The 116,966-nt window shown below is 31.2% G+C and overlaps 1 protein-coding gene, 1 long non-coding RNA gene and 1 pseudogene across 2 annotated transcripts; 2 read left to right on the top strand and 1 right to left on the bottom strand.

Moving 5' to 3' along the window:
- The first annotated feature begins 9,089 nt into the window (after nt 1-9,089).
- On the top strand, nt 9,090-13,456 carry LOC143042923 (uncharacterized). The gene is made up of 5 exons (XM_076215429.1): nt 9,090-9,226; nt 10,335-10,449; nt 10,982-11,449; nt 12,336-12,809; nt 13,361-13,456. The coding sequence occupies exons 2-5, from the start codon at nt 10,390-10,392 to the stop codon at nt 13,454-13,456; spliced, it is 1,098 nt and encodes a 365-aa protein (XP_076071544.1). The 5' UTR covers nt 9,090-9,226; nt 10,335-10,389.
- An 11,827-nt stretch (nt 13,457-25,283) lies between these two features.
- On the top strand, nt 25,284-27,246 carry LOC143042344 (uncharacterized). The gene is made up of 2 exons (XR_012967952.1): nt 25,284-25,899; nt 26,762-27,246. It is a non-coding gene; the product is annotated as an uncharacterized LOC143042344 (long non-coding RNA).
- A 6,348-nt stretch (nt 27,247-33,594) lies between these two features.
- On the bottom strand, nt 33,595-77,315 carry LOC143043740 (uncharacterized; annotated as a pseudogene).
- Nucleotides 77,316-116,966: the final 39,651 nt, after the last annotated feature.

The following is a 116,966-nucleotide window of genomic DNA, read 5'->3' as shown; positions in this document are numbered from 1 at the left end:
ATTAAACGGGACGGAAAAGGTTTGTATATTCAAAATATTAGCATGTCGCACACGTGATAATTATAGGAATGTATGACATCGGATTGATTACTTGTTGGTTGCTAAACATACAGTGGCAAATATTTCATTCATGTTCAGGGAAAAGAAAGAAGTTAACAATAAAAACAATAGGTAGGTCTTGTAATAGAGGCCATATGGTTTTACAGGACGTGGCGGCAAACTTGTACATCACACACAGCCAAACGGACGCCCCAATTTCAAAATTTGACGTAACGTTCGTATTCCAACCACATTACAATGAAACGGAACTGATTAGTCAATTCTTAACAGAAAATAAAAAAATATAATTGTTATTTAGACATTAATTGATTAGGGAGCAATTGATGCCATGCAATCCATGAGACAATCGATGCGAGCACGCTACCACGCAACCAACCAAGTTGTGACTCTTTCTACGAGTTTTTCCATTTAAATGACTAATTGTTAAAAAAATTAAAGGTTTTTGTTGGCTTTTTTATTGGGTACTTCATTGTGAAACTATATAAAAAATAGTGCACCCAAAACACAAATAATTGTTGGGGAAAACGTTCACAAGTGGATTGACATGACTGAAATCGTCATTGTATTTCTTGAAGGAGTTTTTTAAGCATATCTTTTTTCAACTTGAACTATCCCTTTATATACTTTAGACTTGTCGAGATGGGTCTGATTACATTATACATAATTGTTAAAATGAAAATAAATTTGTAAATTGTATGATTATATTTAATTAATGATTACATCATTTCTCAAAGTAACTGATTAAATAAGTAATTACATTCGCGCGTAATAAATATTACATCGGATTACAATGAATTTCAAAATAACTCATTTGAATGATGCAATTAAAAAAAGGTTTAACATAATATAACTGTAGAAAATTTTGAGAATGGATTTTATATGATGTGTTAGTAAATAATAACTATAAATTTCATAAATTTAATAAAACCACAAATATTCACAACATCACTGGCTATGACTCCCTAAACTTTATTAGTATTAATCTTTGAATTATTTTGACTTCAATTGAATAAAAGTTATAAATGAGGTTTGGTATTTGGCTTCTGTCTATACATGATTTTTAGAGTGCAGTCTCGGGATGTTAGAATATGGATAAGACACATTTAGCAGTTAAAACATATGTAAAATTGTACTAGAATTGCTTAAAAAATCCTAAAAAAAAATATAAGTATAAAATCATTTCATTTGATATGACCACATATCAAAATTTGTTTACTTTAAACAACCTATTTATCACACATGTCACAGTTAAAAACATTCAATTGTTTTATCATTTATCATATGTTTTACCCGTCAACTACACAAAATTTGTAACTGCAATACACTGACCTTAATTTGTCTTCTACCTGTCATTTTTCAGGGGACAATAATTAGGATTATAATTCAGAAAGAATTACATGAAAATAGCTGTCAGTATTAAATATATTCATTTGATACAAAATTATACAATACTTTTAGATATTTGGATGATTTATTGGCTCTCAATAATGATGACTTCAGTATGTATACTAAAGAAATTTATCCTGTAAAACTTCCTTTAAATAACGCTAATACTTACAATGACCACTGCCTTTTCCTCGTCTTGGTATCTATATCATTAAAGAGAAACTTATTACAAAAATTTATGATAAAAGAGATTATTTTTCATTTCCTATTGTTAATTATCTATTTTTAGATGGTGATGTTCCTTGTCGCCATCTTATGGTGTTTATATATCTCAACTTGTACGATTCGCTCGTGTATGTACCAATGTATTACAGTTTAGCGAGAGAAGTTAATGTATTACTTAAAAATTATTACACAATGGTTTTCGATATCACAAACTAGTCAAAACATTTACTAATTTTTATCATCGGTATAAAGAAATCATTCGTTAATATAACTCAACATGCCGACATCTTATACGTTCAGGTTATTAACATCCAATATTTTATGGTAATATTCTTTACAAAGCACAAAAATGGCGGTATTCACCTTAAAAGCTAACAAAACCTTTCAACAGACATATTAAGTAGGGATATGGCATGACAAAGGTTATGTTCTTCTCATATATTTCAAGATGGTATAATACTAAACCCCTAACAGGAAGGATTGTGCCTGACATAATCTTTCAATCAGTTTAATTGAGGTCTGGAGTTGGCATGTCAGTAACTGCTAGTAGTCTGTTGTTATTTATATATTATTGTCATTTTGTTTATTTTCTTTTGGGTCATATTCTGACATCGGACTCCGACTTCTCTTAAACTGAGTTTTTTTTTGTGCGTATTGTTGTGCGTTTGATTTTTCTACAAGTGGTATAAGGGGAGGGTTGAGATCTCAAACACATGTTTAACCCCGTTGCAATTTTGTCCAAGTCAGGAGCCTCTGGCCTTTGGTAGTCTTGTAGGATTTTTAATTTTAGTTACTTGTGTATAATTTGGAGTTTAGTATGACGTCCAGTATCACTGACCTAGTAAACATATTTGTATAGGGGCCAGCTGAAGGACATCTCAAGGTCCAGGAGTTTCTCGTACCTTGAATACCCATTGGTGGCCTTCGACTGTTGTCACCTCTATGGTCGGTGATGTTGTCGCTTTGACACATCCCCCATTTCCATTCTTAATTTTACTCATTAAATTGTGAATATGTGTATAATTCCTGTTTAATTATGCTAATGACTTTTGATACTGTAACAGTTTAATTCAAAGTAAATAAATCAATTAGTATATTCTAAATAAATTTTATATCTATTAGATATGTACATGTATATATGAACATATAGGTTCATTTAAGGCGTAACATATTGACCATGAACACAACTTTAGATTGTTCCTATTGTAATTCGAATGTAATCAAAAGGTAATCTAGATTACAATGCTATAACATATAATCAGACATTTAGATGCTTGATGATTACAATGATTACTTGAATAATTTTATTCAGTTATAGCTGATTAATTATTACAATTACCCCAAGTCTGCTGACTTCACAGTAAAAGTAGGAACATTAAACATGTTAACCTAGATCTAGATTCATCATCGATTTATAAATTTATTCACTATTTAACTAACACTATTTCGAAAAGCAAAAAAGATATATAGAAAAGCATTGACTTGCTTCCTTGTAGCTAGGAAGCTTTCAATTTTCGTCAAATTTATCAAAAGTTGTACGTCATCAATGTTATAACATGATGAGCAATACATTAAGTTAACAGTTTGTCAGTAGTGGAAACACTCTTTTATATAATTCCCTGATTGTAATTGGTAGTGCTTTTGTTATATTTGTAAATGCTATAAACGAGATTCTACAGCAATTGCATATGCATTATGAACAAAATGCTTACTTTATGCAAAGAGAAATATTGTTCTTAAGTGAACCATTTAACCGCACCCTATTTATACTTATAAGACTTCCTTGTCGTTTCAAAGAATTACATATAACTAGATTTGTTGTTATTAGGTTTACGTTTGTATAAGCTAAATAACAGATTTGTTAAAAATTAAATTCCGTTACGAATTAAATGTTTTTGTTATGTTAAAAATAGTTCTAACTAGATTAACCTTTGTGTTTAAAAAATATGTTTACAAATAACAAAAATTAATTATTGAATCAAAACAACTAGACTCATTTAACTATGCGTCACGAATTATTTATCTTTGAATAATGTCAATAGTGGGTCAATTTCCAATTTAGATATCTGACAAATTGAGTACAAGTACAATGTAAAGTCACTTTAGATGATACGTTAAAAAAGCATCCGAAATATCTGCTTCTTTTATTATCACACCTTAAATATTTAAAATTCGGGTTTGAATGCTTACTAAACAGTTTACATGAATATTGGAATTAACAATTTGTTTCTTTAATGAACTTATTCATTTTGATTTAAGAACCAATGTATATATAGCAATATCGTTTTGGTATTAGTTTTCTTGCCTTCATTCAAGTTAATACCTTTTTTTTTTGTCTTTCATATTTTGTCAAGATCTTTAATAATCGAAGATAAATTTGTTTCATTGACAATACTTATGTAGAAAACAATGTCACATTTTGAGACATATAGTATCTTAAGATTAGAGGCAGACTCAACAAAAATTAGAATTAGACATTAAAACAGAATTAGAAGAGGCGTTTTTCTGCTTCATTTTTAAATCATTCTAAACAAATAAAGCAACAACAAAAATCGAATTCGGAGAACAAAATGAAAACAGAAAGTCTTGAAAAACTTGGATATTCCTGACCTGAGGCAGGTATATTCTTATGTAGAAAAGTGTGGATTCGATCTTATGTTATAGCTAACTAAATCACTCACTTGTGTGGCAGTCGTAAATTAGAATAATCATGCATTGGTCTTGGTCATCTGATATTTAAAAGGAACAGGATTTTATTGGTTATTTTGTAAACAAGTGTTCCACTTTAATTATAAAAAATCTTTGTATAAAAAAGAATAAAAAAAAAGCTCAAAAGAAAGAAATAGTAAGTTCAAAGTTCCAATACACCTGAAATATTTTTATTTTTTTGTAAATATATTTTTGTTTTTATATCATTCTCAAGTCTTATTTATAAAAAGAAAATTGGTTCAAAAATAACATTAATTTGCAATAACTGTTAGGTCAACCACATTTTTTTTTACAATAATACAGTGAAAAAAGGCTAAAGTAGTACATTATATACCGCTGTTCAAAAGTCATAAATCGAATTACACAGAACAAATCCGGGTACATCGTTTTTAAGATTAATATCCATTTATAATATTATCAGTATTTGATTATTTTTCTTTTCTTTTTATTGCTACATTGCTCTAGCACAAATTCATAGAAACCATGCCAATCCTTTAATAACATGTAAGCCATTTAAATGCTTCTGCAACAAATGAGACTGTACATTTTGTTCGACATAAGTAAATATATCTCTTGTAATATAAGCATACATGTATTCAAGATATCTTTAAATACATGATATTAGGCACTAAAAATTATTCCTGATGAAGTTGTGTGCACACGCAATTTACATGTACACTTTTACGTCTTCTATCTTTGAAAAGAAGGTTGGCCAAACCGTTCGATCATTTCCATGATATCTACAATAAAAAAAAAGATGTATGTATTTTCATTTTGTTTCTGTACAACAAGTGCACAATTCTGTTTACTCTCTTTACATTTTATACGTAAAATATTGATCCCTACAACTTTATCGAGTAATCTGTATTGACAAGTGTCTTAATGTAGGATCTGCAAATGCAAGTTAAGGAAACTTAAAGCCGAAACTCCATCCTTCAATCACGATATCGATACCCAAATTTGTGTTTGGTTCTTTTTCATTCTCTTGTAAACATGTGTACGAGATGGGGTTTCCTTTAATTCTATAAAGACATTCCCCATTTCCATTCTCAATTTTAAATTATATAGAAATGTTTTGACATTTTATGTATTGTTCTATGTCAGTTACATTTTTGTTAAAGACTGTTTTTAGTTTTAACCATTTCACTATATGACACCAAAAGCAAGAAATTTAAAAGTTTTGCATCCAAAGTTCTTTTCAAGAGAATCGAAATCGTGCCTCCCAAATCTAACAAAACAATCAAGACTCTTTTTTATTGAAATTCAACCTTTGATAACATGTTTTACCTTTTTTCAGTCACAAGCCAGTTTTACTTAAAAGTTGGTTACTGACATTTTTCAATTTAACACATCCGGTTATGAATTAGAGTTTATAAATTAATAAGTTGATCAAAAATATTTAATTACTTCTAAAGACATAACATGCTTGGTGCATTTCCAATGAAGGGCAAATTAATAGTCAATATTCGCAAAAAGACATGAACAGCTTTGATGAACGCACACAAGGACATGAGGAGCAGAAAATGATTAATGTGAAATCGAAATCCTGAAAATCATGTCTATACCTGCAGTACATTGATCATCCCGTATAACCCGATACAAATGAATCCGGACGTTGAAGCGTTCGAAGAGATAATCAGGACAACATTTAGGATGAAAACAATTTCGAATTCCTTTCTAGAACTTATTTGACTAGATATATATACAAGCATGGCAATGTGCATGTTAGTTTATTTATTCAATTAACCAGTTGTTGTTAGTTTTAGATATTGCATAGAAAGTTTAATAAAACTGCTAGATTCAAAACGCACACACAATTTGCAATTTCCTACGTTTTATGAGATAAACAATGCTGAAAATGTTTTCGTGCATAAACCCTTGCGTGTTTATACATTGAGCAATAATAAATTACTATACGTTTGATTACTACGTTCCTACAAATGTTCTCTAGAACTTAGAATAATTGCAATATCATAAAGATACGTTTTCTCTAACTGTTCCGTTCGTTACACCAAATGTGTCAAGTTAGTTGTTCGTTTTTTAATAACCACTGTACAGTTCGTTGACAAAAACGTCACAAATCACTTTGTTATTAATGTGTTCGAGTTGGCATCCGCGACTCTTTTTCTGTATTTCATTTTTAATTGTTATCTGTGAACTTAGTCAAAGAAGTTGAAAATAAGATAATTAGTCATCCCAAGCTAAAATTGTAATCTTTTAACCACCGTACAACTGATCAGGATTTGTTTTTTTTATTGAAAATTGGAGGGTTCAACGTTATTCCAGATGAAATAAACTGTGAGTAGATATATAGATGAAATAAAGTTTTAAAAAAATATAGTATAGCCAATAAAACTTCAATGACTCTTACTTTTCACAGTTTGAGGCTCTTCCAAATGCATATGTTGGTCCAACTTCGCCTATACGAAGGTAGCAATTGGAGTTTGTTAAACTTAATTTGCCGAATGCATTAGATTGCATTCCAACTGGATGTTTGTTGTTATTTTTTTTACATATACAAATTTGTAGTTGAGGTATATTATGGCCTAAAGTTTAAATGAAGTGGGTGTATCAAGTAATTATTATAGCCCAACATACGACATTCTACTATGGGGAAAAATCGTATACCGTAGTGTCGCCTATAAAAGGCGCCGATATAAAAAAAAGAATGTGAAAATTTAAAAATAAATCGAACGGCTTGATCAATAACTACAGCATTAGTTATTTACAAAAAACAAATATGATAGATCTATATACTAATGTGCTAGATGCTCCTTGTCACATACCGTAATATTGACATATCTTAACCGGATACGATCCGGACATTATTGTTATATATTATTATACTCTCCTGTATAGAAGGTTAATAAATATCTTGTTATTGTCAATATGTCTTCCTCATAGTTATTCAACATGGTGTCAGATTGAACCACTGCTCATCATGAAATTAAGCCATCCGTAGATGGAAGCAATCTGAAAAGTTGCAAGAACAATCCAGCTACCTAAATTATCATAATCATGGATGCACTATCAGGATCACACCCCAAAATGGACTGGGAAGCGACGGACCTAGTGACCGCTTGGAAATCTTTCCAACAACACACAGAATTCTAGTTCGCGGGACCTCTAGCCAAAACTGCTGAAGCACAAAAATGTAACTATCTAATGATATGGATCGGCAATAAAGGAAGGGACATATACTCGACCTGGGATCTTTCGGAGGACGATAAAAAGAAACTTGATGTGCACTATCAGAACTTTGAAAAACACGTCCGCCCTAAATCGAATAAGATTTATTCACGATACAAATTTTTGAGCCGTGTACAAAAAGAAATTGACACTTTCGAAGAATATCTCACAGACCTCAAAATATTGGTTAAAGATTGTGGATATGTGACACCAGAGGAAATGGTACGTGATGCCATTGTTTTTGGAACTAAAGACCACAAAGTTCGGGAGAAATGTATCACTGAAGAATCCGAACTCTCGTTAGAAAAGGCTATAAATTTCGCTAGAACATATGAACTTTCAAAGGCTCAACTTAAAACTATGGAAAGCGAAGATAAAACAATTAACATGTTAAACAAACAAGGATCAAGATCATCAGGTAAAAAGTATGGCAAGCAATACACACCACAAAGGGGACCACCTCAAAATAACAAGGGGCAATCACCCAATTTCGCAAACAAATGTAAAAACTGTGGAGGTAAACATCAATCTAATTAAAAACCGATCTCTCATGCTCCCGTTTTCTGATATGTCGCGTGGGAGATCTAACGAAACCCGCTTTGGGGTCACATGTGAGTGACCTCGTAGGTGTGTCTTTTTCGACCAATGAAAATAACTCTTCCACGATTATGGAAGTTTATCCTGAGGTAAAGGGATGTAACTCCTTTTTTTACGAAGAAATCGTCAGTCAAAACAATTCATTCGGGTTTTCTTTAATTATTGGATCACATCCGAAATTACGAAAGGATTTGTTTACTTCAATTTTTGGCGTCGTATATTTTTAACAATTCTGATAACGTTTTAAATGGTCTTGCTATAATGTATGAGTAGCCACCAAGATCTCAATTGTAAATTTTTACCTTGTATGCAACTTCTGTTATCAAAACCAGATGTTTATGGAGGTTGGAGACTGTTTTAGTGTCAAATACATTGTCATTGCACATGTGTGAAGTATAAAACTATCGCTATGGATTTGAAGAGTCCTGCCACCCCCAGAAGAGTTTATTACCTGTATATAAATATATGTGTAATTTGTGGTTTTTCATTTGTCCAGACTGACATTACCCCATCTGGCCACAAAGTTGAGAAAAAGCTAACAAACCATAAACTCAAATTGACAAGAGAAAGGGTAGACAATATTAAGAAGGTTATTGAGGTATTTGAACATGAACATGAACAAGTAAATGGTGTATGTAAAAAATGTTATAGACACATTGAGAAAGTGCTTAAACTGCAGGAAGAGTTGGGTTCGTTACAGAAAGACTTAAATGACACTAGAAGTGGTGTACGCATGACCTACAACTTGACGTGTTCAAAAACAAAGTCGGAAAGTAAAAGACAAAGTTATGAAAAACGACTATTGAGGTCACCACTGTCACAACAGCCAAGTAAACAACAAAGGACAGACTTTCCAACTGCTGTGTCAGTGGTTACAATGATGACACTGCCAACCTTTCCTCAGATTCTCAGTGGAAGACAGACGGACCATACAGTGGCTGAAATAGTTCCAACACCAAAAAAAACAAGAAGATCGCTGTCATTTACTAGTCCGTCAAAGACTACTGCATCACAGGAGGAACAGAAACATGAGCAAAGCAGTCTTGTGGGAGAAGTTGAGGTACAAATGTACATGTTAATTTTATATTCATCTTGAAACATATGTTCATAATTTCTTATTTCAAATATTAAAATTACATGAGTTAAGTATTACAAATTAAACTATAGTTGGATCAGATAGATGTTTTCTATCATTTAGTTTATAGATAATAAAGGCTGTGTTGCCAAATGTTAAAAAGGTATAACCATTTGATACTGTCAGAGGGTGATGATTTTATCAGCATTATTTCTTTTTTAATGGTTTTCAGCATGTAAAAAAAATCAATGATCCATAAATTATAAATACAAATGTATTTGTTTCAACTCTCATAGCCATCACCGAACACCCACATCAGTATCAAATGATTGTCTCCTCAAGTTTGTAGTTTTTAGAAAATTTTAATTTTGCACTAATTCGATAAAAATGACAGCAACAAACTTGATTTGAGTTGAATCATTTGTATTTCATTAACATCATGAACATGATTAAAGGATTGAAATTTCATGAGTCATACATTTATTTTGCTCATTTTTTTTGTTCCGTCCAAGTACACTTTTTGCCTATGTGCTAAAAGGTAAACTATTGCTGTCATTCTTTTTTCAGTTTACTTTAACATGTTATAAGTTCAATTGAATTTGCTTGTTGTTTATATTAATTGTTTGTTACCAATGACCACAAAAGCATCAACTGATAATATAGTTGTGTCAAATTTTAAAAAGACTATATATATATATATATACATTTGTATGTACATGTATAGTATGGAAACTGGATTAATTTTAATTGTATCAAAATTTGGGAAAGTAAGAGGACTTCAGTCTGTCTGCAATCCTTTGAATGCAAAAAAAGTGCTTACATTTTTACATGGGAACTTTAAAAACATCCTGTTTACATTTACAGAAGAAAAAAAGAGAAAATATAATAAGTCTAAAAAAAGGTACAGAAAACTCTTTTTCACAGATGGACAGACATGGATAACATGGTGATACATTTTGTATTTAGTGTTGTAGTCATAAGCTTTGATTTTCAAAAGATCTGTTTCACTACACTGCACACAGTTATTTTTTTGTGGTCAAATTGTTAAATTTTGCATGTCAATTGCAGTTTGCATCTTTAGTTTTTATTGCAGGTCTACATACATGTACAGAACTTGTTTTTAACATATATGAACATTACACTTTGAAATGTGGTTGGATTTACATGACTTTTCATTTGACTGCAGTAAATGTTATTGCAGAAAACAGGTAAAGTTGTTATTTTTTTCTCAAGATCAATAAATGTCAAGACAGTTAATTATTAAAAAAGATATGAATTTTGATTCCAATAAGTTAAATGAAAATGGAAGAACTCATATTGCATCTGAAAATGGAGTTGTGCCTCATACTTAATAAGAAATTTGATTTGGCACTGTTACCATGGTTACTGAAAAAATGTATATGGAATGATCAGTAACTGTATCATGATTAAATCTGTTTAGATATCGATCATTAATAAATTAAAAGCAATACATATTGTGTTAAATGATAATATTTTGCATTCTATTTAACCATCATTGAACAAGTTGAAAGATCACTTCAGTTTCATCAAGTAGTGCTGAATATTTCTCAATGGAATATAACATGTATAATGTGATCAATTTTTTTAAAATTTATATAGTTTCTCTAAAACCAATAGATATGATATCTCGTCTTATTTCAATAAAGAAAAAAATCAATTAATCATAATAATGTTTTATCAATCACCCCAAGTCTCTAAAGGTCCCTCTTTATTTTATAGATGACAGTGTATTACCCCAGTGGGAAAAGGACCGCTTTTGTACCAGAAATTAGACACAGAAATATTTGCAGGGCTATTCATAGAGGACAAAATGTTGAAAAATGTATTATAGACATAATAAGTAAATCCCATCCAGAAACTTTGACCTCTGCTACATCCAATATTATTTCCGCTGAATGTGAAGCCATTTGCAAACGGGGATCTGGTTCTATTTTACAAGATAGATCCTACTCTGGAATATTCAACTTTCATTGGGATAAATTTCATGATGAAATACAACTTAAAGCACCACAGACATTGAAAGTAATATCTTCAGCTTTAAACAATATACCAATAGCACCAGGAGAGAAAAAGTATACAACACTAATGCACATAATTTCAATGACACTGCATGGAAGGAACCAAGAGATGTCCTCTATTCATTATCAAATTGGATTCATTCTGACACATGGTGCCTGCAAACAAAGGGTAATTATATAAACTCATTGAATGCTATATGACTAAATTTTTAATTATGAAAAAAAGTTAATGAAATCAGGGGTGAATCCATTTTTATAAAATAAAGGTGAAGAAGGGGGGGGGGAAGTTCCAACTATACATGCTATATGTGCCTATTCAAATGCATTGCTCATTAGAAAAAAAAATGTTCCAACACACTCCCCCACAAGCCCTCACTGTTTAGCTTTTGCATGAATACAGAGCTTGTTATGGTTATTGAAATATGCCTGAAAGATCTATTTCTTTTTTTTTTAAACTAACATGCTACATACATAATTTTTGTCTTTGCAAAGTTAATTTGCCAAACAAGACTGCATGATGCAACTTGCAGCATCAGCTGTATATATATATATATATATATATATATATATATATATATATGCTGAAGTTTGTGAGTCGGTCTAGTAAATTGAATATTTACATTATAAATTAGTGATATACTGTAGGTACAAACAAATGTTCATGTGCAGTTGATTTAGGATTTAAATATCTCATTTTCATGGAGATCATATGGAATTTCTCCCTCTGTCTGACATTGGTCAATAATTTTGAAGTATTGCATACATGTAAAAATTACTTTTTATTTAGATTTGAACAAAAATGTGTCAAAGTTCATTAATACAATGTATATATAAATTTTATCATAGAATCACAGTGAGGACTTTGATACAGGTGACACGGGTGGTAATAAAGCTCTGTGTTAAAGGCCTCACTGTGATTTTGAGATGAAGAACAGCAATAAAAGGCTGTTCCTTTACTTGTTGTGTTTCTTGTTGTACATGTACTGATTTCATGTCATAAATAGAAACCCTATCTTAAATATTCTTGATTTTAACCATGCTTTTGTTTTTTATAGGACATTGAACGCTTGGCAAAGTTGGGCTTAACTGTAAACCCCAGATCTGTTCAAAATAAGCTATCATCTTGGGAAGATTTTTTAGACACAGATTTGGTTCAGTTAAAAGAGGAGTGGAAAGAAGGTGTTGGTGTCAAGTACCAAATGATTGGTGACAATTGGGACAAGAATATTTTACCATCCTACAGGACTTCCCAAGATAAAACGCTATCTCTGCACCTGTTTCAAGTTATTGCAGTTGTAGATAGAATTGTTCCAGAAAATAAACCCGTTGTTGAAGAAGAGGTACAACTGAATCATGCTGATTTTATACCATCAATATCAGAACAAGAGCAATTGAAGAAAGAGCTCTCCTTTCTCGTAGCAACATCAGTAATTCAAAATATTGATCAAATGAAAACTGAGTTTGAATCTATTTTCCCATCACACTTAGAGCATGATTACAGTGATTCATCTGGAATCAAAACAAAACAGGTATGATTACTTCTTTTAATGGTTTGGAAAATATGTTTGTTAAAATTGAGTTATGAATATATAATGTATAAACAGGTTTAAAAGTATTGTAATTCAGATCATAAACATATTATTGTAACTAAAAGGATAGAGCTTGGTATTTATTATAAAGTATCAGAAGGGTAAAAATCATACTGATTTTTTTTATCATAGTTCAAGTTAACATGGCCATGCATATGTATGATGAGATTTGTCATAAACATCCTTACAAGCACAATGGAGTTTCACTCTATGTTTCTTAACTGATCTTCAATGGTATACATATACATGAATATATAGCATATTGAACAGACATACAGCCTTTTATAGCTGACTATGCGGTATGGGCTTTGCTCATTGTTGAAGGCCGTACGGTGACCTATAGTTGTTAATGTTTGTGTCATTTTGGTCTTTAGTGGAAAGTTGTCTCATTGGCAATCATACCACATCTTCTTTTTTATATACAGGATCGTGTTGTTTTAAGTTAAGTGTAGGAAAATTATAAAATATTTAATGGTATGTATTCTTTTCAGTTTCCTTTGGGCTTATTCGACTGTAATGAAAACAAGACCCAACAGGTGATCAGACTTCTTAAGCAGCTGAGTAAAAGACAATGGAGAAGTGATTGATGAAGTTTTCTTTGGAGGTAATTTTACATTAATATATTCTGTTCAAACAACAATTTACTTTGATCCACAGATCTATAGAAAAATGTATAGATGTGCCATGATTGTCAATGAGAAACTCTTACCTGACACCAAAGGAGGTACAAGTTAACAACTATAGTATTACTCATAATAAAGCCTTCAACAATGATCAAAACAGATGAACCCAAACTGCATAGGAAGATAGAAATATATGAAAAAAATGTAAAACAATTCAAATAAGAAAGCCACATTATTCATGTTACTGTAAATTCAGAAATTAATTTATTGCTTGCTTTTAAAGAGAATTTGTCATTTTAGACTAAAATATGATTTTATTTTTTTACTAGTATATTACTTTTCTACGTGGTAATTACAGGATATTCGATTACATTTTTTTCATGATATGAAAAATGTCAAAAGAAACGAGTGACTGGTGAAAAATAATGTTCATCCAATTCTTGAACCAATGCATGTATATATCATAAACTTAGTTCTCTGTGCACGATTTTATCATTTTTTACGCAAATATATCGTATAATCGTCTATTTTTTTCTATCTGTCTGTTATTATCTAACAAATATGGCTACTCATTAAATGCCGTGTTTTGAAGCCGAAGTTTACCGATTGTCACCTTATAGTAAATAATCAACAAAAAGCATGGGTATTTAGCACGTGTTTAACATATACAATCAGGTAATTGTTTATTTTAATGACCGATTCATGCGTATTGCTATCACCGGATTTTTACGAGGAGGGTCACGCTTAGGTCACTATGCATACGGAAAATATGTCGGTGAATTGCTTCCTGGCAGCAAGCAATAAAAAATAAGTAAACTTCTTCTAAATGTGGACAATTTAAAGAATTTTCCTCAGAAAAAAGTATATGTACATAAATTGTATAATGAAAGCTATCCATTTAGTTTTAAAAAAAACATATGCATATTTTTTTCAATTTGAGGTTTCATGTGACTTTAAAAATATGTAGAAAATTTATCTTGCCTCTGGCACGTACTGAACCTCTGCTTAGACGAAGTCGATCTTGAACATAGCTGCTAGAAATTAAAATGGAATAAAAATATTGTATTGTAGTCTGGTATTTGAAAACTGAAGATAATCTGTATTTCTGATACATATTTTTTAAAACTGCCTTATATCTCACTTCATTATTTTCGGACTGTCTAAAACATCATTGAATCAGAGATAAATGTACAAACAAATAAGAAGATGTGGTATAAGTTCAAATGACACAACTCTCCATCCAAGTAACAATGTATAAAGAATTAACAATAACAGGTCAAGTCAAATTACGGTCTGCAACACGGAGACAGGACTATGTCTACTACAATTAACCGGAAAATGTTCATTTTATGTTATATGTCATGTATGCTTAACATGCCTCGATTTTTCTGTGGGTATTCTAAATGCATTTTATAAGAGCTATCTTCTCACATTTTTATTTGAAATTCTATCATTCATTTTACCTTCAAGTATTCATATAATGATACCCTTTCTGTGTATAATCCATACAAACTGTTTCATATTTTCACAGTCTGTAGCTTGAAAACAAACTCGGTGACCTATCATTGTGTTTAATTGTTAACATATCATAATATAAAATACATCTTTGACAAAGGATATAACGAAAAATTCTATCAATTTTCATACTACCATTAGTGAAAATTTCTATTATCAAGTAGAGTCGATAACGTGTCCTTGTACCTATAAAAATTCAAACAAAAGTCACCACAACAGTTACCTGTTTTGCTTAAAAGATAATTAAATTAAGTTCGGGTCTATGATACTAAACCTGTGCATGGTAACCCTTTGCATATAAGAAAAAAATGTAAAAAAATATTTAAGAAAAACTGCGAATGGATACTGGAACAGAACTGAAATTAAATGTAACTCTGATGTGTAGGTTGTTTTCTTTTTAACAAAATATTTCTCTTTTCGAGAAAAATGAAATTGACACTCATCGATGTAGGCTCGATGTAACGCAGTAAGCAAAAGAAAGCAATCGACTGATTGATGCGTTCATTCATAAATACAATTGTAATGAAGTCTTTACAGCAACAGGATGACTTATTTTCTGGTTTGAATAGTTTTGTGTCGGAATCTTCTTAGAGCTTACTATTCGGTATGGATTTTCTGTATGATGACTTATGGTTGCTTTCATCCGTCATTTACTCTGGTTGATAGTTGTCTCGTTTGCAATCATACCACATACTTTTATTTTAGATTTATGTTATTCTCTGTATAAACGATCAAGCTATTCATTCTGAGTATATAAATTAACGAATATGAATTATATGTCAGTTTGATGTTACCTTGTAATTATCGCGGGATTTAAACTCAAACGTGGAGCATAGGATTTCGAGACAGTGACCTTAAATAATTCACATCTATACAAACTGGACCCCTGTTGTATTCACCTCGAAGTGCAATTAGCTACATGTATAGATGGAAAGGCGGACCAGTTTAACATCTATAAGTCATTTTGTTTCTGATAGATAGTTGTTTCTTGCGAAATATAGCTTTTTATTCGTTTTCTCGTCCTCAATACGCTTTAACTATTTGCTATCATAAGTTCCGAACACTGACCAGATGAGTGGATAAAATGCAACTGTACTATTTGTCTAAGGTTTTACACAAATTTGCATATTTTATAATATTTATTGAATATTCTTTTCGTTGTATAATTGAGATTTTTTTTTATCCCGGTTTAATATTAATATTTATTATAAAATATGATATATATGAATTAACGAAAATTCATAACTCTAACCACATTTTTGGGACTTTGCACTTTACACTAAATATGACTTTTTGTCCTTACTGACACTAAAGTACAATTTTTTAGATGATTTGTTGTAAAATTTCACATTACTGTAAGTCATGAGTACAATTGATTAGGAAAGGAAAATTCTATGTCGTGTATAAACGGAATGGAACACGGAAAAAAAATATTCTTTATATATATCTGGACACATTTCTTTGTTTCAAAAGAGTTTTGATTCAATATTTGTAGGTACCTTTTTATTGCAAATTTTAAGACAAAGCTGAAATATCTTCACTATATTATCTATGGTTTTCTAAAATGCTTTCATCGGCAACGTTTAGGACTGAATATTAATTTCTAGTTTATGGGAATTTGTTAAAAGATCACAAGTTTTTAGAAACATCATCATAATCTATTATTTTGACACCCCCCCCCTCCCCCCCCCCAAAAAAAACATTGATGATGATGGAAGTTTTTAAAGACCTTGACTGGCTATACAGCCCTTACATACATGTATTAACAGATATGCTATGCTTATTCAAATTAGTTTTAAACGTCAAAGTACGTGACAGTTTTTATTAACGGTTTCAGTAACTGAAAAAGCAACTATCAGTGAATAAATCGACAACTTGTTCTGGTTTTGTGTTGTTGTTTTTTTTTTTTTGTACAACACATATATAAAAAAGATGTGGTATGATTGCGATGAGATAACTCTCCACAAGAGATCAAATGACACAGAAATTTTAACAAATTTATATATAAAGGTCACCGTACGGCCATCAACAGTGAGCAAAGCCCATACCGCATTGTCAGCTCCCTGTGATTATTTTCTTGTGATTTTTTATTCTTGTGGCTTTTTTCCTGTGACTTTATTATCGAGGACTTTGTGACTTTTTTCCCGGGACTTTTTTCCTGTGACTTTTTTTTTCGTTTACAGTTCCCTTAACAGGTATCACGTTATAACTACACTGTTTAGATTAGCTGTCAGCTTAAACATTTCAAATAAAGGAAATAAAAATACTGAATTATATTTCTGAACAAATTTTAAACACAAAAAAAAAAATGAATATCCATGTAAATATATAAATATCTTTATCAGTCTCATTTGCTAAAAATAAAAGTTCCATTTGAAGATTGGCAGTAGCATTATTATCTGTTGAACAACTAAGTGTGAAATGTCTGGCAAGTTTTCAAAAGATGTCCTGCAGAGTACGCCCGTTGGTTATTTGGATTGATTAAAAATTGTATTCAAACCTCGCAAACGTTGTCACCACTTTAATTTATACACATCTGTTGCAATAAAATGTTAAGTAATTTTAGCGTTACAGAAATATGTTATTGTCAATAGTCCACCAAACTTAAACACAAGGCTGCATATACATGTTTCATATGCATGATATTTATGATATGCAAATAACCAAATAGTTTCCTACAACAGTAAGATTACAGTAACTGTATTAAAAAAAATATAAATCTAGCTTGTTTTATTTTTTTAAATGAAACACAGACTTACTGAAATAGTGTCCCTATGTTTTAAGCAATCGTAGATACATTTTATTCAGCATTTACTTTTAATTATTTAAAATAGAAAGAAGACTATTTACAAACTACCATACTACAATTTTCTACATTCGTTTTATTGTAAATTAGTTAGACAACCATATCTGCAACTCGGCATATCCAGTAAGCCATGTGTAGAGTACACTTTAAAATAGGAATATTTCTAAACATCCTTTTTACAAAATATACATAATGAACCTGTGAATACATTTAATCTCAATATGAAAGTAAAATATAATATGTCCATGTCTCGACAAGTTTTTAATGACTACATGTATACTGCGAACAAAAAAGTTTTAACAAAATTTCACATCATTTAATTAAAAAAGACGGTCTATTTAGACCTGAACCAGTGACCATTATGTGGTGATTGTCGTTTTTTTTTTTTTTTAATAAAGAACAAAAAATTAATACATTTGATAATGTGATTATAAAATACGAAATTTATCTGTGAAACGAACCAAATAACCTTTCGTTTTAGACTGATATAATCGTTCACACACGCTGCAAACGTTCTTAAACGAAACTATTAGCTTCACAATTTACCGAACAACACGATTGTTATCATGCTATGTCGTGTGGAATGGAACACGGAATGAACTTAAACGAAATGAACGAAATGAATGGAATGAATGACACGCAAACGGAATGAACGAAACACGCAAACGGAACGAATGAAAAACGAAACGAAAACGGAAAAAACGGGAAACTTGAGTGGTTCAGTAGCTGTATAAACAGAATGAAACACGGAATGAACTTAAACGAAATGAACGAAATGAATGGAATGAATGACACGCAAACGGAATGAACGAAACACGCAAACGGAACGAATGAAAAACGAAGCGAAAACGGAAAAACGGGAAACCTGAGTGGTTCAGTAGCTGTATAAGAGTTTTACTTTATCGTTTGAAGTGAAAAATATTTGAATTAATTTTAAATTGATACCAAAAAAAATCAAAATTCTCTGCTCTATAGATTTTCCTTCATAAATGGAGTCTAAAATATATCCATAACGAATGCACCGTATCAAATGCATATAATAGAACACCTACTTATAAACTGTTACATGTACGCGTCGCATACTACATGTATGTATAGAGACATGCATAATAAATCTAAATTAAAAGAAGGAATTCTTAAAGCTTACTTTGAAGAATTTTAAACTAACTTCATTTCAACAAGTTTAAATTACATGTTCTAAAATAGAGCTACAAAAAAAAAACCCAAAATGCTCTGCTCTATTGATTTTCTTTAATAAATATATCCATAATAAATGCACTGTATCAAGTGCATATTTGAGAACACCAAGACATATAAACTGTTACGTGTCGCATACTTTGTTTAGAGACATGCATGATAAATCTTAATTAAAAGAATTAAAAAAAGGAATTCTTAAAGCTTACCTTGACAAATTATAAACTAACTTCGTTTCAACAAGTTTAAATTACATGTTCTAAAATAAAGCTAAGAATTTTTTATATTTTAGTAAATTTAATTCTTTGAAATTTTATTCAAATATGCTATTGAACATTACTAAGAGCCAATTAATACAATAAAGTTATATTTTATATATTAGTGCCTTCAATAAATAAAAGTCGTCATAGAACAATCTCATTTTCATACCGGTATTCAAGATGACTCGTTTCATTGCTATTACAACAAATATGTCATAATAACATGACAGAGACTTTTGTTTCGGAATATTATATAGATAAATATACAAAAAGCAAATTTTAGACAATGTACCCTCCTAAGACTGGAAATGGCTAGTCACATATAGTTAATGGCGTTTTTTTCTCACACTGATGTTCTACCACCATAAACCTGGATATGTCGTGGCTGGTCACATATTATGTGGATATGTGGTTACTGCTGCACGGTCCTAACATTATGGATCGGCCATTGGGTCAATTACACATGCTTATGGTATAAATAAAGGCAATAGAAGTATACCGCTGTTCTATAGTCATAAATTGTTTTTTTTGTTGATTCATATAGTTTTGAGGGTATCAATTTTTGTCGAATGAGGACAACTTGCATTCGTGAATATTTGATTTCTTGGTTTTTCAAAAGTCTGCATATATTTATTCAGTAAATTTTTATGATTTATTGAACTTTTAAACTCGTTGTTTCCATGTACCAACGAAATTCACGAAAACTTGTAGCAGACGAAAAATAATGAACACTAACAAACCAAAACAGTAGGAATCACACCTACTATATGACGAAACGTAACGGAACAACAAAAACTTTGAAACATAAGGGGAAGACGGAAATATTTTATAATACCACGCTCTAAATCTACTTCAACGGTAATATATATATATATATATATAAAAAACACTATGGTGTATTGTTTCTGAGGGAGGGCATGTGAAGTCTGTTCTGAGTAATACAATTAAAGGTGCCAATTATTGGTTCCGATGTTTTAATGCATAGGTTTTTTGTTTGGATTCAGTGAATGGTGAAGTAGTTGTATGTGAACCGTAGAGCATGATTCTACTTGCATAATCGCATGTCCCCACAGGGAATCGAACCCTAGACCTCTGTGCTACAAGGCAAAGTGTTTACCGACTGATCTAACGAAGAACTTCTTTTGCTCAGCGGTTGACCGTTGTGAAGAATATCCGTTATACAAATGATATCGGATATGTTCTTTTAATATGTCGTAACTACAATATCGTTGCCTTTTTACAAATGTGACCTACCAAATTTGACTATTTACCGGCTTTGCCATAACATGAGTAACACGAATGGTGCCACATGTGGAGCAGAATAGACTTACCCTTTCGGAGCATCTGAAATCACCCCCAATTTTTAGTTGGGTTTGTGTTGTTGTTGTACCCCTATTTGTGACACTTTGTTCACGCATCGATGTCAATATGATGCGACTGTCGTTCAAGTGATAGGTTTAATCCACCATTTTCTACATTTGAAAATGTCTGTACCAAGTCAGGATTATGACATTTGTTCATTCGTTTGATATGTTTTACCATTTGATTTTTCATTTGATTAGGGACTTTCCATATTGAATTTTCCTCTGAGATCAGTATTTTTTGTGACTTTACTTTTGACTTAAATAATTCAAGAAAACAGAAAGGCCTTTCAGACCCTTATATATTCCGATTGCGATTTATTATTCGAACAATGGAGATAAAATTAAAATAGTTCATTGAAATAACACAAAATCGTCAGCAGGTCCTTTAAACGTTAACCCAAAGGTTGTCCTTTTGTACAGCCTGTAAAAGTGAAGAAATTGTTCACAATTTTAATATTCGTGGATAAATAGGCAGTACGGTTTCCAATGTAAATTTAAAGAAGTGGAAGACGAGGAATTCACGAATTCACTGTCTATTGCAGAATCTCTGTTGCAAACTGGTTTTAATTTTCATTTTGACTTCGATACTGAAAATATATATTTTTTCAGTATAGTTATTTCGGTAGTAAATCATTAAAATGAACGTTGTTAAAATTTGTAATGAAAATTTAATGCAACAACTGGTTGACCAATGACCACGTTAGACAAGTGACCGCTGGTTTGAGTTAAATCAAAACAAGAGACAAAACAGAAAAGGTTTATTCTGAACAGCAAAAATTGCATCATGCAAAATATGCCTACGACAGTTGTTGGTATACTTTAGTTTGCATGGTTCGATAAGAGTATTATTAAGGCCTTAAAATTTGAGCTTAAGCTCTCTTTCTGTTGTGTAGGGTATTAGCGATTATATTGTATTTTCATTTTCTAGTTAGAGGGTTTGTGATTTTTTTTTCTCCATTAATTATTGACTTTTTTGGTTATACACATCGTTGGTATTCTCTCGTGTACACAGTGGTTATCTTGTGTGCCGCATAAAGCGTGTATCTTGTTACTACTGTACAACCTTGATAATATAATTAATCACCAAATATTGTTTCTTAACCATTTAAAACGGAAAATTAGTATGATATAGATTAAATGACCTTCTAGTGTACAAATTAAAATGAAAAAAAAAACATAATCCTTTAATAAAAACATAAATAAATGACTTTTTGTTAAACTATCGTTTCTTTTACAAAAAAAGTCACCAGGGACGCTCAAACCCAACAAGCTAACTAACCAAATCATGCATTTATGTACGAAGTTTGAGAGCAATGAAGGCCAAAAAGTCGGAAGGCTTAGACAATTACAGCCTTGGTAATTCAATTCAATTTTGTTGCAAACAGTTTATCTTAAATTATAATTTACTTTTGAATTGATTTTTTCCTGCTGTGGTTTGAAATATCCAGTACTTCTGTAGTATATAATTTGCACTAGGTTTCAGTTGAAAAGTCGTTTTTGATATTTTATAGTATGTAATGCTTTCTTTTCTTCTTTTGTACAAAACTGTCTCCTACATATCGCACATGATTTTATCAAGATCTATTCAGAGTTTGACACTGTTTACCTATAAATGCATTAAACTTTCAGAACTTTTGGGTATGGTCTTCGTAGGTATAATGTATGTAGGTAATTTTGAGCAGCCTGGATCGATTACACTAAAATTTTAATCCTGCGTTTATATTTTGCATTTTTATATTTGACTGACAGTTAAGCCTTTCCTTTCATAAATGTGACTTACCAAACTAGACTATTTACCGGATTTGTTATCTCATAAGCAACACGACAGATGCCACATGTGAAGCAGGATCTGCTTACTCTTCCAGAGCACCTGAGATCACCCCTAGTTTTTGGTGGAGTTCGTGTTGTTTATTTTTTAGCTTTTTATGTTGTGTCGTGTGTACTATTGTTTGTCTGTTTGTCGTTTTCATTTTTAGCCATGTCGTTGTCAGTTTATTTTCGATTTATGAGTTTGACTGTCCCTCTGGTATCTTTCGTCCCTCTTTTAAGGAGATATGTGTTGATTCACTAGGTATTGTGTAGATACACCATTGACCTTACCTTAGCATGTCTTATATTATTCCTTTATGTTTCCAACTAATTCTGTTTTACGGATATGTTCAATGGTTATGCTGTTCTGAAACCATGCAATTCATAACCTACTTAAAACAAAACTCAGTAGAGGTAATAATAGAAAAGCTGCCGTAGGATATCATTAAGACATGAGTGGTTTTGGCCAATGTTGGTTTCATTTGTACGGTATTTGTATAATATTTCACAAAAAAAGGGCGCCACCCACAGTCCCAGTATTTTTGATCGGACATTTGAATAGTTGCAGTTCATCAAAGACTAAGGGTACTACTAACGTTCGAATACCATATTCAAAGAGGGAACAGTTGATCTGCTTCAATGGTTACATATCAATGAATTTATTTCTTAGAGAAAAAATATGCTATGATAAATTGTAACATTTTAAGTTTTGCAAAGTAAGGTTTAAATTTCAATATTGTTTCGAATGAAATTGTAAAGGTCTCCACCACATTCTTATATATTATATATTTAAGCTTCCGGTGATTTTGTTTGTTTATTTGTTTTATAAATTAGTCGATATGAACAATATAAAAAAAATGTTTGCCTTCAAAAATTACTAGTCGGTTACACAATTATGGAAAATGTAGGAGTATGCCGAATCATAGATGTCCTTTTAAAAATGGTACTATCCAGATCATAGGGTTCAAATGCACTAGTTGGCATATGCATGTAAACTTGTTGATATCTTTGTCTTTGTGACCTTACTTAACACTAGATTGATAAGAAATAATTTGTGTAAAATCGTTTCTTCAAAGCACATGAGGGAAGTTCAAGTATGATTATTTGGTTAATATATTTCTTTTGTTTAAGTGTTAATCTGGTCACTGCAGAAGAGAAGAGGCTATTGCTTAATGATCCAGATGTACTCGTTAATCGTTTAAACCGAGAAAAAAATATCGTTGCCATACTGAATGCCACAGTAAAACAGCTATTCACCGGAAACCAACAGCAGACGTTAACTATTCAACAGCAAGAGAAAACCATTCAGCAACAACAGACATCAACCCTTCGACAACAAGCATGGATTACACAACAAAACACATCAATTCAACAGTAACAGGTAATACTTCAAGAACAACAGGTATTAATCCCACAACAGCAGAAAACCATCCAACAACAACAGACAACTAATCAGCAACAACAGACAATAAATCAACAACTGGAGCAGACAATTAAACAGTTGCAAAGCTCATTTAGCCGCATTCCAAGTAAGACTTTTTTTCATAAAGAAGAGAATATGCGAAAGTTAAACTTTTCGTTAGCCCTTCTTGTTGAATTTAGGGTTGATTCGGTTCAATAAATATCCCAAAAGCAATTGAAATACATATTGCTATTTGTTGTATTCATTAAGAATATATTGTAAATATAAGATATCCATCCATATGTCTATATCAACACACTTAAAAATCCTGTAAAGCAAGTTTTCTTAAAACAAATTCTATAGTCCATCTTAGAACTTAATGAGGATAATATGCTTCATTTGCTTCAAAAAGTTGTCTCAATTAATTGATCCTGTAGACTAAAAGTATCCATACTGTGAATTTATGTGCGTGTTTTTACTAGTTCAGTCTCTGAAACATGTGGAGTCAACTTGAAATATGTAACTCATCAACTGTTCCGAACTCAATGTAGACTAATGTTATTCTTCCAGGCAACTTTCCATAAAAGATTTAATTAAGTTGATATGTACTTTTTGGGTATATCATTTTCAGTCAGTAGTGTTTTTTCTTCAAAATACTAAGTGGGTAGACGAAACATCTTTTCAAGGGGATCATCCCAAGAAAACTGATACCGATAACGATTTTATTTAATTAACGGTTTTGAGAAGACATATTTCAAAACTCTTCATACTTGCTCATTGACTATTGCTTTAAAAGTGAAGGTACATTTCCATACCAATACAGAACCATTCTTTGTAACAAAACTTCATATTGAAAAAGATCTGAGCTTAGACAATAAACTCTTGACTGTTTGAAATCTATATAGTCATTTTTGTATGTAGACTCCCTTTTGTGAGAAAATCACCTGGTATACTGAAAAGAATCTTACTCAATTTCGACGGCCTCTCCTTATCAGAGTAATAATTAGGACGGTAATATGTCATCATGTAAGGTCCACTTATAACTAAATCAGATCTAACATATAATAAGGCAATAGGAATCTCGTACAAAAATCAATCAATGGCATAGTATACAGATAGAAAGAATCATCCAATGATAAAACACCAAACTTCTGTTATAAACACATATCAAACTTGTATGTTTACAATAATATCATTTGTATACTAGTACCAGAAAACTTTTAAGATATTTGCAACATTTATATTAGTGACAGTTTATTTAAAGTAGACGAAATTAGAATATCCTAATTTAGAAGATACTATGTTACAAGTGCAAAGTTTTATATTAATAATGATCCTGTTTCCTTATGTATTGTTGAATTAATAAAGACTAACACATTTCCTATTAAATGATTTAAATTCCAACTTAAAGATTTTCCTGCCAATGAAATGAAATATAGTTTATATCTAACCTCTAGCCAGCGTGTAAAGTCTGTAAGCTCTTTTATCAAACAGTCTATGGAACTGAAGACATGGGGAACTTAGTATAATATGTAATGTGTAGAAAAAAATATTTTATGCAAAGTATTATTTCCCTCCGTATTGGTGTAATTCGGAGATTAATTAAGTTTATAAAACTTAACGAGTTTGCGATTTATTTTGTAATTTTCCTGTGGTAATCATTAATGAGCTCGTCAAAAAGACTACATATAACTGCATGTTTAGTTAACCTGTGTAAGTGTGACTAATTGATCTGGCTGATGAATTGTTAAGATATAACACTCTGTTGCCTATCTTGCTCAGTTATAAAAAGATGATTGAAACTCAAGTACTTCAGTATGTTTAAATCGAATTTACCATTGTGTCGTAAATGCCATTGTATCATGAACATGGTATTTAACATAGCATTGTAATGTTTTTATGTTTGAATAAACAACCAATCAAGCAACATAATATCTGTCTGTAATCAATATGAAATAAACCAAGTAGTATCTACTTTACTTCAGGTCTTTGGACAACATGTGTTAGATGGGGACGAAAGCAGTGTCCAAATAGTAATACAGAATTGGTTTATTCCGGTAAATATAACATAGGTTAAACTTGTCAATTTCACGGTTTTAATACTCGTAGTGGCCAGTCTTATTCCTGTGGTGTTTAAGCAACATTGTATTTTCAATTCATGAGAATTTAACATAATTCAATTACAACCTTTGATATCCCTGTGATATCTATTTCAAGTATTGGATACATGTTATCTTCATTTGTTATATAGGGTATTTCACAAAAATGATATGTCATTATTTCGAAATATCATGTACATTATTTCATGGATATGCATTCATTATTTCTCCATATTGATTGATGTTACATTATTATAACAGGCTTTGCAGGTGGGAGTCACTATACTGATTCAGGGCCAGCTGCTGGATATGTATGTTTACCACCAGATCCAAATTATGGAAAGACTAGTGGGGGAGACTATGGTCGTTTGTTCGGTGCAGAATTTATTCTGATAGCCATAACTCAAAACTACTACAGGCTGCTCTATTTATTTGCTCTGTCAATCTTTTTTTTTTTGTGTTTAATAACAAAATTACCCTTGATATAAAAAAAAAAAAATATCAAATTGTCAAATGTCAATTAAAATAACACTTATACACAATGCATAGAAATTTAAAACAGCACACAGACAGAGTTCGGATTGTAGGTCATTTTCCGAACTAGAGTAATGCCCATTTTAACTGTTTTTCACTGTATACAATTAGAAATAATTATGTATCAGCAGTTTGGTACAAATTGAAAATCTAGTCTCGTTTGCTGCACTAACAGGAAACATTATTTTTTTGTGAGTTACATGTATGACTGATTTGTTACGATATGAATATGTTAATACATTTAATATGCATCAACTGGAATATATATTGAGATACTTTATTACAGGATATGCTGGTGGGGGTCACTATGGTGTATCGGGCTCGGCAGCTGAGAGTGTGTGTTTACCACCAGATCCAAACTATTCAAAACCTAGAGGTTCAAATTTTGCTCAAATATACGGTGGAGAATTCAATAATAACTTTTTTGCCTCTTATGCTGATGGTCAAGATGTTCCATGTGCACTATGTAGAACGACTCGAGCTACTTTTGTGATAATGATTCCGGGAAAGAATAGATGTTACAGCGGATGGACGAGATAGTATTATGGATATTTATCGTCAGGAGGGTATAGAAATGCTGCTGCTTCGACTTACGAATGGGTTGATATATATCCAGAATTCATTAATGGGGGTGCGGCTCAACATTATGGTAAACTGTTTTATGACGTTTTTACCGTATGTGGATCTTTGAAATGTCCACCGTACATAAACAATTATCCGTTAACATGTGTAGTCTGTTCTAAGTAATATAATAAATGACAATACATAAGGTATCGGATTTGTTTATTATTATAGTTTCCATGACTATGAATGCATAGCAAGATAAACCTAACCTGTAGTTACAACTTTGCGCATTTCAATTTAAGTTAAATCTATAATTTCATATCCGATTCTACCTTATCGGTTGAGAAAATATAAAAGCAAATATAAAGGTAATTTATAAATTGTGACATTAGCTGACCGAGTAGATTCAACGAGATTTCCCGGCATCTTAAGATACAGATTTTATCAGTAAAAAATTTTTAGAACTCTTGAGTGCCAGTCTATTAATCAACAAGTACTAAAAATAATAATTCGATCTAATACTGGTAAACTTGTCAATTAAACGTTTAATATCTTTCTATTCCAATAAAATTTGCCCGAGTAAGCTTTTACTTGCCTTTAAAAAAACAACGGTCGCCACATGTTGAGTAGGAATCGCTTACCCTTCCGTATAAGTAAGGTTTCAAAGTTTTCAATGTTGTGCTGTGTAAACTTGTTGGTTTCTAATTCGTTGTATTTTGTTCTTTGCGTTTTGAAATTATATATTATACAACTAATCAAATAAAAAATAAGTTGGGAACTTGTTATCTTTGGAGAACGGACCATAATATGTATTAGGTCACTAAAAGATAACTAAAAAATATTGAAATACAATTTACTTTTTTCATAACACCAACCATCTTACTATTTGTAACGTCTGAATATCAAATTATTTATGCTAACATATGGAATGTCGAATAACGAACTGGCTCACATGTAACATTCATTCGTCATGATAATAAACAGAATGACACACACACACATGCAAATATTTTCAAGTCAACATATCTGTTCTTTGATAGACAAGCCCGAATTCAATATAATAAGAAGTTCTTTATGGTCACAAATGGGAAAAAAAATCAAATTTTTTTATATTGTTTCAATTTGTTTAGTTTCAGGTTCCACCTAGCTAACATTTTAGAAAACTGGGATTTCAATGCTAGTCTAATAGAGGGATATTTGATTTTCATTGGTTGTACATGTAGATATGGAATTTTTTTATTGTGAAGTCTGATTTGAACATGACTTGGGGAATAAAGTTTTCAGTTAAGACTGAATGTCAGGTTAAGACTTATATATGTACTTTAAAATTTTAGTCTTACATGTATATAATTATGTGTACATATATCACTGATTCAGTGGCAATGGCAAATAGACACTGACAAGTCTTGGATAAATCATTTGATAGTTTTGAATATTTGTTTATCAATTTACTAAAATTAGGTGGAGGTGTGTTCTTATTTCCAACATATGGGCACTCAACCTATATCAATTTGTGCATGAAGCAAATTGATAGTTGCTAGATACTGAATGATTATACCACAAGAAAGTTTTAACCTGTGCATATAAAAATGACTAAAAAAAATCATGTCTTTTTCAGGACTTCTTATCCAACCATGTAGTATATGTTATTAAGATATGGTTTTCGTCGATGGATGTTCATGAAGGACCTGTAGTACAAAGTATATCACTGGATTTAGCTCTTTGTCTAAGTGTATTATTAAAGTACTTTGCTTTGAGCTCAGTTCATTGTTCTGCAATTTATTGTTTGTGAAATAAAGATTTGACAGATAACTCTCATGTACAAGGATTTGTAGAAGAAGTATTACCTCTATGTACAATGTAAGTAATAGGGAGATAAAAGCATTCTATTTCGACTTGAACCAAACATTATACAAATGTATGTTCACTGAACAAATTTAAAAAAGACCAAATTTTCCCGACAATGCTAATCCCGCTACTAGCAATATGATGCTAGGTTGTTTTAATACATCTGTTCTGTCTACTGATGACTCGGTCCTGAGTGTAAATGGTCCTTTGATTTAATGTTTAAAAAAAATTATAAGGCCTATCTGGACTAATCGATTTCTTAAACTATATTTCATTGTACATGTTCAACATTTTTCATTCATTTGTTTATTTCTTAATTTGTGTGAATTAACATTGTTACAGTAAATATTAATTACTACACCTTCATACCACATCAAATACTGTATTGGTACATGTATCACTTATATTTATATCCATTTAACCAAAAAAAAAATGAAAGGAGCATAATTTTGCATAACTTTTTGAATACTATTACTTTGTAGATATTTAGACATATTAAGACTACTTAAGTAGCTGTTGATAATATTCACTTGACATGCTTGAAATTCTATCAGATTACTTTTGGAGCAGTTATGAGTCTTTGAAGCATGCTCACAAAGGTTCTTTTGGTGAAATCATTGTCATATTGGTCAAAATTTTCTTTTCTTCGACCGGATTTGGAGGAGATATTATCAAAGAATTGAAAAAAAATCAGCACACAGGTTTACTTTCTAGATCATCTAGCCCCAAGCATCATGTCATTGTCATTACTAAAAACCATTTAATGTATTCTAATCTGAGGAATATTTTAACAAAAATTTGTACTAATGATACTGATGATCCACCACAAAATAATATAGGCACGTGCCTACACATAATTTTTTCACAATAATTTTTTTTTCTATCAAAAATTAATAATAAACAACGTTATCTGTAAATAAAAGCCGGTGAAGTTGTCAAAAACTCTTAAATTAACGAATGTCATGTGTACACTAGTCTCTCGTCCTTAGTTAATGGAACAATGGATAGAATTGATTTTTTTACGATTTTACCTCATATTGAAACTAAATTAAAACTAGAACTTTGCTCAGATCATATCACTTCTATCAACAAAAAAACTTAGACACATGAGTTTCTTAATTAGTTGTTGTCAGTTATCAAATAGCTTTTCACTTTGTTTTCACCCGACTTGCCAATGTTGGTCGTCCGTTTGGCTGTGCAGGATGTATAAATACGCAGTCACGCCTGGTCAGAATGGAAACATTAAAACCGATGCCTAGTTGTAGAGAGAATGCAACTCTTTGAGGAGTTCGTAGTTGGTCTACTGAAAGGCAAAATTTATGTTCCTATCCAAAAAACCCTCATTTTCCAATGCATGGCATTTTTAAATTTCCAGACCTTCGTCCTGGACGACACCTATTACAGGACCTAGCTCCAAGTTGAATTTATTATAAAAAAAATCAACGATCCTGAACTTGCATAAATATTTGACACTGTATGTAAAAAAATCAATCAATCAACTGGCTTCCAGTAATTTTGAGTACCCTCAAATCTGCGTGTAATGGCCACATTTATTCAAAATTCCTAAGCCGGTAGGGATTTTACAAAAGAGGATATATAAAGATATACGAATTTCTTGAATTTTGTTAGGCATCGACTATGTCTGTATGTGTTTGTGTGGCTAGGGTGAAGGTTTAAGTTTAAAAAGATTGATGGTTGATGTATAGCCAAAAGGATAGTTCTATTATATAGTAGTATCAGTGTTTACGCGGCGGGTGCCTATTCTTTTTAATGAAGGATCGTCAACAGGGTGTACTGCTTAATTAAAGGGATACGCTGATCTACGCTGGGCAATGCATATTATAAATATCTTTTATATATTACGGGTTATACTGCGTTATTTGAAAATTTCACCATGCAGTCAGATGTTGTGGTACATTATTCATAATTCTTCGAACTTTTCATCATGTATATAATAATTATCATGATTAAATAACCAGTAAATCTTATATTTTTTGTACATAAAATTTTGCAGCTAAAACGCTGAAAACCATTTGCCCCCTGAACCCCCTATTGGTGCCTACAGTTAAATGAATACCTAGCTACGCCCCTGGAACCTACAAAATGTATCCAAAATAAAAGATGGAACATATTCTATCATAATCATTTGGCAACTAATGTAATTACTGTCTCTTCCATGCCCGTCTTGAACATAAAAACTAAATATTAGATAAACAATACTCCTAATTCTCAGGTTGGTTGTCATTGTGCATCACTGTAAAATTACGCCATATAGGAAAACATAGAACTCCCTTTTGTCATAAGACACTGTCAAACATCCAAACATATTAGACATAGCTAGATAATACAATTAATTATCGAATTACTAAGTAAACACATTTCTTGATAAACATCAAGTACAATAATTGCAAACCTAATACTTGATTTTATCCAGTTTTTAGAAATTTTCCTGCGATGACACTTGTGTGGCGTCAATTCACTCGTGTGGCAATGCGTGGTTTTGTTGTGCTGTTTTTGTGTGCCGAAGTGTAGTGGTTAGTGCATCGGTCTACTAAAAACAAAGGTTCCTGGTTCAATTCCGGTTTTGGGATGAAAATTTCACGGACTACATGTTTGGCTCTCCCTAGACACCATATACGAGTATGGCCTTGAGGAAACGATGATAGTTCGTCGGATGAGGAAGATAAAATGCTGATCCGATGTATATTGATTGTAATTATCGTTTTAAATTATTATCAATAAACTTAAAACAGTATTGCTCAAAATTAAAACATTTTTCTCTTGGCAACATTTGGTAACATGCACATCATTGTACAGCAGTTAACGTGTATTTCCGTTTGAAATAAAAATTTGTCGACTTTGACATAGAATGTGTGTGTTGTTGTTTTTTTTTTTTTGGTTATTCGAAAGTGGTGGTCGTGGTAAGTTTGTAATAAGGACTTTTCGCGTCATCATGATCATGGAGGTCCACTACCATTTTTTTAACATGATCTAAAACGTACATGTAGTGACCAAAAGTAGTCGTAGTTGATATGTCAAAAAGTCGTAGTAAGGATTCAATTAGACCTATATAGGTGCACAAGCATTTTATTGGAAACGTGGTGCAATAGGCGAAGCCAATGACAACTATTTTGCTGCGACCTAACTGAGATTTGACTGAGACTATCAGGATTTCACTACGTCTTTATCTCGCTTCTACTACGACATTGATACGATTATACTATAATGACGAAGACAATGATACTCTGTTGTTATGCGTTTGTCGTCCTCAAAACGACATCAATACGTTTCTACTACGTCCTAAATTGCACGACCTCATTATGTTGATATCTATACTTAGCACCACGACCTTTAAGTGTTTTTGATACCCTTAGTGGCACGTTTTCTCAATGAAACGGGTGGGAAAGTGATGATTTTCATAGCAATATAGAGCGTGGAAAGAACGTGGTTCAGTCATGGTAGACTCATATTGAGATCGTAACGCAACCGGGAAAGTCTGTGTTGAAGCTTACATATATTGAATAAGTGGTGATAAGGTATCTTAGGCGTAGCAAGGGCGTGACAAGATCGTTACTAAAACGTTCTACTGCCGTAGCAGAACCATAGGTCGGGCATCCTTTGATGTAGTTACTTTGCACAAAATATCAAATACGCTATCTTTGTGTCTGTGGCAGTGTGGAAGGAATATTTTTGTAATAGAGGTCATTTTCAACATTCATAGTGTAGAATGTTTTTATTGGTGGATTCCTGTATCATTGATATGTTACTCACATATTATCTAATCATATGAAACACTCATCATTGAGGATTAATTACTATTTTTTTTTAATTTACAGGGATTAAAATATCTGTTTAGACAATTGCGTTAGGTCATGGGTTCTAACCTAGCCGGATTAAAACCAAAGACTTTATAATAGATAGTTGCTGCTTTTCCGCTATGGACGCGGCATTACGGAGTAAGAGCAAAAACTGGTCGACTCGGAGTCAGAATATCATCGTGTCCGAGTTAGGTGATATGTCTTCTTGTGGACTACTACTTTATGAGCTAATAAGTTAAAAATCTGGTTCGTCGTGTCGGTGTTGTACAAACAGGGTTAATATTTAAACATTGTTTAACATTAACATGTTCTTAACTTGCCACAAGAAGTTAAGCAACCCTCTATCATCATCATGTTCAAATAGTCGACATAATCTCTTCAAGAACAGTCATATAGTAGAATACCGTAGAAAACTATTATAATTTATGTGGGTGTAAGAAGATGTGGTATGAGTGCCAATGAGGCAACTCTCAATCCAGGAAACAATTTATAAAAGTAAATCAAGGTAACGCCTTGGCTCACACCGAACAGCAAGCTATATAGAGCCCAAACAATTACTAGACAATAAGTGCAAAACCATTTAACGGGAAACCGACGGTTTAATTATAGAAAAAAATTTGGTACGCTACTGACCCAGTAATCGAAAGAGAGTTAGTAAAGTCCATAGGGTGTGAGGCCGGAGTCTATTTGATGTCATGCACCCCCTATGAAATTTACTAATCCTCTTTACGGATTCATAGGGATCACCACGTGACGGCTTCAAACTAATCAAAGCGGGATTATTTTTTAGGGTGCGATAAGTGTCTTTGTGTTTTTCCCAAGTGTAATAAAAGGTAATATATCCGTTGTTGTTTCTCTAGTCGCAGTAAATGTGAAAATTAAGTTTGACTATTGTATTTTATTACTAATAAGCATATACAGTATATGACAAACGATACAGTTCAACAAAACAGCACTATACATATGTAAAAAATAAAAGACCAATCATGAATTAAAAAGTATTTAAAAATAATAATAAAAATAAAGAAATAACTATCACGAATATCATACATTACTATGAGTTCTGTTTAAATATTTAAAAACTACAATGAACAATTTCCAATTGCAAAATTTTAAACAAAAATATACCAATACGAAAGTTTGCATATATGCATGATTTAAAAGTTAAAAGAACTATACTATACATTGCTGAACTTTATTGCTGTTGACAGTTAATCTCTATCTATAATAGTATTCAAGATTATAACCAAAAACAGCAAAATTTCTTTACAAATTACTAATTTGGGGGGGGGGGGGAGACAGCAGGCAGCATCCCAACAAACAGTTGTCAAATTCATCTGAAAATTTCAGGGCAGATAGATATTGACTTGATAAACAATTTAACTCCTTGTCAAATTTATCTAAATGCGTTGTCTCAGAGTTATAAGCCAAAATCTGCATTTTCTGTTTAGCCATGGCGGCAATATTGGTTGATTGTCTGGGTCACCGCACACATTTTTGTAAACAATATACCCTAATTATGATTGTGGATAAGTTTGGTTAAATATGGCCCAGAAGTTCAGGAGAAGAATTTTTTAAAAGATTACAAAAAATTACGAAAAAATTGGTAAAAAAAGTTACTATAAAGGGCAATAACTCCTTTAGGGGTCACATGACTATTTTGGTCATGTTGACTAATTTGTAGATCTTACTTTACTGAACATTATTGCTGTTTACAATTTATCTCTATCTAAAGTCATATTCAAGATAATAACAAAAAACGGCAAAATTTCCTTAAAATTACCAATTTAGGGGCAGCAACCCAACAACCGGTTGCCCGATTCATCTAAAAATTTCAAGGCTGATAGTTCCTGACCTGATAAACACTTTTACCCCGTCAGATGTGCTCTTAATGCTTTAGTTTCAGAGTTATAAGCCAAAACCTTCATTTTACCACTATGTTCTATTTTTAGCCATGACGGCCATCTTGATTGGTTGGATACCCCAATGATGATTGTGGCCAAGTCTAGTTAAATTTGGCCCAGTAGTTTAAGAGGAGAAGATTTTTGTAAAAGTTAACGACGACGGACGAGCTAAAAAGGCATATATTGTTCCCTTAGCTAATCTGCTTATCAATTATATAAACGATGGAAGCGTGTTATTCCTGATATGAGAAACAAAATGTTCTTAGTAAACATAAAGATGGTGCATTGCAGCTTATTAAATTAATGTTCATGCTGGTTCTTAATAAAAGTTTTTCTATGATATTTTCATACTGGCTTTAAATAAATAAAGTATGTTGTGAGTACGAAATAGACTTATTTAGGGGAAAACAATTGTCAAACTTTAGTATGATAAATCAACAACTAGTACATAACTATAACTTAATACTCAAAAATATGTAATAAAAAACTAAAAAAAAATGTATGGTATAAAGGAGAGGTGAGATACCAAAGGGATATTCAAACTCATAAAAAACTGACAACGCCAGTTTATAACATATCACATTTAAATGAGGTACATGTGCTACTATTGAAAACAAATAGCCCATTTAAGTTAACAGAGCGGTTACCCGAATTTTAAAATCAGAAACCTAAATTTGTTTTAATGTGAATTGAAAGAAAATATGCTAAAAAATCTTCAAAAAACCAAACACTTTTGAAAATTTATGAAATATTTAATAATGATAACCAGCCAAGGCTTGCAAGCTTTTAAAACTTGTTGGAAATTCTGAAAAATATTTATCAGCAAAAATAGTTTGACATCCACATTATACTTTAAATACAATTGTATAGAAAAACTGAAAATACCAAATAAATAACAAAGGCATCTATTTACTATCTATTATTATAATCATAAAATTACACTAAGTCGAACATAAGACGCTTGTTGCCTTTATAGTTATATGTGATATACCTCATCTTGTTAAACAGCACCTATATGCCACAGAGTTTCCCAGTTCTGCATGCAACGATTTGTTTTTACTCATACAAGAAGATTAATTCTCACTTGCTAATCACTTAACAAAAATAATTAATTCTTATATAACTCTACGAATAATTCATTAACACTCATATAATGTGGTCGCTCTACAGCATAAAGTACACGTTTGTCAATGTCATTTGCTACTAGGATCATATAGAAGGACGTCATATCAAATTTGGTTTGCGTCTGTAAAATAGAAATTGGGAATTATACACATATATCTATCTATCTATATATTACACGTATTATGCAAAATGAAATGTTCGTACACGTGGTGCCAAAATGACATAAAATCAACAAGAAAGTGTTCATGATACACATATACCCCACTCGCATAATCATTTTATAGTTGCAGTTGAACGTGAAAATGGGATCAAAACTCTAATTTAACACTAAATTTGAAAGACTATATCTAACATGTGTAGTCGATGGCTTTCTCCGGGCACTCCGGCTTCCACTACCAGTAAAAACTGACCGCCCTAAAACGCCTTAATGTGGTGCGTAAAAATGGCGTTAAAATACCAAAAAATCAAACATTTGTACTTTATGAAAGTTTCAAGTTGATTAGACTAACACATCATAACTTATATTGGCCAACACCTTTGACATTAAGCTGGACATAAGGGCGAACTGACATGACGTACGGGAGAACACCGAAAAATTATATGGCCCTGAGTGAGGCATGATTAACATTTGTTTTATTTAGCTTGATTATAAATCATTTGATTTGGAGAATTATATGCCTAAAGCACCAATTGAATGGTCGCCTAATTTAACCTTTTGGCGAGTTTTTTCAGCGCATATCATCGATACAATGTAATTTATTTGTCGCTCACCAGACACATTTGGACATGTTCATGATCTGCTCTCTTGTCGTTTATATCATATGTCTTGTGCATCATGCATTTTGTTTTGTATGACAAACGCGACTTTCAAATATTCATCTGTTATCGTTTCCGTGGGAAGTAAATCTAGTAAAGCGATTCGAACGCATGATCATTACATACTTTTTTCATTTTTAAGAAAGTAAATTTTCTCTAAAATAACTCTGCGAATTAGAAATAAACTTGTCAATAGTAATACTTTAAAAATTCACTTTAGAAACTCGTTCTATAGTTCTGCCTGCAAATCGGCATGACCTGAATAGAATATACTTGTTTTTTTCTGCTATAACATTTAAACACGTTATGCATAGATGATATCACTTATATATTCAAACTGATAAGTCTTAAACAAATTACAGAGTCATGGGAAAAACCATAAGACAATAACGGTTTACAGAGGACAACATAGAAAACTAGAGACTGAGCAATATAATTTCCATTCAAAACTGGTGTCGATTTTAGGTTCTTCGAAAAAGATGATCAGATTCTGTGCCTCATATGTGACACCGAAGTGTTACTTGTGTAAGGACAAACATAAACTTTTGTACACCATGGTCATACTGTACTAAGTTTGAAGTGAATATAATCCTTTTACAAGACAGACGACAATAAATATAGTAACTCACCTGAGATGTGAGTCTTGTGTACTTAAGGAACAGTGTATCCATGCTGAGATAACCATTCAACATATTTTTGCAGTAATATGTAATCAGTGTATGGATATGATAACTTGAAATCTGTTAATGCCTCTTTGAAATTGCCGGTCTTGTAGGTCTTCAAAGTGGAACAGAAATCGTCACTATTGGAAAAGGAAAAACATCAATTAATACAAAAGTCAAGACAAACGTTTTAATACCTACTTAGTATGTGAAATGGTTGGTGGTTACATATAACAGAACTGTTATTAAACGAACTTATTATGTGTCAGAAGTGAATGCAATAAATCACAATACATCATTCCCTGGTTTCTCAAGACCGCACAATCGTGAAGATGTTATTTATTAACTTATGAACACATGATATTTTCACAGTGCTTATTTAACAAATTTGTAAAACTTCAAGCTGCAAAAATAGATTTGTGCATAATACATTATAAATTCTTATAACACAAATCATATTAACTTTACTACAGCAATTCGTCTTTTTATCAATTTCAAAGAGAAAAAACCTGTCCATAAATTCATTTCACTTCCTTTTATACATGTACAGACTTAGCATACGGTGTATTCGACATGTGTGTTATTTTACTTTTGTGTCAATTGTGGTTAAAATTTGAAAGCAATTATGTCTTTTGCATGGTACAGTATACACTAGTTTATATCATCAAATATACATACTTTTGATTTAACTCTAACAGACTTTGCAAATTGGTTTCAGTATCTCCGTGATTTTTTTCTCCTTTCAGCTCTTCTAGAATTCTATAAAAGACGTTTTTAATTTATTAAACATATAAATCTCCTATGTTAACTACTCTGTTTTGAGATAACAAGCTTTTAGAAAACTATTTGAAATTGATGGAATATAATCAAAGAAACTTAAAATTCAGAAATAAAGAAGGGGCTTCGAGCTTGTTTTCGAGAAAAAACCATTTTAAATGTATTGGGAAATAATTCCTTCTAGCCTGCATTCATTTAACATTTAAACCCTTTGTTTAAAAAATTATAAAACATTGACAAGGGTTTTTTGGCAATTACAAATATGATTTTTTTAAACTATATGGTATAAATTTATGAAAGAAAGTAGGGGATAGCAGGAATATTTTATGGCACTACATTGATAAAACTATTCCAATTGTTGATCCCGTATTGCCCATGTTAGTACTCGTCCAGTAATCAGTCTAATTTTGAAGGTCATATTCATTAAAAGGGGACAGGATCGTAGTTACAACACGAGGAACATATCCGTTATCATCTGTGAAACGGATATTGCGTTACGGTGACTCAACTTGTCCCTAAAATTTACGAAGGGATGATTCCAACTTCACCGGTAAGAACTATTGGTTTAATAGCTTCCTTGTAAGTAGTAACCCCCTTTCAATGAAACCATGATAGGAAAGACAAGACCTGGACCGCCGTTATAGCTAGGAGATTCAACCTCCATACAAAGGCGCTGCTGTTATATTGCTACATTGAAATGGAAAGTTAACATCTCGTGTGTCGAAAAAAATTTGTTCATCCGATCATCATTGTCAATTTCTATAAAACATAGGTGGCAAACTAAACCACGAGAGAAAGTGTCCATTGTGCAGAGGTAAGTCAATGTTATAAAATCAAATGTATAACTCATAATTGTGTTTCCTCCAATGTACAACGCAGTGCTATGTATAATAAAATGGTTTGCAGTATACCTTTGCTAAACGTAGGAGCATACCAAAATAGAATTATACAGATAAAGCTTACATTGTTGATCGACTTTCTTTTTTATACCAGGAGATGAAAATGAAGAATAAAATACACTGACGTTGACAAAATGGTAGAAGCTGACAACAGTAAAGATTTCGAATTCATTTCTGAATACAGACGCAGGGTAATATGTGACAAATTAGGGTAAACGAAAGTCTATTGGTTCTAATAACCCTCCGGCTTTTGGATAGTTATTTAATATGCAATTAGTCTAGCTTTGACTAGAGAAATTTGATTCTCACATGGGTTTCTTATGCAGGCAAACCGTTTAATGGTACCATGCACAATTTAGATGTCATTTAGAGTTACCTTTTTTTCCAGTCTTTGATATGTATAATCTCTAAAGGATATCCATGTCCATTCATCCAATCATACACCAATCTGTAAAGTACAATTTTTAAAACTGTAAAATTAGCTTTTATAAAAATTATTTAGTGATTAAGATGAAATTTGATGGTAAAAGGATTAATTAATTAATTAATTGATGAAAATCACGAACCTTTTTTTTTAATTACAAAGTATTACTAAAATTATAAATGTCTTATATTTCTTTTTACCATTGTTTACATTGTCTTTTAAAGGAATTTAAAGGCTGACTATGCGGTATGGACGTTGAAGGCCGTATGGTGACCTATGTATGTTAATTTATGTGTCAAATTGTATTTGCATTTCGAACTCGTATTGGTAAACACGTTAACTCATTGTGAATAACCCATCTTAATCAATTTTTTTAAAATCAGAAATTTGAAAAAAAAAATACTTTTTTCTTAAGTGCTGAAGTTACAAATTATAAAAATAACATTTGGAAATGAAAGGAACTTCATCGTACTTCCCACAGTCATCATTGTATATACTAAAATTTAAGTTTACTACTTAACTATAAATAATCATAATGATTTCGATTTTATCACTTTAACGTCTAAACTGTTGAGGATTTTAATTTTTTTGTTATTTCTGTTTCAAAGAATTTATGATATTTTTATAACAAAGTCACTGCCTAACATTTTTATTGAAATTCAGCGTTGATTCATCCAGTCAATTGAATATATTTGCTATTATTTTTTGCTGTTATTCAGACGGTCTTCTATATCATATAACGTGTTAAACTTTTAAATTTGGTGACCAATTTGGACAGAAGAAGATAATTTTTTTATCACATGAAATGTTTTACTTTTTTTAATAAGACATTACACTGGTAAATCTTTAATTCGTAACATAAATCAAATGCACTTTATAAATATTCCTTTTTTTTTACTTTCTTTTGATAAAAAAGGATATCCATCTAACAGTCAAATTATTTTATGTACCTTGACTGCAAAGGTTTGTCATTGATAATGTTGTAAGTCTTCCCCAGAGTGGTAGACAAGGTATATGTACAGCGAACAATAAAATCAGCCAGAAAGTCCACAGGGGTCATCTCAATATTCCAGTCAACATCAGGTGCAACTTTATATTTGGCACATGCTTCAAGCACTACTAAAGTGGCATTCTGATGATTCGAGACTCCCTGATCAATGTCACCAGCAATATTACCTGTCAAAGATGTGAATGATTCATGAATGTCAAATCTGAATGATTTTGTAATGCGTGCGTCCTGTCTCAAGACATACATGACATAATCAAGTTTACGTTTAGACCGATATGGATATATAAAGGTTGAACTTAACTGACATCAGTTGTACACATGTTATCTATTGTTTTGTACTAAGAAGTAATCAAATTCAGTTTAAAGGGTCAGATGTTGCTTAAACCAACCTTTCTAGTAGAGGAAAAAATAATCACTGTAAAATCTATCTGTATTTGTCTAGTTTGAAATTCTCTTACAATTTAGTCATTATAATATTATTTTTAGCTTAGAAAAAAAACAATTAGTCTAAATCTGTATATCTTATACTTTCTGTACAAATAAACATGGGGACTGATAATTGGTATATTTTCTCATGAGTGTATTGTTTATATTAAAATAATATCCATTAAAGAGTAAAGATTGCTGTGTGTTTTTGCATAGCACAATAGAAAAGATATACGAGGAAAACATAGCAAACATTGTCAGTTTGTTTTGAATATTAGATGATCTGAACTTATACAATACTGTATCTCCTATTCAACATGTACAATATAAAAAACTCATCTAATTATAATTGTGTTGGAGTATGCAAAAGCGACTGTTTTTGACGTCTGTTTTTTTTTTCTCTCTTTGCTGGGGTACTGCATGTACTATCTTTCTGACATGCATCCATATATTTTTATTCATACTTTCTTTTTTCAAATTATTTTTTCTTTCATGCAATGCCCTTTCCATTTTTTTTATGCAATACCAAAACTTTCAATAAACACTATATACTTTTTATAATTACAACTCGCCTTTTCTGCACACGACGACCGTTAAGAAATAGTTTTTATAAACACACATTTGGCAAAATAGTTACTCATTTATATAATCTAGGACATATTTCTCATATAGCTTTCATAAATTACCTTTCCGCACATTTTGCCAATAACTAGATAATATTTCCACTTTAACTGAAGTGTTTCTTGTGTTTATTTTACAAACAAGCATTTAATTATATACTCTTCTTTGTATTTTAAGTCGTAAATATTTCCTTGCATTACAGATAAAGGCAACAGCAATAAAACCGCTTTTCGATATTCATATATCGATTGAGAAAAACAAATTCCGGGTTTCAAAATAGAGAAGCATTTGTTTGAAGTATTTACTTAACATCTCCCTTTTTAGCAAGTCACATGTAGACACAATACAAAACAACCTATAGATTATACAAATTGTCAAATCCCTCCAAACGTTTTCAAGGATTATATCTGATTATTTTCAAAAATGATATAAGATGGCCGTATGCGTACACCTGTATTTCTGTTCATTTCCAACTACAATAGACATAAGGATAAACTGCAGTGTTCATATTACCTAATCTATAGATAACACAAGGAATTGCTTTCTTTCGTGCGATATGGATCAATTGTTCTGCTACCCACTTCGATTTTGAGTATCCATCTATTAATTTTTTATCAAAGTGCTCTATGTTTTCATCTTCGGAACAATCTAGGTTTCCATCAGGGAAGACTGAATTAGTACTACAAATACAAAACTCAAAAATTCTAAAGGTAATCGGGTAATACTTTTTCCTAGCATACTATACACGTAATATATAGATACGATACATATTGGTTTTTTTTATATGAATTGTCACAGCCACTATCAACGTTTAACATGTTTAATTAACCTGAGTATTTGATTGTCATAATCTACTGCTTTCAAGAATTTGGTTAGGAGTAGGAATACAACAAAAATGAATGTATTTTCTAAAGTATGAGCTCTTCGAAGTTTTTACACCTTTGGAAAATAATAGGTGGAAACTTATAAAAAATCGATAATAATTTTTGTGTAAAGATAACATTTGTTTAGCATGACATATTATTTGTCTGCCGTTAAGAAAGGATCCGCGTGAATTTTCATTTTTCAAATTGTGTTAACTCTGTTTGGAATGTGATTATTCTTTTGTCATTGTGTTTAAACAATGTAATAAGTTAGTATGGACTTTTTATTGGAAGCCACTGTTTTTGGACGTCTGATTTTTTTTTTAAACCTTTTCTCACTGCTTGGGTACTACAAGTACTATCTGAAATATGCATACATGCCTTTTTATTTATACTTCATTGCTACAAATTGTTCTTTATCATGCAACGTCATTTTCATTTCCTTTAACAATATTTAAATTTATTTAAAAAACGCTAAATAAAATCAAAACTCAATTGTTCTATACCTGAAAACAGTAAAGAAATATTCTTCGTAAGTACATGTTTTTTTTTCTTTCAATTTTATAGTTCATTCCATATTTCTCATATAGTTTTGATAAACTCCCTTTCCTAACTTAGATTTTTCTATTAAATATTGTAACTTCTCACTTAAACTTTAAGGTGTTTCTAATGTTTACTTGACGTATAACATTCACATATATAATAATTCTTCTATTTATCCCAGTTTCCATTACAAATGACAGCATTTGTTTCAAGATGTTGCTCAATAAAAAAACATATGTAGATAACAATATATATTACATGTACCTGATATAATGTATTGGCTTTATTTTACCAGTACATGAGAACATCACAACATTTTCTGTTCCAGTCACATTGGGAAATACAAAAGCCTGAAACAAATGAATTTGTATCAATTAAATCACCAAGCAAGCCACCTACGTCTGTTTATTTAAATTTGGTACAACATTTTGGTCTACAGACCTTGCGTGTAGCATTAGAAAAACGGAATACAATCACTTTCCTACAACGTCAAACTAGTATGAAAATGGAAAATACTATTATGCAATGTTGGATTGGCAAATACGTATATGTTACTGAAAATTTTATTATTGAAAGCTTATTAGTTTACTTGCAGTGTAAGTTTAATTCTTAAATATCATAATAAATTCTTTCAAATACAGCAAATATGTTCAACACTTTATACAATGCCATAAAGACTTAACGCCAACGTACATTTTCAATTTTTATTATGTGTAAATTTGTTTTGAAATTCTAATTTCATGTATTTTAACAACTTAATATTGGTCTAAACGTCTTAATTTGCTACCATCATATGACCTATCTATAGATATTAAACCCTTTGTATCTGAATTTTAATACAAATATGCTACGTACATACATGACATATATAAACTATTCGTGTCATTAAGATAAAATATATACTTTACCGGATAAGGTTGGTCTCTGTTTATATAAGCCGCAGCATGTATGATGAAATCTATATCACTTGATTGAGTATGATATGATTCATCCGTCATACCAAATTTCATCAATGATACATCTCCTTTAATAAATATTCTAAGTTAATGTTTACGTTAATTTCTAATGTGGCAAAGATACTACATTTTCAATAAAATACTTTCTATCTATTATGACCTTGTTTTTCAAATAACCAATAATAGAATTTTATAATTTAAGTAGAGTTGTCAAAACGTTGTTGCTCGTATCTTAAATGTTCAATAGTAGGACTCGCACTTTTTTATTCTAGATAAGTCCAGTCCAACCGTGCATCCTTTTTATCCACAAACAAGAGCGGACATACATACACAAATGTTATTCATACATAGAATTAATGCAGACAACACTTAACACGGCGAAAAGAAAAACAACAACAACAAAACATTCATATAAAATATCATTCGTCAAAAAACACTGGAGGTGTAAGCCTGTTTGAGTGTACTGCTCCTCGTCTTACACCGTCGTAATACAGAAACATTTGAACATAGTAGCGTTAAAACTGAAGAACAAAGATCTAGAATGTGGTTATCACAAGTGAAACATATATCTGGTCATCGGTGACACAATCATTTGATAACGGCTAATACAATTCATTCAAACTTTACCATTTAAAAGCACTGATGCAACAGCTTTCTTGTACGTAGTAATCATTCTCCATATACGTCATGATTGGAACATAAGTATACATTTTGGGGCTCCTTAAAGCTTGTTGTTCTGTTTGAACAAATGCTCCGTGCTAAAAACAGTACCTTGACCTATAGTGATTTTACTTTTACAAATTGTGACTTAGATTAAGAGTCTCATTAACACTCATACCACATATTCTAATATCTATATAATCATACATATAGTAGTAAACACATTTAAATGCTTTTAATAAGAAATTTAACTTAGTTCGACGATTTTCATAAGTTTGTTCTTATTTTAAAATATATGAGATTGTATAAAATTATTCTGTAGATTTTTCATTTAAACAATGATATCCTACCTTGTATAATATCCACTCTTTCTGCAAACTTGGACTGCACCAAAGTTTGTTTTTGTGAAGTATTGCCTTGATATGGTGGCAATATTCCAAACCGACGTAATGACTTTTCAAGTCTTTCGTATGGTGTCGTGTCTTGTACTTCCCTTACCAAACATATTATAATACACTGAAACAATATAAAAACTCCAAACAAAATGGCCATTATAATCTCCTTTGGGTTTATCATTAATGATGACTACATTATATTGGCATTATATCACAATCATAAAATTTGCTAGATTTGGCGTCATGTTCTAAACCTGGTGTCTATATACAAATACGTCTGAACATTGTACAAAACAAGATCAGTATTAAAGAGGAAATCATTGGCCTGAATTGTAATGATACAAAGGCATAACATCACTACAAAATACAAGATACATTTCCAGAAGAAACAGAGGACAACATATCTGGGTAAATATTTTAAGTGGTGTCCATTTAGAAAAAGTTCATGCTTTAATTTATAATAATTCAAAATACAATTAAAAAAGAGTTGTTCTTCGTGTTTATATATATGACTTTGTATATTTCATACAACTACCCATGATATTGTGCTTCAAACTATATATTTAGTGTCCCGACAATTAAGAAAAATAGAATATCATTATTATGAAACGTACACGACGGATATGAAGATGGTAATCTGGTGGTATTGGATAATTACATTGAACACAAGTTTTTCTGATAGTTATTAATGGCTAAAATATTATCTAGAGGGACAATTTGTAATAATTTAATATGATAAGAATTTTATTTACCAATTTGGAGAAATATACCCGGTTCTTAAACGTTTTACGCGGAAAAGACGATACTAGTTTAAACACTCAAAAGATTTTCATTTTGATTTTTTTTAAATCCTTATAGATTATATATTTGAAGTAGTCATTGGGAATAGCTACATATCAGATCATTCACATTTGAAGAGAGAAATAACAACTGGATAGCTTTAATATCAACATGTTATTCAGTTTAAGTTTAAGAACAAGTCTTTTTTTGTTTACCAAGGTACCATACATATAGATGACGCAGCAGAAAAAAGATCGAAAAAGTATAATAAATAATAAATAAGGTTGTCGGAAATTTGACAAACATACAGTTCCCAATGTTTCAAACAATTCTTAGTCAAAATTATTTATTATAGTTTGACTACAAACGATCTATTCCTTAAAATGAACCTTGTAAACTGTAAACTATGTACATGTTGCATCGTGCCATCATGACCATGAAACATTTGATTTTAAGGTTGTTATCATGAAGCCAACATATTTGAAATAAAACATGATATAATGCATATCAAAGTTTATTCATATACAGACATTTGGTTGTGCATAATTAAATGTAATAACTTATATAATGTGTATTTATATATTTGAATGTAAATATATGTATAGGAGTATGTCACGATATATATTTGTTCTTGTTACATTATTACATATGATATCAAATATAATTAAATTGATATTATAAAAATGAAATCATTATGATCATACTTAGTCCATACATTTAATATGCAATAGCGTATTATGCTTACAAGTTGTAGTGTGCGTGATTATTGAACTCGAAGATAAATGTATAAACACATGCATTTTTAAGACACAAGAATACCTGCAACCCTCGCAAGGTTTATATTTAATGTTTGTTCTATTTGCTATACGTAGTTATTCTTACAAGCTTATTATTATATAGTTTTTATAATGATTGAAGAAAAAATCTATCCAAATCTTAAAAAGAAAATGAAGAAATCAGATAATAATACTTTAACATTATTTACAAGTAAATACTACGATCTTTACAGGTATTAAATATGACTTGTATAGAAAACTCCCAAAACTATCATATAATACAAAAATGTGTTGAAAATCACATCCCTGCTTTGGTTACAAAGCACATGCGTATCAATTGAAACTTTCATTTTTTATTAAAAAAAAATCGAAAATATCAGTTTTATTACTTTCTACAAAGAAAAGAGATTTATTATCCAAATACAATTTTTACATTTCCCTATTTGTTTGTTTTTTTCTTTTCTCAATTTAGATTCCTTGACTGCACAAATGAAATATGAACTATGGTCATAGATACTCATCAAATAAAAATAATATCTACTAATAAGTAAACAAAAGACATTTACAAGTATTACTAAGCTAAAACTATCTGAAATATTGTCATTTTGCATGGGCATATTTAAGTTGTTGTCACTGATTGTATTGCACGGTGCCAATTTTTGTTGACGTAATAAGATATTGGTGTACATTCAAACAATATTATATAATAAATAATAAAATAGATAATAATACATTTCTTTTAATATTGGTTCATATACTGATTGTACATTACACAATACATAATATAAATTTACATTAGAAAATTCAATGAAAAGCAATGCAGTTGGATTATGAGACACATATTTACAAACCATTTTAAGTTTATATGTTCATAACATTTTTTTTTAAACTATCGCTTTGGAAAATTATAAATAGATTTATCATTTAAATTAATACAAATTCAATTAATCAATCAAAATGATCGATCAAAAATGACTCTCATTTTTAAAATTCATTTAAATATCACATTACTCAAAGTAGTAGATTTACAGGAATATTTAAACTATAAAAATTAGTATTCAAACGTAAAATAACTTTCGTTTCACAAAAGAATTACACATACTTTTGCTTGAAACTGCTATTCATAGTAACTGTTTCAACTAATTTCGAATCCTCGTTGACAAAATCAAGTACTTTTCGATCCAACACACTTGTTCTTACAATTACACAAAGTTTGTTATGAACAGAAACTAGTGGCCTGACATACCTTCTGGTTTCGGTAGATAGCTGTAGCGATCCGGCGTGTAACAGAGCAATATCGCGTTTATGTTGTTTACGTTGGTCAGCGGTTAATAGGTATTGGTACACTGCCATGTTTATATATAAACGTACATCGTGTTAAACAATATAAAATAACAACAACAACAAAAAAACAACTGCCTAGCTTCATATACAAAAGGAGATTACATTTATCTAATGAATAAAAGAATAATAACAGGTTTAGATCCAACGCTGCTATTTTCACAAAACATGTCAAAGTTCCCTCCTTGTCGCACATAGCATGGATAAAATCATTAATGATTGTATTAAGGTTGGGAAATGTCTGAGTCCGTTAAAAATAAAAATAAAATTCAAATATCTCCATTAGAAAAAAAAATTGCAAAGACGAAAACAAATGAAACTACGGTTGCTTGCTTCGCTATCTTCAGAACAAAGGGAACAGTTTGAAAGTCCTAAATACTGTAATATATCAAAATCCAAGTCTTGTAGTAGATCGGTAAAAAATCCAGGTAATTTTTTTTTTTTACACGTAAATAAACATTTACATGTGTTAAGACATACATATTCTTAGTAATGTATTTCAATATAAGGTAGTGTTTCAGACCTGTTAAATTACTGATAACATTAATATTGATGAATCGTATTCAAGATCGTTGGATTGCAATTATGCTACAGTTCATTATTACTCCGTTTATTGATGAAATGTTGCCTGCGTCTTAAATTGTACAACATAGGGAAAACTAATGGGGAAGCATTACAAAATGAAATACAATTCTTTTAGTATGACTTGTTTTCACCTATAGTATGTGAACTTTGCAAATGTGTCGCAGTAGCAATCATGCCACATCTTTATGTTTTAATATTGATTTTTACTTTTGAGTTTGCACTTTAAATAATTTTGTTTCAATGATTAAGCTTAAGTATTACCTCTGTTTGTAGTAACAGTTCTCTCAGTATGAAAGATCCAAGAAATCCAGTTGCACCTGTCAGTAAAACTTTTCCATGTGTGTAGTTTTTGTTATTATCTATGCTACTTTTTTGATACCAAAAAGCTTGTATCTTTTGATCGAAGCTACAAAAATCAATAATTAAATTACATGTTTAAAACCATACATACTCATGTTAAAATAATGTAACTTTTACGTAATACATAACGAAGAAATTTAAAACCTGCATTGCTGGAGATAAAATAGGGTCCTAACTTGTAAAAAATTGTATTCAGCAGAATATTTAACAAAATTAAAATTATTAACATAAATCATTTTCCTTGAAGTGATACCACCTGTCAAGTATTCATTGAAAATTATTTAAAATTGTCAATTTTACTTGATTGCGTCTATAATGTTTAAAATAATCCTAGTAACAGCATGAAACATCCTAACAAAATTAATCATTAAACACAAACAAGTCCTCCGACACACTAGACCAAGATCGCATCACGCACAGCGCGATCTAAAATAATTTCCAATCGTGATGAGGTCACGGTATGGGCGGCTTGAAAATGTTAATTGTCATTGATTTCAGGATATTACTATGTCCTCATAACGCTTTTACAACGATCCCACTTCAATTACGATTATCACGATCTTACTATGCTCATCGAGATCTCATAACGACCATATCATAATTTATACAATTTCATCACGATCTTGCCAAAATTTTATTGTTATTATAACACGTTCTGACCACGATCATTTTTCGATCATATCATGGACGTACCCCGATCTTACTTGGCTGTCACCAGTAACGTTAACAAAGTGTTCCATATAAATACTGCTCCGTTCTTTCTATTTTTCAGAAATACGTAGATTTCTCGGTATAAATATCTGTCAGAACTCTTGGGCGTGGTGATAGGGGTTATGATATACCAATCCAGCCTTAATCACAACTTATTGCTTGTATATCAATGTCAAATGACGATGTTTCAAGTTAACAATAGTGGTGATGACACAGTTGTGTCATTCATGTGTGGGCTATTAGAGTTTTAATATGATTTTGTGACGTCGGAAATGAGCATGACTGACACACAAAGCATTATGAGAACGGCATAAGCGTGCTAGAAGCGAACTTATTTCTTGAACGGCATGGTATAGACGTATAGTCGTAGTGCAAGCGTTTGGGTCGCGGTTAGAACTTTGTTGTCAATAAAAACAAGTTTATATTGTGGTGACTTTACGGTATGACTTTTATGTTCACGATGCTACTACGTTATACGTCCTCAATATGCTTCTACAAAGAGCATGATAAGATTAAACACGCTTATTTTGTGACCTCACCACGATTAGCACGATTTTAAGTCTAGTCCCACTAGACCACGATCGCACCACGCTCACCATTATCTAAAATTAATTCAGGATGTGGTGAGGTCGCGGCATGAGCAGCATGCAAATGTTAATTTTCGTTGTTTTCACGATGATACTACGTCCTCATTACGCTTCTACAACGATCCCGCTACAATTATACCACGTTAACACCACGCCTTTTCTACGCTTATCATCATCTTACTACGCTCATCACGTTCTGACCACGACTATACCACGAGTTTTCCGATTACACCACGACCTTACCATGCTTCTACAGCGATTATAGCACGTTCTAACAATAGTTATACTACGTTCATTCTGCGATTTACTACGTTCTCAGCATTAACGTCAACATTTTGTCCCATATCAATAAGTCCCATTCCTTCTAATTCTGATAAGTACGTAGATTTCCCGAAAGCAATACAGCCATACCACTCAAATCTACTAGAACAAGAACAATAGCAGAGATGACACAGATTTGCCAAGCATGGTTGAGCTGCTACATAAAATGGACAATAGGTCCTGATCATATACAGATAAATAAAACCTTAAAAAATAATTTAATTTTCTATGTGAAAATGACAATGAGAATGATGGCCGTAGTATGAACGTAGTCAGGTCGTAAGAAGATTTTGATGAAGACAGCATAGGCGTGCTAGAATCGTACCATGGTAAACGCGAGACCGTGAGAACGTGAGGGTCGTAGTAAGGTCGTAATAGGTGGCTGTGAGATCGTAGCACAGTATCTCCGATAAGAATCATGCTTTCGCTACGCTCTCGCAAACGATGATACAGCGACATTTGCGATCCTACCACGGCCTTAGTGCGCTCTCACTAGGCTTCTACTGCGACCTAATTTCGCCACGATCGAAGTGCGCTCTCACTACGCCTCTACTACGACCTAATTTCGAAACGACAACACCACGATTGCTTTGAACATGTTCAAAGTTTGTCTTGCTCAATACGATCTTGACGACCTCAACATGACCGTGATACGACCTTACTGCGATCTACACGATCGCACTACGAGCGTCAAATTTTTTTCTCTGATCAAAGTTCCATCGTGGCCTAGTGGGACTACGATATCAATAGGCTCATCACGATCTCACTACGACCATACCACGATGTATCCGATTGCAACACGATCTTACCACGCTCTTTCTGCGATTATAGCACGATCTTGCCTCGATCAATCTACGATCTTACCACGTTTTTTCCGAGACATAGCTAATTCCGATTGTCATTAATACTTAAAGTTATCGAAAACAGCATGGCATATATCAACAGCAACAAGAACTGAGCTTTAGCTACACCCTCGCTATACGATGGTACAGCAACCATTTCAATTTTCCCACGACCTCTCTTCGCTTCTTCTATGACCTGACTAACAATATTTTGGAATATTCTGACACGATTAGGGAAGGAAACCCCTCACTAAAAAGAACTTGCAAACAATTTTTAATATGAGCTTAATTAACTTTGTTCCATTATAAAGACTAGTTACCTATATCTACTAATTTTGCTTGATATCATGAAATTTGATGACAAAAGATGAACATGCTATTTAACGTGTACATAGCCAGCATAGTCGGTTTCAAGGCAGACAATTTCTAATTAGATTATTCAAATTACATAATAATTGTTCAACGTCAAGAACAGTTCTGTGGGAAGCTCATTGCAACAAAGTCCTTTGCATATTTTGTCTAGCGGTTCCTATATCATGGATGCAACAGACTTGAGTATTTTTTTTCTAAATTGGGTATCAAGTTTTTTTTTCTAAACTAATAATAACAAAAATAAATTTTGGGCCGGAAATATGGAGTTTGGTCGTGTAAAAAAAAATCAAGTATTATACAATCTGTTATATTGAGATGACTTTGATTCTCAATTGCCAAAATGAAATAAGCAATGATTAAGCTATAAAACATAACATAATTATGCAAATCGAATATCTTTCAGTGCAGTTGATGAAATGGAATATCATCTGATTCATTTGTCAAGATTTCATTTGGAAACTCGTGACTTTCAAATTTGCATTTACTGACAGAATATTTGTATTTCCTCATCACAGATATGAAATTAAACGCAGACTTTTGAAGGTCAAGATCAATCTCCGGCGCAGAGTTCACATCCGTTCCATACATGCTTTGCAATACTGCACTTAATATGAGTGTAGTGTTACAAAGTATTGAACGGAACGGATATGTGATCTCTGCGCCGGAGATTGGGTCAAGATTACCTTATTTTTATCAGGACTACTTGGTTATTCAAGAAGCATCTATGAACCAAATCTAAAGAACTATGACTTATACATCCGCAGATAGATGGACTTTATCATTGTGACGGACAAATGAAAAACTATATCCCTTCCCAAACCTCGTTTGATAACACATATTTAAATCTTCAAGCAAACAAATGTCAAACTATTCCTCTTACTAAAGGTTGAGAAATCCTAGACATAATGTTTTCATTTTTATTCGGTTTTGGTAAAATTCAAAAGTATCATTAAACAGTCATAAAAATAAGAATGTAGCTTAGTATTTAACCACCAATTCTGCTCATACCGATGCGAAGGGTCAACTAGAAAAATAACTACCAGTTACAAGAAATATTGATCATCGTTGAATGTCTCATGGTAAATTAACGACCGGAAATTCAACCGCACCGTAATAACTATTATATGGCAGTGATACAAATCAGTATGGCTGGGACTATTATACTAATATAATAACAGTAATAGTCCCTGAGTATACACTTGTTTGCTGGTATATATTATATTAAAACAACAGTAACATTTACATGTATATATAATTTTCCTCAATGTGTATGTCATTCTATTTTACTATTCTAATCATAGTGCAATGACAAATACCTCACAAAATGTATTTATTTCAATCTGTTTGGTTGCAGTAAAATTGCAAAGTAAGAACAATTCCCAAGTAATTATTTGAGGGGTTTGAAAATGACTTTCAGTTTCTGAATTATGTTACCTATGAAAACTCCTGAGATCGTTTACTTTGAAAGTAAAGATAATAACTTTATTGTGAAATGATCAAAACTGTATAATATGTAATAATTAAAATACAATATACAGTAAATATTGTCGTAAGAACCTGGTACCTCGTTTACATTTCTAAAAATAACCTGGTTTGGGATATCCACAAATACGAGTCAAGCATTCTATGCATAATAAAATAATGAACATCATTGTAATAAATATTTTGCATCATCTTCTGATATGAAAGTTAATCAAAAAATGTATTTATTTCAATTACCAAAAATCTTCAATTTGTTTACAGACCGCAAAAAATAAAGATATAGATCCACAAAAACTTATGTAACAATCTCAAACCCATATACATTGTAATATAATGGACCGGCTTAGTGCCGGCCCATACTAATGAAACAGTAGAATATTTTCTTTCATATTTGTGTGAATAAGGAAATTCATTTCTAAATAAAGAAATGAAAAAAATAGGGGGGTATCATTATTTTTTTTAGTACAGTTAACATGTATAAATTGTACAAGACACTACTACCAACCACAGAACTTCACACAGGGTTAAAGCATTTGAATGATGAATGTATATACGATTTAAATAGGAATGATAGTATCAGGTATACAAGAAAACACAAAATACCGAAAAGATATCTCATTATGTAAATCATCAGAAAAGCCAAGATCACTTCACAAAATTGAACTTTGTGAACCAGATTATATATCTTTTTTTCTTTTGAATACTATTATAAATACATGTTCTCCCTAAAATAAACAAATGCAAAGAAGATACTATTGCAGAAACTCTATAAAAAATTATTCCATACAGCAATAGAAAAAAATATGACAAAATTGCTTACTGAATTACAATTTTTTAAACATTAAACAATCCTTACCTATTTACATTCCTCAACTTATGTCTGTTGACTTCATCCTTGAGATTAACTGTCACTTCTGAATTAATGAGTTCTTCCGTCTTGTTGTTTTTCTTTGCTTCTATATACTGACTCAGTTGTTTAATATTTGTGTATATGTATAAGTCAGAATCACGTAGATCAACTTGAAATTCTTTTTCTAATTTTTTCATAAGCTCTGCAGCGAGCAAATAATTTCTGGAAACAAAACATGGCTCATCTTTATGGTTTCTCAGAATGATTATTTACAGACTTCTGATTGCTTAAATTTTGAAAAAAAAGTCCATACAAATAAGAGACAAGGAATGCATGAGTATATTCTGTCATGATCGGAAAATGATTGAGGCTGACGATCATGAAGTTGTGTTAATTTTCTTTTAAGTGCAGACGAAAATTTAGCAGATGTTGCTTAATTGAAAACTATCTAGTAATAAAATGTAAGACAACTGGTCCAGTCTTGTTTTATATTGTTAAACCTTTGGATTTGCTATCAATAACAATAATACCACCATATCGTATGAAGTTTTCATATAGTTACGTGTAGTTGAAAAATAAATGGCGCACTTATGTACATGATACACATTCGTAAATATGTATAATACTTTTAAATACTCAAATGTATAACAATTTTGATATAGTGATTTATTTAATTTAATGTGATCTTTAAATAATCTTTAAAAGGTTGAGACTTATGATTTTATTGTTTTGTGGATTAATACATTAAATTGTGGTAGATGAAAATTTGTTTAGCATCACGTCTAGTGCAAATCATATGACACCAACCCTGTCTTGCTCCTTATTTTCTCAAGTTTTGTTTCGTACCTTTTTTATTTCGTTCTACATGTTCTAGTCACTAGGTAGTATTTATTGTTTGTTTACTACTGCAGAAATGCTCTGACTTGTCATAAAATTCCCGAATCAATTATCAAAACTATATATTGAATTATACAAAATATTGGGATAAAAGTGCCAAGTATGACGTTATCTATTAAGAACATTGGCAATCATACCACATCTTTTTTTTTTTTATATAAAGCAATCAATTCTAACACTGTTATCCTCGTGTCCATGTACTTTGGAACATAAACGTAAAGGCAAACAGCAAAAATATCACAGGTGTAGTGATTGGACATCAGCAGGGTAAACATTTAAAAGTATATTACTTTCATTAACACTTACAATACCAGCAGAACATTTCAACATCTCAATTTTGACGATTCGGTTGCATCACATCGTTTTTTGTATGATATTCGCAAAGTGGTGTAGCAAAGTAATGTTCCGATAAATCAACATTGAAGTACTTTACAATCTTTGTTTGAGGCATTTATTTATAGATATATGTGCTGGGAAGTGATAATTAATTAAACGGTGGCAAATTAAGATCCTGACGCTGTGGTCACACCTTACCAGATACCACGAACAGTAGAAGTTCATTTCACATTCGTTCAACATCCGTTTTATCCGTTAAACATCCGGTAGAAGGCCGTTGTTGAATTTGTCTACCAGACCTCCAACGGATGCATAACGGACAAGTAAAGGATAAAGAACGGAAACGAAACAGACGAGTACCGCACAATACGGACGCATACCGGACGTTCAAATGACATGCTCAAAATTTTCAACCGAATAGAATGAACATCGACGGATAAAACGTACGCTAAACGAACATATAACGGATAAGAACGGACGTCTAACGGACATTAACGAATTGAAAAAAAATATCCGTTAGGCATCCGTTAGGCATCCGTTCGAGCTATCTGTTAAGGTGTGACTGAGGCTTTATATAAAAAAAAACGCATTGTATTGTCACTTTACATAATTTGATAGAGTAAATATCAAAAGTACAATGAAGCATTTTGCATACTGTAGTTAAATTTCAAAATTGTCATGGAGTAATGCATGCATTTGATACACAAATGTATAATTTAAAAATATTAACCCTCCTAATTCATGGAAGTTGTCATCCAAATGTATACCCCGAACGTTAAGGACTTCACACCAGATATTAGCAACTCTTTGTTCCATGTCAGTCAGTTGAGTTGCAGTAAGATTATGGTATTTCGTTAATTCTTCGTCAAACTTTGATAAAGCGTTTTCATCTACTTTTCCTGTTGTTTTTACTATTGGCAGTCTACAATTGAAACATGTTTTCATAAGTAGATCTTTCGTGAACTCTTTCTTGTAATAATGATAACGGATATCAAATTGCATGTATAAAAACCATTAAACACACTTATGAAGGGATAGAGTTGGTTCATAAAAAAATGCATATTTTGACTCTAATATTAATTCATTTTTTTTTATTGTGCTTGATATTCATATGATGACGACATAATCTTTAAATCAATTTAATTGATGTGTAGAGCTGGCATGATAGTAACCGTTAGTAGTCCTTTGATAATTTTAAATCATTGCCGTTTTGAATAGTTCTTATGCTACCTCTTCTGACATCAGACTCGGACTTCATTTAATCTGTGTGTTACTTTGCTTTGTGTTGTGTGTTTGTTTTTCTCATTAATTAGAAGTATAGGGGAGGGTTGTGATCTTTAAAAAAACATGGCCAACGCGGTGGCATTTTTTTGCGTCCGTCCCAAGTCAGGAGTCTCTAGCCTTTGTTAGTCTTGCATGATTTTCAATTTTAGTTTCTTAATACATTTCGGAGTTTAGAATGACGTCCATAATCACTTATTAAAACTAGAATACATGTTTGTCTCCGGTCGAGAAATTTTAGGGCGGCATTTCAGACCAATTGGTGGTCTTCGGCTGTTGTCTGCTCTTTGGATGAGTTGTTGTCTATTTGACAAATTCCCCATTTCCCGTTTTAATTTTATCAGTTCATGTCACACAACATTACACACCCTTGTTAAACTTCAAGGCCGAGGAGGAGAATTAGTCGTTATTGCAACAGCGAGCAAACGTTTCAAAGTTCCCTTTTCAATAACTCGTCATTATAATGTAAGTAAGTCACAAACTTGTCATAACGATATAGTTTCTCGGTACTTATGTTATAAAGAAATAGTATCCACTCTAACATAAAGTTATGTTCTGAGTTTTATTATTGAATAAATGTTATTGTTTTGTACGTAAAAAACTTATAGATAGTAATTGTAGATGTCATTATATACTAGTAATCATAAATCAATGTTCTAATATTACCAAATTCTGTACTTATATAGATTTAACACTGTTTTGTAGTTGCTGGTCTTTTTTTCTCAATTTTCATCAAAGGGTTGGAACACTCCAATTGGTTTAAATTTTTTTCTGAATGTTTGTAGATGAAAAAAGCATCTAGGAGAAAATTCAAAAATACCTTTTCAAAGGTACAAAATATGATGGAATCATATGAAAAGGTATTTTTCGTTTGAGTGAATAATCAATCCCTTATTTCTTTCATAGTTGTCTGTTCTTCTTGTACAAGGTATGCCACCAGGAATTTGTCTTTTTCTTCCTGTCCTTTTACTAAAACTACACAGGAAGTTACCCCTTTACATTCAATTATGGTTGTCTTCAATCCCTGTATACGAAGGATGTATGATAAAATTATTATAAATTTATGTTCGATATGTTCACTATATTCTTTAGTGCATTTTTTTATATATAGGTAAGACAGTTTGGGGGTCCTTTGGGTGTTCGGTGTGAAACACGGCTCCGTGTTTAATACTGTACTTTGACCTATAACCGTTTAATTTCACAAATTGTGACTTGGGTGGAGAGTTATCACATTGGCACTTATACCACATCTTTTTATATCTTTTGTTAAACACACGGATTATCCCAGAGGGTTTTTTTGAGGTTTAGCATTGCAGCAATTTTGAAGAAAACAAATGAAAACTGCAGCTTGCATTTTAAATCTAAAGATTGCAATTCTTCTTTTTTAATTAATTGTCATCTTCATCTGAACATTTTTTTGTAGCAACAAACGTTACTAGTGTCAATTTAAACTATATTATTGGAGTGGAAATTATTTTTCTTGTTCAAAGTTTTGAAGCGTTTGCAAATAATCAAATAAATTTAACTCTATTGAACATTCAAATATTTTCAAGATATCTTATGGAAATGTTCGTTTTCGTTAGGAAAAGCTAGTGTCCACCTGATCCATAATAATATTGGTTTGGTGCTGTTTGATTTTCTAAGATTTCTAGCTACTTCGCACAGACATATTAATGATTTGTTCATAATTCTTTCAATAGATGTCCAAAAGATTCTCAAAATACTTACTAGCTCATGTTGTTGCTACAACTATTTTCATGGCTGAAGTTAAAATGTTGTAAGATTACTGTCGCCTTAATACGCTTTTAAGCTAATGTAAAAAAAAATAATATACCAAACTGCTTCATTACAAATAGACAGTTATCGTGTATTTTTGAAAATATAGTTATTATTTTATTCATCAGTACCAAATGCAGAAAAAGCACGTGACTCATCTCGATGAATATACCTGTACATCTACGGAATGGTCTCTAATTGTAACAGATGAGTTACATCTGCCACAAATCTGTAATGATCCATCAGATAATATATATCCTAAGTCTCCAGTCCTAAGAAGTCGGTTCCCATGGCTTGTTGTTACACTTTCTGGCACTTTTATAAATCTTAGCTCTTCAACTTTTGGTCTATTTAGATACCCATGGGCTAAAGTTGGTCCTCCAATATAGATCTTAAAAATATATTTTCTAAATTCAAAAATGAAGAAATTTATGTTTTAATTTCGGGATAGGTAGCAATAAGATAATACTTTGAAAATCTTTGATATTTAATCATTGTTTGTGTTTTTTTCTTATATCCACTGTTTTCTTTTCTTTTGACAGTATTATGATGAACTGTATTGTCTTTTTTGTAAAAGATTAAGATTAACATTTGTTATTGAAACATACTTTAGACTAAAAAATACATTCGAAACTGACTATGTATATTGTTACAAATAATTCCGCCATATAATGGACAATCCATAACAATATGTTAGTTAAGATAGTAATCGTACACAATTCCTAAACCTGCTTTAAGTTCTGAATTAAAAATATATGACGTAAAACAGCTACGTTCGGGACATGTTATGTTAATGGTGTCTAGTAGGAATGCACAAATCAGTGTAAAACGGCTACTTTGATAAAGGAGGACACCATAATAAGCAAGAGAGAGGCAAATGAATCCAGAGAGACATAAAGCTGCGCCAGTCGAAAACAAACTGACAACTCTACGACGGACAAATAAAGATAAAGACAAACAGACAACAATTGTACAAGAAACGCAATATAAGAAAGACTAAGCAGCTACAACTCCGGTCAACGAACTATTAATCGCATCTGTAAAATTAACTATATGATGATTTCAACTTTAACACTTAGAACTCATAGGGTATTCGCTTTCATGAGTAGAAAATAATAAAGTGATCATAGATAAAAACGTATCTGTTTATTTTCTTAGAAAATATCAATACAAACATATTTTTTTTACAGTTGGAGATAATGCATTTTTAAATGACTATTCCTAGCTTAACTGCCGAAACACTATAAAAGCGTCGGGTCCTATCATGGAATATAGAAAGAGTGGTTGCATAGGTATTTTATAATAACCAACAGATAAAACAGTAAAAATAATGTCTAATAAGGTTTGTTCACGCTATAAATATAGTGAATATATGTATTACAAAATTAATAGCAAACATGCTTTACATGTAAGCTGTTAATTTAAATTGATATTTGTAATCATATTAGTAACATATACATCTTTATATATCATAAATTATTTTGTTGATTCTGCCAATGTTCAGGTATTATTTGGTTTCAAAATAACAACCGACATAAGGTTTGAATAACCTTAAACGAAGTTTAATTTTCAAGTATATTCATTTCTGAATGTCTTTAACTAGATGATTAAAGATTTATAAAAAGAGATTAACGTTTACAGCTGTAAATTACATGCCAATCAGTATAGAAAAATTAAAATACACATCATAAACATAAGATTGAAATCGAAATTATCAAAGAACCATAACCTCTAATTGCCCATTTTGCCGACACGAATTACCTCCCATTGTCAAATTAAAATGAAAAATCAAACATGTCGTATCGGGGGTATTTATCGTCGATTTGGGGAAAATCTGACAGTTCTTTCACATGCCCGGGTATATACTCTACTCATAAATAACTTTTGATTACTTGAGACTTCTCAAAAAGTGTCATGCGTCCCAAAAAAACAGTCGAAAAATTGAATTGAAAATCAAAAGTTATTCTTAAATTATGTATTTCCGTAACTTTATGAATTACGAATTTCCAAAATATGGCAATACAATTATTCGAATTACTAATATTGTTGAATTTCTTATTAATGTGTTATATTAGGATATTTTATAATATTATGCAATTTCTTATTTGTCTCTTGATAAACATGCACTGGTATTCTGAGACGGCAGATATAGGGAAAAATCTTTCTAGTCATTTTTCTCAAATATTGCATATTTTTGTCAATAGTTACCCAGCTGCAAGGTTTTTCTATACCATTCCTCGTATTTGAATTGTAACAGTGCACTGGAAATGTCTAAGCGCTCTGAAAATTGACGTTGAAAAATTCGGGATGATAATAGTAACTCGGAAAAAAGATAATTGTAATTATAGTATTAGAAATAAGAAGATAATCGTACCTCAATAGTATGTTATTGATATTGACACTTAGAACGTATATCTGATCGCATATGATGATATTATGGTGATGAATTAATCACGAAAACGTTCCAACGTCTCATGATATTTCTTTTTGTGCATATATATATTTTTTTAGATACTTATATACCTCTCCTCTTCCTCCAGTGGATTGTATTTTGTTGTCTTTGTCAATAAGAACGAAGTCAACACCAGGAAAAATTGAACCAACTGGACAAACCCTTCTTTCGGTCAAAAAATTCTAAATTTAAAAAAATCAATTGATATGAATAAATCATAAGTGATAATATTAGTGTTCCCTGCCTAATCTTAAAGAATGTATCACATACATAGACTTAAAAAATACGTTATATTTAAGTTGAAATGGTTATTCAAATTTCTTTTCAACTAGCTTTACCTCATAATAACAACACATAACAACATTCAGCTATTCCTCATTGTTTATCGCACGTTCTCTTATCCATTTGCGTTGCTTTTTATGCAAAGCAAGTCAGCCTGATAGTTGAATTGGTTTAGTGACCAATTGTAAGTGTTATTTGCGAAAGTTGTAAAATTTATTGCATTGTAATATCGTTAAGATAGATCAAGTCGAAAAGGCAAATCTTGATCGCAAAGCTGACTGTTTAATACAAACAAACGAATGACTGGACTTTGATGAAACATTTCGAGGGAGTATACCTATCTTCACTTCTACGTGTTCTATCGATGAGGTGATACAAATCTTACCTTATTTTTTTCAAAATAACAATTCAAATCCTGACAGGCAACGTCATGGCATTCTGATGTACCATAGACGTTCAAAAACTGAACCAATGGCAATAACTTCAAACATTTGGCAAACAACGCTGTAGTCATAACTTCGCCACAAATCCAAATTTGCCTGAAATTAAATAGTAGTTAGATTAAAAGTCTACCTAAGCATTTTCATATATACGGATATTAAGAGCTAGTTATGTTATACGAAAAAAAGTCGTTTATTGAGCAAGAGAGAATATGATGTTTTCTCGTTTATAGCTAATGATGATGGAAGTGTTTAACGACCTTGACTGGATAGACTTTGCTGGCACGGTAGGTATTAAAGCTGGCTCGGGTGTCTTCATCCATCTTGGTTTCTGAAGTAGCAGATGATGTTGGTCTAGATATCTGATGAAATGTTTAAATTTTGAGAGTAACATGTGATTTATGTAAGATAATTTTGAGGTAGAAATAGACAATTGTGTGTTTTATTAAAATGACTTCGCAAAAATATAAGGGGAGATAACTCAGATAAAGTAATTTTCATAAGAGCAAGTGTTGTGATTTTACTTCTTTTGATACATGTATGTACCAAAAAAAAACAAGTTCGGTGACCCGATTTTTTCAGGATGAGTCTTATTTATACGAAACGCGCATCTGGCGTGATTAATTACAATACTGGTACCTTTGATAACTATTTACACCGCTGGGTCGATGCCACTGCTGGTGAACGTTTCGTCTCTGAGGGTATCACAAGCCAAGTAGTCAGCACTTCGGTGTTGACATCAATATCAATAACATGGTAATTTGTATAAATGTTCTATTAAAAAAAAATGATTTTTTCGAAAAACTAAGAATTTTCTTATCCCACGAAGAGATAACCTTAGCCATATTTGGCATAACTTTTTTGGATTAGTGTCCTCAATGCTCTTCAACTTTGTACTTCTTTGCTTCATAACTATTTTGATCTGAACGTAACTGATGAGTCTTATTTGGACAAAACGCGCGTCTGACGTATCAAATTATAATCCTTGTACCTTTGACCATTATTATCAAACTGTATATCAAGTTAATAGTGTGGTGACACTAGTCATACTATATACTAACTTGATATATGACCGCAAAAAGCTAACGGGAAAAAATGAAGTGAAATATCTATATTTTACCTCAAACTTTTGAGTTCCTCCAATTTCAATTCCGGGGTATTGATAACAGTTTCCAATAGCGACGGCGTGAACATCATTTGTGTAATCTTATTTTTGTTGATGAATTTACACAGTAAATATGGATCATAGATGGTTGTGCTGGGTATGATGTTCATGGTTATTCCTAAAAAAATAGCCACAGAAAATTCAATTTACTAGTACTTGTATCTAAGCCGAATTTTAAATCTGACTATGAAGTACTGGTTCGGCTCATTTTCGAAGGCCCTATGGTGGGCTTTATTTTGTGACTTCTTTTGAATGTGTCTTGTTGGAAGTTATAACATATTTTCTTATTTTTTATATTGAAAATAAGCAATACAATTTATGAAAAGCTTGTATCGTCAGAACATGTTTAAAAGGTGTTTTATTTTGTTAAATTGATAGAATTCTTAACATTGAAATGTTTATCAGATTTATGCAAAATAATATATTCAGAAGTTTAAAACACCGTTTGTTTCAACTAAGATCTAATATCAAGTTTTGTGTATTGATAAGTCGATTGAATATTCCAACAATATTTTAAAACTCTTGAACTATGCATATTTAGTATTTCAATATTCAGCCCCATTCTACTATGTAATACTGATAGCGTTTGACATTTTTAGCCGAACAAATTTATCCATTTTATATAACTTCAATTATTCCATATTGATAAAATATTAGTAGGTTTTTCTATATGAATTGGATTTTGAATAAATAAGCATATTCACCTGCGGAAAAAGGATATTCACCGCGCAAAACGTCGCGTGCTTTTACGTGTATAATTTTGGTAAAAAACGTTTGATGTACAATTGATTTTGGTAAATATTTTCCATTACATTCATTTCTCTCGGAATATGGAATAAAACATTTACTGTCTTTTGCTTCAGTAAATATGTGGTTTAATTGACTTTTGAAAAACTGATATTCACTTCGGCCGTTGGCCTCAGTGAATATCAGTTTTTCAAAAGTCAATAAAACCACACATTTACCTCATCAAAAGACAGTAATTGTATATTATTGTATGCTGGTTCATATTCTGGACGCCAATCTTTGCTCCTTTATTATATAATTCACTAACAAATGCGCCTGTCCCAAGTCAGGAGCCTCTGGCCTTTGTTAGTCTTGTATTATTTTAATTTTAGTTTCTTGTGTACAATTTGGAAATTAGTATGGCGTTCATTATCACTGGACTAGTATATATTTGTTTAGGGGCCAGCTGAAGGACGCCTCCGGGTGCGGGAATTTCTCGCTACATTGAAGACCTGTTGGTGACCCTCTGCTGTTGTTTTTTTATTTGGTCGGGTTGTTGTCTCTTTGACGCATTCCCCATTTCCATTCTCAATTTTATATTTACATATCACACATCAATTACCACTTTTTAATTTATATAACATATATACACTTTTTTATGTATTAATTTGTATTGGCTTTTAAAAACTACCAGGAGCAAAATAGGCCAAAATTTGACTACAGCCGTTTATCCAAATGGATTGAAATTTATTTTTCTCAAGAAAATCGTCACGAAATGGTGAACTAACCAAGCAATGTCGTTCTCATGATCAATAATGAAGACTTTTTTAGCACATATGCTGTTTCATTTTTAACAATATGTATTAAGATCAAGCTTGATATATCTATTTAGATGCTTATACTTTTTACTATAATTTTACAAACGCATTTTTAGGTGTACAGTTAGAAATACATCTAATGACAATACCTTTTAGTAATGGTCGCAGCATTTCACATGGGAAAAATATGTTGCAGGCCACTCTATCATCTTGGTTAAAAGGATAAGTTTCATGTCTCCAGTGGTATGAAAATACTGCTCCTCTGTGTGGACAAATTATTCCTTTAAAAAACAAAAGAAGGAAGATTGCATGTCTTCAGTGGTATGACAATACAGCACATATGTGAGGACATATTATTCCTTTAAAATAAAGATGGTTTCGTGTCAATTGTTCTATGATAATAATAAGGAACTCTGTGGTAGAATAATTCCTTCAAAATAAAACCAGCTTTGTGTTCCGATTAGAATCAAACTACTGCACCTCCGTTGGTACAAAAATAATAATCTCCAGTGTTGACTGATAAATGTTACCATATAAGATAAGGGTCATATGTGAAAGTGTATGAAGGTATTGATGCCATGTGTGAACAAAATAATTGTATAAAATGTATTTAATTTCATGTCCCCAATTGTACGTAAATTATGTCTACTCTTTGTGGACAAACCCTCAACTCTAACAAAATGAAATTCATGTTATGTCACTATCAAAATTACATACTAATCACCTTTGTTATCAAACGAACAAATTACTTGAACAACACATGATAAGTATCATGTATACAGGGGCATTTATGCTTCTCTTTTTCGAAACATGATTTCTACAAAAAACAAGCTTCAAATAATTCCACAATAGTACAACAATATTGAACCCCGTGTGAACAAACAACCCCTGCGAAATAAAAAAAAATAGATTTACATTTCCGTATGTCAAATATACATATATCCGTTGTACAAAATTATGTTGCAAAATATAATAAGAAAACAAAACGACGTCCAGGAAAAATCTGTAACATTTCACTAGGAAAACAGATAAAGCAATTGATGATGAGCTATTGAAACAAGAGCCGAAATCACATAACAACCTAACACGTTGTTACTGTTGGCTTTTTAATCAAAATAGACCAATTAAAGTATGTTCCTTCTATATTAAATATTTTTTTTCAATTTGATAGACCATTCATCGCAATTTCAGATGTAAAGAGAGTCGGTAAAATAATTTTGTTACATTGTGCGCTAGTGACCAAATACTATATATATGTGAGGTCAGTAAATTTCACTCTTACCCAATATAGAATTAACTGACCCGATATACATTGTATTTTCTCGAACCCCATATGACATAAACTGACAATATAAAGATCATAGCTGGTCATTTAGCAGATTGTTTAAATAATAATAACTCATTGTGATGCACAAACTACTGCAACATGTAAAATATAGTTGAAGTGTGTTATCGATTTAAATATAAGTAAGTGTACTGGTTGGTAGATTCTTATAGACTCTCTCTATATATATATATATATTAAATTAAGAATGGAAATGGGGAATGTGTCAAAGAGACCATAGAAAAAACAACAGCATATATATATTGAAACATCACAGTGTGCTTCTACATAATTCATTTATTTAAAATTTTAAAGGTCTCAAAATTTGTTTTACTCACCAATTCTAGTTACAGCATTCACATACCCTCAATACAGACATTTATTTATTTTAAGTGAATAACGAACAGAAATTTCAAGTGAAACACTTATTCATGTGCAAAAAAAAATATGATTTTTTTTTAAAGTGTCCGACAGATGTAAATATTCATTTCATAAAATCTTTAACAAACTGTATAATACCACATTAATGATTATATTTCTTTTATTCTGGTTAGTTAACTTCAGTTGTTTTAGAGGAGTGCGTATATAAATAGTTTTTAGTTATCACACTCTCAAATCCCGCAAGTAATCGCTTCAAGTTTAGATAGCAAATAATGTGGGGAGCTTAAAAAGTGCTATAACTTCTATATCTGAAGTTCTTGGTGCAATGTCTAGATCCGTCTCCTTTAAGGAGGTAGACCTAGGTTAAGGGAAATAACTCTTAAAATCATCAGAACGTTTGTGTCAACCATTTTCAAAAACATATTCTAAGCTTCTAGGTTACATAGATTATTTTCAATCTGTTTCAGGTAAATGCTTAAAAACATTGATGAACTTGACTTTTACAAACGCTTAACTGATTTAAAGAGTTATCTCCCTGAACCAAGGTCTACCCCCTTAAATTGTAATTTATATAAAGTTAAAAAAAAAAGAAATACAAATAACCATGAATGTTTCTACAGTTATTTTGCTATGAGACTTGATGTATTCTTTCCAAATTAATTATATTCTAAAAAATAAAAGGCACTGGATTTTTAGTAATTTTCATCATTCTATAAAAATCTATTACCATTAATTTATCATACTTCACAAATTTGTCCCTTTTAGATAAAATATGCATTTAACACGCAACTATTGTTATCAGTAGGTCAATCTATTCCTATTTATTGTGAAGGGAAGAAGATTATTACTTACTTGTCCATGCATTGACTTATTTGTGTAAGTATTATCTGATATGTTCAGGTCATAAACCAATGAAACAGAAATAATGTAAAATGAACCTCTATAAGAGTTGTAATTTACATATCTATTTTTTTTAAATATCTTTGAGATTCCTTAAATTCGTACCTTGTCTTGCACTTTTAACCTTTTTCCTAATACTGGAAAATCTTAATGAGACAACTAAAGGCAACAGTAGTATACCACTGTTCACAAGTAAAAAAATATTGCGTTTCACGTAATTTATTTTAATATTGGTTTCTATAAAGAGTGTTATCACTACCACTGGAGCGATGACACTGATTGTGGAGTTTTGTTCTCTCTGATCTTAGCTAGCCAAGATTTACGACCAACTCCTCTCCAAATAACTTTTGGCGGATTTGTGGTTTCTTTGGTCGCAGTTGTAACTGGCTGCATCAAATCAAAAAGTTCCTTTAAGGTGATCACGTGCGTAGAAAATGTAAAAAAAAAAAAAAAAAAATCCACGCGCCGATTGTGTAATTAGTTTTTACCCCCAAAATAAACAACAATATTTGGTTGACAATTGTAAAGTTCTTAATTAATATGATTAGTTATCGAAGTTTGCCTGTATGTTTCTCGCGCAAATGTTGGAATGTCAACATATATTTTCAGTGCCTACTACAATGTACTATACGATATCTGAAAACACTAGAAACACAATCATTTTGACATCTCTAACATATAAGAGTGTTAAGGTGCTGCCAATGGTAAAAATGTTGATGTCGACATAGTCATGACTATTATATGCCGGTAGATGGCGCATGATTGTTATCACACAAATTTGGCTAATTTTGCAAAGGACGGAGAGACGGGGAGTCTATCGTAACCATTGAATAGCGATGATGACTCTTTAAGCATCTCTGTCTTGACATGAATTATCATTAAATTAAATATGGTTAAACTTACTGTTAACAAAACTCTTCGAAATACTAATGATTTTTGTTCATAAAAAAAGATAACAGCCGCTGTATTTTGCAAAACATGGTTTCGGACATTATTTAGTTGAACTCTTCTGTAGACAAGACGCGCACTTGCGTACACAATTGCAATCCGGGTTTATATGATAAGTTTGTTTTTAAACTACTGGTCAATTGAAGAACAGCTTTATACCAAACAATAACTTAATTTTCAGTTCGTAGAAGGATAGAATTGACTACAATAGTAATGGTAAATTAAAGGAATGTTACTAAACTAAACAGTATCGAAAATTTATTAAGCAGAGATGTAAAAACAGTAATTAGATATAGGAAGATGTGGTGTGAGTGCCAATGAGACAAATCTCCATCCAAATAACAATTTATGAAAGTAAGCAATTATAGGTCAATGTACGGTCTTCAACACGGAGCCTTGGCTCACACCGAACAGATATAAGCATTAATTATCATGTTGCAACATATGGGAGACATGAACTTATATTGACATGATATTAATTTTAAGTTGATACTCAATTTCTTGAAAAAATATTTAAAAGTAATGCTTTTAAAATGGTTAATAAAAAATAATCTAAACATATATTCGTGCAGGTATGTCGACTTTAAAAAAGCTGGTCAAATACTAATTATAGCAAAGCAAGTTTTCCCCAGCTGAAGTAACTCGTTATGGTATCTGAAAAACTTTCCAAGGTATGATTTCAACTGAACAAATCGGAAGTATTAGTATCATAATTACCTTGACAGAAACATTATGTTTTCAGGTTTATTCTATTTTCAAAAGATTTTGAAAAATTTCAAAGAGCAACCGGACTTCAATTGGTCCAAATAGAAGCTAAAAAGGCTGCTAACTTCACATATTAGTTTAAGTATTCCTTTTGTATTATTCGCCTCTCTTTGAAAATGAAAAGAATTATTGAATGATAAAGGTTTGAGACATTTTTTGTCTGCATGACATAGTTACCTTGTACATGTAGCAGTAATCCTCTATCAAGAATATCATTACAGGAAATGACAGCCAGGGAATATCGTATCAACTGGGATATAACTACTTCATAAACAGCCGTGCGATTTGTTTTAATACAATAAAATACATATAACATTTGGATTATTAATATCTAAAACATCTTCCTTTAGCTATGAATTTTATAAACTGCACAGTGAACTTCTTTTATAAAACGACATTATTTATGTTATTTGGTATCTGTGTGTCTTTATCATATATACAACATGAACATGAAACATGAATATACACACAAGATTGAGTATATTCAAATTTACCATGTAACAATAGCGAAAACTATGTAGTCATACTGTCAATCAAAGCCTAAAGAAATCAAAAACACTATTAATTATGTAAAAATACATATAATCAGTTTAATTTCTGGATTGATTCCTATTTCTATATTTAAAGGCCATTCGTCATACATATGGTCTGCACCATTATGGACACTTATGTAACTTATTAACTTTCTATTTTGATAGATCTAAAGTAAAGTTAAGAGTTAATTGAATATAGTTGTGTTACTCTCTTTATTTTTAAAGAAATAAGATACGAGTTCTCACTTTTGTTTTTGCGTTTGTCATGTTTGTCGAGTCTTGTTTATTTTTGTCATCATTTCAAGCAAGATATCAGTTTTACACAGTCATTATCAAGTCTAAATCGACTGAATTTACCGCACTTAAAAAAAGTTAAATAAGACGGCAAGTTTTAACGAACGTTTTTATACGAAATCAGACCAAAACTAAAAATTCAAAGTTCAAACTTGCTTGACCGTGTTAAGATCCGTTTATGGAACTGGTATGGTAGAACGTGTAACGCCCGTTTTGCTTGAAGATACTTTCAAAGAAAATAGAGTAGACTAGAATTAAAAATAAACGTAACTTTCGAATAAATATCGAAGAAAAATCATCTGTTGATTATTTATTTCTGGTGTTATTTGCTTTGTTGTTGAATAATTAATTAATCAACAGTGCAGATTGTTTTTTTTTTTTTTTCTTTTTAATGTTGATTTATTTATTGACGTATTAATTTCCTGTCGGCGACTGAAAGTTTACTCAAAATAAACGGAATTTGTGTGTAGTGGAAACATCGATTCCATATGCATAAACTCCGAAGTGAAACTTCAAATGTAGTCGTTAAGCAAAAGCAATGTGTATGGAAATTGATTTCGTCTTTGAAAAGAAATAACTGCAAGATTCAAACTTAACATTATTAAAGCAAGACTATATGGTATGATTGCTTGCAAATGTAAGAACTGTCCGCCATAGATCAAGTGAATTGGACGTAAACAATTTCAGGCACACATATTTTTTATGCTTTTTTATCAGATATTTGAATTTGTTATATGTTGATGTCTGAACTAGATATTAATTTTTGACATTTCAAAACATGTTTTATTCGTGCGGGTTGCTTTGTAAAACTGGGAACATATTTAGAGGTCAATGTACGGCTTTTTTTCTTGCCTTTTATTATACAATACTAGTATTCGAAACAATCATTTATCTTACACAGCGTTGTATTTAAACGCCATCAAGTTACTTAAGTATTTTATTAACCTCTGAAACTGTACTTAGCCTATGATGAGACAGTGTTGAAATCATAAATAAGATAATAGACGAATAGACCTTTTTTATTAAAAAAATTACGTAGCTTATATTTCAGCATCATTAGTAGTTTCCAAGGCTTTATTAAGTAAAATAAAGCGTTACCCTATTATATTCGAATCATTCTAACTGTATAAATCCTTGACGGAATCTAATATGTCCTATCTTTAAAGATTAAGTTAAATGGCACTTGTCAGTAATTAACCGGGTCACCAGCTCGTAACACAATATATGCATGAAAGATAGGGTATTTAAAAGATTGGAAGGTAACTGTTAAAAGTTGCTAAAAACTTTAAAACTAATTTTGTCGTGCCATTCACTTATTATGTTAATTTTGTAACAATACCTGTGTTATAATATCCGTACACACAAAAAACAAAAACAAGTGATTGTTATAAATAATCAGCAAATACGACGAACAGCTATAAAAAAAGTTTTACGTCGAGTTACCTACCTTTTCTAACCCCCACTTGTTGAAACACATAAACACACACACAAACACACACCTGTGAAATTCGCTTTTAAACTTTTTTAACAATGAAATATAGAAGACATAAAATCTTTTATTCATATTTTTCATCCATAATTATGGGTTTTGAACTGACTTAGATGATTGATCAATAATCCGTTGATCTTTAGAAGTTCACTCCAGTGGAGATTAAGTCACTTCTTTTTATTATTTTTCAATACAATGTTATATAAATACAATAATTGATAGATTGAACAGAAAACTGAATTCGTTAGACAATATTTGTTTATTGGTGTAGGGGGCGAAAGATACCAGAGGGACAGTCAAACTCATAGATCGAAAATAAACTGACAACGTCATGGCTAAAGGAGAAAAAGATAAACAAACAAATAACAGTATATAAGATACAATATAGAAAACTAAAGACCAAGCAACACGAACCGAACCAAAAACGTAGGGTGATCGCATGTACTCCTGAAGGGTAAGCAGATCCTGATCCACATGTGACAGCCGTCGTGTTGATCCTGTTATAACATACCCGTTAAATAGTATAATTTGGTAGGTCACATTAGTGGAACAAGAATAGGATTGTAGTTACTTACGACATAAAGAACATATCTGATATATAAAGCAGATGGTCCATATCATAATGTGACTTCTTTTAAAAGTTATTGCCCTTTTCACATGATTTTCGATTTTTTGAAAAAAAAACCTTTCAACATACAAATCAAAATATGCTTACGATCAACCTTAACATGTTAAATCTATAGTAAATAATATAGCAAATTCTTGCTTTCTGCAAATATATATATATAAATATGATTAAAGCCTCTTATGAACTGGATTTTGCATAAAAAAAAGAAAGGCCGAAATGCCTCGAAAGAGTTAGAGACAAGTATTTCGTGAGATTAAAATCAAACACTTTATTAATCAAAACAATAAAACATATATGGATGTTATTGCTGTTCTTTTGTCTTCTCGATGGTGTACCACAACGCAGTAGGAAAGTGTTACGATAAAAGAATATCAAGACAGTTCTCTAGCGTTGATTGAATCATGATGAAAAAAATACAATCATGCATTACTAAAAAACATTTACCTTTTGGTTTTCCGGTTGTTCCAGATGAATATACAATGTAAGCACGACTGTCTAAAGTCAAATCTGTTGGAAGAGTTTCTTCCCCTGTCACTATTTCTTCTTCCAGTTCAATAAATGTGTATAGATGTTTTATCTCTAAACCAAAATACAAACAAGATTAAATGGACACTAAGTGTGTATAAAAGTTAGAAATATGCTTATTATTTTTCAGTAAAACATAGGTTTATTTCGCCTAATTATAATACCTTGTTACATACACGGGCGAATCGTACAAGTAGAGATTTATAAACACCTTAAGATTGTGACAAAGAACGTCACCATCTGAAAGAGGATAATTAACAATATGCAACTCATCTCTTTTATCATATATTTTACTTTTGCCCAAACCTTGACTGAGTTAAGAAAAACACGCCATGACAATAAATCCAAAACAAACAGTGTTTTTCAAAATCTGCAATAGCCATATATTTCCTGAGTTGCACTTGTTACTTGCATAGAGTTTGCTCTAAATTTTGAAAAGGTATGAGCTTAACCTGTCAATAAGTGTATGCAATTTCCTAAGTTTTTGTTTGTAGCTAAATTTATCTTCTAAATGAGTCCAGCATTGGTAGTATATTGCTGTTTTACTTTTACATATAATTTCACTACAACTGGTAATCAGAAATCTTTACTGTTAACTAGTCCTTGACGACAATTTTAAATTTACTTATTCTGAAAAATAATTAAGATGTTTTTATTGATTAGGATGTAATATAACCTTCCCCTGTCTGTGATATCGTCAACTTACCACCTAGCGTGTCTGTTAATTGTTTGATAGATATAACTGCTATTGGCGTTGCATCACAAAGGATAGATTTCATCGTAGGCAGTGGGTATAATACATCCAGGGGTAGGTAAGCAGCACCTGTTTCGATATCAAGTTGGTTGTCATTAAAAACATAAAATAAGGCCAATGAACTCATATAGATTCAATGATAGTAATCCATTGTTCATTTACAGTTTTGATAACACATATTTTGTTCAAACTTGTCTATTGATACAAGAAAGACTATCAACATAAAACAGATCAGAACCAATTGCTCTTATGATCCTGAACTATTTCGTCGATTTATATTGCATATAACAGTCTACAATGTTAAGAATTACCGTTTCTGATTGGTTGAATGATTGATTGGTGGTAACGTTACTTTCAGTACTATTGTGCTAATTGTAGTCGGTACGTTTTTATTGGTTGAGGATGTTAATGCACCAAGATAGAACCACCGACTTTTGATAGGAAAACTGACAGGTTTTATACGACTTCATCATTATGTCTTTAAGAGGATCATATCTTCATACTTATCTTGGATGTACATGCAATTTGGAATCAAATGTTTAAATAAGAACTTGTTCAACGTCATTCAGCTAAAGAGTTACTTGAATCAAATATTTGGGGTCATTATAATAATGTTTTACTATTTAATATAGAACTGAATACGGTTTGAATTTTAGAAATTGTGCTGAGATACTAACAATCTTTTTTATAGTAAATCTTGATATTGGTTGAACAAGAGGGTTACCAAACGTTTTGAAATGACACCCTTTAGACAACTGGCAAAATCTTTAAGATTATTCAACATTGATATGCCTTACATTCCATGGTGTACAAATATTACAGACGCCATGTGGTAAAGTCAGAAAGAATATTGATATTCTTGTTGCATACACTTTCAGCATGGAAATTTCACAGTAAAGTGTTTAATTGCAAAAGTTTATTAAAAAAAGAATATTTTGCAAAGTGTCTCGAATGTGTTCAAACATTACAACATATAAAATGACCCGTAAGGAAGATGGTTCGTTGTCAATGGGCATAAAGAATATCTAATTAGAACAAAGGCGATAATGGTCAGCTTTTCGGTGTTGACATGAATATCAATAATGTGGTCATTTTTACAAATTTCCTGTTAACAAAACTTTGAATTTTTCGAAAAACTAAGGATTTTCTTATCCCAGGCATAGATTACCTTAGCCGTATTTGACACAACTTTTTGGAATTTTGGATCATCAATGCTCTTCAACTTTTTACTTGTTTGGCTTAATAAATATTTTGATTTGAGCGTCACTGATGAGTCTTATGTAGACGAACCGCGCGTCTGGCGTACTAAATTATAATCCTGGTACCTTTGATAGCTATTTACACCACTGGGTCGATGCCACTGCTGGTGGACGTTTCGTCCCCGAGGGTATCACCAGCCCAGTAGTCAACACTTCTGTGTTGACATGAATATCAATAATGTGGTCATTTTTACAAATTTCCTGTTAACAAAACTTTGAATTTTTCGAAAAACTAAGGATTTTCTTATCCCAGGCATAGATTACCTTAGCCGTATTTGACACAACTTTTTTGGAATTTTGGATCATCAATGCTCTTCAAATTTTTACTTGTTTGGTTTAATAAATATTTTGATTTGAGCGTCACTGATGAGTCTTATGTAGACGAAACGAGCGTCTGGCGTACTAAATTATAATCCTGGTACCTTTGATAACTATTTAAGTATTTTATTTATTATCATGTACTTAATTTTGAAGTAAACTTTCAATGGTTTGAATCAGGTTCGAAAAAAATTCAAATCACAAAAAATACTGAATTCCGAGAAAAATTCATAAAGGAAAGTCTCTAATCAAAATCAAAATCAAAAGCTCAAATACATCAAACGAAATGATAACAACTGTCATACTCTTGAATTGTTACAAGCATTTTCTTCAGTAGAAAATGGTGGATTAAACCTTGTTTAAAAGCTAGCTAAACCTCTCACTTGTATGACAGTCGAATCATATTCCATATATTGACAACGATGTGTGAACAAAACAAACAGAACTAAAGGTTAGCATGTCAAATAAGGGGTACAGCAGTCAACATTGTGTTTTAATCCTAAGCATTATAAAACATTCCCATGTGCACAAAATGGCATATAGACCAAGCACATAAGCAAAAAGTAAAGACAATAATACACAAAATTATCAAAGTACAGTAACACAATGACTTGATGTGTAAGTACAGAGCCACGTCATATATGTATCAAAGCAACATAAAAAGGCATATAGACAAAGTACTTAAGAGGAAATGAAAGACAACCATACAAAAATGTTTTACAATGGCACAATCAAGGGATGAATAAGAACAGAGCAACTCCTTAGGATTTAAGAAACGCCAAACAATACGTATAGACAAAGCACATATCAAAAACAAAAGACAGGCATACGAGAATTATCATTAAAAAAATACCGCAATTACGGGATATACAAGTACCGAGCCACGAAAACTATACCGGTCTGGTTATTAACATTTGTCGAACAAATTTTAGATAAAGTGTATTAAAATTATCACTTGCTATTAATATGTTATGTTATTATGTTTGTCGTTGTTTTGACTCGGATAATGAATCCCTGATTATAAGGGAAATATTTAGTGCATGGTAGAACCTCAACTTAAGGGGGCTCATGGGTCTAAATCATTTTTTTTCTAATATAGGATTTCGCTTTATTTTTCTATAAATGAACTTTATCTTATACTTTAATTAAAAAAAAAATTAAAAGATGGGATCACCGTTCATTTACGCCCCTAATCTGCCTGGGAAAGAAGCATACATTTTTGTAAAGGTACTTTTTTTCTGTTGAACTAATACGAAAATAGAGGTAATATCGAAATAAATAAATAACCTAATTACAGAAATCGCTTAAATTTTACAATTAGTTAGTTTATGTACAGCTTATTTGAAAATAATAATACAAAATATAGGTCACCGATGGGTTAAAAAAGATATTTCAATTTTGATGCTAAAAATTTTTGAACCAAAGGGAGATAATTTGGAGCATTTTCAATGATATAAACATTTCAAAAGTCATCTGGAGGCAAACAAAATTGATTTTATTGGTTGATTTTTGTACCACATCATTAAGTAATGACTATTAGTGTAATAAAAACAAATTGTAATGAAAAATACAAATGTATAATTTTTTGCTGAAAATTTTGTACCCGCGAGCCTCCTTAAGACTTACTTGAGGATATTGACTGTAACGGCATGGTCCTGGGTATTTTAGATTGATATGTTGCGTCAAAAACATTAAATATTAAAACGAAGATGTGGGATGGTTACAAATAAGACAAATCTTTACAAGAGACCGGATAAACAAACATTTACACTATTATAGGTCACCGTACCGTCTTGAGATATGAGTATAAACACTGCATTGAACTACTTGAAATAATAAAATACAGATATTTTGGTGATTGCACTTTCATTCATTGCTTAGTGTTGCTTATCAAGACATTATCAAGAGGTCATACAGGTTAAATGAGGATCCATATCTTCATTTCAAAACGAAGACCCAGAGGTTTTTTTTTCGAAACAAGGACACAGGGCTTTCTGTTCAAAACGAGGACCAATGGCTTTCTTTGCAAAACGAGTGTTCTGTCATTTTCACGTAGTCACAAACTAGATCCAGTAAATTCAAGATATATGTGAAACACAGACAGTTTTCTTGCAAATTTGTGAAAATGAAAACGCTTAAATTATAAAAGAAAAATGAAAACCAATACTGACCTGCTTTTAAAATTTTTGGACCAAAGGGAGATAATTTGGAGCATTTTCAATGATATAAACATTTCAAAAGTCATCTGGAGGCAAACAAAATTGATTTTATTGGTTGATTTTTGTACCACATCATTAAGTAATGACTATTAGTGTAATAAAAACAAATTGTAATGAAAAATACAAATGTATAATTTTTTGCTGAAAATTTTGTACCCGCGAGCCTCCTTAAGACTTACTTGAGGATATTGACTGTAACGGCATGGTCCTGGGTATTTTAGATTGATATGTTGCGTCAAAAACATTAAATATTAAAACGAAGATGTGGGATGGTTACAAATAAGACAAATCTTTACAAGAGACCGGATAAACAAACATTTACACTATTATAGGTCACCGTACGGTCTTGAGATATGAGTATAAACACTGCATTGAACTAATTGAAATAATAAAATACAGATATTTTGGTGATTGCACTTTCATTCATTGCTTAGTGTTGCTTATCAAGACATTATCAAGAGGTCATACAGGTTAAATGAGGATCCATATCTTCATTTCAAAACGAAGACCCAGAGGTTTTTTTTTCGAAACAAGGACACAGGGCTTTCTGTTCAAAACGAGGACCAATGGCTTTCTTTGCAAAACGAGTGTTCTGTCATTTTCACGTAGTCACAAACTAGATCCAGTAAATTCAAGATATATGTGAAACACAGACAGTTTTCTTGCAAATTTGTGAAAATGAAAACGCTTAAATTATAAAAGAAAAATGAAAACCAATACTGACCTGCTTTTAAAATAGCAATACACGCAGTTACATACGCAATGCTTTTATCCAAATAAATTCCAACACATGAATTTATGGTCACGCCTTTGTGAACTAAATGTTTGCCAAGTTTGTCAGAACTTTCATCCAACTCTTTGAATGTTATTTTCGCCCCGCTGTCTTCAACAATTGCAATCTTGTCTGGCGTCTTTTTTGCTTGCTTAGAAAACATTTCATGAAGCAATCCTTGTTGCTCATAGCTGGTTTCTGTTCCCATTGTACGATAATTTTGATTAGAGTTGCATGTGTTGTTTTTTTTTGTCGCTGAAAAAAGTGAAAACGAAAATGTCTTGGAAATATACATGTACTTGATCATTTCATTTTTGAAATCAATGAATCTCTTTGATGCCTATACGAAATAGGTGTTTTCTCTTAGTTGACACCTGCACAATTCAAGGATCAGTATTTGCTCATAGCACTTAAGCTTCTCCTATACGTGTTTAAATTGTAATTAATTTCCCATGTTAGTTAGTTTCAACTAATTAAGAAATAATCAACGAGAAGCGTTTCTTATCTAACAAGTAATATATTTTCAATTGTATAACGAATTTATTAAACGAACAGGAATTATTTTTGAGCGTAATGTGAGTAGGAAATATTATGGATGTCTTTCATAGATAAATGACAAATCTTTTTTAGAAATAATGATCATACACAATGAGGATGTTACTACGACATCATTATACAATTGAATACATGTTACAGGATTTTTTAGCAACATTTTATTGATTCTATTTTTCAATTATACTTATATTTCTATGTTTCGTTTGACTGAAAAGGGAGTATAAAACAAAAACGTGCTTCCCTGTTTTAAATTCAGACTGCCTGCAACCTACTCATTCCTACATATCATGATTATTGTTGTTTTAAAACATACAAATGATGGATATAAATGTGTAACATCACTTGGTGCTGAAAGGGAAGTGCTTACCAGCCTCACGACACAAACACTGAAAAATATGATTATGATGGTAATGGATGGTGGATTTACAATCAGCTGTACATTTGATGCATATTATGGACGACAATTACTATGGTAATGTTTAAAAAACTGCTTTAAACCAGACTGACATGTTGAGATATATTTCCTTGCATTTACTCTCACTTAAGTTCCATTTGAAATATCTTTCGTAATACTATTAAAAATAATATAGACAATGCATTTATCATCAGACTTCTATGTAGTATAATTTATTCTCTGACTCATGGTTATCTATAATAGGCAAACGTGTTTTAGCAGTACCTGCATAGCCCGTTCCGTTCGAGAGAATTGTTTTTTGTGTGCAGGACTTGTTGCAACAAAACTTAGAAACAGACTTTTGTCTGAAGTTGTGGGTAAAATAATATTTCTGAACGAGAGCACAATCAAAGTGCTATGCGATTGACCCTACGCAACTTAATAGAAACAGTTTTAACGGTGTTTGTACACAACTTAACACTTTTATGAATTTATGACCTAAACCGTAAACCTACTTTTGTTTGTGAATCTGGTATGAAATCTACATTGAATGTAATAAATGTTTATTTGAAACTTTATTATTGTTTAATTTTAAATACAATTTTCGTTTCGTATAAGTGATTTAAATCCACTATTGTGTTGACAAATTATTAGAAGTCGTAATATAAAAAAATACTAATTGATACAGATTGTCTGTCAAGTCGAACGTTATGAATAAATTAATGGTTTAATTGGCAAGGTTTTATTTGGTTCTTGAACACACAAAAAATAATTTCGATTATGAAAAGTTATTTAATTCGAAGTGGTTGTCCGTTATCCATTGTTCTATTAAAAAGGACTAGCAATATGCATAAATAAAGCTCAAATATAGTTTTGATTCCTACAGTTTGATTTTTCTGTAACGATACGCGAAGATGTCAAACGATACCATCATATTATAATAATTAGGATTAGGTTTATGTGAATTATAACCACATCTCAACAAAAATGAAAAACGTTAAAGTTTTATCCGAGTACTCGAGTACTCGCGAGTATTATGACCGAGAACTCGAGTATTAAATGTCAGATCTTTTGACATTCCTACTTACAATGCTTCATTCATGAAGGGTACAGATTTGTTTATTAATTTAAATTTTTAAACCAATATTATTAATAATCAACAAAATAGTAAACAATAAATTGTCCGGAGGAACAGGTTAACGTACAAAATCTCTTTGCAGGGGAAAATGAAAATGAAAAAAACACTCCTATTACAAATGATAATCTCCTCTCTTTCTCACATCACACCATATAGTATAATACATTTATTTACACAAATTATTAATGTAATTTTTTTCATATCTTTTGGGTTTATTAAAGGTACTTGATATAAACATTTCGATTTAAAGGAACATAATATGTTATTATAATTACTACTATTATACAGTCCTATCACGTCCCATTTTACCCCGTGATACTCTACTTATATTATTAGAAAGGGAAGTGTATTTCTTTCATAAGAAGTAGGATATTTATTTGTTTTCTAAAAGGATTTATTTCAAAAGTATGGTGAGTACAAACACGCATCTATCATATATTTATATGTCCCTGCTGACCTTATATATATTTTAAACGTATGTCACATTCAAAGTTTATGTTTATAAAAGAATACAGATATAATATAGGGAGTGTCGATTATATGAGTATATGATATTTGTAGATAGTGTGGTTAACACACTAAATGACCGGGCAAACTATTTACTTATCTACCAAAAGTCTAAATCATTCATGAGATTAAACATTTTCTCAAAAATCCGGCCAAACTTTTTCCATGAGATGAAAAAGATAAAAAAAAAACGAGACAATGATTCTATATCACTTAAATATTTATACTTTCCGTTAGATTGAGCCATGATTTCAAATACAAATCCAGCTCTAGTACACTTACTAATTTGAATTCAAATACAAGTAAGTAAGGCACTTCTTTTTGGTGGATGCAAAATGAGTAGTATTACAAGACTGAATATTGGTTGACAAATCGTTATGTTAAGATTTAATTGTATTCTGATAACTTGAGACAGTATGGTGCTGATTTGTTAAAAGCAAAGGTTACATTAAAAACTTATCTTAAAACAGTTATAAATTTGTGAATAGTTAATTTTTACTGAAACTATTTGCAGTTTCTGATGATACAGCTATGACGGCAAACGCTTTTATTGAGGTACATGCATTAAAAACCAGCGAATATTTCTGCAATAAAATTATTCTATAAGTCTAACTAAAAATGGCTGAATACTAGGATATAGTTTTACAACATAATAATGTAGTATGTTCAATGTTCTTGTATCTTGTATAGTATTTTAAGAACAAAAAAAGATACAAGAACACTGTATAATGCATTTACACGATTTACTGGTTTTCTTTTCTTTTCACATGGTTATACAATTAATGAATGTCCTACTTCCGTGTTGTGACTGGCCACAGTTTATAGAAGGTTTCGGTACCCTTGTTTTATTCAAATGTGTAATTCTCACATTTGATAAAGGAAAACAACTTTAAATATTTCAGAAACAGAGAAAACTTTAATACATGAGCAGGTTGTAATAGTTAAAATATGTACTAATTTAAAGTACTTTACTCAAATTTCTGTGAATTCTTCTCAGTAGAGGCAACAATCCTTTGTGTTATTCCCTGCCATAAACTGCTAGTATTTTTTCATGTTTAGGTTTATTCAAAATCAATTGCGTAATAATCTAAAGAAATTTAACGAAACAATTGATTATCCTAAGCAATTGAAAATATTGTTCTGAAGTGAATTATTTAAGCGCACCCTATTTATTGTGTTGAGACTTCCCCTTCCTCTTCCACGAATTCTAAGGGAGTTACAAAAAATCTAGTGTCGTCCCATGTATGCTATATATAGTTCACATGCAACTCATTGGTTGTAAATTAACAACCATATTGTTTTCGAATTAATTTACATTACTTCTTTCAAATTATGAACGTTTTTGGTTAGCATATTTGTAGAGATATTTAACAATAAAAAATGCATTCATTCAGTTATACTTAAGTAACGCTGTATGAAAAAGGCCACATTTTTATACATTTAACAACTAAATTTTACGTTAAACGGTAGACTTTATTAAAAAAAAAAAAAAAAAAAAAACAGAATACGAAACTTTTGTTTAATTATTATTTCTAAAACTTTTTAAACAGTTTAGATCTCATAACAATAAGTCACATTGGTCTGTTATCTAAATGCTAAATTAAACATGTTTCCTTCTTGTGTAACATTCAGCTAGAGGTCAAATAAGGACATTTTGTTTTGTATAAATGAAAAAAAATCCCTCCCCCCAAAAAAAGATTATACAAGTACATGTAAGACATTACGATGACTGATCAACAATGCCATATTTTTTTTTATTTATCGTGGCTTGGAAATAATGAGGACCACACAGCTGATAGACGTTTGGTCCCCTAATGTATTCAATTATAACCTTGGTACCGTTAATCACTGCATACCCTCCCCTCCCCCCCCGCACCAAAAAAAATATTCTGAAGAAACACTAGGGTATTGAATATGGGTACCTTGAATCGTTATACATAGAACATAACACAATAAATTCTTATTAACTTCATGTCGAAGAGGCAAATCGTTCCAATTCAAATAAAAGTTGCAATTATTATTGCTGGATATGTGTTTATATTATGATAATTGTATTTCACTTCCTGAGATCGAAGGTAAATATCTTGAAACATATTTTATATAAAGCTATATTCGAAAATATTCGTACATTCCCAATGTGAGAAAATTTATGTTATTTCGTCACAGTCATTGTTCATGGACATGAATAGCGACGATTGACTCGTAACGCTACCATAACAACATTGAAGCGTTGAAGCGTCCCCGGTGTCGGCTGATAAAGAATATCTTCTTTTAATTTAAATCTTTACTCATGAAGCATGTCTATAACATCTAAACTAATCGAAGCGCTACAGTTCATAAACAGTTCACATAATTATATCTCAAATGTAAATTGTTACGTAAAATTAATCATTATCAAATGTTGTATATACAGTTTCAAATATGTTTAACCATTAGCAAAGACGTTAAAAAAATTCAGATTTTACTAGCTAGCAAAAATAGAAGTTAAAATAAAGTATTTTACCTTTGCAAAACAAAAAACACCTCGACACACTAACTAAACATTATCCAATTCAATTTAGAAGACATTGAAGAAACCAACTTAAACAGTATTACATTTGTAAATGATTGATTTTACTTAAATAATTCATTGGCCCTGATGAGACAGTATATGTTGTCGAAATAGTTCCGTTATCATGTTAAGTGAGCTTTTTAAACTTAGTAAAACACGTTAATATCTTCAATTTTATCAATTCTGAAGGTTCAACTGAAAGCGGTTGAATTTTTGTTTAATATCAACATATTGTGGTAGGATTTTAGTTCTGGTTTCTCGTATAATATTCAATATTTTGTAAATTATGACCAAATTTTCTTTTTAATCGGATCATAAAATTAATGAATGTTCGACTTCCTTGATGTTTTTTGGCCACAGTCTACAAAAGGTTTCGGAACCCTTTATTTACTCAAATAATTCTCCCATTTGAGATAGCAAAGAATCTTGCAAAATGGGAAAAATATTCAAAACATCAGAAGGTTGTAATAGTCAATAGAATCTACAAACCTTCTTTACTCAAATTTCATGCTTTTAATACAGAGATTTAGAACAGATTGATCATGAAAGCAAGTTCAATCATATACATGTACTACGATGTCAAACACATTTTAATAATTTTGATTTAATGTATTTTAAATAGTTTCTTTTTTACTTAAATTAGTTCATAAATTAAAAATGAAAGTTCATTTGTGAGAAATTGTTTGGCATCCTTGTAAAAATAAGCGTATCGAGTTAAGTCAAATTTAGTTGGAAGAACTATGTAATTTCAATAAGTCACTTCATCGATCTGTCTGTGAATTCTTCTCAGTAGTGGCAATATCATAAGTGTTATCCCCTACCATAAACTGGTACTGATTTTGTATGTTTAAGTTTCACAATATAGTCAAAGTTAATTGCTTTATATTTAAATAAATTTAAAGAAACAAATGCTTACCCTATGCAATTGGAAAATTTTTTCTAAAGTGGACCATTTAAGCGCACTCTATTTTTACTGTTAAGACTTCCCGTTCCTCTTCAAAGAACTTGTAGGGAGTTTCAATAATTCTAGCGTCGTTGTATGTATTATATACATGTAACAACTTGGTTGTAAATCAAAGACCATATCGTTTTCGAATTACTTTACCTGACTTCTTTCAAATTAGAAAGTGTTCGTTTGGCATATTTGTTGAAATATTTGATAATGAAATACGTATTCAATGAATTTTACATAAGTAATGCTGTAAAAAATATGTAACAAATTTAAACATTGAACAACTAAAAATTACGTTTAACGGTAGACTTTATTAAAACAAAACAGAATACAAAAATATTTATTTAATTATTATCTTTAAAACTTTTAAATAAATTTGAAATAGTATATGTATTGGTCACATATGCTTGGTATCTGATTAGTAGCTCAAACGTGTTTTGTGTGTTTATCGTTAGCTATAGGTCAAATAATGACATTTTGTTTTATATAAATACAAGCGAAACAGCACTAAAAGAAAAAAAAAGGTCAAGTAAATCATTTAAGCGCACCCTATTTATAATGTTAAGACTTCCCCTTCCTTTTCAAAGAACTTGTAGGGAGTTTCAAGAATTCTAGCGTTGTTGCATGTATGATATTTATAGTACATGCAACATATTAGTTGTTAATTAAGAACCATATAATTTTCGAATTACTTTACCCGACTTCTTTCAAATTAGGAACGTTTATGTTTGGAATATTTGTAGAGATATTTTATAATGAAAGATGACTTCATTGAATTTTACTTAAGTAATGCTGTAATAAATGCCACATGTTTAAACATTTGACAACTGAAAATTACGTTTAATGGTAGACTTTATGAAAAAAAAAAAGGACAACAAAACCAGAATATAAAAAGTTTAATTTAATTTTATTTTGAAATTTTTTAATAAATTTAAAATACTATATCCATTGGTAACATATGTCTGTTATCTGATTATTAAATCAAACATGTTTTCTTTTTTAATAACCTTTAAGCTAGAAGTCAAATATTGACATTTCATTTGAATAAATAACGAACAAGACAGCCCCAAAATGAAAAAAAGGTTAAACAAGTAAATCTAAGACTTTGTGATGAATGGTTAACAATGCTTCTTAACATCAAATTATAAAATAATGATAAAATGTTATATTTATCTTGTTTCAAAAGCAATAAGATCTCTTATTCTTTTTATTCTGAAATTATCTCATAGGAACACTAGGGTATTGAAATTGCTACCTTAAAACGAAGGACACAGGATATAAAAAAAAACTTCATTTCGCAAAGACAAATCGTTCCAGTTTAATTAAAAGTTGCAATCTTTATTGTCGGATGTTGTGCTCTATTCATAATAATTGTATTTCAGTTTCTGAGATAGAGGAACAATTTCTTGGAACAAATTGTATGGAACGATATTTACTTAATTAATACATAAGTTAATTCCCGATGTGAGAATTGTTTTGTTATTTCGTCACATGAATATCGATGGTTGACTCGTTACGCTTTCGTGACAACAAAAAAATACGACATTGGTCCATTTCCAGTTCTTTTCTATATATCTGAATCATGTCAAATTTACTTTTCATAAGGTTCGATTAAGTGCTGGTCATATTGTGTAGATATATTTTAAATAATTTTTGTTGACATGTATATTTGTGTCTTATTAGCTATACAATAAATCTATTTTATATATCTTAAAAAAGTATATATTATATTATAGGTGTACACAATAATTTCCGAAATCTTTTAAAAAATTCTAGTTTAGAATAATTAACTAAAAAAGTAATACACTGTAATATCAATATTGGTTAATATATTGTTATGTTCTTTAAGGACTGAATCATTCGCAGAGGAGGCTGATATGGATTTTTTGTTTTAAAAAATCTGTATTCATGAATAAAATAGGAAGATGTGGTGTGAGTGCCAATGAGACAACTCTCCATCCAAAAAACAATTTAAAAAAAGTAAACCATTATAGGTCTTACACATAAACCAATCGAAGAGTTACAGTTCATACATTACATAGTTCATACCATAACATCTCATAATATTATATGAATTTGCTACGTTACATTTTACCTTTGCACAAAGTTAACCTCAATACACCGGCCAAACATTATTAAATTGCATTTAGAAGAAATTGATGAATCTGAATACAGAAGTACATTTTCTGATGATAGATTTTTTTTAAAAATAATTGACAAGTCCTGATTTTACAGTTTATGTGGTTAAAATTGTTCCATTATCATGTTTAGTGAGCTGTAAAAACTTACAAAAGCATGTCAATATCTTCAATTATATTAATTCTCAAGGTTTTAACTAAAAGCGGTTGAGTTTTTTTTTTATTTTACAACAACATTTTAAGGTATAATTTCTGTGTCTTGTATGATATTTCATATTTTGTAAATTATTATTGTCCTTTTAAGGTAGTCATACAATTAATGAATGTCTTACGTTTTTGTTGTTATTTGCTACAGTTTACAGAAATTGTGGTACAATTATTTACTAAGAATAGTTCTTTTATCATTTGAAGTAGTACTACAACAAGAAACGGGACGAAAAAGGGTTTTGTATATTATAAACATTAGCATGTCGTATAATATGTAATAATCATAGGAATGTAACGGATTGACTAATTGTTGGTTGCTAAACATCCAGTGGCAAATACTTCATGCATGTTCACGGAAAAAAACCAAGTTAACAATGAATATAATAGGTAGGTCTTATAATAGAGGTCATCTGGTTTTACCGGACGTGGCTGCAAACTTGTATATACCACACAGCCAAACGTACGCCCCAATTTTAAAATTTGACGTAACGTTCGTATTCCAACAACATTACATTGACTCAGAACTAACTAGTCAACTCTTAACAGGAAATTAAGAAATATAATTGTTTTGAAGACATTAATTGATTAGTGAGCAATTGATTCAATGCAATTTATGAGAAAATCGATGCGAGCACGCTACCACGCAACCATCCAAGTTGTGACTCTTTCTACAAGTTTGTACATTTAGATGGCGAATTGGTCCGAGTACACAGTTATCGTCCTTTGACTTTCGTTGTCCACGATTATAGTCCTCAGTGTGGACAGTGTGTTACTTGCCAATTTTTTTTCTACCCCTTCCAAATTTATTTCTTCATGTTTTATGCCTCATATAGCAAGAAGGGGGTTGAAATGACACTGTAAAAACATTTGGGTCATAAATATTAATGTAAAGTAGTGATTAGGTCCAGCTGAAAAAGGTAAAAAATTAGCACTTCGAAAGCTGTCAAAAGATTTCAAAACCCCCTTAACATAAAATTGTCCATATTTTGAATTAGAGCTGATAAAGTTTTCTATAATTTTGATATAATTTGTCCCAAAAGTAGTACAACACTGTAAAAGTATTATTGAGAAAGCGCTGGTGGGATTTTTTTTATTTTCATTTATTGTCTAAAAGAAATGCACTACGAAATAACTGTGTACTCGGACCAATTGTTAAAAAAAGTTTAAAGGTTTTAATTGGCTTTTTTATTGGGTAACTGTATCAAACAGTGCAACCAAAACACCAATTACTGTTTGGTAAAAGTCCACAAATAAATTGACATGACTGAAATCGTCATTGTTTATTTATACTTGCAGATATGGGTCTGATTACTTTAAATGTATTTGCTAAAATCAAAATAATTTGTAAATTCTATAATTATATTAAACTAATGATTTCATCATTTCTCAACGTAGCTGATTAAATTAATGATTACATTCGCGCGTAATAAATATTACATCGGATTACAATGAATTTCAAAATAACTCATTTGAATGATGCAATTAAAAAAGGTTTAATATTATATAACTGTAGAACATTTTTAGAATGGATTTTATATGATATGTGAGTAAATAATAACTATAAATTTAATCAATTTAATAAACCAAAAATATTCACAACATCACTGGTTATGGCTTCTTAAACTTTATTATTATTAATCTCTGAATTATTTTGACTTGACATTGACTTGCTTTTTTGTAGTTAGGTAGCATTCAATTTTCGGCATCAATGTTATAACATGATGAGCAATAGATTAAATTAACAGTTTGTCAGTAGTGGCAACACTCTTTTTTATTTTCCCCTGATTTTTTATTGGTAGTGTTTTTCTATATTTGTAAATTCTATCAACGAGATTCTACAGCAATTGCAAATGCATTAGAAACAAAGTGATTACTCATTGCAAAACGAAATAGTGTTCTTAAGTGAACCATTTCACCGCACCCTATTTATACTTATAAGACTTCGTGTCGTTTCAATGAATTACATATACTTAGGAGTGTTATTATCCGGTTTACGGTAGTATGAACTGAATTATGGTTTATAGAAAATCAAGTTCTGTTACGATTTAAATGTTTTTGTAATGTTAAATATAGTTCACATGCTACACATTTAATGGTCTTACTATATCATCTTTTGTGTTTTAAAGTATGTTAACAAGTTACAAAAATAAATTATTGAATCTAAACAACTAGCCTCATGCGTCAAGAATCATTTATTTTTGAAAAAAATGCCTATAGTAAGCATAAATTTCCAATTTAAATATCTGACAGGCAAACAAAGTCATTTTAAATAATACGTAAAAAAATCGAAAATATCTGTTTTTTTTAGGAATACACCTTCAAGATTTAAAATTCGGGTTCGAAAGCTTCCTAAGTGAAAATTTTACAGTATTATTGGAATAAACAATTAAAATTATATAACGAACTTAGTAAGTTTGATTTAAAAACCAATATATTTAGCAATATCGTTGGCAAATTACTTAATTTGCCTCCATGCAAGTTCATACCATTTTATTGTCTTTCATATTTGTCGAGATTTTTAATAATTAAGTCTTTCCACTTTTCTGTGGAAAGACTTATTGTTTTTGTTCTGATTATTATTATTATTATTATTATTATTATTATTTTTTTTTTTCTTCCGCCTAATTTTTTTTCTTGCGTAGTATTGTTGTTTAATAACTTGTCGCTTAGATGTTTGGAATATGATATCGTATAGTTTATACGCTTTAAAAATTTACAACCACGTAACAAAATACTTTACGTTGTATGAGTTATCTCCCCGAACACTGTTTTTCTTGTGGCCACTACTCCTTCGCAACCGTAAAAGATTACGACAAATTTATTTTACCAAATTGCTCGTTACATCTTTAGGATAAGGATATTCATTTGGACCGAAGCTATATGGAGACTCCATATGAGAGTTATTCCCCCTTTTTTATTTGATTCAAGTGATATGCATTTTCAACTGGTAAACCATAAGTGATAGAGACCTAGGGTCTTCAGATTTGAGGTCCTTGGCCCAAAAAAATGAAAATGAGGTCAAGGTCAAAGGTCAAGGTCATATTCTAAATTTTGATTTTGGCTTATTTTCACTTCTTTTCAAATACCGTATGACATATGGACAAATAATTTTTCATAAATTGTTAGTTGTGACATGTCCTTACTTGTATATTTTGGTTGAAAGGGTGCGCATACAATAAATGGGAGTTTTTGTCCATCTTACATTTAGAATTACGCGTAAAGTGGTATTACTCATTAATCAAACATATTAAAGACCTAGGGTCTTTTGATTTAAGGTCCTTGGTTTGTGACCTTGAAATTGAGGTCAAGGTCATAGGTTAATAATACGTTCTAGATTTTGACCTTTGCTTTAAATTCATATAAATACATCATAAAGCTATAGTAAGTAACATTTTAAACTGATTTTTCATATTTCAATATCAAAATAAATCTTTACTAGTGGAAAGACCTTCAATTGTTCTCTGAACAATTGGTTTTTAATTGTATATGAATTTCTTGCATTGACATTACTTATGTAGTAAACAATGTCACATTTGAATTGATGCTTTTTGCTTCATGTTTAAATCATTCTAAACAATAAAATAAACCAAATAGATATCAAACGTACCAGGATTATAATTTAGTACGCCAGACGCGCCTTTCGTCTATATAAGACTCATCAGTGACGCTCATATCAAAATATTTATCAAGCCAAAGTACAAAGTTGAAGAGCATTGAGGATCCAAAATTCCAAAAAGTTGTGCCAAATACGGCTAAGGTAATCTATGCCTGGGATAAGAAAATCCTTAGTTTTTCGAAAAATTCAAACTTTTGTAAACAGGAAATTTATAAAAATGACAACATTATTGATATTCATGTCAACACCGAAGTGTTGACTACTGGGCTGGTGATACCCTCGGGGACGAAACGTCCACCAGCAGTGGCGTCGACCCAGTGGTGTAAATAGTTATCAAACGTACCAGGATTATAATTTAGTACGCCAGACTCGCGTTTCGTCTACATAAGACTCATCAGTGACGCTCATATCAAAATATTTATAAAGCCAAACAAGTACAAAGTTGAAGAGCATTGAGGATCCAGAATTCCAAAAAGTTGTGCCAAATACGGCTAAGGTAATCTATGCCTGGGATGAGAAAATCCTTCGAACTCGGAGAAAATAATATGAAAACTGAAGTACGTTTTCAAATGGAAAAAATCAAAAGCGCAAACACAACAAACGAATTGACAACAACTTGAATATTCCTGACTTGATACAAGTATATATTTATGTAGAAATATGTGGATTTGATCTTGTGTTAAAACTAGCTAAATCACTCACTTATATAGTTAATCGTAAATTAGTATACTCATGCATTGCTCCTGTTTTGTAATAAGAACAGGTTTGTGTTGTTCTGTTGTGAACTAGTCAACCACTTTATATAAATTGTTTGTACAAAAAAAAAGGAATAAAAAAAGTCCAAAAGTAAAGTTCAAAGCCCAAATACGCCTGAAACAATTTTTTTTTTGTAAATATGTTTTTATTTCTATATAATACTCAAGTCTCATCTATAAAAGAAAAATGGTTCAAAAAAAAAACATTTGCATTATATGTAACTGTTTGGTCAACCACAATTGTTACAATAATATACGTCAATTAAACAGTAAATAAAGGCAACAGTAGTATACCGCTGTTCGAAAGTCATAAATAAAATGAGAGAAGAAAAAAAATACGGATACATCGACTTTAAGATAAATTTCCAGTTATAATATAATCAGTATTTGATAATTTTTCTTTTCTTTTTATTACAATATTGGTCGAGAACAAACTCATTCAAACCATGCCAATCCTTTAAGAATATGTAAGCCATTCAATTGCTTCACCATGAGATGGGACCTTACATTTAATTTGACATAAGTAAATATATATCTTCAATATCAGAATGCATGTATTCAGGATATCTTTAAATACATGATATTAAACACAAAATATTATACTTGATAACGTTGGGTGAACACGTAATGTACATGCATACATGTACCTCTTCATACTTTGAAAAGAATTATAGCAAAAACATTCGAACATTTCCATTATATCTATATTGAAAAAAAATGTATGTATGTTTATTTTGGTACAAGAGTGCACAATTCGATACCACTATATTTACATTTCATATTAAGTAAATATTTATCCCTAGAATTTTATCGACTCATCTGTATTAAAATGCCTTAATGTAAGATCAGCAGTTGTAAGTTAATGAAGATAATTTAACAGTTTTGTGGGGTTTTATTGGTTTTTCTTTCCATTCTCTTGTATACATGTACGAAATAGGGTTTCCTTTAATTTTATCAAGACAAATTTAATAGAAATATTTTGACACTTGTTGTATTGTTTTATGTCGGTTACGTTTTTGCTACAGATTGTTTTTAGTTTTAACCATTTCACTATTATGACACCAAAAGCTAGAAATTAAAAAGTTGTGCATCCAAAGATCTTTTCAAGAGAATCAAAAGCTTGTTTCCGAAATCTAATAAGACAAAAAAGCCTCAACTACTTTTTGTTATGGGTCATATCTGAGACATGTACACTTAAGAAATAATTCATTGAAATTTACACATGAGCTGGACCGTCTATTGGAATTTCAATCTGAGCGCGTTAGCGAGGGATAAAACTAACAAAAATCACATCCCAAGCCATGTGTAAATTTTCAACAAATCGATTCTAATAGGACAAATACGGTAATTTGAAACCTGAAGTGAGGGCTGATAAATCATACGTGTGGATGTTCGTTTTATCCACTGTTAGATCAATCTAAAATAAAAAGTTAAAATGAATCTATCATGTCTATAGCTTTCGTGAATTATAATTTTGAATATCAACTGGAAAAAAAATGTGTTTAATTCTTTTGATTCTTACCCCAACATTTTCTCATTTAAATTAACATTATTTTTTCCTCTTAAACTGCCACCAGAATCCAAAGTTACATTTCGTAACTAAGGCACCACCATCATGATCATGTTGACTTGCTGAAATCAGTAGATTTGCGAATAATGTAATAGAATAGGAACCAAAAACAACACCTACCACAAAACTCCGTTTAATGCAATGTTATCCAAATTTCGAGGGTTAACGTAACGGAAAAACTTTCTGCTTCAGAATTAAATACGTATAACGTCATGTTTTGAAAGAACTTTAATGCGCTTTAAGCATTACTTGACTTTGGCGTAGTTTTTGTCTGAGCTTTAATGCATTAATTTCTTTTGTGACGTATCAGAATAACAATAAAGGTTTTGTAGGATTTATTCAATTTCAAGATTTAACACATCAATAGCGGCATGGTGTTGCACTTAGGTTACGATACACATGAATTTATGAAAGGGGTTTCTTGTAACAGCTACTAGCATGTACATCTTAGTTTGCGCTTAGTATAAATATATAGATAATGTTGTCACGGTGTTGTTTACAAAGCGAAAGGAGCACGGCATATTAGAATCATCAAATAAATCTTCCAATCATAAAGGCAGTTTGAGTTTCATTAATCACATGACTAATACATGTTGATACTATTTTATAGTCTACATTGAGTTTCGAAATAGTTCGCTATTTGTTCGAGAAATTGTTTTGTTTAACCATATTTTAGTCAACGTGGGATACAACCTTTTGTTTGTGAAATTAATAGTTTACCTTTTTCAATGTTTATAACTTGAAAGTTTTAATTGAAAGAACATGAGAGGAAATAATTAATGTTTTGGCAGCTTTTTTTTTTATTAAACTCGTTGGAAAAACTATCCATTTTTCATTTTGTTTTTAATGCATTTAGAATTTTTAAACTGTTTAATTCCCTTTATCAATCAACAATTTGTTCATCCTATAATTTGTTTATAAATGGGTTTCCAAGGAAGAGACATTAGTCCTGTGTATATCATTCATAAATGTTTTCTTAGATTTATCAGTATTCAATATCATAACTGTTGCTCATTACGAATTTCATTTCATCAGTGATCGGTTTCCCATGGTCTTAAGTTGTTTGTTTTTGTATTACATTTTGTTTGTAATTTGTCTTTTCTATATTGCAAAATCACTGAAATTCTCCCTCCCGAAAATCAACATTCGGTAAACATTATTGTGGGTGTGGCCGGTTACCTTATAGGTATTGGGTTCATAGGTGTAAACCTAGATTTAATCATGTTTATTATCTTACTATTAATTGAAAAGTACATCTAAATCGTCTTAATTGTTTTTCTCTCTCAAATCTTCAAAGGGTTAAACTGGGTATGGAATACATTCACCTTGGTTCGTCGTTATGAACGTCAGAACAGAATAACCCCAATGTTGATTGATAATTGCTTAACGACCAGTGAAAACTATTTCATTTATGTTCATGAGGAATAAAAGTAATCATGAAAAGCTGAAATATCATCTTTCTCGAGGTTTCTAAATAAATGAATTGTTTTTAAGAAAAATAAATTCCGAAATTGAATAAAAAAGAAATATGTTTCAATAACACTAAGGAAAATTATAGCACTACACATTGCTATGTATGTTCAATGTAGGCATATAATTAAAAAAAAAATTTTAACTCAAAAGCTCCATTCTGATATGTGATACTATCCGTTTTTTTCTTTTACATAAAGAAATGCGTGTGCCGAGTTACCTACCCATTCATAAAAAAAACGTGAACGATAAATGCCTAAATCTATACGATAATGTGGTTTTTTTTCTGCAATATAATACACGATTTAACAGAAATCAAACTTGTGAAATATTTCCTCTGTTTTTTGATTGTCGGAAATATGATAAAATGTAACTTATCATACGAATTTTAGAAACACCGAATATTCAGAACCTCTTGCATACATTGTACAGAATATTAGTACGTATATTAGACATTTGCAGAAACTATCTTTATACCTAGAATTACACTTGGACTTACGACTTTAGTTAACGAAAAACAGGGGGTCTTCTCAAAATAAGTATATAAAATAAAAACCTAATTGAGATTCATAGTTAAATTGTTTTTGTTTTTGTTTTTCTTGTTTTTTTTTTCATCTCGTAAGAAGTTAAACATACGGCACACACATTCAGATGGTTTTTTTTTATCTCCGGTGGCGTGTTCAATTCCTACTCAATAGTGTGCAATGTCTTTTTATGTTCTACACTTCCTCTGCATATTCCATGTTTTGTCTTATTTAAGGTGTCAGTACTGGAAAAAATGTTCGGATATAGTTTGTCGCACATCAAAAAAAAAAAAAAAAAAGAAAGCTCAGTCGGGAAAGGAAATACTTATCCTATAATTTCCATCAATATTTGGTGCTTGTGCCTAATAATTCTGCATTCCACATAACATATCCCGTCTTCGTTTAATATTACAACTTGATACGATGTATGTGTCCTAGGAAATGCTGTTCTTGTTTATCCGTTATCGGTCACAAACTATCCGTCGATAGCCCTACTGCCAATCGCTCAGAGAATTCGAAGGCAATTGCATAAGACTGATATGTGTCTTACAGTCGGTAAATATGTATGTGTTCATCTTTAGTTGTTTAAATTTGACTGGAACATTTCCCTTAATATAAATGATTGGATCGTTGTTGATCAATTGTTATCAAAGGTACCAGGATGCTAGGACTATCAGGATTAGAATCTGATAACGAACGAAATGTGTACCATAATACTGGAGAAGTCTTCATCAGGGCAGGTAATGGTGTCATGGTTAATCTCTGTGCTTCAATGATAACGGGAGAAATAGAATAAATGTACATAATACACTAATCATTTATTCATTTTTCCGTACGCATAGTACTCAAAAGCGGATAGCATATAGTACGAGTCATACATTTTTATACGATTATACATTTGCATCTGCAACTGCTCATAAACCGACATAAATATTGTGTAATGTAATAATATTAACGTTTAAATCTTGCTAAATGATGTAAACGGTATTTTTCTACTGGTTTCATGTAATAAATTTCGCGTTGACGTTTGCGATTTTCTTTTACTATCAGTTCATTAAATATTCCTGATAAGATATACAAATATTTCGTTATACATGACGTGTTATGTGTTTGATTAAGATCTTATTGATGTTGTGAGCATTAAAATATCTACACAAGCAGATTGCATTTTAATTTAAACGGGTTTAATATAGTTTAATTTGAAAACATATAACAATTTTATTTATTAAGAAATATAAAAACAAATTAAGAAATAATTCCTTCATGTCATGCTCTATGCTCATTTTAACATGGGTAGGCATTATATTTGTCGATATTTCACACTGAGCGTTAGCGAGGTGTAAAATGTGGTCAAATATAATGCCTACCCGTGTTAAAATGTGCATAGAGCATGACATGAAGGAATTATTTCGATTCTAATAGGACAAATACAGTATTTTTATAGGTCGAAGCGTACGAAAATACCGTAAAAATGTTTAGCTGTTCCCGTTTCCTCCCCGAGGAGTTTGTACATTACATTTCATATTTGATAAGGTTAAAAATACGATTGTATGTTTGATTACATTAAATTTAGAATTAGGTTCACAATCTGACATCCGTGTACTTTTAAAACGACAACCTGACAGCTTAGAAAACATTTAAACAAAGTTGCTTGATTTAATTTAAGATTTAATGCATGTATATGTAAAATGCTACTTAAGATACTTTTATTTTTTTAAACGAGGACACGTTACAAACTAAAGTCCATAAATTATTCACAAGGAAAGTTTAACATGGAGTTAATTTTCCATGACAATTTTCTAATCAACTGATTTTGATGAATCATGGTATATTTTGTCCTATTATAACGGTAACATTTTCAATAATTGAGCCCTCTGACAAATTAAGATAACTTGACAAATTGAATCAAATTAACGGTAACTATAGAAAACACGTCATAGGAGTTAGTCTGTTTTTGCACCAACCGGTTATCTTTACACTTTAAAACGACCCAAGATGAAAATTCTACCTGAAAGTGTAATTGTAATACTAATCGTAAGCGAATGATAGTTTATGTATTTATCAATGTTATAAAGAACACGTGCATTTGTTGTGACATTTGTCACATGACTAGATATACCGGTTTAAGGTATACTCTAGAGTAGTGAGTATTTCACGAGCTAATATAAGCGGGAAGAATTGTAACGGTAAATCTGTGTGTAATTATGTGTCATTCGACGCTTGCATTTCGGACAGTTCAGTCTGGTCATTTGACCCCCACACATCCACCCACTTTTTATTTTGTCAATATTGTAAATTGATGTATTCATGCTTATGATTGATGTGGATGTTTTTTAAGAAATATACATGCTTGAAAAGATTGTTAACAAAGATATTTCTTTTGTAGATTGTGTATAATTGAAAAATGATATGTTGAAGCAGCGGCTACGGGCGTGCAGACAAATATTCATATATTGTAAATAAAATGAATAAACATGCTTAACTGTACTGTTCAGGCGAGCTGATATCCCAAATATTGTTTTGTTTTTTTATGTATAAATATTGTATGTGAGTTTGGGTTGACGAACAAGAACATAACCGCAAATATCTATTAGGACGTATCACACTACCTTCTATTCTTACATCGATATTTTATTTTAGGACACATGCAAATGTATGAGTCTTAATTATAGCATGACGACCGTTAAGTGACCTGAATTAATAAACAGATTAGATAATATCTTTATCATGAAATTCACCCTTTGATAACATGTTTTACCTTTTGTCGGTCACAAGCCAGTTTTACTTAAGGATGATTGCTGCTCAATCTCAAAATAAATAGGATCCTTCTTTTTCAGGTTTTTTACATTCAGTATAGATAGATGTTAAAAAAATTTTTTTTTTTAAATATGGGTTCATGCGCTCTTTTTTTCGATAGACTAACTTTAAACATACCCATATATGGCATAGTTGTGAAAAGCTAGAGAAACAGTTTTTTATATAAAAAAAAAAAGAGATGCACAATACATTTACAGTGTACAAATATTTTTATTGGTGGCAAAACAAGTAGAATATATATCAGTGTTACATTTTTCAATATCTTTTTCTTTAAAACCAATCAACAAATTGTGTTATTTTAGCAGTTTAGTTAAAATTTGAAAAAGTACGGGAAAACTCGTGATTTCTTGTTATTTTCTTAAAATAAACATCTCTGTAATAAATACATCCCCACAATATTTTCAGAATATCTTCCTCATACATTTGTTCTTAATTTCCAATAAAAAATAATATATCATCATGCGCTTTATCTTTAGCTAGTCGCTGAAAAAAAAGTACGTGAAAATGCCTGATTTTTTTTTAAGCTAGAACTAAAATAACACAAGAAGTGAAGAGAAATCTATAATTATCCATGTATTCTCAACTGCATGCATCAATGTAAATATAACGGAATTTGATGAGACTGTCATTAAAGTGAGAGGGTTAGCGCTATAAAACCAGGTTTAATCCACCATTTTCTACATTTGAAAATGTCTGTACCAAGTCAAGAATATGACAGTTCTTGTCCATTCGTTTTTGATGCGTATTGTTATGTGATTTTGCCATGTGATTATGAACTTTCCGAATTGATTTTCCTCTAAGTTCAGTATTTTTGTGATTTTACTTTTTTTTTCAAAGTTGGTACAAGTTAACATGAGGTATCAAAACTACTGAATTTTGTTACGTATCAATATTTTGAATAAAAGGAGGACATTCTAACACCCTAAATGTATGCGAACAAAAATTTGTTGTTATTGTATTGCAATGTTGCTGTCCATTGTATTGTACATTGAATCGTAACACAAAAAAATATGGCTGATTTACTATGCGGGTAAACATTGTATATAGATTTACAAATTAAAGTGCACACATGGTAAGTTTTGGTCAATGCGGTCAAATTATTTCATTGTACAAGTCACCATGAGGTATCAAAACTAATGAAATTTTGTTACATATCAAGATTTTGAATAAAAGGAGGACATTCTAGCACCCTAAATGTATGTGAACAAAAATTTGTTGCTATTGTAGTACATGTATTGCAATATTGCTGTCCATAGTATTATACATTGAATCCTGACATAAAAAAAATATGGCTGACTTACTATGCGGGTATACTGATTTACAAATCAAAGTGCACATATAGTTAGCTTTGGTCAATTTTGTCAAATCATCTTGTTGTACAAGTCAGCTTGAGGTATCAAAACTACTGAAATATTGTAACGTATCAACATTTTGAATAAAAGGAGGACATTCTAGCACCCTAAATGTATGCGAACAAAATCTTGTTGTTATTGTATTGATATATTGCTGTCCATTGTATTGTACATTGAATCCTAACACAAAAAATATGGCTGATTTACTATGCGGGTATACATGGTATATAGATTTACAAATTAAAGTGCACATTTGGTCAGTTTTGGTCAATAAAGTCAAATCATTTTGTTGTACAAATTAACAGGAGTATCAATATTTTGAATAAAAGGAGGACATGCTAGCACCCTAAATGTATGCGAACAAAAATGTGTTGTTATTGTATTGCAATATTGCTGTCCATTGTATTGTACATTGAATCCTAACACAGAAAAATATGGCTGATTTACTATGCGGGTATACATGGTATATAAATTTAAAAATTAAAGTGCACATTTGGTCAGTTTTTGGTCAATGCAGTCAAATCATTTTGTTGTACAAGTTAACATGAGGTATCAAAAGTACTGAAATTTTGATACGTACATGTATAAATATTTTGAATAAAAGGAGGACATTCTAACACCCTAAATGTATGCGAACAAAAATGTGTTGTTATTGTATTGCAATATTGCTGTCCATTGTATTGTACATTGAATCCTAACACAAAAAAATATGGCTGATTTACTATGCGGGTAAATATGGTATATAGATTTACAGATTAAAGTGCACATATGGTCAGCTTTGGTCAATTTGGTCAAATCATTTTGTTGTACAAAGTCAACATGAGGTATCAAAACTACTGAAATTTTGTTATGTATCAATATTTTGAATAAAAGGAGGACATGCTGGCACCCTAAATGTATGCAAACAAAAATTTGTTGTTAGTGTATTGCAATATTGCTGTCCATTGTATTATACATTGAATCCTGAAATAAAAAAAAAATATGGCTGATTTACTATGCGGGTATATAAATTTACAAATTAAAGTGCACATATGGTCAGTTTTGGTCAATGCGGTCAAATTATTTCATTGTACAAGTCAGCATGAGGTATCAAAACTATTGAAATTTTGTTACATATCAATATTTTGAATAAAAGGAGGACATTCTAGCACCCTAAATGTATGTGAACAAAAATTTGTTGCTATTGTAGTACATGTATTGCAATATTGCTGTCCATAGTATTATACATTGAATCCTGACATAAAAAAAAACATGGCTAACTTACTATGCGGGTATACTGATTTACAAATTAAAGTGCACATATGGTCAGTTTTGGTCAATGCAGTCAAATCATTTTGTTGTACAAGTTAACATGAGGTATCAAAACTACTGAATTTTGATACGTATCAATATTTTGAATAAAAGGAGGACATGCTGGCACCCTAAATTTATGCGAACAAAAATTTGTTGTTAGTGTTTTGCAAAAAAGAACAGAAAAGGAGATCGACGTTTTTTATAATTGAAGAAAATTAGCAAATTGCAAACTATTTAAGTCTATTATAAATGAAAAGATATTTTTCACAATTAGCAGGTTTTGAAACCTTATACTGCGACTGGACTACATAAAAACTTACTGTACACTGATGTGAAAAATTACAGGTAGTGTCGGACTGAAACTACTATGTGTGATAGTAGTCTCAGGGTCGGATGCCTATCTTATGGAATAGAAAACATAGAACAGACAAGAAAATAAAAGATATTAATTCATTACTGTCAAACAATCGTTCTACGTGAATTATATTTATTTATGTCTTTATTTTTTCAATCTCGGTTGCTAATTCATTTCGAACATTACAACAGTTCCTGATAAAGTTTTTGGTATGTGTATATATATATTCCATTCATCAGGCGATTTGGTGTCACTATATCTCAGTAGCATGGGTTCGAATCCCGGTGAGGGAAGAACATAAAATTTGCGAATTTACAGATCTAACATTGTTGGGTTGATGTTTAGACGAGTTGTATATATAATATAACAAGGACATTCGGAAAATCGAAAAAAAAAATAAAACAAAATATCGTTTAAAACATGACGGAAAACTTTACAAAAGTTATTGAATAAATACGAATATTTCGTTTTGTGTGTGTGTGTGTGTGTGTGTGTGTATAACAGGTTTAATGATAACACATTAATTGTTACTTTGACACGTTAAACCTGTCAAGGATTTGAATTCTTCAAGGAAAAGTCCAGTTATCTCCATGTACAAGTTTCTCTATAGATACATGTAGCACAGGTCAACATTTATCACCATCTGACATCGTTTCGCTAATCTGCATATCCTGTTTTAACTTTTAAGTGGTTTATAAGATAAAATTAATAAAAATCAACAGGCCATTCACGTTTTTCACACCCTTTAATCTATACGCTATATAAAGAGTAAACAATTATCAATTATACCGAAACCGGGTGCGCTTTTCATTTATTTATATTTCCTGAAAGACGAAATGAAATGACTGTAAAGTGCACAAAATTTATAATATATAGATAATGATGTATTTTTTTATTGATTAATCTCCTTTTATTCCCATGTAGCCAATCGTTTTATACCGTAAATTGAATTAAGAAATTGAAACGAATCAAGGACATCGTAAAGTTTGCCGAAGTTTACTACATGTAGCAGGAATTGAAATTTTCTTCAAACGTTTTTTACAATTCTATCTTCTAAAACAAGGAAATAACACTTTGATTTTTTTTCAAAAACATTTATAAATGCCTTAATACAGGGAAATCTAACTTTTTTTGTAAGTCTACATATCCTTGTAAATGTACAATCTAAATTTGAATTATACATTTCCTTTTTACGAGTGGAAAAAAATAGTGTATATATATACATTGTTTTAACTTTAAATAATAAGTATATGTATGCTCTTTTCGGTTCTATTCGGTCCTTTTCGGTTCTTTTTGGTCCTTTTCGGTTCTTTTCGGTTCTTTTCTGTAAATCGTCGCTCTTTTCTGTAAATCGTTGGACCGCGTTTTATGCGTACTTTATTTTCAAATATTTGTATTTAATCCTGTTTATATAACGGAAGTATTATTTTACTTTATTTTCGATGTTTATACTACGAAACAAAGATATTAAAAAATATTTTGAAAAAGTCGATGTAGAGCGGTCCTTTGTGGCAGGACTGGTTTCGAAGTTAACTTATGTTGACTTTACGGCAGGACTGGTTTCTAAGTTAACTTCTGTTAACTTATGACAGGACTGGTTCGAAGTTAACTTATATTAATAGCGGACCTGTTTCCAAGTTAACTTTTTGGCAGACATAAAAACAGTCCTAGGACCAAGTCCGCTTTTCAAGTTAACTAGATTTTGGTCCTAGGACTGGTCAGAGCAGTCCTAAATCCGGTCACAGGTTAACTTTGACCAGTCCAAATGACTGGTTATCAAGTTAAGTTGCTATACAGGTTAGGACTGCACCCATCTGTATCTCGAAAACAAGCAAATTGACCTTTATAATTATTTGCTCTTTTGATTCCTTTATTAATCTCGTATCATTATATACTAGTGGTATTGATGAAAGTCTTTAAGATGAAGGTTTAAAGTGCAAATATCCCATCAACCATATCAAGATTCAAGATCCATTAAAATAAGGTCAAGGTCAGAAACGGTTATGTATATATAGTTGATATTTTGCTTATGGTAGCTGAGAATCTGGCCAAACCACAAACACTTAAGATTTAATTATAATAGCAAATGAACATGATGAACCATTAAAATGAGGTCAAGGTCAGATAATTATATGAACCCTACAATATGTACCGGTATATACAATCTGTAAATACATCAAATATACTAAACCTACTGTTTATAGTAACAAAGGAACAAACCTATTCAGGATAAATTAAAATGGACCAAATAACCATTTAAAATATTGTCAAGGTTACATAAACCTTGCCAGATAGGCATACATGTATTTTCATATCTAGTGTTATAAAAAGCTTGTTATTTTGAAAATGAGTAGCGAACTTTCTTTTAGCAGTAAGCAACGGATGTTTATTACAGACTTCCTTAAAAAACAATAAATATTAACGAATAAGATAAAGTCACCTCAGAGAGGGTACCGTTGCAAAGTTATCCTCAACTCTTTAGTTTTAGTTGTTGTCTACAGGGATTTTGTCGGATTCATGGATTTTGCTGGTTGTAGTTTCTCTCCATATGTATCTGCTTAAGGTATCAATGTGCTATTTACTGGTTAACATCAACTGATAATGTTCATATATCTTCGCTATGGACTAACTGTTGATATTTAAATATAAAAAAAGAAGAGGTGGTATGATTGACAATGAGACAACGCCCCACACTAGACAAAATCACACAGAAATTAAAGACGATAGGTCACTGTACGGCGATCAACAATGAGCAAAGCCTATACCGCATAGTCAGCTATACAAGGCCCAGAAAAGACATATGTAAAACAAAATATATGCTTATACCATATATACTGTGAACTATAAATCAATTGTTTTGCCGACATTCATCCCTAATCTCAATTTTGGAATACAGCTGTACATTGAAAGTAAATTGTATTAATCCATAAACTCATTACGTTCATGTTATAATTAAGTCTCCTCCTTACTTTGAGATAACGACAACTCACTGTAACTCTTTTTATCAAGGGTGACGTAAAACATTTTATTATGAAAATTAAATAGTCTGGAGTATTTGATAATGTCTACCGTCTGATGTAATGAATGTTTGGTCTACTCTCAACTCCTTCTATTTACAGAAATTATAGGTGCAATCATGTTTCGATTTAGACTACATGCAACTCTTGTTTAATATATATGTGATGGTGAGTTCCTATTAATTGAAAGGTTATCAAGTAGAGGCTAACTATACAAAGAATATACTCAAACTCATATGTCGAAGGCAAACTGTCAGTGCCAAGGCAGGACAAAAAAAATAAAAACGACAAAGTAAAAACAGATTTGTCAAAAATTAGGTGTTTAATACGTAATATCAGTGTGTTCTGTTCAATTGTAAGATCAAAGACACCTTCTTATTATAACAAAATATGGAATCGTATATTTCGTGTTTTCTGAAATGAACACGCCTGTAGAGAATTAACCGCACTGATTTATAAAATATGATTGAATGTATACAAAGTGATAACAGGCAAAAACCGAAACAACAACAAAACAATGTATCATGAATATCTGTCCATCTATGTGTTAAATTATAAACCAATCAAATTATCTCCAGGACAAGTACTGTCGATTTACGACAGGAAATAATGTTTTATTCATTAATTTGCATATGCCTAAAACTACAGTAAAGTGGTGTAGTTGGATAATGTTACGAGCATCTTCATTAAAGGAAAGGTAAATGTTATTGCATTACACTAAAAAATATTATTATGTATCGTATATATTGTTGAGCTTTACATACTATCGTGTATATTCATGTTAAGCTTTACATACTGTTCCATCCGGTCAAGGTTCATGTACAGAATTATGCATACTGGCCATGGTTTCACATAAAAAAAAATATAGATAATATAGTCTTACTTTACGTGCATATCATAATCACAATTCGCATGTCATTATCCAGAATAATATCATTTTTGCAGAATGCATATTGTGTTAATAATATATACTTTAAGGGGCTCTAACATGTATTATCCGTATGGTAGTTAAAGGCAAATAGATAATCATTTGTTTACACAAAGTCAGTTGTATCCGAAAACACTGTATAAACAATCTATTCAGGATACTGACGCTTTTTTTGTTGGTAAGTGTCATCATTTGTGATGTCAAGTGTTTTTCTGATATTCCTCTTATAGTTATTTTAATTATCATGAACTATACCATGGGATTTTTACTGTTTGGTTTTCCTAAAAGAACCACGATATAGGTGGTAATTATCGTCTATGGTTTAGCTTTTGGTTATCTGAACATTACTGCTCCAGTCGAGGTCATCTTTTAATGATCATGCAGTTGACAAGACGATTATATTATTGAATCATCATCACGGGGGAAGGTGTATGTGGTATTAATAGTCGGTTGTTTTCTGTCAAATGATTTGATAAGTTAAACACCTTCATTCCTTTTAAATCATCATGAATTAACCCGTATACTATTTATCATTTGTCCTTTATTAACTACCATGATGTATGCAATGCACTTTTGTTGTCTGATTTTATTCCAAAACATTGTAATGAGATTTGATATGACTGCCAATCAGGAAATTTGATCGTAATGATTAAATACCAATCAAATGATTTTTTAAAATAACAAGTCAATTATTTTTTATTTGGAAGTTTTTGTTCTTTTTTTTTTTATTTTCCTCAATTTTTATAGTCAATGGAAAAGTATCGGAAATACATGATTATATCTACTATGATTTACGAATAATCTATTCGCAAAAAAAACATAACGAAACTTTAAACAGATGCAACTATGTATGAAACTGCAAATTATGTTCCAATCTATGACTTCCCATATAGATAAAGGCAACAATGGTATACCGGTGTTCAAAAGTCATAAATCGATTGAGGGAAAACAAATCCGGTTTACAAACTCAAACCGTGGAGAAAACATCAACTATGAGAGAAAAACAAAGGAACAACAGAAACACTGCAGTGCAACAAAAACAATTGCCAACATACATATACAGCCCGTAACAGAGTAGTGATCGAATTCGCGTTTCTTTACTGTCAGAATAAGTTACGTTATCGACAAACTTATTTCAGAAGTGATATAATTTAATTTTCTTCATCGACAAAATATTTCATGTCCAACGTGTAAGTTTTCATTGTTTAAGTCGAAGTTTTTTTAACACAGTAAAACATTTTTTATAATCAACCACTATCATTGACATTTTCATTTTAACGGTAAAGGATCAAATACGGGATCTCCGAAATTTCTATCATTTGTTACGAGGAAATCATTATTCAATCGAACATATGTCTTTGTTCATGACACATATTATGAAATACAAAGGAGTTGAAATGATCAAATACTTTCGAACTGACGGAAACAAAAATACATAATCTAGAATGTGTGTTCTGTCATAAACAATGGCTTCGTCGTGCGAATCGACGAGATCATGTTATATGTAACTGATGTAAGCTGTAGAAACAGTTGGTGCGACCTCGATAAAATCTTTTAATATCAATCTAATATAAGCGATAAATATTCATGAATACAATGATAATGAACTTATTGGAATCACATCCACTGTTTCTACTGTAAACATGAACTCGTCGGTTAGTGCAATGAAGACACTTAATTTTGAAGATTGAGATTGTTGGTTTATTCTTTACACCTTCGAGGTATTAAAATTATTTCAGTGTTTATTTAAAGTTAAATTTATTTTCAAATCTCATCTGTTTAAAATTGTCGAAACTTCCGTTTAAGATTTCTGTGGTAAACTATCTATTCTATAGTTAGGACCATTTTATAATAAATACCCTTTTGTACAAGAATACTTTCTTTATAGAAGTATAGATCTGCTGGTTATAGCTTTTTTTTATAACTTTCATTATTGTGACGACGCGCTATGAAATTTAGATTAATTTATAAATGAAGTTGTATATAAATTTTTGGTCATAAACACAAATCTTTTAAACAGTTCGACGAGTGCGTCAATGTTGCAGTAGTCTGTTTACTGTAAGTTACTAAGCTTGGCCCGATTCATCTGTCATTTATGGAAACTAATTCACCACTTTCTGAGACATTCATTTTTATTTCACCATCACACATGGAATACATTTGTAACTAAAGGAAAACTCTCAAATTAAAGAAATTTGACATAATACTGAAAATTTCTTATAATCAATTAAACGACTGCTTTTCTTAGATATGTGAATTTTCATGGTCAAACTTTTTCATTGTTAACGGACATTTTGAGATTTTTTATTGTAAAAAATATGGTGTTTTTTTTTTTTTTTTTTAAGAAATCAACATTCAAAATTTAGAACTTCATGAACATGTACAGGAAGCTGAATTATTGCACATCTATGTACTACTTAAAATTGTACTTCGATCTGTTGCGTCCTTAAAATGTTCTGATCGTCCTAAGATTTAATGTACGGAAATGTTTCGGTAAATTAAATTCAAATCCGAATTGAATGTTTATGACACACAAACAGAAAAACCAGAATCTCTTGATGACCAAACGTATGTACACGTTGGGGCGATTTAGAGCTTTTCAGAAGGAGTGAGATTCCACCCTTGTTGAAAGCCTTGTGGAGACCTCTAGATTTTTAAATTCCCTCCGTTTTTCTCATGGATAGAGTGTGGTCTCTCTGTAAATTACCCCATATCTTTTCATTTTCCTATTTACCGAAGGTTCCATGTGAAAATTTCCATTGGATCATATCTGTTAAACTAAATGTACAAAACAGGCTCAAGAAAAGGCGAAATTTCTTTTTCAAACCCGAACTAGAAATCCAGTTTTTTTCTAATAGAGCACCTTACATTATCGTCAATGAGTTCAGGCATGTGAAAAATTATATAATCATACACAAGAAAGAAACCCTGAACAGGCTTTCAGTAATAATTTTTACCTTTTTAATATTAAGTAAATATTAACATGTACATGTATTTGATAAAGTGCAGATATAACAAAGAAACTGCCCGGTATCCGACGTAAGAGTACACTTTTTACTGCACGCGTAGTCGGGTGCGTTCACTACGAGGACACTTCTACCCAACTACGCGTGAAGTATGAGTACAGAATCGTCCCATACAGGACATTTTCTATGTTATCCTAGTATATTATCCGACAGTTAAGAATAGAATCTGGTCAAATTTTGACGTTGAACATGTGGGAATTTTTGATTTTTGCCACGGACCATTTAATTTTCATGGAGGAAGGGGCCTGGCCTGGTAATCGAAATGGTGCATGGACATATTTTGTTTCATATTATTAGAATTATTTTAAATATTATCGGTAATAAACTTGATTATCGACACATGAAAGTTTGTCAGCATTGTCAATCTTTTTAATGTTTAAGTACCAATAGTTCAGTCACTACTCAATTAAGTTTGTCGATAACGTAGCTAATTTTGACGGTAAAGAAACATCAATTCGATCACTTCTCTGTTGCGGGCTGTAACTGAACTATTTCATAGCTACTGCCATATCCCTGATTGATACTGGATATTTTATGAAAAGGGTTTTCCGCCTATATTATTTTGGTAAACAAATTCCATAAAATGATAACACTACGTGACAGAAATATATCACAATCACAATCAAACGCAAGAACACTCATCACAGAGAAAAGTGCATACAAATAATATAATGGTAGCCACAACATGCAAATCGCAGACCAACATTGAACGACATCAGTGAACATATTTCGAAATTTCAGCTGAATAAGGCCAGCATTATGAGAATGAATAATTCAGATATTATAAAAATTGCCAAGTATAATTGTATATTTATGAATTAAGTAAATTTTATACTTATCAAAAACATGCGAAACTGCTTGTCCTTTTGACGATTTTTTTGCCTTTGAATGAGTGTATTCGCAATATATATGATTGATGCATAGAAAAAAAATAATGTTCTTTCTTTGTTGTAGTATTAATTACGCCATTGCATTTAGTTTTCAGCTGTTTCGTATATTGTAATATCTGGGACTTTTACATCCAAATAGTATAAGTTACATATATATAGTGTGTTAGTGACCTTATACGATATATACAGGGTCAGTAAAAGCCTTATGGGGTGAGAACGAAGCTCGAACCCCAAAAAAAATTACTGACCCTGTATATATCGTATTAGGTCACTAAACACTATGTAACGAATGTATCTTACCGACTATCTGTATTTGTTGAATTTAGACTGGAGTTGCCTCATTTGCAATCATACCACATCTCCTTATTTTTATAATAAAGTGTTCAAGTGTTCAATTTAAGAACCTACTTTCATTGGTCTGCACTAAAAATAAATAATGTCAACAATAACAATTCAATATGAACAGACGTGATATAGCAATATTAAACAGAACTTTCTTTACATTAAAACAATGAAATAGTGACCAAGTCGTAACCCCACTACTAACCATGTATGGAAATAAACCCCGCCTACCTGCTTTCCTAATAAAGACTATACACGGTCTACACGTGGACCCTTTTAATCAATCATGTTCCTATAAATGTATAGGATTCATGATAAAGCATATATATTTATAGGCACTGGTTGTGTCATTGTTGAAGGCTGTACAGTAACATGTACAGCTACACATTGCTGTCCCATATTTTACGGATAGATGACAAATTTGAAGTGATATCAAATAACCTTGCAGCCTAGTCTGTTTTATATATTGGTCCTTGATTGATAATTTTAATCTTAATTTGAAACCAACATTTATTACGTAACATGATGAACATGTATCAATTAAAATACTATTACATGTAATGTATATGCAAATAACTTATCTGATTCCAGATATAAAGAAATACTAAAATGCATTGGCCATTTATCATTTGACCATTGAAAAATGTATGTTATAAAAACAAAGACTAGAGATAGATTTTGACATATGATTAAACAATTGTGTTTCGATGTCCTTGTAATCATAATTGTATTACAACTTAACCACTTTCTTAACAGCCCATCCTTTTTCTGATACGAACAAAATCAGATAGCCCAAATATAAGTTCGCATACTGTTTTAACAGGAAGTTTTTCTCATTTTGTTTCAGGTTCCTTAAACTCCTACTTTGAATCAGTGATCTTGACTCAACAAATATATAGCCATCTTGGTTGTATGTCTGTCAGAGCCAAACAGACAACGAACAGGGAACCAACAGCCCGATTGAAGAAGGTAAGATTTTAATTTCGGATGAAGTACACATGTGTATTACAAGTTAAAAGCCATATGATCTTCAAAAAGGAACAGGAAGTGACCCTGTGTAAACCGGAAGTAGCTATTTTTGTACATTTTGAGTATAAAAGTATACAGAAACATAAATTAAATACATGTAATTAAATGATACCGGGAAAATATTTTTCAAACCGGAAGTTACAATTTATCTCCCTTGTTTAATACAAAAATGTATAGAAACCATATATGTTTGGAGTTATTGTACTATAGGTAGCAATAAACAGTTAGGAAAAAATATTAAAATTTGCCCTTATGAATTTTACTATCCCCTTTTTATTGCTTTCTTGCAATATCAAGCTTACTGTTTGTGTCATACATGGGCATATGTATGTAATCAGAATCTTCCATAGATTTTATATCCAGTATATAAAATGGTAAAATATAATTTCTTTTTGGTGTATCCATGGCAACAATCTGCATTTATTTGTTATAAAATATTGCAAAAAGGGGAGGGGGAAGATGTCACATATTTCCCCACAATTTAGCTAAAAGTAGAATTTCAATCGCTTGAAGTAATACCTTTTCTTAAACTGTGTACAAATATCATTCAGCAAATCCAATGAAAATCATATGTCTTTCGTCTCATTTTTTTGTAAAATTGCTTCAAAAACTTCATGTAGAAAAAGAGTGTTTGTAAACGGTACTTTAATTTCTGGACCGATGGCCGGTCTAGCTATGAAAATACGGATTGTCAAACAGAAAACAGCCCATAAAACATGAAAAAAATAATCTTGATGCACTTATAAACCATCTTTGAAGGCTAAATTAGCACTCATCTGTCTAAAAATGAATTTTATTACACAATAACTTTCCTATTTGAAAAATCCACAGGGGCCAAAATGCAAAACTAAACTCCTAACTGTGTATTGCTACCATAAACTATCATTTGACGTTGGAAATGACATTTTAAACCGAATTTTTACTATTTTCATATCAAAACATTTGGGGTTATTTTGTGGAAAGACCTTCAATTGCTCTCTCAACAATTGGTTTTTAATTATAGGTAGCTTTTCTGTCGTATCTCCATTAATTATGTTAAACTTGGGGTTGATTGTGATGAATTTGTGCAAACCTCTGTTATTTAGATGTGATAAATTTAGAAAAATGGCATTTCTGTTTTTGAAAGTGACTTTATCAGCAAAATATCAGGCGAGCCCCTCTGGATTTAGTGTAAAGACGTCATAAACAGGCAGAGAAAAACATGACCTAGTTCAAATATCAGGCGAGCCCCCTAGGGCGAGCTGATATTCGAACTAGGTCATGTTTTTCTCTGCCTGTTTATGACGTCTTTACACTAAATCCATTGGATGTTGGATGCGTACGGATTGATAGTTTAGTCTTATTTGCATGATTTTTTATTAGTTGTTAGTGGCTTTGAACTAGCTGTCAGATACCTGCGAGTACTCTCAGATATGTTCATAATGTCTTTTTGTGTAAGGATGTATAAGTACCGGGCCACGTCCACTTGTATTTTGTCCATCTGATGAGTTAAGCCTTTTTCAACTGATTTTTATAGTTGGTTCTTATGTTGTAATGTTATACCACTGTCCCAGGTTATGGGGAGGGTTGGGATCCCGCTAACATGTTTAACCCCGCCACATTATTTATGTATGTGCCTGTACCAAGTCAGGAGCCTGTAATTCAGTGGTTGTCGTTTGTTTATGTGCTACATATTTGTTTTTCGTTCATTTTTTTTTACATAAATAAGACCGTTAGTTTTCTCGTTTGAATTGTTTTACATTGTCTTATCGGGGCCTTTTATAGCTGACTATGCGGTATGGGCTTTGCTGAAGGCCGCACGGTGACCTATAGTTGTTAATGTCTGTGTCATTTTGGTCTTTTGTGGATAGTTGTCTCATTGGCAATCATACCACATCTTTTTTTTATATTGTGAAGTCAGTATTGAAAAATAAAATGCCATCCTTATGTTTATCTACAATTTGATATAACTGGGTTTTTCGTGTTAAGTATATGAAGTAAATTAGATGTTGTTTAAAAATTTCTACACCACCTTCAAATACAATTGTCTATATTTTGAGTAAGAGCTGATGAAGTTTTCTATAATTTTAATATAATTTGACCAAAAATGAGTACAAAACACTGTAAAAATATTATTGAGAAAGCGCAAGTAGGAATTTTTAAATGTTTATTAATTGTTTATAAAAAATGCACTACGATATAACTGTGTCCTCGGACTAAATTGCAGATATACTTAGAACATTAACTATGAACGAAAAACTGATGTTTATCTGTTGATATCCTCTGTTTGATTTAAGTTCAGTTGACTTTATCATGACATGTTTCTGCACTATTCAATTATTTTGTTCATACAATTTAAATAAGACTGGTGGCATTAGTTATCCCCAGTAAAATCGGGAATTATAATAATGTTGTCCTGTCTATGTCCATCATCATCTTGTGTGGGGTTAATAAACGTGATGCAGTATCTTAATCAACAAAGTGGAATGTATAAGTTGTATTCTTTTTATTCAATTTAAATTTGAACACATCGAGAATAAATTACTTCTACAACAAATATGTTACACGTTTGATTAAATGACTGTTCAATTTGTTCTGGATTAAATATGGACAATTTTGTAGCTTTGTTTATCTATTTTGACTAAGTTGTCCGTGTTTTGTCTTTGTTGGTTTTTTACTAAGGGATAGGGCTAGACCAAACGGCATTGATAAATACTAATTTCATTTTCTAAAGTGAAACTATATTGTGTGTAACTTGTGCACTTAAAATAGATATATGAAGATGTGGTATGAGTGCCGATGAGACAATTCTCTATCCAAATCACAATAAACCTGGTATCTTGGACACGTTTTTAATGTACTGGTGATACCGGTTTTGAAACATGGCAAATGTGCTTGCGATATGAGACATTAATATAAAACACAGTTGTAAGTAAAGATACACACTTTTGTTAAGGGGTTAGTTAAAAAAAAACCGGGTTAACCAAAGAGGTTCCGGTATTTAACAGGTCCTGGTCTATAATCATCAACTTTGTACTTTATTTGGCCTTTTATTTAGTCTACTAAAGACTGATATTTGAAAGTAACACTTTTAATACTTAGTTTGTCAACCATATTTATTTCTATGAGATTTCAAAAATGTATACGTCGTTTTTCAACAAATGCAAAATCATTGCGGTACAATTCATATCAGTCAAGAAATAACGCTATAAAAATAAAGTGCGTCCAAACTGATATTTCTTTTTTTAAATTTAACTTAATCAGTGGCTCTTATATCAATGATTTGAGAGCAAAAAATTATTTAAGGTTATATATGCCTATGGATATAAAAACCTTTGGTTTTTGGGTAATTACATGATTTTAAAATAGAACATAACAGAAAAAAAAAACATATCAATATATAAAAAAGAAGATGCGGTATGAAGGCCAATAAAATAACTGTCCACAAGAGACCAAAATGACACAGACATTAACAACTATAGGTCACCGTACGGCCTTCAACAATGAGCAAAGCCCATACCGCATAGTCAGCTATAAAAGGCCCCGATATACAATGTAAAACAATTCAAACGAGAAAACTAACGGCCTTATTTATATAAAAAAAATGAACGAAAAACAAATATGTAACACATAAACAAACGAAAACCACTGAATTACAGGCTCCAAGTATATTTCGGATCAACATTCATTATATTGATGACAATGTGTTGATAGTGGATTTACTGCAAATGACATAACAATAGATTTTGGTATACATACGTTTACGCAATAGTGTTGAGTATCAATAAGCTGATGGTACACATTGGTTCTTAATTGTCATAACTGGCTTAAAATATACAATATTATGATTTTAATTTCAGTTTATCAACGACATTACACGGTTTTATGATAGATCAGTAAAGACATCAATTCTTTTATAGATCACATGCTTTGGATCGAAAATTACCCGAGAGAAAAATACATATGCGAACATTTAATAAAAATAATTGGTACTATAACAGGCATTAAGTTATTTAATAAGGATATCAATCTGCATACCATTAAGCAAATTATAGATACATTTACAATGCTTGGAGTATGTCATGAGATATCTGGTCACAAGGACAAAGCTTATCATTATTATGAGGAGGCTTTGCAATGTGATATGTCGGTCAATAATTTAATTTTGGATGTAACGGGTCTTCTGATTGGCTGACGTTATTTTGTTATTAGCCCATAGACATACTTTAGTCATGTGACCGTAACATTTTTTATGTTATTTCTTTATAGACAGAAAAAATATTACAGTCATTCCTTAATTAAATGAAAGGATGTCTAAAATTCTAAACGTGTGAAAAAAATATTGGTGTAGTGAGAAAGTTTAATTGATCCTTACGTTGATAGTGCAGGCCCAAATCGATGCACTTGTGATATACATGTAGAGCAACAATATGCAAGCGGTGTTAAATAAAGGCATTCATTCTCTATATAGATTATAACACACGATACAAGTTTAGTGATACAATGTAAACCATACTTGATATGTACTTTCTCATATTGAAATTAAATTATAACAAAATGTATTCGCTTGAAAAAATAAAGTGAAGTCAAAACTATTTCCTGAATGATTCGTATTCACTATACTAAATTTTTATAAAGTTCCATATAATAATAAATATATTTAGATATATAATTATATACTTCTGTTTACATGTATCAACTACCAATACTTATCTTGTGAATGCATTCTTAAAAGGTAGAGTATTTTACAACAATGACCGACAATTCTATTATGACGACCTATTATCGTCAACCAGTATAATCACAATGTATCTGCCTTCAGCGCAAACGCAGTAATACACAAAACGACTGTTCCGAGTTGCGACCAACTTATTTACACTATCAGATATTCTCAATTTTCGACATCAAAACCCCCAGTATACGTAGGCCAATATTAAGATACAATATATATTTATCTCTATTCTACAGCAAAATAAACAAAGCGGTTCATTTCAATTTATCTTTCATGGTAAAATTTAAAATAAAAATTCTGCGAGATGATATTATTGTCAGGGCATGGCAACGTAACAAGGTGACATCACAAGTATGTTTCCGTAAACAAAAAAATAAAATGTAAATACAGAGCGCTTTAAAGCTTCTTGTACGCATCAGAACGAACAAAATTACAGTGCATGCAAACATATACGTGGAAATGCGATTAAAAAAAAATAGTAATTGAATTATATAATATTTCTTATATTATCAACATTGGGTAATACGGAACAGCCAAAACAGTATCGTATGTATAAGGCTTTCGCGTTTAACACAATAACCGAATTTGTCCTATTAGAATCATTCAGGGTAATACAACGAATATAAATGCCCAACTCATGGTTAAATGACAACAAATCTACGGCTGCCATGAATGATTTCTTAATTGTGTATACGATTGTGGTGACGTCCTGTCAAAACAAAACACAAAACACCTACAACTATGACAACTATGACATTACACAGCCCGTGCCAACACATCCAAAAACTACTGTTACCAAACAATCTGAAACAACAACGAACAACAGATTGGTCAGATATCTTGATACATTTGAATATATCCCTGATAAAAACAATCGATAAAGTATTTATAAGATGAGCATGTGGTTAAAACTTATTTTGCTAAACTTTTTGTTTGTCTTTAGTTTTCAGGAAAATATAATTTCCTGTTTGTAGAAAGACTGAGCTGTCCCCTGTTTATTTGATTAACTGTGGTCAATACTTCTGTTCTGTCATGAAATTGCGTAAACAAGGCAACAAGAGTTTCACTTGGAGAGCATTGAGGACCAAAAATTCATAAAAAAAAATTGGCCAAGTCTAAGTAATTCAAAAATTCAAAGTTGTGTTTATAGTTAATTTATAATTATGAACACATCAATGATAACTCAATTAAACACAAAAGTGCTGACTACATGTCTGGTGATACCCCCAGGAAATTCAAACTCCACCAGCATTGGTTGTAAATAAACTCATCATAGAAACCAGGATTGAAATTTTATATTTACGCAAAACGCGCGTTTCGTCTACAAAAGACTTATCAGTGACGCTGGAATAAAAAATGTTCAAAGAGCAAATGAAGTACAAATGAAAATCATTGAGGACCAAACACTTGTAAAAGTTTTGCCAAAAACAGCTAAGGTAATCTATTCCTGGGGTAGAAAAGCCTTAGTATTTCAAAAATTAAATGTTTTGTTGACAGTTAATTTATAATTATGAACATATCAATGATAACTCAAGTCAACACAGAAGTGCGGACTACTAGGCTTGTATTACCATCGGGGAATTAAAACTCCACCAGCAGTGGCATCGACCCAGTGTTTGTAAATATTTTCATCATAGAGAACAGGATTGAAATTATACGTATGCCAGATGCGCGTTTAATCTACAAAAGACTCATTAGTAACGCTCGAATCAAATATTGTTGAAAAGGCCAATTAAAGTACGAAGTTGAAGAGCATTGAGAACCAAACCGTCCTAAAAATTTTGCCAAATACAGCTAAAGTAATGTTGAATATCTGGAAGTAACTATCAGCCACGTTTGCCTATTCTCCAGGACCCAACACATCGTGTTTCTGCAGTACAGAATAGGACAAACTCTATAATATTCCGTGGCTCATATGCAGGGTGGGTGCTTCATCAGAGGTCCTGACCCAATCCTTCATATTGTACTAAACTTTGACTATCGATCTAGTCAGTATTTCTTTTGAGTTCCGATGTCTACTATATGTTACCATTGGCGGTTTTGGAAATAGCTCCCTACATTTCGCATTGCGAACTAGTTTTTTATAATGTTTTCGTAAAGCTTCATTTATATTTCCTAACGAGAAGTGATATTTAGTTACAAATACTAGTGGTATCTGCTTGTCAGATTCTTGTTTAACTATTGGAGTAACTCTGGTAGTTGAGAGCCGATTCACAGTTACGAAGCATTTCATGGTCCTTATATCCCCTTTGCTTAAGATGGCCTTTGAATTTACAAAGTGTATCTTTTACATATTGCGTGTTGCTGTTGTTTCGGTGGTGGCGAATAGCTTCCCCTTTTATAAATCCGGAGAAGACTGTTGGGTTATGCATAGATGTCCTATCTAAATATTGAAACGTATTAGTAGGTTTGGTGTAGCTCTTTATATAAAGGATACCGTTAGTCCTGAACCTCAACCCTTTATGTACGACTGTATCGAGAAAAATAATTTCTTCGTTAGAAATTTCACAAGTAAACTTTAATAAAGGGCGATGATCATTTGCTATTTAAAAAAAAAACTCCTCAACCTCTTCTCGTGATGAATGAGCTTTTATAAACGCATCATCTCTATACCTTCCGTAAAATAAGATCTTATTTTTATACTTATATTTTTCAATAATTTCATTGATAACTTCGAATGCTCTAATAGAATGAAATTCAAAACAGTGTGGCTGTGGCCATTGATTGACACATTAAATTCATCCATTGACTGGGACAATTTAGGTGAACGTTTGTATGTAACGACCACTGCTCACTGTGTACTTTTTAAAGACACTTAAACTATGGGGTCACCAAAGGTTCTCAACACCTTAATAAAGTAATTCGAAAAACTAATCAGAAATAACACGATGTTTTGATTTATATCAATTATATAAACCAAAACATAAAGGTTATTCCTGATTAATTTTTGGAATTATTTTATAATTTAAGGCGTTACGAAACCTTTGATGACCCCACAGTTTAAATGTCTATCGTATTTACGTCGTGAACAGTGGTCGTTACAGACAAACGTTCGTGTAAATTGTCCCAGTCAATGGATGAATTTAATGTGTCAATCAATGGCCACAGCCACACTGTTTTGAATTTCATTCTACCACAAATTTCTGGGCTGCATTTACTTCCCATACTACCGCCTATTTTCTGTACAAATTATCGGTCATTAAATTCAAAATAATTGTTTTTCAACACTGTGGCTACTAACGATTTAATTGTTTCACAGCTAGGTAATTTTATCGGATAATCTTTTTTTACTGCACTGTTATAAGCCCGTCCAACAGAATGAATGAGTTCATTGAACTCCATGTTTGTATACATGCTGGTGCAGTCAAAAGAAACTAAGAGGCAATCCCGATCAGGCCTTAAACTTTCTATTTTATTTATGAAATGCCCACTATCTCTAAAGTAACTGTTCTGTCTTTTAACTAAAGGTATCAAAAAATAATCAATAAATTTGCTAACCCTTTCGGTGACAGAGTTACGTTGAGAAATAATTGGTCTGCATGGGGATAATTCATTTACTATCATCGTTTGTTTTTTTTTATCCCTTGAATAACAAGTTCACTTAATTTGTGAAGTTTAGGAAGGAGAAAAAGACGACCCAAGCTGGGTCCCTCTTTCGATGAGCCACGGAGAAAATCAAGAGTTATCCCATCAATCTCACCATTGTCAAACATCTTGCTGATTTGTGTTTGTATATTATTTTTAATCAGTAATAG

Source organism: Mytilus galloprovincialis, chromosome 8 (genome assembly GCF_965363235.1).
Source record: "Mytilus galloprovincialis chromosome 8, xbMytGall1.hap1.1, whole genome shotgun sequence".
Lineage (NCBI taxonomy): Eukaryota > Metazoa > Mollusca > Bivalvia > Mytilida > Mytilidae > Mytilus > Mytilus galloprovincialis.
Note: the sequence above shows the minus strand (reverse complement) of the source record. Positions and strands in the feature narration are given on the sequence as shown.

Coding starts and splice junctions, on each gene's coding strand:
- LOC143042923 (XM_076215429.1), top strand. CDS start 10,390: ATGTGGTTGGATTTACATGACTTTTCATTTGACTGCAGTAAATGTTAT. Junction 10,450..10,981: donor AATGTTATTGCAGAAAACAG/GTAAAGTTGTTA, acceptor TTTATTTTATAG/ATGACAGTGTATTACCCCAG. Junction 12,810..13,360: donor CTGGAATCAAAACAAAACAG/GTATGATTACTT, acceptor TATTCTTTTCAG/TTTCCTTTGGGCTTATTCGA.